General features: G+C 42.2%; 7 protein-coding genes across 9 annotated transcripts in view; 5 read left to right on the top strand and 2 right to left on the bottom strand.

The window, feature by feature from the left end:
• Positions 1 to 7053, bottom strand: part of LOC308146765 (tetraspanin-8-like) — a 7204-nt gene extending 151 nt beyond the window's left edge. The window contains exons 1-9 of the mRNA XM_080518681.1: positions 6911 to 7053; positions 4015 to 4080; positions 3629 to 3745; positions 3469 to 3543; positions 3289 to 3384; positions 2919 to 3011; positions 2342 to 2413; positions 1835 to 1918; positions 1 to 1445 (exon numbers count right to left, since the gene is read on the bottom strand). The exon at positions 1 to 1445 is cut by the window's left edge and continues 151 nt beyond it. Of these exons, the coding sequence (XP_080374807.1) occupies positions 1311 to 1445; positions 1835 to 1918; positions 2342 to 2413; positions 2919 to 3011; positions 3289 to 3384; positions 3469 to 3543; positions 3629 to 3745; positions 4015 to 4080; positions 6911 to 6970 (798 nt within the window). The 5' untranslated portion in view covers positions 6971 to 7053 and the 3' untranslated portion in view covers positions 1 to 1310. The remainder of the gene's footprint in view (positions 1446 to 1834; positions 1919 to 2341; positions 2414 to 2918; positions 3012 to 3288; positions 3385 to 3468; positions 3544 to 3628; positions 3746 to 4014; positions 4081 to 6910) is intronic.
• Positions 7054 to 10967: 3914 nt separating this feature from the next.
• Positions 10968 to 16460, top strand: pus7l (pseudouridine synthase 7 like). Of its 2 annotated transcripts, XM_080518415.1 has the most exons (10): positions 10968 to 11094; positions 11448 to 12285; positions 12715 to 12874; positions 12987 to 13209; positions 14015 to 14113; positions 14190 to 14271; positions 14798 to 14963; positions 15301 to 15424; positions 15611 to 15664; positions 15871 to 16460. In XM_080518415.1, exons 2-10 carry the CDS (start codon positions 11487 to 11489, stop codon positions 16195 to 16197), a joined length of 2034 nt encoding a protein of 677 aa, XP_080374541.1. In that variant the 5' UTR covers positions 10968 to 11094; positions 11448 to 11486; the 3' UTR covers positions 16198 to 16460. The 2 variants fall into 2 exon arrangements, with proteins under 2 accessions (XP_080374541.1, XP_080374542.1); XM_080518416.1 differs by lacking the exon at positions 15611 to 15664.
• Positions 16461 to 73184: 56724 nt separating this feature from the next.
• Positions 73185 to 98702, top strand: prickle1b (prickle homolog 1b). Of its 2 annotated transcripts, XM_080518695.1 has the most exons (9): positions 73185 to 73337; positions 89299 to 89481; positions 90149 to 90262; positions 92431 to 92568; positions 94353 to 94556; positions 94658 to 94844; positions 94986 to 95972; positions 96060 to 96899; positions 98339 to 98702. In XM_080518695.1, exons 2-9 carry the CDS (start codon positions 89311 to 89313, stop codon positions 98350 to 98352), a joined length of 2655 nt encoding a protein of 884 aa, XP_080374821.1. In that variant the 5' UTR covers positions 73185 to 73337; positions 89299 to 89310; the 3' UTR covers positions 98353 to 98702. The 2 variants fall into 2 exon arrangements, with proteins under 2 accessions (XP_080374821.1, XP_080374820.1); XM_080518694.1 differs by having other exon boundaries at positions 96060 to 98702.
• A 200-nt stretch (positions 98703 to 98902) lies between these two features.
• On the bottom strand, positions 98903 to 113924 carry pphln1 (periphilin 1). The gene is made up of 11 exons (XM_080518128.1): positions 113867 to 113924; positions 113337 to 113382; positions 113035 to 113099; positions 112004 to 112219; positions 111637 to 111698; positions 109843 to 109959; positions 109390 to 109541; positions 108385 to 108471; positions 106696 to 106751; positions 103326 to 103463; positions 98903 to 99685 (listed from the first exon to the last, which is right to left on the bottom strand). Coding segments are annotated over exons 2-11 (1155 nt in total). The 5' UTR covers positions 113338 to 113382; positions 113867 to 113924; the 3' UTR covers positions 98903 to 99424.
• An 18-nt stretch (positions 113925 to 113942) lies between these two features.
• On the top strand, positions 113943 to 116668 carry zcrb1 (zinc finger CCHC-type and RNA binding motif 1). Its single transcript, XM_080518126.1, has 8 exons — positions 113943 to 114072; positions 114321 to 114435; positions 115014 to 115042; positions 115496 to 115607; positions 115728 to 115835; positions 115933 to 116042; positions 116126 to 116204; positions 116381 to 116668. Exons 2-8 carry the CDS (start codon positions 114352 to 114354, stop codon positions 116528 to 116530), a joined length of 672 nt encoding a protein of 223 aa, XP_080374252.1. The 5' UTR covers positions 113943 to 114072; positions 114321 to 114351; the 3' UTR covers positions 116531 to 116668.
• Positions 116669 to 119047: 2379 nt separating this feature from the next.
• yaf2 (YY1 associated factor 2) lies at positions 119048 to 134198 on the top strand. Its single transcript, XM_080518127.1, has 4 exons — positions 119048 to 119180; positions 119603 to 119728; positions 131113 to 131268; positions 131460 to 134198. Exons 1-4 carry the CDS (start codon positions 119155 to 119157, stop codon positions 131710 to 131712), a joined length of 561 nt encoding a protein of 186 aa, XP_080374253.1. The 5' UTR covers positions 119048 to 119154; the 3' UTR covers positions 131713 to 134198.
• Positions 134199 to 135178: 980 nt separating this feature from the next.
• gxylt1b (glucoside xylosyltransferase 1b) lies at positions 135179 to 141092 on the top strand (the record flags this gene model as incomplete). The annotated part of the gene is made up of 7 exons (XM_080518590.1): positions 135179 to 135381; positions 136444 to 136654; positions 137070 to 137201; positions 137286 to 137537; positions 137738 to 137861; positions 137983 to 138155; positions 140931 to 141092. The coding sequence occupies 7 exons, from the start codon at positions 135179 to 135181 to the stop codon at positions 141090 to 141092; spliced, it is 1257 nt and encodes a 418-aa protein (XP_080374716.1).
• Positions 141093 to 144179: the final 3087 nt, after the last annotated feature.

Genomic DNA, 144179 nt, shown 5'->3' with positions numbered 1-144179 from the left:
TTGATCCCGAACATTAACACAAACGATGAAAAAAAAAAAATCAAAGCAATAAGAATTAAAACATGTAATTGTTTAGATGAAAATGTATTAAAAACCTACATAAAATTTGACAGAATATAAAAAAAATGAGTGCTACAAAATACAGAGATTAAAACTATCAGATGTCTACAATCATCAGTGCTTTTTTTTTTTTTTTAAAACCTCATAACTGCACTGCACTTCAGGTACCACTTGACAATGCTGGGTTTATTTATCTATTTATTTTTCTCAGGGAAGACAGAAATAACTAAATACTAAATGCTAAGACAGGTTTAGCAATACAAACGGTACATTTTAAACTTATCAATTACTTGTGGAAGGTGTACTGAAAACATTTACTTCAGTAAAATGACTAAAATCACAGTGTAATTACTCAGACCAGCAGAAGCCTGGTACTCAAACTCTTACTTGAGTATTTTGGAAATTCACTTGAATCATTAGGTAGTTTCTCTTGTAATTTCATTAAGCTGTGCACAAATGTAAAAGACAGTTTTGGTTGCATAGATTATTATTAGAGATGATGAGCACTGCAAGTGAAATTTTAAATTGCAGAATTGGACGGCTTCACTTCGTGTTTGGCGTTGTTTGATTAATTGGAGGAGACTGAGGCTCCTGTACCAAATAAGAGTCGACGGTAAAGAAAAGCTGTGGTAAATTCCCTTATGGGAGCGACCAACCCACTCAGCTCAGCAGCTCATCCCACTAATGGAAGCCCTGCGACAGTTTACCATTTCATGGCGAGAAGCATTGTTACACAGAAATAATCTAGCATGCACACGTTCTGTTACGTTTATTTAAGATGATGTGGATTAGTATGATTTAGAGCGATCGTATCCCGTGTGATAATCTCACGTTTGGTGTCTCGCTGTCCTGTAAACATGTGTCTTTAGAAGACGTTTTCCAATTCATCACAAAGTGTCTTCTAGGTTATTAAAACAAACAAAAAAAAGAAACATTCATTTTTCTGTATTTATTTTAGCTTGGACATCTTCTCAAATGATGAAGCGACATTTTATTCATCAACTCATCGCAACAAAAAAATTTAATTTATACTTGCCGACTTTCAGGATTTGCTTTCAGGAGACAGAAATCGTATTGAAAACAGGCAGTTATCAGAGTCGATGTAGAGCAAAATTCTAAAAGCTCAAGAAACTGTTAGTACTCGAGGCTACATTCCACGACTTGATATCTCAAGCGTCATAAATATACTTTGTATCTTTGTGTCGACCTCATTCTTTCCACAATTTTTGAAGCTTCACCGGCAATGAAAATCATGTGTCCTCGGTGGTCTCTGTTAGAGTGGCGTAGTTGCCTGCTTTTGCCTCCGAGCTGTAGACCACAGGAGGCGTGTCCACCTTCCGATCCAGTCGACACAGGATGATAATCCCCAACACGACCGATAGCACCTACAGAAGGAGAGGAGAGAGACGGGCAGACATTGTTCTTATTTGCTTCATATTGATGCAAGTGTTTTCATGAGGCTGCAGTTTTAGATCTCAACAGAAGAGGGCAGCAAAGACAGAAATGAAAATAAACTAACATCGTTTTGTATGCAGCTTATGTTGTGTGCATTGTAATGCACAAATTAAATACTGACCTTCTGCAATAAAATGACACAATTGATTAAAATTCCAAACTGCTCCTCGAGAAATTTGTAAATGCAGTTTGGTGAGGGCTTCAAAGTTAAATCCATTGTATTTAAAACAGTTTTAAAAAAAGGACATTTTCCACAAAGACTGAAGATCTTTAGTGTTTTTAAATATTGTCCAGTTAAGTTAAAGCGTTTTATACATACCAGTAATAGTGTGACTGCCATCATTATGCCCACTGCTATCTTTATGACACCCATAACAGTCTTGATGATGTACTGAAGGCATGACTGAAAGAAACAGGTGTTAGCATCTTCAAAATATCTTTATGCTCAAAGAATACTATGAAGAAATGACACCATTAAACAGAATTTTTGATGATAGTGAACTTCTTCAACTGAAAAATGTACAGCTGACATAGAAGGGAAGTTGTATGAAAGTAAATATTCACTGTTTCATCGCAGAAGGCAACTCATTATTTTGAACTGCAAACACACTTTCAACTTCCTCAGAAGAAAAACAGACAAGATAGATACATAGAAATGCAATTAAAAAAGGGGATTTTTCCAAATAAATCTGTTTCAGCATAAAAATTCTTTATTTCAGGAACTGAATTTAAAAGAAATGTAAGGCTTGGGGAACTATAGTTTTCGGAATTCTTAACACATAAATCTGAAAAAAACAAACAAACAAAAAAACAATGTCTGCATTACCTCACGATAAATCATGATGGGCTCATCATCCACTATTCCCTCAAACAAGCGGCTCTTTCTGGGAGCTGCCACCTTAAAAACACACACACGTACAAATCACACACTGCCAAATCTCATAATGTTTAATACTTTTCATACCGTTAACCTCATGGTAAGTTAATTCCTTATCAATGCTATATGAAGGTGAAATTTTGTGGCAGTTATATCATGACAAAAATATTTTTGTTGTTGTTGAAAAAAGGAGGTCTCAAGCTAAAACAAATTTACACCATGGAACCATGAAAATACTGCAACTACAGACAAAAAAAAAAGGAACAGACTGGTACTAAAGTGACTCAACACTGCCACCCGAAGTACAACAGTAGCATCACCAAAGTTTTACATACTGACCCTTTAAAACTTCTGATGAGAACCATAAACATCTGGGCAAAATGTGGTAAACCTGTGGTAAAGTTGCTAAAGTTGTACAAGAAGCTTGAATTAGTGCTATTTGCATTATGTTCACAAAGGTACACGGTTTATCTTTTGAATTCCATGTAACAGAACACCGAAGAAACGTGGAAACGTTCACACTCACACATGGATTAATGGAGTTTTCGGCACACAGGCAGGAGTCTGGGATGTTGTAGTCCCAGTCCAGGTATCCTTCATTCAACCCGCAACACTGCAACTGAGAGGGAAGTCAGAGGAGAAATTTAAGAAAGATAAAGACAATTTGTGACGACGAGACACACTGACCTCACCCTCCACTCTCTCCCACTTCTACCTCTTTGTTACTCTGTATCTACTTTGTCATTCGTGCTGGGAAGATTCCCTTTATCCCAAAATCCCGCTCAAGGTAACACTTACTTTTGCTATCAGCTGATTAGATTACTGCAGAACAATAGAATTTCAGCAGTTTCAAACAATAACATCAGGCCAACCATTACAATGAACACATTACTTACTTCACTCTGTATCTCCCCGAGGCTGTCGACCATGATTTCACTCGCATTAGACAGCGGCAACATGTGCATGTATTGCAATTGCAGTTCACTTGCCATCTAGAAAATGAGGTAATGGACAATTTTAGGGATTTAGGATTTTGCAAAATGCTCACAAATAATATAATGTGCTTGTTGATATACCTGTGGTTGCAATGCCAGCGTTAGAATTTCAATCCCAAACAGTAACAGGGAACTCAGGATCATCCCAACCACAAACTGAAACACAGACAAGAATTTACTATAATTTTCTATAGCTTGTTACTCTTTTAAATTGAAATTTTTCTAATTTTCTTCTACACACCACTATCAGAGCCCACTTCTTCTCTTTGCAGACACCAAATCCACCGATGACGGCCAACACCACAGATACAACAGCGATGGCATACATGAAATGTAAGCCAAAGATCATGTCTTCAATCTGGAGAGAAAATTCGACCAGAGTCAAGTCTGCAAGATCAGCCGGCCACTATTTTGTGTGCCTGACTTCCCTCTAATAATGCGAATAATGCAGTAAAGGCCAAAACTGGGTCTGCAGCTACTGTTATGTGCACGATAAGCTGTGCTTGGAATGCAAACAGTTACTGCTGGCTGACTGAGATTAAAACGCACTCGGGAGGATGTGTAACAAACAGAAGTCCGCCCACGGCGAAGAGTACTTCAGATTACAGTAAATGCATGGTGTGTTACCTCTTCATCCTTGTGGAGGTGTCCGTGGCTAAACAGGGTGAGTCCCAGCAGCAGGAGACCAATGATCTGCAACACAAAGATGGAAAAAACAGAGGGGGGGGGGTTGCTCTCAAAGAGTAAAATGAACTGTAGAAAAAAAAAGACGGGGGGAGCAAGTGATGTGTTATTATCCTTTACCTAGAGAAAACCCAGATAGGGACACGAGGGGGAAAAAATGCAATCAAAAAAGGCCCAGAAGTCAACAATTGCATTCTTGTTGTGAGGCCAGTGTGCGAACCACTACACCAGTCTCGCACAACAATGCCTCTTGTTTTTGTAACTCTATCTCGTGCCAGTCTCCATCAGACGTTCCTCTCTCTCTCTCCCAGTCACCTGTCCCTCCACACCCACCTGCTCACCTGTACCTCTCTCTGTTTACCACTTGTTTTCTCAGAGATCTTTTTTTCCCACAGCATGCGGTCTGACGTGTCACAACAGCCGTGTAACTAATGAAGTCTCGCTTAACAGAGTTTCTGCTCTTGTGTGCATGGTGTCCCCATTGAGGTACTGAGCCATATTTACTTGTTCCTCTGCTTTCTGTGTCAGTCAAGATTCAAAACCTTTTGGGAAATAGTCCAGTTCCCACACTTCTGCGTGTGCTCCAACTATCTCATAACCGTTTTTTTTTTTGTTTTTGTTCTGCTGCCTGGACCTGTTTGCCTGTAAGTTCCTTTAAATTAAACCACAGAACTGGAATTGCCTGTTTGCTGCTTTTGGGTCGTCCTCCTTGCTGTTTCACACATACTGTGGCACAAAGAGAAACAGGAGCGTTCCCAAGGTGGGTACAATGAGCGTTGCAGAAACTGCCCATGTCCCACGGAATACCTGGCACCTTTGATTTATGACACATAATTAGATTGACAATAATGTTCTTTTCAACAAAACGATAACATATGCATAAACATTAGAATGAAAACCATGGGTTGGATAGGAAACGTTAATCGACTTGGGCAAAAACTGCATGGGAGACGTCTGTGAGAAACTGCTTGAAAGTGCAGGTCTTATCGCATAAATGACTGGCTTCACTGTTTGTGACTTTCTCAGCAAAAAAAAAAAAAGCCATTCAATCAGTCAAATTCCTTGTAATCTATTTGTTCTGGCTACATACTCGACCTGACCTTTCACATCAGCTGACACAGACCTGCTACAGTAACAGTGGTATCGCAAAACGGTCTGTTTCTTTCTATTGTAAGCTCTCCAAGCCAAATCATGAGGACGAGCAGACTGTTCACACCGAGTAACCAGGAGGCATCCATCCGACTTGTAGGCCAGTGGCAGTAAAGAAATATCTGGCGTGACAACTGCCTGAGCACGCACAGCCAGACGTTATGTAATCTAGTTCCCATCTCTGACAAAATGATGAGAAAGAGGTCAAAGGAGAAATGGAACTGCTGATGTTTTGTTCAGGCCACAATAAAACCACATACGTGAAGTGCCCCCTTCATTGTAGATCAGGTCCACTTGAGGAAATGAGCCAAAGGTGGTATTGCGAATTTGCACAACTGCTGTTAACCAACTTAGATTGTCCAACCATCTTCTGAACTGTTTTACCCAACTTGATGTTGGATAATGTGGCAGGTTACATCCTGGACACGTTCACATGCAGCACAATTTCATCTCAAGTGTGCAGGACCGGTAAAATAATGCCATAATAACCTTTAAATATAAGTTTTTCTTTGCTGTGGCACAGAGTATATAAAATGAAACTCTTGATATTTTTGCAAAAACCAATAAATTATTACAGAAAATGTCAACGATATCAACATAAAGTCAGTTTTAATCATCCGTTCTGGTGCAAAATATAATAAAATGTAAAAAAAAAAAAAAAGAATTACAGTTACAAAGTTACATTTACATGCTGCCACAGACAGCATGAATTTGACACTCACAAATAGATCAGGGTCTCAGTGTTGTGTTGTGTCCACTACTGTAAAGAAATGTGTTTAAAAAAAAAATAAAAAATCAATGTTCAATATTAAATCGCACCTCAGGCACACACAATACACCCACACCACCATACACTGAAACACACCCCACCGGGTGTGGTTGGAGTGGGTGGATTAAATAAAATGGATACAAATAAAATAAAATAAAATAGAATAAAATAAATATAAGATGATTATCTCTAAAAAAAAAAAAAACATTAAAAAAAATTGTTTTTACAATTTGCTTGGTAGTTTGAGGGCCAGACTGGAGCAACTTGAGGCCATTTTTTTTCTTTACTCCCTGGGCCTTTTATTAAAAACCCCAAAAGTGTATCACCTCAAATATTCATTAAAATTAATGGAGTACTCTTTCACTACATATGCTTGTTTTAATGTAGTGGATCACGTTGTGTATTTTAATCATGAGCATCAAAATCCACCACTTCCAAACAGTATAACGAGTGTTTGTTACTTTCCTGCAATTATATATCTCAAATTACACAAGAATGTCGCCGTTACATCCTGTAACTGTTTCATTACGAATTCCTGAGAACAACTCGGTTTATTCTTTATACCTTATTTCCCACATGTCGTCAGTTTCCGATAAGCCTCCTCCTATAACCAACACTAACAAAACACAGAGAGGGTTTGTTTTTGTTTTTTTTAATCGTACTTGAACTGTAATGAACAACAGGTGGCAACCGTGTCTGTTTTTGAGGAAAACAAACACGGCCGATCGCAACATCTGCAGTTTGCACAATGTCTGAGAGAGCGGGTGGAAAACAAAAACACACACACACACACACACACACACACACACACACACACACACACACACACACACACACACACACACACACACACACACACACACACACACACACACACACACACACACACACACACACACACACACACACACACACACTTACCGCGATCAAACTTATCACGACGATGAAAGTGCGCTTCATCCACACGTTCACCTTCCCCATGCTGCTGCTCGACGGGAAACAAACACACCAAACTCCTGCAGACGGAACGTGATAATCCCACTTTTCATGAACAGCAAATTTTACTTGCGGTTGCGCTCGATGGGTGGAGAGACAGAGGAGGAAGACCCCGGTAGTGAAAGGCCCTCCCCATCTGGAGAGAGAGAGAGAGAGAGAGAGAGAGAGAGAGAGGAAGAGAGATATGGGTGGGGATGTCTTTGGGCAGACTTGGCTTGGGGAAGCAATAACTATTCGACACAATATCGACACAAGCTATTCTGAACTTGTTCCTAAACACCAGGGAATCTGTTTGTCTGGGGGATTAAATCAGATGCTTGGGAGATTACACCTCGGGCCTTTTAAGTCTGATACAGGCTGGCATTGTTCTACAAGATGCATATGCCATAACTCGGCCTCATTAACAGTGGTGGAAAGAAATGCACTGGGGAGTAATAAGAATAAAAATAAGGATCAAGATGTATCTGGGCTCTTCTGTGTGGAGATTTCATGGTCTTTCTTTGTGTTGTCTCTTTCCTCAAATAGCTCATGAGTATGAGGAGGATTGGTGAAACCTAAAATTGCTCAAAGTGGTCTTGTCGCTCTCTTTATTTATCCACATTTACCTTGTACATTCATGGGCTGTCCTGAGATGATCATGTTGATAACTTGGTATAGAAACGATGGATGGATGGATGGATGGACAACACAGTGGCAAAAACCTTCATACAATTTATGGATATAAGCTTTATGCATGTCACCACAATGTCCATTTCGAAGATTATAAAACTTAAAACATTAAGCTTGACATCATCAAGTCAAATCTAAAATCAATGCATGTAAATAAATAATCAGTACAAGAAATGATTGTTACAGAAACTCTCCTGGCTCCATTTTTCCCACATGACCAATCGATCTGTGTCTCCATTCATGCAGCTCTTACTCATATAACACAGACTATCATTCCCAGGAGCACCTCCCCCCCCAAAAAAAAATAAGAAGGCCCGGTTGTCCAATTGGACCCAGAGTGGGACGGATCCTGCTGCAGACCAGAAACATCTGGAGAGTTAATGCAGACGTCCAGATACTATAGACGCAAACACGTCACTTCTCCAAAGCTTTCAAATGCTTGAGTCCATTTCAGATGGAGTCTGTTGCTCATGTGTGCACACATCTGCTCGACATGAAGACACAGAGGCTCTCTGTGGCTCTACAGATGATGTTGGGTGGGCGGAATGACACGAAAGGTCAAAAATCCCAAAGACTTTTCTGTTGGGCTTTTTGTTGTTCTCCCTGAATGACTATTAAAAACAATCATGGGCACATCTGCTTGCCTGGACTGACAAAATATTAAATATATATTGTCTTATTTTGACTTGCCTGTTGGCGCCTGGAGTCCTATCTTTAGTTAAAGGGTTAACTATAATGGTTTTTATGTTTTGTGCTTTACATATCTGAGGACTACACAGGGCAGGCTTTTATTTTTTTTCCCCTCTCTCGAAGTCAGCTCCCATTGTTTTGGAATTCTTTGTTTCCTGTGGAGGTCTGATACTCCAGCTCACTCTCACGTCGTACAAGTCTTCAGCACTCGCATGTATTCCTAAACAAAACCCTCTTACGTCGACATCACTTCTTATTTATCAGGATTTCAGGTTAAAGATGCCAGCAAAGGACATCAAAAGCTTGTGGAGATGGCATATCCTCTCCTTCGAACATTAAAATTCCCACCAGATGTAAGTCCTTCTCGACTGCCAGGAATCTGCTTTCAGGGCATTTTGCCAGCGCAGCTGAAAGCAGCAGCAGCAGCAGGACATGTATTGGAAACACATCACTCTAAATATGATCATTGAGAAATGTAAAGTGCTTCCAAGATTTACAGGATGTTACGCAACTAATCTGGATGTACAACCTTGAAAGTAAAGCCTGGATTTCTACCGTTAGCAAAAGGAATTTCACTCTGGAGAATGTGCAATCATTGTTTTTCATTCCAACAAAAACTTCACCTCCAAGGAGGGTGGGGGTTCTTTTGTTTGTTTTTTTTGGTAAATGCTTTGGTTTGCAGTTCTCAGAGCTGTCCAAAACTACTTTTCTTGATGTTTTAAAACACTCTCGAGGAAGAGAAACCTCACAAACAAACTCCAGAGCAAATGAGGGTTTAGTTATTGTGCATGACCTAGATTTACCAAAAAAATTTGAAAACATGACTCAAAATGGAATGCGTATTGTGGGAATCAATTAATAGACGTTGCTCCAGGCGATTTGTGTTGCAAGGTTTGAAGTTGAAAACAGCATATATTCTTTACAGGTCACCGGTCCGTCACAGGGCAAACACAGAAAAAACAAACAACCACACACATCAACAGTTAGATCATTTCTCCAGCTGGAGCAACTGAGCATTGCGGTGAAATGTGTTCAATCATAACTGACAGCTGCTTCTGACAAATATTGTATCTTATCCGCTGAGACTTATTTTTCGCCCAAACATTGCTGGAGCCAGACGACTTGGTGCCAATTCAGGCCATGTTCTCGTGATGCCACACCAAAACAATCGTGTGTGGATAAGTGTGAAGGACAGCACAATGATAGACGGGACTCAAGTCGCCACACATCTGTATTATTCACCCAATTCTTTTATTTTGTTCTATGAGGTGCGAGGGTAGCACTAAGTGGACACGTTGTATAGATTTAATATTTAGTGGGATAACATGTAATATTTTCAAGTACCTGAGCTGATACCCAAGGTGATAGTCCGAAATACAGCAATCAAACGCACAATTTTTTAACACCTGATGGCTAATTTTAGATTCACCATTTAACCTCAAAGCGATGTTATGACTGTGGATAAAGCTGGAGTACTCATATAGGGAGTTCATGTCAATGTCACATCTCAACAGGAGTGTGCTCTTTTTTTTTTGTCTTTTCACTTTATATCTATCTTACTTGTATTTATTACAGAGCATTTCCCTGAACTGCAGTATACCAAGGTTCTCATTGGGAATTACATGGTAAAAATAACTAATGATAAAAAGCTAAAGTGATGGACAATGGACCATGCTTGTTCTGTTGCACCTCTTTCAATAGTTGGGGGATATTTCAGTCTATACTTAAATTGTTGGCTAGGAAAAAGACACATTTCAGATTCTTCATTGCTGTGCTCATGCAGTTTAATGCTCATTTTCACAAACATGATTACAATTGCTTAAATTTTTTTTTTATAAAATGTGTGTTGCATCAAATGAAAGCACCATTTACAGCGGTGAGAGTGTGATTTCTTACAGTATGGATTTAGATCACTCAAGCCTGGCTTTGAGCCAGGAGTATTCTCATTATGTGGTGAGTGTGCAAATAACGGTCTCATCCTCTTTCATACCAGATAATAGCAGGACTGACAACATCAGTTTCCATTGCACGTGCATCATTAGAAGTGACAATGAGATGATAGATGATAATTTAGTTTCCGATTACGTACTGTATCATAATCTAATTTTACAAATGGGATTGAGAACGTTGTGGGTTCATATCCTGGCTGGGACTTTCTGTCTGGAGTTAGCGTGTGTACCTACAGTCCTCCCACAGCCCAAAAACAAGCATTTTTGATCAATCAGTGACCCCAAATTGGATTGACAACCACTTTAAGCTACTTAGATTTTTCTTCTAAAATTCTTGAAACTCTTTGTAACAACCAACAATGTAATAAGGGCCAATGATGTAATACCAATAATGTAACAATTGTAGCTTTTTTCAATTCAATAAAGTCCATCACATAATTTCTTGTCAGTAGAGTAATACAATATTTGATCCCCTATTGTAATAAAATGTTACTAATAAAGTAATATAAACTATATATATAGGGTTAGAGTTAGGGTTAGGGCTGCAACTCCGCTGTTGTTGGACTGCCCCTTTAAGAAAAGTCACGTGACGGTCACATGACACGGAAGTTGACAGAATCGCTGCAGCGTGGTTGTGTTTACAAGCGTGTCGTTTACATGCTGCAGGAAGACTTGTTGTGTACCAAAACAACAAAGTTTTCATCTTGAATCCATCCACCATTTGTTCCCCCGTTTCCAGGACAGCAGTGTACTTTGGTTTCTTCGCTACAGCGGGCGGAGGTCCCTGCCTCCAATGTGAAGGTAGGTCTTTGTGCGGGCTTTAGATGTTGTTTTGATTAAATTGACTGTTTTGCACGCACAACCCACGTTTTGGCACATATTAAGATGCCATTAGCTTTTTCAAATAACTGACAATGTTTTGGAGGCGTGTGGCATGTCGTATGCTATGTTAGCGTGTAAGCCTTTTATATAGTGAAACCTGTGATGTTTGGGAAAAGCCACAATGTCTGTATTATTAGCAATGGGTCCTCATTTTATTTTCCATTTGACACCTCAAGTTTGCCCTCAGCACTATGTGTCTATATGCCTTGATTAACATTACATTCAGTGCATAATTTTTTTACATTCATAACTTGTTTTCTATTCTCTCTTAGGAACAAGTAAAGACTCAGCCATTATTTAGAAAAGTGACCATGAAGCAGGACATCGAGGCAGTGAACGTCCCTGCATGCTTCATATCTGACCATGAGGGTTTCCTTGGAAGCATCAAAAACTTTATCGAAGACTTTGTGGTGACAGAGATAGACATATCTGGGCAGCAGGTCCAAGTAGCAGCAGCAGCTGCAGCCACACAGGCATCGGGCTGCACCTCCTCCTGTGGAAACAGCAAAGCCTCTGCAGACTGTAAGGACTACAGCGACTCTTCAGCATCACAGGATGCTGATGTCTCCTGGGAGTCGGGGGCAGACGTCCCTCTGCCAAGTCTGGAGAGCTTTGATTTGGGTGTGATCTTGGGTCAGTCGGTGAGCGAGGAGCTCGAGCAGTTTGTGCTGACTCTCAGAGATAAAAAGCCGACTGGTCTCGAGCTCTCGCTGGGATCTTTTACCGACAAATACCAACGAGCCAATGTCCACCGGGCTGTGAGACACCGCTTCCCCTTCCTCATGACGGTCACCATCCAACCAGAGATCAGAGTGAGGGAAGACCCCGACTACAGGGAGCTCTCCCAGCTGGTTAAAGACGACGAGGCTGAGGACTTCTTTAGGTTTATAGACGCTAAAGTCCGAGGCTCGTCGTATACGTTTGGACCCGATGACAATAAGGAGCACAGGACAGCTGTCCACCACTTCCTGAACCGAAAGTTTGGGAAATTGGTTGAGACGAAAAGCTTCAGCGATCAGGGGAGTACATCGATCTCTGTTAGGTTGAGAGAGCGAGGGAGGCCGAAGAAGCGGACCGCGGAGGAACGCAAGGAAGAAGACATCTACACGGGTACGATGAGGGAATGCAGCATTTTGGAATTTTGCTCTTAAATAAGATATAAACGCCCACAAATAACAGAAAATACACTTCTGTGTGTAAGCTGTGCACATTCACGAAATAAAAACTCACATTTGCTATTTTGATGGGTTAGGGTTAGTCTTCCAATAAATTAAAATATGTACAAATTGTTGGACACTTCAATTAAATCACCTATTCTACCAAATTTAAAAGAAACAAGAAACAAACAAACAAAAATCCTTTTAAACCAACTGAAATCTATTCACAGATGGAAGAATAACATTTTTTGATTCATAATGCATACAGTGAAAATGCAACGTCGTCAGTCAGGGTTTATTCACTCTATCGTACAGAGAGTACGATTCACATTTTAAATTTCACAGTCAGACCAAATATACAGGTGTGTTTTGTGTTTTTCAGCTTTCACTCTGTGTAAGGAGAACCTGGAGACTCTGGAAGCCATCAGCTACATGGCGGCAGCTCTCGGGGTCCTGCCGTCAGATTTCACCTACGCCGGGATCAAAGACAAGAGGGCCATCACGTACCAGTCCATGGTGGTGAAGAAGGTCTCACCTCAGCGGTAGTGTCTCGACATCTTCCTGGATTTGATTTGTTGGGGTTATATTTAATCTATGACTGTTACAATGAATGTTTGCGCCAAATGACAATTTTTTTTTAAATGTGATTTTTAGGTTGAGAGAGAAGACGTTGGAGTTCGAGAGGAGGGGCATGCGTCTGTCTCAGGTGCGCTCGGTCAACGAGCCTCTCAGGCTCGGGCGGCTGACGGGGAATCACTTTGACCTGGTGGTCCGCAACCTGAGGCCACACAGAGCCAGCGACACACACGCCCCCCCCGGGGCAGATGGACACACTCGCCTGGCAGCCCTGGTGAAGGAAGCGGTGGAGAACGTCAAGGTTGGATTAATTTGTGTTTTTTTTTAATCATTTATAATTGTTCGAAGCGGTGGAAGCCTTGCGACTGTAGGCAGAATGACAGAATGACTCATCGTCTACACTTCAAAAATGTTGAATATAGAACAGACGCTGTCAGTGAGCGATGGCTGATATAATGGAGAGAAGGAAGGTGCCGAAGGGAAAAGGTGTAGGAAAGTAGGTAACATCAGCTCCAGGTACAAGCTGTTCAACCATAAACCAGACAGAAATGGGGCAGAGACTGTTGTCGGCACATTTTCAGTTCAGTATGTGCTCGTACGTGCATGTTATTAAAATAAAATCCAGACTTCTTAAAGTCACATCGTTGTTGCAACCGTGAAGGATTTCACACTATTCTCTACATTGTCTACTCTTTCACAAAAATACAATGTTTATAATTTTTTTATACTGCAGAACAATTATGCCTCCTAATATTCCAAACTGTGCAAATAGTATGTTTAACCCCAAAAAAACATAATCAACTGTCTTGATGTACTTTAAATCGTAACATGTATTGTGTATAAACGTGTACTGTCAAGCTGTGTCGTGGTATCTAAGTGGTATTAGTCCCAAATGAGGGAATTTCTAGTGCCCCGATTTCTAAGTGGAAATAAAAGATTTGTTATTGAGACTCAGATTGTGGGTTTTAGTCGTCGGTGTGACTGTTGACAGTCGGATGCAGGTGTAGTGTCGCCTGCTTCGTGTGAAAAAAAAAAAAGAAGAAAGAAAAGCAGCATGTCGTGTTTCTTCAGCTGCACAGCCACAATCTCATCGTTTCCCCTTGTAGACCAGAGGTTTTGTAAACTACTACGGGCCGCAGAGGTTTGGGAGCGGACAGGGCGTCCAGGCAGACCGGGTGGGACTCGCTCTACTGAAAGAGGACATGGTAAGTGTCGGAGGAAGCTTTCTTGTCCAGGAGGCTTCAGCCAACAGTGGTGATGTCTGTCAATCGTGTGTGTCAGGTGAACGCAGTGCGACTCTTCTTCACTCCTGAGGACGGCGACGATCCTCAGAGCCTCGCAAAGAGACACTTCCTCCAAACTGGTGAGACCCGAGATTTCATCATTTGAAGACTGGTGTCTGTATGAGTCTCTCTGTGCATGTCCGGACTTTGCCCTTGTTGTTGACATAATATAAACACTCCAGTTTGTCTGCTCACATTAGAGATCTGGAGAAGTTCATCATGCTTTTTGTTAAAACGTCATGTTTTGCTTTGATAAAACAGCTCAAATCTCAGCTCTTAATAGCTGTTACATAAAAAACTTGTAAGAAAAATCTAATTGTAATTGCTTTAATGCTGCTTATTGAAACAGAAATTAAGTTATTATAACTTGTTCTTTTGACAGATTTTCTAAGCAATTATAAGCATGAAACAACAAAGTTTTTTTTTATCATAAATACAGAAAGATTTATTATTATTTTTATTAAAACTGCTTCACAAGGACAAAAAAAATCATATTAAAACATACAGACCAGTAGGATGGAAGAACATGTGTTTTAAATGGCATTTTTCTTTTCGGTTGTGCCTCGCTGTCTTCGTCTCTCGATCTTGGGCGTCTCTCCATGTCAGACAACGCCAAGGAGTCCCTGGTGCTGATGCCTCTGTCCAAAGCCAGGGAGCGGCTGATGCTCCGGGCCCTGAACCGCTACGGTACCGGTGTGGACGGCTGCACTCAGGCCTGGCTCAGCCTGCCGCACAGCATGAGAGTTTTCTACCCTCACGCCTACTGCAGCAGGTCAGCCGAACGGAAACGACAAACAAACGCACATTGTTTTAATGCCATTCTCGTATTTGCCAAAGACGTTTTTGAGTGTAATTCTCTTGAGTCATTTAAACACATTGATTTGGAAGAGGAAATACTCACTCATGCTTATTTACATTAATTATTTATAGAGTATGTGTTTCCATTGGTGGTACATCTGGTTAACCCTGAGGGAACCGGTTTCAAATCTGAGGCGCTGTAGTAATCCAGTGTAAAATAATCTAGTCCCCCAAGTGCCAAAGAGACGCACCCCAACATCCTGCTGATCTGATGGTGTTTTTTTTTTTTTTTTTTTTTTTTCCTTCTTCAGGATTTGGAACGAGGCTGTGGCTCACCGGCTCTCCACGATGGGACACAGTGTGAGACAAGGAGACTTGGTGTGGATGCACGGAGGATCCAACAAAACAGAGTCTGGTGAAACCGGTGCTGCTGAGGTAAGAGGAATCAAGAAATAAGTGTATCTCCTGCAGATAATAAGTGCTGAACTGTATTTGTTTTTGTTTGTTTTTTTATTCAATTATATATCGTTTGTGATCTCTTTATCACAGGACAAACTTTAAATATCAGAACTGTCAGACACAACACTCTGGTTTGTTTTTTCTTTGTTGTTTTTTTTTTAGATCCACGTCGTGACGGATCAAGAGGAGCAAAAGGGAGTTTACGCTCTCGAACATGTACGAAGGCTTGAAGACTATATCTAGATTTACAAAATGAAATTCTCATATTTTTTTTCATTGTGAACATTACAACAGTGACCAGGAAAAAAAGTTGGAACGAGCAATAAAATGCAGCTCCTCGTCTGTTAATATTTTATAATCGTACATTGTGACGTTCTAATTGGCATTAATAAAGTCTAAAGTGTTCGTTCCTGTATCCTCAGGTGTTATTACCGATGCCAGGAAACACAGTGAAGTATCCAGAAAACTCCATGGGGTCTTGGTACCGGGACAGACTGACCAGAGATGGGCTGGGGGACTGCCGCTTCAGAGTGGGTGGTCTCAAACTGAACGTGCCCGGATGTTACCGCCCCCTGCTGGCACTGCCACACAACCTCAGCTACCGGCTGCAGCGAGCGGCAAGAGGGACGACCGGAGAAAGACAGCAGGACAATGAATCTGACCAGCTCGCTCTTATTTTAAACTTGGACTTGGACTCGTCCTGTTACGCTACCATCTGCCTCAGAGAAATCATGAAATGTGACCCTTAAAGCTCGTGGAGACGTTACTGTTTTATTTGTCTGACCTTTTAAGGTGATGTAAGTTTTGTGTTTTATTTTTTAGCTAAAAAGTGTCATCTTTTTTTTTTCTTTTTTTTGTTTGTAATATGATTGAAAGTGATTGTGACAAAAATAGTTCTTTTTTTGTTTGTTGTTGAAGTTTTGAGCATAAAAGTGTTAGTTTAAAAAAAAAAAAGAATTAAGAAGTGCAGTCAAAAATGAACGACCACTGCCACCGGTGAGTGTCAAAGCATGTAAACAGTGATTCATTTCTAATGTTTTTTAGATTTTTTTTTTAAATTCTGTGCGTCTTCATTTTGAAATATATCTAAATGTACTGATTAAAACATTTATGCCACACCTTTATTTTCTGTCGTTAATTCTTACAGTGTTATGCATTTTTAAAATGTCAAAAAAAAAAAAAGCAATGTTGCAGATGCATTTTTATAATATATGGCTAAGTTGATGTTTTGAATGGGTTCATTTATTCTCTGTATTTTATTAGATACAGAAATAAAACAACTAGATATGCAAACAATCACGATACAATCCAAAAGTAGAAGTAAATGATTACATTTCAATAAAAATGTGTTAAAATTATAATTGTTTTAAATAAAAATCCATGAAATCAACATTAATCCACTCAATTCCTTTTAAGTTAATGGGCCTCGGGGTTACAGAATTGGGCTGGGGATTGCAGGTTCAAATCCCACTGCGATCGTGACTCAGAGAGCGTCATGACCCTTGACCCACACTGCTCCACTTTTTTTTATTATTATTATTGTTGTTGTACTGCTCATTAATCACCACAAGGTGGCGACATCAGACAGCCTCCGTGTGGGAAATATCGTCAGCGCCCATTCTGCTTCAGCACGACCTAAAAGATAATATAAAGAGCTGACAAGTTCAGTATGAACAAGTGGTTGTGTGTTAATTCACCCTCGCTTCAATTGTATTAACCTTTTTCTATCTGAGAAGAAGCAGCGCCTTAAATGATCCTGTTCTGTATTTTCTGTACATGAATCCACCGCTGCAGCTCATAAATTCCACTCTCATGTACATACAGAGTGAGGAAGCCCTTTAAAGACCCAATAAAAAATATAATGAAGCATAAACCTGTGGTATAATCACGCTGCTGGCGGGCAGCTTTCCATCTGCATTAAAACTGAGCCAACTTTGAGTCCTGAGACGAATTTATGGAAATTTGATGAGAATGTTTCAAGACAGCAGGATATCCAACCTCTCATGAATAACTCATGTCAGATATGCCCACCAGCTATTTTTTTTTTAATACTCTGTATACTGTAAGAGGTGTGAAATGTTACTGACTCGATGGGTGGAGGTGGGCTCTGACACGCAGCCTGTCATCAATCCACAGCACTGCCTGATAAATGTACCTGCCTTTGAGCCAAACTGTCTGCCAACGAGACGCATTAGCAGTAATGAGTTTCCCCACTTGAAGCGTACGGTTACCTAATGACACACCATCCACTGATAAAACTGAAATCCATGTAGTCACCCAAAACTTTGATATTAAAGTTGTTGTTTTTTTATGGGAGGAGGCAAACTTTATCTGGAGAGGAAGGGTATTAAAAAAAGATAGCATATTGACCCTAAGGGCAGGGAGCATTGTTCATTGTTGGGAGCATGGGGATGACGATAAAGATACTGGATACATATCGTTTTATTTTTTTTACAAATGTATGGTTTTTGATGTATTATTGGATATTGTTGCACATATGCAACCAGTATTATCAATATTGTTTTGTTTTGGCAGGTTATGCCTATTTATCGAATCAACATCTGCACTGATCTTTCTTTCTTTCTTGAGCGGCGGGAATGGTTTGGACGAGCTGGAACCAGCAGATGGCGGTAGTGCAACTGCCAAGTGAAGAAGAAGAATAAGAAGAAGAAGAAGAAGAAGAAGAAGAAGAAGAAGAAGAAGAAGAAAAAGAAGAAGAAGAAGAAGAAGAAGAAGAAGAAGAAGAAGAAGATCTGTACTGCATTGTCCAACTCAAGGTTGCAGGGGAATGAAGCCATCCATCCATCCATCCATCCATCAGACTTTAATGAGTAATGTGTTCGATAGATTACCCATATTTCTCAACATATAAATGCATGCAGTAATACTAATGTACCCTCTGATGTAGAGTTTGGCCATTAAAGAAATAGTTTGTCATCTTGTGATTGTGTACAGAGGGTAGGATGCTTCATGGTCCTCCTCGGCGATGGCTTTTCCCCTCAGAGAGACGGCAGAGTGACTTCTTCTCGCACCCGCGGGCCGTTTCCTGTTCAAGCCGGCTGTGGATAAATGTCGACCCACTTCGGCAGCGTAGACGACAAATTTATTACTCGTCCGGTTAGTTGAAGGGCCGAGCGAGGGGCTTGGGAATGGGCGAGGAAGTCAGGGGTTATGAAAGACACTTAAGCATGCGACATACTGAGGGAGGGGTGATGAAAGGCACCATTCTTTATAGTGTCCTCGATGTTTGCCTTCTACTTGAAACATGTTTAAGAATTCTCTCATGGCGGAGCTTATTGGTTTGTTCAGTTTAAGTGTTGGGACCCTTATCCGCTGACGGTTTGGGGAAACTCCTGGAGTCACTGATGAGGAGGAAGAAAAAGACTGACGATGGATTAGAAGGATTTTCATGAAAGAAGAAAAAGAGGCAAGGAAAAAAAGACTTAAACCAACTGAAGCTCAGTAGAAACAGAATGACGTACACACACACACACACACACACACACACACACACACACACACACACACACACACACACACACACGATTAGTCATATAAACATCTCAGTGACCTTTGACCTGTCTGTCTTCGAGTCGGCTGATTGGCAGGTGGCGCACGTTGTTTTCACTGGTGCAGACACTGACATGTGTACCTGTGCGCCTCTCGAGCTTGTCTGTGCCTGCGAAACACAAAGTGTGTGTCCTTTTTACTGTCGTTTGCAGAGGATCGTCCAGACGGGACGGCGTGCGTGTACAAGGCGGCTGAGCGCCGTCACCAGAGGCTGAAACGAGCGCGTGACACGACATTTTGACTCACATCCGCAAAAGAAAACAATTCCTGAACCTGAACTTCTTCCTTGTCGTACTTCGTGTTTTTCTTTATAATGACTCCTGCTTTAAGTTCCAGTTTGGGGAATTAAAACAGTTTATTTTCTCAGCGAAGCGGCTAGAATGTAGAATATATTTATTCTCCTCTCTTCACTCTTGATACATTCACATGTTAATAACGTAGTTTTTTTCCTCTCTTTTTATCGCTTTATTGTAATTGTGGCTGTATAAGTCATCAAGTTAATCTGTTTTCAGAGCTCAGCTCTATCGATTTCTTCACGTACTGCACTACTCTGGACAGGGGATTGAATCATTCTAATTTGCTTGAAGGATTTTCAAGGACTTGAAGCGGTCATTGCGCAGCTATTGCAAGTGCTATAAACAGGACATGTCCACGAGACGCATATACGTTGTCCGGTCAGAAAAGAGGAGGTGGTTTATTTTCAGGCCCTTTGTGTCTATTTGGGGTTTACAAATAAACTTCCTGGACAGGGTCAGGGGCTGATGGGGTGTGTGTGTCTCACCGCGAACCTTGAAAACCCACACATGGCGCGACACATGAGCTGCGTGCAAAACTTGACTTGTGACCTTTTCATTATGGGACTGTGTCATGCACGGGTAACGAAAAAAAAAGAAAATAAAACGCCGGACCTCGGTGCTGCCCAGCGGCTGCTCTGTCACCCACTTAGTGTAACGCCACCAGTGTCCCACATGTGAGACGCCCGCGTGTGGAAAAATACACTGACCTGATAACTGAGGCCGCGATATCGACGAGGTTTGAAGAAAACCATGTCGACGCGAAATGAGATTGATTAACGGATGCGTTAATGCAGCAGCGCTCTGGGAGCATCGCTGCTTTCTGTATATGTAGAACACAGAGAGATCTATAGCGAAATGTTATGTCAACCACGATCGCTCTCGGTGTGGAAACAGGAATTATTGAGCAAATTTCTGGCAAACAGGAATTAATACCTGTAAGAATAAAAGCAAGTGGCTGCTTAAGTCTGAATGTGACCACTCACCACATCCAGTCAGACAGAAAAAGTTAATTTCCTGTCCCGTTTGTGACCCAAAGAACAGTCCGTCTTTAAAAAAACAATTGTATATATACACTTCAACACAACACAACACCAGCAGGACGGCATTAAAATGCCTGCACATTAGCCATTAATGGGTTACTCGCTACAACTGGGAATTTCTCTCACACTGTAAAAGTCGAGGGGGAAAAAAACCTGTTAAATCTCTGAGTGGGTACACTGAGCTCTCTGTGCCAGAGCGGGAGAGTCTGCTGACGGGCTGCTAGGCACAGAGAAGTAAAGGAAAGCTCATTATTTTTAATGGCATCCCTCCACTGGTGGAGAGAGAGGGAGAGAGAGAGAGAGAGAGAGAGAGAGATAGCAACACTTTGGCTGTATCCAAACGATAACACTGAGACCTTGCCGACCTGAGTTTAAGCCGACCTATGAAAAAACAAGCAAACACCAAAATCAAACAAAAGATACTTGTCTGAATTCAATATATTACACACTATCTATATTGTATTTGGTAAATAATATAAACAATTTAATGCCTGAATGCTAAATGTATTTAGCTGATTTTGCTAATTATAGTTGATCTTGATATGTCAAATTAACTTTTTACTCCCACAAAAGTGACCTTTAAACAAACTTTTTCAACAAAATTTCTTTAACTTCTAATTTCCTAACCAGGATGTCAAGAATTGTGACGTAAATATCCGCCTCCCCCCCTTTAGATGCAAACAGAGACAAGGATTTTATCCAGATCTCCACTGTGGCCGGAGTTTTCAGGACTCATCATATGTGGTGAGTCGTAGTTGCATTTATGTGTAAATGCCCAAACGCAAAGAAATATCAAGTTTTTTTCAGATGCCCAGATACATTTAAACATGGCCTGAGATAGAAGGGAATCAAAAGTGTAGATTTTTCCCAAAGAAAGTCAGGTTGTAGGTTATTTTTAGCCAAAATCGCTTGTTCGTTTCCACAGTTCGGCTAATTTGGCTGAGCTTAATGGAAATGCTGAGGAGTCTGGTTAGGTGAGCGGAAAGAAAACAGTCGACCTGCAATTCGAGAGGTTTTTAAATAAATAGTCGCTGTGGTGTTACTCATTTACTTGCTCAAATTATGTGTGACAAAAAAGACTAAAAAATAAAAAAAAAAGTACAAATTTGTCTTGTTTGCGAGAATGAAAATCCAATTCCTCCCAAGCGCCTGAGCAAAAGTGAAAAAGCAGTAAATGCTTGAATGAGCCTGCTTTTCAACTCACACAATGCATCTGCAGCAGTTTTCCCCAGCAGAATATATAATTAATCCTCCCACATGGGTCATTAACCTTGCATGCGATCACTCCATTTACTTACATTACGTCAGGTCACACCTTCAGTTTGTAATAATGTACAACTTTAACCAGGGCCATGCCAGATGGATCTGTTTTTAGCCTTCATGCCGAGATCGTGTTTCTTAAAATATCTGACAGAACTCGGCGTCTGAATTTAGATAATAATAACAATTGGTTTGTAGTTGCAGCTCTTCAAAACCAGAGTGTGGTACAAAACATAGAGACGGACAACCACACACACTTAATTTAGAGTGACACGCTAATATGGCTAAAAATTTGTATAAAAGTATAAAAATGGATTCGAAATAGTTTTAGGGTTCAACTCAGACAGTCAAAATATTGAGAAATAGTGTTATAGTTTTGTGTTTTAACCCTTCATCCGGAAAGTGACCACATATGGCCATTGGAAGCTAATTGTTATAACTTAATGGCGATTACAAATGGCAGTTGTAAAACATAGTGTTATTTTTGTTCAATTTTGCACTTTCCGCAATAATTTTTTTACTTCTACTGACTTAATGTGTTGCAAAATTCTATGTTTTTACAAACTGTCTTCAACAACATCCAAGAGAGAAAACAATTAATTCTTCATAGGGCACTCGTTCAAATGCTTTTATATTAATAGTGTGTTTTCATTAAGCAGTTTCTTTGTATTGGAAAAATTCCAACCAGATAATGAACCTCAAAGGACTTTTTGTATCTCTCTCTTTCTCTCGTCTCGTGTCCTCTCATTGCCATCAACCTCTCTTTTACATCAATCAGTGTCTCTTTGCTGAAGCTGGTTTGGAGCCTGACTGTAGTCCTGTAATTACCTTGTTGACTAAAGTCCCAGCTGTGTGTGTGTGTGTGTGTGTGTGTGTGTGTGTGTGTGTGTGTGTGTGTGTGTGTGTGTGTGTGTGTGTGTGTGTGTGTGTGTGTGTGTGTGTGTGTGTGTGTGTGTGTGTGTGTGTGTGTGTGTGTGTGTGTGTGCGTGCGTGTGCATGCACCATAGAGATAGGAATGAAAATAGGAGGCAGGACGCGCTGCAGCAGCTGCGCCGGTCCGTCCACTGGGTTTAATGCCCGAGGAGGAAAGTTGGAAAGTTGCAGGGAGAGAAAGCCGCCCCGGCTGTGATTGATGGCTCGGCTTCCTGTCCTGATAAAGGTTATTGAGGAGCTCTGAGGGGGCCATCGCATTTTCCTCATGCTCTTAAATATTCTGCTCCTATCCACCCCCCTCCACCTCATTCCCACTTCAGGTTTTCACTTTCTCACCACGTCACCCTCCTCTCACTCTCATTTTGTTTTACAAAGGAATGACATATATTGTTTATACAATGACCTGCTGATATCTCCGTACTGCAAATTATCTGCACAGTATCTCACCACCATGCCATGCATAGACCATTAGCTAATATGTTGAGAAAAGTAAAAGCACTATTTGTCATCTATCCAGGCTAACAGACGCATTACAGTGTGCTAAAATTGGATATGGCACACACTTTAACGCTGTTATTCTCTCTCTATCTACACAACCAGTCAGTGTGTGACACATATATCTCGCCAGTGTTTGTCTACTCCCAACACTACAGCTTTTTGCTAAAGTTTCTCGATCCACTTCGTTGTTTTTTACCTTTATGTCTCTGCAGTGGAAAAATGGAAAAGGGAAACTTTAGATTACACACAGCATAGTTCTGTAGTATTCTTTGCAACACCCCAGTCACATGCCTAATAGTCCTGGATGCTTCAAACAAACAAGAGAAGAAGTGCTGATGGACAGGAATCTTTACAGCTGTGAACATGACCTGATAACCTGTTTGTCATACTTTTGACTGAGCCGGCAGTTCCCAAAGTGAGGGACACGCCACCTTTGGTGGGGTTTTTTTGGTTGTTTTTTTTTATAGTTGAGAGTCACTTGTAACAGCAATCCAACTTTGTTGTCTGTCCATACAAATCCATTATTCTTAGTATTCATAGTGTATTGTCCTGTGTGGGAGTTCATCACAAAAACACAAACAACAGCATCAACTAGGGGCCCAACATGAAAACTACATCATTTTTCAGCATTACTGCTGTTTCCACCTAAGCAGATGTAGTTTTCAAGCCCAGTAAATGTGATACTTTTCCAAAATGAAAATGCAAAAATTATGTGTTTTCATTTGAAATGTTGTCGTGTGAACATGGCCTAAAATAAAAACTTGACCAGCTAAAAGTCATTATTATTTCAGAGTGAGACATGTTTGAATTTGCAAAGCTCATGTTCAGGATTAAAATGATTTTTATATCCTTTTCAAAGCAATGCTTGTGTTTTCTATATGTTTTTAAAGTTAATGTTACAATGCAAAGACATGATGCTAATATGATTTTAGGTTCTTTCTCTGGTTTTCATAACAGAGATTGATTTTATTTCCCTCAGGGTTTTTTATTTTATTTTTTATAGTGTTTTAGTTTTCTTTATATTGATGTCACTCGATCATTAAACTTGATGCCTGTCAGGTTCATTGTGTTTCTGTCAGGGAACGCATTGGGCGAAACAAATCTACCCAGGGGTACTAATAAATTATTCTTGGCAGTCTGTAGCAATCATTTGATTAAAAATGTGAAGTCTAAATGTGTGAAGTCTAAATGTGAAACTTAATGGGTGTTTGTCCAGATGGGAGCCCCTGGAAATGGTAGGATTTGTCAAAAGTCAAAAACCACTGGACCACTGTGCGTTGATTTGATGTTGTAAACATGAACTGTGTCACAATACATTTATGTTGTCTTGTGTTCTTTCGTAATTCTGACTCTGTCTGTCATTTCAGGCTCCTTGACTTCCCCTCCTCAGGCCTGATTGCTGCTCTGATGTGATTCACCTGTGCCTGGGTGTGTGATTGTCTTCAGCTGCTGGCTCAGGTATATATTGGGTGTCTTCGGTTTGTCTGTGTTGGCAGCTCTCTATTTTATGTCGCATCTTTGTTTTTTGGTTTTTTTTTTTTCCATTATCATGTTATCTCCTGTGATTTTGCGAACTTTGTGATTTTTGGTAGTTTCTGTTCTCTGGTTTGCTCCACTTCTGTTCCACAAATGGCAGAGTGTGGCGTACCAAGTCCTCCCTAACAAAATTACATTATCTGACATGCATACGGCTAAAAACGGCTCATAGACCACCAAGAAAATGATGCTGGTCGACTCATTTTTTGTCTGTACTGGAACATCATTGTCTTCTTGTCTCATTTAATCTTTGAGACTGAAAAGGAGCATTTTTAACATGACGGTCCTCTCTGAGGCAATTAACCGCAAAGTATCGCGTCTCCACAAAAGCAAGGGCTTAACATTGGTGTTTAGACAGATTTCAACTTCCAGCCAAATGTTGGTTTGACTAGAATTCAAGAGTATGAAAGTAATATCCAATGCTGGCATAGCATCAACGTGATTCAAAATCCCATCAAAATAAATTACTAAAGCATCTTTAATTTAATAGAATTGTGACCTTGGGCTACTTTGTTGAAACCTCAGCATGTTTTGTGATTTCTCAGCGTTTTTCATTCGGTTCATTGAGAAAATTGAGTCTATTGAACGTTTGTCTTGAATATCAAACTATCCACTTGGATGGATTGTCAACATGTTTGTTGCTACCTTTTTGAAGAACGTTAAATGTGAAATGAATATCAAACAATTCTTTTTCCTCAAAGTTACGTAAATGTCCCTTTTCTATCTGTCATAGTATTTGCATTTATGGTTTTTGGTGATATGACGCCACATGGAAATCAATAAAATGAAGTACTAATTATGTATAACCTGATATAATTACTGCCACTACATCAGGGTGAGTCCATTAAATGGTCCTTCCAATGAGTCAACGAGAACACAAAGATCGTGTCTGAACGGCTGAACTCTATTCAGAAAAGCAGAGCGTCACGCAGCTATCCAGTAAAGCCAGATGACACCGACCGCTGATGAAGAGGACTGCGACGACGAAACACAAAAGGGCTGCAAAGCATGAACAGTTCGACGTCTAATTACATTTACGATGAGGGGAATTTTCCAAGACTGGGGCCTTTTTGTTCTGAAGCATCTGGAAAAACCTGACATGCATTTGTGTGTCGCTCTTTGGCGAAAAGAAATCCCCAGAAGAAATAGATTTGAACCAGTTAGGAGGTAAAATGAATATGAAAAATCCTTCATCGCCACAGACGTACATGAAAACACTCCACTGGTGGCTTTGCGTTCAGCAGAAACTGCTGGGCACAAGGACCATACGCAGTTCGTTTGGGGAAAACCTGTCCGGGCCACACAGGGAGAAACAACGTTTTGTAGTTGTTTGGAAAGATAAAACATTACCACTCGGCAGATACATCATTCAAAACCAGCCCATGACTGATCCTAAACACATCGGCTATTTTCTCCCTATTGTTCAACTCTTTTAAACCTTTGCTTTGATTTGAGTGAATAGACACGACACAGACTGCCATGGCCAGGTTTATACATGCCTCTTTGGAATCGGACAAAGACTTAATGTCTCCCTGATCTTCTACAGCAAGTTTAACACGTTCAGATGAAGACGTGAGGAACATCCATCACAGCCAATTTATGCTGAAAGGATTATTCTCTCACGTCAACTTAGTCATCCTGTCAAAACATCTTTTTCACTCGGTGCTGAGATGTTACGGAACTATTGTGCACCAAGTTTAGCGATGGCAAACGTTTCGCTGCTCCAGCTTGAGAAATGTTCACGATAACTGCTTTAAAATAATAAACCTAAAATTGAAAGACGACTCATTGCCTGGACGAGCTTCTTCTGAGCTTCTCATTGTTGGTCCGAGAGCAGTAAAAGTCTCACCGTTTCCAGTGTTGATATAAAGACACTTGAGACACATGAAAGAAAAAAAAGAAAAAAAAAACACAAGGTGATTAAATAACAGTTGTGGGAGAATTTATAGGAATGTGTCAAACTGGCATTTAAATCGGAATTGAGGGCCATTTGAAGCCGAAAAGATGTTCGTTTGCACTCCAGTGACTGAGGAACAATTAAACTCTCCAGGTATTTTTCTTTGGTTCACATCGTGATGATTACGTCTTCCTTGATTACTGAAGTCTACATGTTTTTGTCGCTGCATTACTCTTGTCTTATTACTTTTCGAACCCGTTTCCTTCAACACTTGCCAACACAAACATTTAAAAACGCCCCAAAAGACTGACGCAACTTCAGCTCAACCGGTGGGAATCGGTTATTGGACTGACTCGCTCAGCAACATTCCCAAAAAATATTACAGATATGTTCACTTTAATTTCAGGGGCCTTATTAAAACTAGACGGTTATAAGTACATTGCAACCACTATAAGACATCTGCACTAAGTAATGAGTGGGTCTTCACCTGGTCTACACTTCCTACAGGAGTCATGTCCTACATCTTTTAATTTATTTCCACATGTGCACACTGTCGGAAAGGATCAAGAAAACCTTCTTGTGTGGGATCAGCTGGCTTTTTCGAAAAACCCCTTAAGGGCTGTTCACATGTGTGGAAACATGTGAGAATGTGCCAGGTTATTTACAATGAAAATGCAAGGTTTATGTACTACTTGCGGGTTATTGCGACAGCCATTTCATAGATTTTCTTGGGGAATCCACAGTCGTAAAAAGCAGTTAAAGAGGAACTCACCCAGTTTTAAATATGCTCAGACTGAACTGGTTAAGACGCATTGTATAATATGATGAAAGAAAACAGATTGATCTTAATGAATAATGACACTGATCGGGCTTTGGAGAACTTCCACATTGGTCACACGGACAGAGGACACCGGTCACTGACCTGGATTTGACTTAAAGACAGGAAGTCGTGACATTTGGCCCACCAATGAGCGCCTCATCGGCAAGTCACGCGTCACTCGTTTGGCTGTCCAGTGACGAGCCTTTGATCACTTAGTCGGTCATTCCGTTTCAGCCAGTCAGGCATTAATGGCGCTGACCCCCACTGTTGTAATCCAGCCAAAATCAGATCAATAACCCAATGTTGATCTCTGCAGAGGGAAAAGGGGTGACACTACCATGCAATGGTCATCTGTAAGGTGAAGCATTCTCATAATATTGTTGGAATTTATCAAACTTTCCATATTATATCCCAGCAGTGGAAAATGTTTGTCTTTCCCACTTAAAGTTCCCCGGTTAGGGTGACTCTGACAACACAAGTTAATGAGCATAAAACACACTTACATACTCGTCCGGTGGGGGGGGGCTACAATGATAACATGCCGACTTCAACTACAGAACGTTTCTTTATTAAAAGGAAACGCCAACATCCATGTCTTAATGGTGTGCTGGGCTTTACAAGCTGCCAAAACGGCGTCGGGTCAGCGTAAACTTGGCCTGACTTCAGAATAAAGTGTGCGGGACCGATTTTAATTTACTCGGTGGTGTTTATTTGGAATGAGGTCTGTGACTGCAATGGGGTTGTTTCCACTGCACCTAAGCAGCTGTTGGCCCTTCTCAAAGTATTCAAATTAAAGTGTTGTCCAAGTTCCTACGTCTGCCGAGCATCCTTTGTCTCATCTTGCGAAAACAAGACCCAACTTCATCTCTTGAGGTTGTGAACTTATTTTGCTGTGTAACTAAGAGGTACCCTTAAAAAAAAAAGAGAGAGAGAGAGAGGGAAAAAAAAAAGCTTTAGTCTTTAATGCATAGCTGTGTTGATCAGATCAGGGCACGCCCCCACACATGCTGGATTAGCGCCCCTGTCCTCACAGGTCCTGGTGGAGGAATGATATCGAATGACACATTCCCACACTCCCAGTCAGGCATGGGAGAGTGTGGCTGGTGGGTCGGTGACGGTCCAGCCTCACACGTGGCTTGCTGCTTTTGCCAGAATTGTCCCAGATGGGCACCGACACAGATACTTCAATCCATATTCTGCATGTTTAAAAAAAAGAAAAGGGGGGGGGGGGGTAGCTATACAAAATGCAGGCTTGTAGGTGTTGTGTGTGGTATTCATCCTCTCGCCAACAACATGTCTGATCACCGTGCTGCAAACTTCATGAGTTTTGTGAGGTGCTTGTGATGTTAATTCCCCATTTGTGGCCCTTTGTTGTAAGAAAAAACCCTCCCTGTGCTTTTTACAACATCCCCATGGGACGCGTATCCCACAGTCCAACACAGTAAAAGGGTGAGAATCGAATGTTCAGCACTGTCATGTGAATAGACTGACACTGGCTATTTTACAGTTGGAAAGAACGGCGGCTTCACACATGCCTTTGATGGCAGATTTGAGCAGCCATTGGTCACTGTGAATGTGCCAAGGAAAAAAAAAAAAAAAGAGAGAACGAGAGAGAGAGAGGGGGATGGGGGGGAAAAGAGGAAATGTGTAACAAATCCACTTCCCACAAGCATCAGGTTTTCTTCACGTCAGTATCACCGAAATTTACAACACCACATCCACATGTTCAAGTGCTGGCTGGTACACAAACATGTGTTTGTGATGTTTATTGTTTCTGGCTTGAGGTTTCGCCATTGAGCATACAATTTCATCATGCAAAGTACTGCCGAACCATCCCTTGGAGCACGGTGCTGATTGAGGACAGATTTCCGTGTAACAATAGACAAGATCCAAGGGAGGAGACGGACGGAGTGTCGGTGAAGAGCACCAAGGCCTCGGGTTTTGTTGGGAACCGTAAAGGAGCCATTGATGCTGCATGTTACCGATATGTCGCTGAATGTTTTGTGCAGTCCTGAGGCGCGGAATCTGTTCCCAATCCTAAAAACAATGAAACATTCTCTGTAGGACTTTCGGGGGATATACTTCATGGGAGCTTTAATATCCAGCTTTCTCGCCATCGTACCTTTAGTCCCCCCACTTCCTCCCCAAAGGGATTGCTACCCTGATTGCATACCTCCACCCATTAGCTTTATCTCATCGCACGTGGCGCTCTTCTTGTTTGCAAATGTGCACTGTGGAGAATCAATTTAAAGCGGAAAGCAAAAGAGATGACCTCACTCATTGGTTAATGTATTGCTGGTTGAGGAGTAAAATGTGCAGCTTGAATGTCACAGTAAAGTTTCAGGACTTTAGATTCATGAGTGGTGGTCCGTGTCACTGGGTGGCTGGTTATTAGTGTCGCAGGCCATCACCTTCAGCCTGGATTAAATCTCCTTAAAGGAGTCTGAGCAATGTCCCAGACTCAACTCTATACGGCAGGATTTAGTGAAATGTGTTCAAATTAGCGTGTGATAGTGCCTTAATTCCCTTGACTTATTCTCTTCTTTTGTCGTTTCTTTTAATTCCGTCCCTTATTTGGCCATGTGAAATGTACAGGCAGCCAATACAAATGGCTCCAGGTTAATGGTTTCGACACTGATGCATGTTTTCGTTGAGTAATGTGAGAATCCACTGCCAGGCATCGTCATGTGTTTGAAAAATGGAGTGGCGAACGGGTTTCTTTTCCACCCAGAATTGTAGTAAAATAGCATGGCACCGCTTTCTTTATGGTTTCACTGGCTCTAATAAATCAAAGGCATGCATACAGATTCAAGTGGTTAAAGTAGGAGTTGTCCATATTTTACAATCGAACAATCAACCACAGAACTCCAGGCAGTCTGAAAGATGGGTCTTGGAATGAGCAGCCCAGACATTCATCACCGCAGGTCTGTGATGTTCTGTTCCACCTTTAGTTTTTCTTGACTACTCCCTCAGACATCGACCAAAACAAGGTTTCCTTTTCAAAGTCGATGTTTGACTCAAAGCCTCTCAGACGAAAATGCTGACTCACGCCATCATGACTTGTCTTCTTTTGACAAGTCACATGTGTACTCCCAAATAATGACCGGACTATGGTAATTATAGCTAATATGCTATAATTAGTACAAAGTCTACTAAAAGACATGTAAAATAATTATCTTTTAAAAAAATATCTCCAAAGCATTTTCATATCCAACTACACCATTGTGTTTCCCCAACAGCATTTCTTCAAAATTAATCTCCGACATATTCACAGACTGAAAAAGGTAGGGTTATTCCAATTCCCATTCTGTCAAACTGTTAACAAAAAGCTTTAACAGTTTGCATGTTCTAGTTTAATCATTTTAGAAGAACAAATGGCATTTCTCAATGTTTGACCTACTGTAAGGCGTTAAATCAACTGTCATTGCATTCGAATATAGTTCATCCTGTGCACCTAGAGGAGTTTCAGAGTCCAGAATGAAAAGAGTGCAGGCTACCTTATGCACACTTTTTTAATAACCTATATTTTGACAGAGCTTGTTATGAGCAACTGTGTGCTCTTCTCAGTAACACACAAAAACATGCAGATAATCTTTCAGGGTGAGAAACTGCTGATAAGGTTAGTGAAGAAAAGAAATCTAAGCCATACGTATAAACTGGATATCCTCAAGTTTGTAGGAGTAAAAAGACACCTAATAAATATCAACTTGGCTCCACAAGACCTGAAGCATCACACGCAATTTTCCCACTGAAACTAGATGCCACTCATCCGTGTTTGTGCTACTTTAAACCAAGTTAATAAACATTCATCTGCAGAGTTATACAGGGGGAAAAGGTGAAATCCAAAGGTGAAAGTACCAAAGGGAAATTCATAAAGGGATGAATGTTACCTCCAATCTTGATGGGTTTAATATCTCCTTGGCAAATCTTATTGACGACCGTTTGCTGAGCCGAGTCTATCTTTGCATCGACCCTGTCACAGATCCACCAGGGAAAGGAGGAGCATGTCCTAACAGATCAGACATCTGTTTAATGCAGAGTAACACGCTAATGGCAACAATGTGTTTTGTAGTGTTTTTTTTTTCTTTCCTCTCCCAGCAGATGTCTACACGGCTAATAGCTACATAGAGCGACTGTCGGCTCACAGCACTCACACCCTGCAATTTCCCAAGGATAACTGTGTCAGGTATTTCCATACTGGGGTCAAACTCGTACACAAGGACATCATATGAAGGCTGTGAGCCGGTTCAAGGGGAGTTTCACAAAAGCAGGACCTCATTTTGGCAATTAGTCCACCGACGCCTTTCACCATGAGGGCAACTTCAGAGTTGAGAGCTCAGTGCTCATTAGCTCCATTACGACTCAAACAGATCTGGTTTGTCCCGTTCTTCTTCGTCTAATTTCTCCTCTAATGATACTGCATCACACTATGCTTCAGGTGGTAGGTGTGTTTGCACATAAATATTTATGTCACATTTAACTTGCCTGTTGGCAGACGGCCTTTCATGCATTTATAATATCTTTAATCATTTCAACTTCCACAGTCATCTCGAGTGCAACCATTTCCCCCCTTGATCCACAGATTTCTATGCTATTAAAGTTAACTTGAATCCAATGGGAGTGTCATGGAGAAACTTAATTTCCATTGGCCTTGATAGTTTTTCTTTGGATCAGTCTTTTATGTTTTGGTGGAATGAAGATGCCCATTCCTCTCCGCACCTTATTAATGTTGATATTTGCAGGTTGTTTAAAGCGGGGTTTGCAAGTTTTTGCACCATATATCGCTTGTACAAAAAAAATAATTAAAAAAATCAGGTTTATTCTTGGTGAATAAACAACATAATTAATTGTTGCTGCAATGTTTTGATTGTTGGGGGTTATTTTACTCTTCATGCACACTGCATCCTGTCTGTAATGACCAATCCAATCAAACTGTATTCATAAACACCACAGTAGACCAAAGTGCTGTACAAAAACATTAATAACGCAAAAGTGCTCAGTTCACAGATTTACATAAAATAGATAGACGATACAGTGAAATAAAGTCAGTTAAGACAAATTAAATGGGATGAAGACATGGGTAATATAAAAGATGAGTAAAAACTGTATAGAATAAAAATTCGACAGCTCACATGGTGTCGAGTGTCAAAGAGGAAAGGTGTGTTTAATTGTAACAGGGAAGAAACTGTACAAGAAGTCATGACACAGAATAAGATATTCCTACTGCAGGCCAGCAATCAGATTCGAGGTTTTCATGTGAAATATTTTACAATTGTTAAATTGGCGCAAAAGTTACTTTCTAAATTCCTATCCATGACTACAATGGATATGTTAACTTTGGGCTTGTGGAGGTAAAGCCAAAGCCATTATTGTAAGCATCGTGTTCGATCAATTAAAGCTCGAAGTTGTTTACCCCTGACTTTACCTCGAGTCTCTGTTGACTTCTCGGTGGCTGACGGGGTGAAAAAGAGAGAAATGGATGAGAAAAGGAGGCGGAAAGGTGCCTCTCTGTCTGTCAGATGTTTTATTCATTTTCTATTTCGGAGCCAGATGGAAGACGTTTGTTACACAGCCTGTCATAAATTCTTGAGACACAGGTTCAGGTTGGGCACGGAGAGCACCGGATCGAGGGTTATTAAAGGCGCTGGCTGCAGAAGAGACCGAGGGAAAGCCGAAGACCTACGAAAGGTCTTCACATTTACTTTGGATAAGTCAGCTGTCCCGTATGTTGCTTCATCTGAAGTCAAATGTCAGATCTGGATAATGCTTTTCACACTTCCTCTTCTTCTGTAGGTGTGCGTACGTTGGAATGATGGACACAAATCATAAGGAAAGCCGGGGGAAGAAAAAGTGGTTTCAAGGTGCTCAGACAGGATGGGGAGGTGACGGCAAAGGGCAGAGAAGGTAGATGGGGAAGAGAGAGGTATGATGAAGACTGGGTGGGGGGGGGGGGGGGGGGGTACTCCAAAGTGTCTGGGACAGATTATCCTTGGAAGGCAATCAATCTTCCCTGAGATTTTAGACGGTTGGGGGGAGGGGGCAACACACACTCACACAGATATATACATTCACACGCAAACAAACAGAGAGCTCACCCCTCTTAACCTCGTCTGTCTCTCTTTTTTTAATCTTCTCCATCTCGCCGCACACCCTCCGCCGCCGCCTCTCCCCTGAACGATTGCCCCGTCTTCGTATATACACTCCAGTCAATTGTAGATAATAATGTTGTTTCTCGAAGGTGTGCGTTTGAACCTGGGGGTCCCCTCGGACATATGGCTGCAATTTCTGAACCGTGGTGGAATGGGCGACGTGGAGACGGAGAAAGGGAGAGAGCGCAGTGGGTTCGGTTTCGGGGGAACATGAACATTTTTGTCCAGATCCATGTGCGTACTGGAACATTAAAATGATCTAAAATGCAGATGGTTGGACTGTATCTTATCTGCCGCTGAAATTCTCCATTAATCTTTAGCTGAAGACAAATTGATTTGTGTATTTTTCTTTATAAAAGAAAGAAAAATGTCAGCTTACTTTTTAATGCAGATCTCACGATCCAAGTGTAATATTTAAGGCCCCTTTCAGTTATTTGTCTTTCCAAAACACCCATCAGGTGCAATTTATGAATCATTTTTGTCAATATAGGTTTAACAATGACAGATTGAGCAGGAAAATATCAGTCGAGCAACAGCAAGGGCATGTGAGACACGGTCAGACTTGAAATATGTTTAAATAATAATAGTTTTTAAAAAAAGACGTCAATTGCTTTAGTATGTCAAACACGGGGACAAATCACATTACCGAAAGCTCCTGCCACTCTTAATCAAAGTGTAATCTGACACTACTATGTAAACAAAAATGCATTAACTACTGACATGAGTACAGTGGAAAAGCATCACTTAAAATGAGAACTAAATACTGTTTTAAATCCTAAGATTTCACCTCGTGACAAAAAAAAAAGTGTTGATGAATAATCTGTATCACAAATTTCCTTGAAGCATGTTATGCATGAAGCCAATAAAACCCTCAACTCAAAGTATTTCACAGGAATCCCAGCAGAAGCAGTGCTGTCATACTGATTATCAGCCAGGATTTAGTCAAAGGCACAAAGACCACGACTGTGATATTGCTTTTGTACAACAGTGATTGATGGTAAGATAATGTCCCCAGAAACAACAGAAATGTTCTACTGCATGGTTTACCCAAGGTTTTGTGTCTTTGAATCATGTATCTGTATTTGTGAATTTCAATTCTGTGTGCAACCAGAGAAAACATAACTTTAGCAAACGTTGCACAAAAAGCACGGACATCCGTGTTTGGAATAATATTTCTTTGTTGTGAGAAAACAAATCTTACCATTGGAAAATCTGATGAAATGATGGAATGACCACCAAAATTAAGTATGTGGGTTGCACTCTGCTTGTAACTTCGGGTGCTGACAATTCTATCCTTGACTTTCATTGAAATTGATTTTCTTGCAACAGTCCCATCCTCCAGGATGACAATGCTCGCTCCCACAGAGCAGAGTTTATTAAAGGCCACCTCCAGAATTCGGGAATGGAGACGTTGGAACAGCCTGCCAACAGTCCCGACCTGGCACTCGACTGCACGCCAAAGTGCAGCGACTCCGTTAAACACTTGTGGCATCCGCTTGGGCGAGCAGTTCTTCCCAGAGAGACCAGCGAAACCATGTTGGCAGACATGTGACAAGCGCTGGGTTGAAGAATTGGACGCCGTCCCGCAGCAGCGTGTGAGCAGGCTGCTGACCGCTGTGACGAGGATGTGCCAGGCTGCTGTGGCCGTGTGGTGATTGGCATTTTTAATTTGCCCCATTTTGCCTTGTTTTCTTTTGAATTTCAATCATCCAGCCCACCTAAACGAGCGTCTGTAGGAACGAAAAGTTTGTTTGACTTTGGCAGAGAAGGTATTGTGAAGTTTGCAAGGCACAAAAACTTCATGCAAAAGTAAACTAATGAAACTTCCTACCGGTGTTCAGTTTATGGTCGGAATGCATTGTTACAACAAAGGAATAATATCATGAAAACAAATTTCCTCACCAAGATCAGCTAACTCTGACTCCCTGGCATAATAAACATGTTAAGTGTCATTAACAGCTTTTGAAGCCCTTGGTGCTGTTAAGGTAAATATATCAGTATTAAAAGTAGCTAAAGCATCCGTATAGTCACAACACACAATGTGGTTGTTAAACAACACTTGTCTTTGGTTTGGACTTGCATTTGATCACATTCAGGTGAGTTTCATTCGCTCTTGAAACATTTCCCCTCGGTGAAGAATGGACTCCTTGTCTCGTTGAAGGGCCGTCCAAGGTCGACTCCACACGGCAATAAATTGAAGCCATGGATTTTGAGTTAGAAAATAAAATCCCGGGATTAAATATCTCTCTTTTTGCTGTGTCAGAGTGATTGATTCCCAAAGTAGGAAGAAAAGCATTTGGAGAGATCTTGCAGGATGACAAATTCTTTCTGTGTGCTCAGAAGTGACGTGTGGTGGGTTTTTCAGGAAGGCCAAACGATTCATTTACTGCAAGAAGTTGCAGAAACTCCTTCACGGCCAGAAAGGAGGCAGGGGGGAAAAAAAGAGCAAGAGAGGGGGCCTGTTTTTGGCTTCTTGCATGTTTCCAGTTGTGAGATCACTCTGAGCATCTATCTTCTTTTCTCATTATGTCTTCCTGTTCTCAGAAAATGTCTTCGACGAGAAGGTGCGTCCGCAGATGCAATCATCTGTCTGTTCAGCTGCCAAGGCTAAGTGCCCTCAATCTGCGTGATCTCGATCAAAATTTGCCTTCGGAGGGCGGCCCCTCGGTGTGATTGCACGTGCGTTGCGTCTCTTTTTGCACGTGTGTCCGTCTGCCGTCGAGCCCCGGTCCGCGTGCACTCGGGATTGGCGCCGTGCCAGAGCATTTGTTAGCATGTCTTTGTACTCAGCCCCTAAGACAAACATCTCTTGGCAGATCACATCACATGCTCTCTCCTTCTGACACACACACACACACATGCTGCGGTCTCCAGTCCCTGATTGATAAGATGTCTGCTTGAGAGGTCTATCTGATCATTTCAGCATGGCTGTGTTGACTGTGGCTTTGCCTGACTTAACTCTGTCGTCTCCTTTTTCCTTGTGTGTTTCCTATTCTTTTGTTCTCAGTCACTCTCACTCACTCGGTTTAGCTTTGCTTTCATTGTCGGGAGGGGTATATCAGTACTTCAAAACACAAATCAGGGTTGTTTCTTGTTCTTGACCTGCAGTATTTACTCTTGCCTCTGTAATCTATTGCCACTTTAAATATCTATCCATCTGCTGCATCGTCTATACCCACTTTATCCAAGTTGGCAAACAAAGGGTTAAAGAGGTTGTTTTTTGTTTTTTTGTTTTGGCCAAAAAAAAAAAAAAAGAAAGACCTCAATGTAACATTGTTTCCCATTGAGACATGTGATCCTTTTCAGAAATCATTCTGAAGTGTCCTGTTTGCTAACGAGTTATTTTAAAGTCAATAACAAATGCGAAGCAAAGTCGCATCTTTGCGGTTGAAAATGTTTCAACCGAAGCAGAAACCTTGTTCTTAAAAGGAGGCTGTATGAGTTCAACTTCTAAAAATGCTGAAATGCCCCCAAAAAAAGGAAAGGGCTGATTAGTCATGAGTCTGGGTTATCGCGCAAATCCACAGACACATTCCACATGCCACTTGTGCATATATTGTGAGGTTGCAAGTAAGCAATGGACCCTTGACAGAGTAGTCCCACCTTGTGCAAACAGATGAATCCCTGAATATTAATTATTGAAGTGTTTGCACTCTTAAAAAAAAAAACAGCATTGACAGCAAGTCGTTGCAATTTGCATTGTGAACTAGTTCTTGTGTTGGATGCTCTTCCTGTAGCTCCCATGGATGGACCTGAGTCACACTCAAGGTCAAGACTAAACGTGATGCACCAGCAGGAAGGATTTGAATTTCCTTGTGAGAGCTTCAATCCACAGAAAAGCGCCTAAATGTATGTTTGCATCCCTTTTTAATACCTGGTGATCCTGTGAAATGATGTTGATGAAAATGCTGGAGCAACCAGCATGTGTGATTCCACTTGAGAACGACTGGTGGTGCAAACAGAAAGCCAAACAAACACAGACAATAAATATATCTGGTAATGATCAATAGGTCTGCATGTAATTGTTTAATACTTTGGAATCCATCCAAAGGATTGGAGTCTATTGCAGTCAACACATGTTTAATGGCAGGTTGCTATTGTCCATCGTAGAGCCAACATATAGAGAGATATGTTACTAAAAGCTTTGATATACAAATATGAAAGACAGGAAACCACAATTGAATCACAACAAAAATAAAATGCGCTGTTAATTATTCTACAGCTTTTTTCCATCTTGATCTGTAATATTTTTCACGTCCGACCTCTCCTTTCATTTATCTCACAGGCCGTCACTTGAAATGTAAACTGCTGCATGACACTCTCTATCTGTTTGACCTCCCTCTGTCAGTCGTTAAACCGCTGCCACTTTAAACCATTTCTGTCTATGAGCCTGTGTAATGGGCTCTCCCACACATCGCACACACACACACACACACCCTGGCTGGTTCTGCTTCATATGCCTGTCAGTCAGTCACTGGCAGCTGCTTGGAGGGCGGTGGGGGGGGGCTTTGTTTTAAGTGTGAGAGATTGTTGGCGATGCTATGAATCATATGTTGCCGTCTTGACAGATGTTTTGAGCAACGCCTTAAAGGTTATTTCAGTCTCCCTCTCTTTGCCTTCCACCATTTCGTCTCTTCGTTTGGACTTATGTGACTCCTCATCGTGACTCTCCTCTCCTCCTTCATCAATCTAAACTCATTCCCTTGTGACAGAAATACTGGACGGATCCCACCCCGTGATGTGGATATTCATGTGAATGCACAATGCAATTTATGTTAAGTCTCAATTGGGTTTGGTTGAACCACACGACACATTTTTTCTTTCTGCCATCTCCAAGCTGCCAAATGCTGAATATTATTTAAGATGTCAACAGAAAAAACAAAAACAAACTGTTAGATGTATTAATGAAGATTGTGAATGTTTAATGATATTTTAATAGTTGAGTAAAGTGAAAATATGCATTTTCCTTTGAGCTTTCCATCATCAAAACTGCCTTGGTAATAAATCAGGACAGAAATAATTCTCTACTTCTTGAAGTTGATGTTTAGTTTTTTTCCCTCCGGTTGTAATTCATGTGTATGGAAATCAGGGGTCCGCCAATATACCACAGCAATTTATTCAAAGCACGTGAACATTTCAACAACTGAAACCAGTGTTTGCATGTTTTCAGTGTATTTTCTCTGCAACACAAACTCTATATAGACTCAATTCGAGGCTACAGATATAACCATCACACTGCTGTGCTGCTTAATACTGTAATAAATGGTTAAAATATCTCCGTCTGGATTAGCCATTATCAGCATTGGCATTGTTTGAGCCTTGTGTCAATGAAAGTTGTATTAAATGTTTAAAAAAATTTAAAAAAGATTTTTTTTTTGCAGCCAAAATTAGCATGTTTGAGTGTGCAAACTGTGGATTTGTTCTCTTTTGCAATGGGCTTTAATGGAAAACCTACATTGCACATGATTCTCAGGAATTAAATAAAGTATGAAGTGTGGAAAAACTCCACACTTTGGCTCTTTTGGAAAGAAAGGGCGACATGGAAATGTGCTATATGTCATTGATGAAGCCTTAAAAGCAGCAGTGAATGAGAAAAACATTTTCATGTCTCATCTAACTGTCATTTTGTGGTCGCAGCTCCAGTTTGTCATTTGACTGTCTCGGTGTCCCTCTAAAGTCATTTCATGTGACTTAATGAGTTTTCCATGCCATTTGTCTTTTTCTTTTTTTTTCTTTTTTATCTATTTTTCTGTAATTTCTTTAATTCGTCATGTAATTCAGCTCTGGACACTCTTATTATTATGTTAAATCCTCATCTGTTTAGCTTCCTTTTTCTTTTATTCTATAAGCTCTTAAGTCAACTTCTATATAATTAAACTCTTAAAATCACATTAACTCATTTCATGAATATGTGTACCTCAACCGATGGAGATGAACTGTTAAGTAAGCATTATGACATGTCCACCAACTGTTTCCAAGATCCATTCATCAACTTGACCAGAGTGTGATCAATTCCATGACGTCCACTACACTGATAGTTCGATCTGTATCACCGTTTCGCTCTTTCATTTCCAGTTCTGAATCCTGAATTGGATGAAGTGGAATTGTTGCCGTCAAATTCTAAAACCCTGGTTGTCCCAGTGATGCCGCAAGAAACGGCAATGCAACAAGTCAATAAAGGAAAAACCAGCAACCGGCCACCTTCTTCATTGTACCATAACCATCTTTTTGTCTTCTTGATCAAGGAGTCCAGAAATTGACCTGGATTACTCAGAATATTTACACACTTGCATCATGCTGATGCAATCAAAAATAATCTGACCAATTAGTGATCTGCAGCTATTTAGTGTGACAACAAATAAGTTCCAGATTCTCTGAAAAGTTTTCGACAACTTTTGTGTCATGAAACACGAAGTAGACTCGGGCCAAGCTGGTAGCATGTCATGGAAAAGGGTACAAAAAAAAAAAAGAACCATAAACACTAAGAGTTTCCATATTGTGCTTATATTTGATGGCCGAGTTCTTGACTCTCAGCCTATCATGCCAAAAAATAAATGTGGTTGGTATTAAAGGGGACGGGTTTGGAAAGGAAATACACTCTGATGGAAAGCCTTTGATGCCGTACCCGTGCGGATCATCTGACGCTGGTGTTGTAACTCCATCGCTCTTTATCTCACGTTGGGTACTCGGACCGACCTTTGACCCCTGTCTGCTGACCTGCTCCGAGGGTTGTCTGTCAGTCTCGCCTCAAAAGAGCCAACAAGCGAACTGAAAGTGAGATGCTTATCTCAAGTGTGGAGAGGAACTATTGCCAAACTTGTTAATGAAACTACCGTTTCGAACGACAAATCCAGTCGTGAATTTAGTCGCCGTTGTCCTGGACGGACGGCTTTCGAGTGGCTGTGTTTCGCCTGATGTCCCTGTGTCTCAAGGTCCGATAATCCACTTGTCAACTGACCATAAACTCTTGAGTGTGTGGTCGCCGTGACGGCTGCTGCGTCTGCGTGTGTGATGTGTGACATTCCTGCCATACCAGACGATCACGCAGACTGGGAGACGCACAGACACCGAGAGGTAATTGGGGAGGGGGGGGTGGAAAAAAGAGTGAGGAAGGATTGGCCCTCGACTTGATAGACACAAATCTGATTGCTGAAGCAGTCAGGAACCTGCCCGAAAGTATCCCGACGGGGTTAAAACATGTCAAAACTCACTGATTGATTCGTTCCAATATTCATCCTGTTTGAGAGTATGATTTAAACGCTTTGCTCTTAAGTCCGCGGGAGAAAAGAAGCGTGAGGAGGACACAAAATAGTTAAAGATGAGGTAAGGCGGTTAATGATGGAAGCATACAAGTAGAGCAGCATTTAGCCTTGTTCAGAAAAACAAGGATTTAGGAAGCTATTTTTAACAGAAGGGCAACATATCTACGTTTCATGCCATCATTCAATCTGTTTCGTATCACTTCATTCAAGTTGCTCCCAGGTTTCCTCTATTCTCTTTTTTTCCCCCCAAATCCTGCCCTGCTTCCTTAAAGCTCCTCGGATGTTCCTCTCTAAGCCTCTCAAGATGGCCACAAAGCCAAAGAGAGCATCTTAAAACAATTATGGGCCTCGGCGTCATTACAACGGAGCTGCGTTTGAACCAACAAATACTCCTAATCCTGTTTTCTCTAGGTGCTGCTGCACAACCAATAGGCAGAGCTAATGGAACTTCAGAAAATATGGTGGAAAGCACATTTTTCTCATATCATGTCTGTTTTGTAACTTAAACCAGGGATGCATACGCGCACACACACATACACACACATGCACACACACACACAAGCCTCTGGTCAGATTTATAACATCCTCCAACATAACACAGTCAAATGGAAGTGCATAGTTGTGTGAATGGAAAAGATGAATGGCGAAGCTATAAAACAAGACACAGAAGGCACAGCTGACATTGTACGTCTTACCCAGCCCTGCTACGTGCCTTCTGCCATGCCGCATCAATCAAGAAGGGTAAAAAAAAATTTTTTTTGTTGCGCCACTATCACTCTGTGTTGTGTGCAGTGTTTATGGCTCTGTGTTTGATTTTTCCGGCTCATTAGCAGCAGAGGAAATGGCTTATTTTGCATCATGGCTTTTGTTTGCTGAGTCCTACAACGTGAAAGAATATCATACCAAGTGCTAATTTGAAAAAAAAACCAAAACAAAACCTCAGTTTGCTTCATTTTTTTGTAAAACACTGAATTTTATAGCCACATGCAGGAACAGGTCTGATTAGTCAAACCTGTCTTCGTCATCCAGCACTCATCTTCAGTGCCCTCTACTGCCTTTCCATTGATTTACGAGGGCTTTCCAGTATCCTGCTCACTTTTACTGCTCTGCCTTATAAAAACTACATCCTCCTCCCATTGGATGGATGACCACAGTTTAAATGTAAGCAATAAAAAGCTCACTGATGCGTTTTGTGTGTTCTATCCATTTTTTTCTCATCTTTCTTATTCAAATGTTGGTCCACCATGCTCTGTCTTCCTGGAGGTTTTTTTTTTGTGGAGGGAATACACTTTTGAAGTCTCTGGGCCAAAATGTGGTTTTCACAGCTGGGTGAAAGGAAGAATTACTGCCTTCACAAGTGCTCTGCGACAAGCCTTTCTCCACCTTACTTTTTTTTTTTTCCATCTTCTGATGCAAAACATAGTGAAATGTCCCAAACTCTTTTATAGCTGTTGCATTGTGCATGTTGTTACAAACTCATTTCAAAGTTTAAATTTCAAGCCTATCATGGCACAATTTCCCTGCTCTGGTCCACTTACACTGAAAATGGACATTATGTGGCCTCCGTACTAAAATATACATTTGTAAATCTCTCAAATGAATAAAAAACTTATTGGATGAAAATTACAAACTCATCTTCTGATGAATATAACTTGTTTTTGTGAATGCACGTATTGTAAAATTAGCTTTTAAAGGGCATTTTACTTTTAAACTTTTCAAAACCCTTCACATTCTGTTCCACTGGATTGAAGATTGTGTTTTCCCAGTCAGACTCCTTGGGCATCTCCAAGCCTGCCTTGATTTAGAGACGACTATGGTGAGCAACGTGCCTGCCAGAGAGATCGTATCAGTCCTACCTGCAGACTTATTAGAGCCAATCCCAGGCCATTAGTGCATTATCTCTCTCTGCTTCTCATTCCCTCCTTCACATTAATCAGCAGTGCTATAATCTGTTGCTCTCTCTCCCCCTGTGGGACTCTCTATTTTTCTCCCTCTTTCTGCGTTTCCAGTAACAACCCAAACATTTCTCACTCTGGCAGTTACTCACACAAGTGCAGGGTCAAACTGGTCCTTCTGCCCACGGCTACATTTCACCTCCCGAGGATGAATGACGAGCTCCTCAATGCCTCTCAGTCTCACACAGAGACAATGTTTCGCACTTGCCTTTTTTATTTGGTTGCTTAAAAGATTGAATTAGATATATATTTCACTTTTAAGTAGTTGTTGGCTGATTATTCTAAAGAGGATGATTCCTGTGTTGGTTTCATAATGAGTGTGCCATTGAGCAAACATTACTTCATTATATCCGGAGTCCACTGAGCATAGGATGCAGCCAATATTCATAGTTCACTCACTTTATTCAGATACATCATCATGAGAAGACGGCTGAGTCACATTGACCTGGCTGAGTAACCGAGCCTGTACTTAGCTGGAAACAGAGATGCTGGACCCCCCCCCCAAATCACTGAATCACAGAGATAATAGCAGCATTAGCAGCATCTCAGACGCACGGATAGCCGACATAATACTGTATTTGTCTGGAATGTGGCACTGGCCCAGATAGGGAGATGATTTGGGCAAGTTACAAAGGGAGAACCAAGGCTGAACACTAAACATATCTGTCTTTCTCCCCCCTTTTTCATTTCCACACTGCCCTCTTTATTTCTTCCTCCCATTTTTCACTTCCTACGCTGGACCACCAGTGCCCTTTCTTGCGGTGGCCGAGACGTGCAAAACGAAATTGCAACATGTGAAGCACTTTTACAAAATGTGACACAAATGTAATAAAAATTTACAAATACAATTTTACCCGGAAAGGGAGGAGCACAAGCCCGAAGGTGACTCGGAAGTGATAACGGGAACCTGACTTAACTTTAAGCCTGGCCTGCTGGCCCTGACTGAAACACCACCGCACGCTACTGTGTGTGTATGTATATATATATATATATATAATATATATATATATGAGAGAGATACTGTGTTGGGAAAGTTCAGCTCACAAATTTTAAAATTAACTAGTTCAGTTCATAATTCACTAAATTCACCATTTTTGTTTCATGGTGAGACGTCTGTCCATCCCTCATCATTTGCCCGTGCATGTGAAATTACATTAAATCACTTAATTCTGACTATATAGGGTTGCTTACTGCTTATGGACATACGATTTTATGCAGGATGTCCTTGATTAATATTAACACCTTTTATAAGCACCTGGGATCTGTGCCTCTGTCCTTAGTGCAGCCTGCAGCAAAGTTCATCGAGTACGGTCTCTGCAATGTCCTCATACTGATGACTGCACTGTGTTTATGAGCTAAATTCTGTTCTGAAGCATCTTTTAACTTAACCACTTCATTAAACCGCCTGTGATGCATTTTGAAGCAATCACATGTGCTGGCATGTGGATTGATGGACTTTGTAAAAAAAAAAATTCTCTCCGAATAGAAAATCTCGACTTTGATTTTTGACTTTTTCTGCAGTGCATGGGTTTTTTTTTTTTCCCTTCAGTGGCCCTGATACGAATAGTTTGGGGAAATTTGTCTCACATTTTGTAAAAGTGTTTCACATGTAATTTGGTTTTGCTTTGGCTTTCTTTCACTTTTATGTATTTTTCTTCCCTTGGTGTGTTTTGTGTCATTCTCCCACTCTCTATCGCACTAAGACTTCACCCAAAACATACCCTGTGATACCTGGTTCACTGTGAATTCAGCTATTCGCTGTTGAACGCCCACTCGATTTATATTTCAGTGTCGGCCCACACAGTGCTGGCTGACCCCGCGTTGACCATTCTGTAACATACAGCAACCAAAAGCAACATCCACACACGTCTGCTCACTCAGATAAATGCACAAAACGTCCCGTGACGCGGCCGTTTAACTCTCTCTCCACCCTTTGTTTCATTGGTTTTAATGACATTTTTCCTTACTGTGAAATCTAATCCACAGGTCACTCTAAGGTCAATGTTTACAATGCGGAGCCTGATCTCTGACTAATCGTGTGTGTGTGTACTGTTAATGTAGAAGTACATGAACTTGTGTGTCTGTGCCCACAGCTGGAGTCCGCACACCGTGTTGAGGGGAAAACACGAGTAAATCCAAGCTAAGCAGACCACATCCTCTTTGCCCTAAAGCCCCACAGGTAATGAGATGGGGAGGTTACGGGGTAAGGGCTTCTTCTTAAAGAGGCAGCAGGGGATGTATCCACAACATTTCTTGGCGAAGGATGATTAGTTAATCTGACTTGGATATGTTTTACATTACAGCAGGGGTAACACCAGTTTAGGCACGTGACACTAGACCAACATAATGTGTAAATAATGAGCCTGACTTACTAAAATCCTATAAAACAAATTTAAATTGCATGTGTTTTCAAGTAAGAACAACAGTGAGATCAAGTACAGGCAGGATGGATTCCAATGAAGGTTTTGCGTGCACTATGGGTCGCCAAAGCCAAGTTAGATGTGTTGGTGGAGGAAATGATCAAATGTATACTTTTTGGAGGGTGGGGTCGAATAAAAAAAAAAAAGAATAGTTGGGAAAAACAAGACCGACAGAAATAATTTGGAGGACTTGTATGTCCTCCAATATTTTGGTCTGAGAACATTTTCAGCACAGTGATGCTCATTCCGACACAACGTGGACACGAGTGCTGACAAGTGAGACAAAATGTGCATTGTCTTGAACAAAAGCATCGTTCTCCACGGAGCAGTGCTGCGGGGCGTCATTCCGTTCGTCATTCATTTATCGTATGGAAAAATATTGTTTCATTTCTGACAGGGGATGTTGTGACCACATCCCCCCCCTTTTGTCAGAGGAATCTCGAGACGAATCTTCTCGGTTTGATTTCATCCCTCGTCGCTGTTTGTCTTCAGCTTAGTGGTTTGACGCAAGGTCCACATCCTGGCTTTTGAAGCTGGGAGGGAGAGCGGAGAAAGAAACGAGACGAAGGAGGGCAAAGAATTGAGTGTTTGAGCGGGTACGCTGGAGTACTCGCACACCGTCCATCTTAACGTCTCTTGTCTCTTGAGCCAGCGAGCCGTCAGGCCTTTAAACTGTGAACACATCATCAAGGTGCACAGCGGGTTTGTTGTATGGAAAAATGCACATGAAAAAGCAACAGCGGTTCTGATTAAACGCCGTTTATGGCACGGCGCGATGCAAGTATCCGGTCGTGACTGACATTGGACACAAGCACACCACATGTACGACCAACTGCTGAATCCAGGTGAACAGAAATGTAACTTTTCTCTCATTGCAGTGTGAAAAGCGACACTGTAAGTATCTGACTGCCGGAGTGAAAGACGTGTTTGGATGAGCATTTTTCTCTGGGGAGAGAGATGCCAACTGAGGACAAGGCGGCAGGAAGGAGAGCACTGCAGAGGAGAGCTGGCTGTTAGAGGACATAATGGGAACCAGACCTGCCGGTCGAGAGGTAATTAAACTGCACAGTATGATGGCGTCACCATTCAAAACTCTTTGTGAAAACGGTTTTACCTCCTAACTCTTTTCCTATTCGTATGTAATATCTGTAAAAATACATTTGGACGGTCGTTTCCAATAATAATTGATGACTGAAGTTCGGTGGCTTTCAGTGCGGCTCGCTGTGGTGAGGAAAAATAATAAACTCCACCTGCAGCAGCATGTTATCTTCTACCATCCCTTCCCTAAGGCATGGTTTAGATTACGACGATTTCAAATGAAAATTGAAATCGTGAAGTTCTGTTGTTTCCGCTAAAAGTGTGATATTTAAAAAAAAAAGCCACCAGACGAGATGAAGTCAATAGTTCTGCTCCTCACACTTTAACCATATCAGGACTTACTTTATTGAACAAAGTATACATTTCTACGACATCAACACATTGCTGTCTATACATATTAATTATTTGTCTTTGAAACTTCTCATTCTCTAGAACAGCCTTTGTAGTGACCATTTTTCTTGAGTGATCAAAACTTCATGACTGAGAAAATTCTGGTTCACTCCTTCCACTGTGATACACAACGAAACATGTTCTTTCTTCCATGTTGTTTCCACAAAGACGTGAATGCACTCACGTCCTTGTGGAACAAAAAGCCCATGAATGAGGTATTGTGTGACACACAATAAAGTTCAGACTTTATTGAGTCTTTAGCCGTCTGCCACAGTGAAGCTGAACGGAATCGTCGCTTAACCGGAGCACAAAAGTCTGACCCAAAATATCGACATTTTAGAGACCCTGAGAGAGCTGTGAATGTTGTTCTGTGTAAACAACAACTTGCAGTAAAAAAAAACACCTTTTTACAACCCATGTTTGTATTTAACTGTTTGTGATGTCAAGCAAGCTTTTTTAATGTCCTTAAATGTATAATCTGTAGCTGTTAGAAATGTTATGGTTTGGCAGTACTGCGTAGGTTATCATTTACTTTATATTATGGACAAAAAATGTTTAAAATTTATTTTTTTTTTTTTTAATTCTACTGTGGGAAAAGGCAAACCTCTGACCCCCGAGATTTTCTCTACTTGGAAAAAGTAACACGCGACCATTTAGTGCTGAGATTCTTGTCAGTATTTGAATTAATTTGCTCTTTTAATGGAAAGACACTCCTGGTTCTAACTCTCTAATCACTCACACTTTTGTGCTCCTTGTTACAGCGGTACAGTCAAAGTGAAAGCTGCACCCTGAGGAGGGCGCCAGGGTTCAAGGGGTGCAGGTCGTGACCCGCCATGTCACGGTCTAATTGTGATTGTCATGTTGATGGAGGGGGAAGAAGACTGGAAAATTAGCAAGCCAACATACATTTTAATAATAGTTGCAGGGGAGTGAGTGTGATTGTACAACTGTTTGTGTGGGAGTTTGAGTGTTTTTCCATCAGTGTGTGTGTGTGTGTGTGTTGGAGAGAAGAGAGACAGGGTTTGTATGTCGAGGGATTGGGGGGGGGTGAGTTATTTTGTCCCGGGGCAAACGGAAACCATTGTTTAAGCCATAGCTCTTGTCTCATAAGTGTTTGCTGTTCTGGGAATGCCGTGGGTTTAGGGAGTCACAGAACCAAAACGCAGTTAAGAGAAAGAGAAACGAAGTGAGGAGGGGGGAGAGCATCAGATAGGAAAGGGGAGATCAGCGAGATAGGAAATGAGGTATAAGGCGAAGAAAGATGAAGAAAACCAGATTTGTGGAGGAAAAAAAAGTCTGAGAGAATTGGGCAACAAAAGGTAAAATGGAGCAAAGAAATGAGGGAGAACGGGGAAAAGAATCCAAAAGAAAATGAAGAGTGGACAACGGAGAGTTGATTCATCCCATGTCTCTCGTCTCTTTCTTTTCTTTTTTTTCCTCCTGTGATCTCTCTCAAACCTCGGGCTGTGTGTATCCTCAGGCCAGCCCGTCGTTGGAATTTACAGTCCGACCGGCCTGCCTGCTAATAAAACACATGTGGGCTTGTAGAGGAATGGGGAGGGACGGGGGGGGGGCTGAGAACAGCCTCCCTCTGTGTCTGCGGACTCGCAGCACATGGACACACATACATGCACAGGAACCAACACATTCATATGCATGCGGCCATGTTTACTGTACATTCGGTGCTCTTTAAGATTCGACCTCTCACATAACGTTTACATATGTGCAGATTTTTAATATCGCGCTGCCACCACTTCTGACTTCACTCGTTCACTCAGAACTCTCAGGCATGCCACACTTACAGTAGTTTACTACTTAACACCATGTATTTAAATGTCTGTTAACCAATCGGTTAACATACCATATGTCCTTAATCTTAATTTAAAACATTTTTAACATTTAATTTTTTTTAATTAGAACTAAAAATAATTCAATCTCAAAGTTCAAAGTGACAAATGCAACATTTATTCACAGAAAAGTTTGTCAGCTAGAATGTGTCACTTGACCAAAAGGGCTAATGATTTAAAAAGGTAAATCAGCAAAGAGTTCATAAATGCAGAATCGGATTTATGTATCTTTTTTATTTGTAGCAGTTTTAACCACTTTTGAACAGGAAGTGCAAACTGGCTTCAGCAAAGATACTGTTATTGTTGGGAGAATAATTTCTTCTACAGGTTTGCCAGGACTTTTGTTTGTGTTTATTCTAAGATATTTTCTATCTATTACCTTCTCTTCAGTAAAACACCATTTCCTGGCCCTCAGCATCAGAGGAGGCCATTTCTCAATGAGTGACCTGCACTCAAGGTGTAAAATCCTGTAAAATATTATTACCCAAGCAGATTATAAAGCATGGCTATGCAATTATTGAAACAAGCATGTTTCACTTTGATATATTTACAGCTATTGTCTCAGGTCTGCGATAACTTAAGTTCTTGATGTATATGTAAATTCAATTGTCTCAAAATGCATTATGGGTAAAGCAGTGGCGAGTAGGAACCGGGTGCGGGAGTCTGGCTCGCTCTCTGCTCCGGACCGGACTTGTTCTGCTTGTTCTCTGCCTACGATTGCTTATGAAGATTTCAAAATAACTGCTCTGGAATCAATTAGAATTTCATCTTCCAAATTTGTAAAGTGGATCGTTGGGGGATTGCTCGACAAATGCCCCACACATGTCCTTGATTTCTAAAGCAGGCAGAGCACACGAAAACTGACCAATGCAAAGTGGCCTCAAGTCCAACTGAAATCATTCTGTTGTGCGCCAGTAACAAATGCCAATTGACATAAAGAACACATGCAGCCCAAAACACTGTTTATCCTCAGAAATCTTAAGGACAACCACCCCCCCCCATGTCCTGTTCCATTATGCCTCACTCTCTGATTCATCCTCCAGCTGTCCACAAAATATGTCCTTGCTGTACTGAAACACTCAAGTGTTATCCCCCACGCAGAGTAGCTCGCAATTACAGGTTTTATATACTTGCCTCAAGAGGAGTGTCTGTCTCTGACAGGAGAACAGAGTGTGTGCATGCCTGTGTCATGTGTACTGTAAGAAAATCTTATGCGAGACTCCAGGGGGTTGAGGACAGAGAAAGACGGACAGATAGTGAAAGTGTCTCCAAATCAGCCTTGACCCACATGTGCAATATGGATAACAAATAATAAATACGCAGACTTCCTCTTTAAGACTTTCCTTGCCTGTCACTGGGATTTCATAGTGATTTTCAACCGTGAACCTGATGGTAGAACAATACAAGATGTCCAGGTAATGAAAAAGTGCAATTGTGAACATTGTTTGTTACATGTTCTGTAAAACTTGTAACATGTAACTTGAAAAACCGTTCGTTCCACTTTACTGTGTGGCATGAACAATTTAGACTATTTATTTAGTTTATGACAACTTACAGTTAAATATCAAGCTCAAATTTAATTCTGGAACTCAATAACATAAAGAAGGCTTGAATAACTGACCGAGCTCACACTGAGGTAGAATCCTAGCGTCTAATTTTAGTGGTTTATTACATTTCGGGACATAGATTTCATGGATATGACATATTTGACTGTACAGTGTTTGATATTTGATCAAATATTTTGTAATGCTCCCACATCCATAATACGAGTCCTGACTCTATTAATCACCTCTGATTACAGAAACCTATTACTACATTGCATAAAAATATTGGTTCACTGTTAACATGAGGCCTGAAGACCTTAAAAAAAGAGGCTTAAAGTCAGTGTTTTATCTTTGCAACTATTCATACGCCAGCTATCAATATTTTGTGCATGTATGGGATTTGGAGCAAACAAAAAAATGCATAGCCATATTAAGTTTGTAATACGGTGTCAGGGTTTCCAGGTTTAACAACTCAGTAGGTCTCATAATACCTAATACAAATGCAACCAAAGATTCTTGAAAAATACAGAAAACCTGAATATTACCTTTGTTGTCTAATGCTCTTAATTCCTTCATCTGTCTTATGATAATCATACTCTGCCGATTTAAATGACAAACTGTACAGTATACACAATAAAAGGGATTTACTCAAATGTACTTTAAGATTTAATGAAATGTCAGTTGTAATGCCAAAACAGGTGCTGGCATTACAACTAAGATGTTGATATGTAGTCAATAAAGACGTTCCCAGAAAATTTGGACTGTGTGATCATTACTGATGAGTTTATGTATCATGAGTTTGTGAGGCGTGTGTGTGTGTGTGTGTGTGGGGGGGGGTTATCCTGAAAGGATGTAAACAAAGAGACGGCACAGACGGAATCAGAAAACTTCTCTATTGTTCATCAAGCTGTCTCCCATCATCTGGAAATAGAGGCGGGCGGGGGGTGGTGGTGGTGGTGGAGGGGGGGTGCAGCTAGGTCATGGGGGCTCGGTCTGTATGTTAGTGGGACGAAGGCAGATAATGAAGGCAAGATGCGGATGGGATGTCTTGTGATTACTTCGATTTTTCTGTAACGTATCAGAAGTGAGAGCAACATTTGGACATTTATTCAGTGGAGTTTTGATGCGACTGTCTGGAAAATGTCCAAATATAATAAGTCAAGATAAAGGGAGAAAACTTAGCAGACGTAGCATCATATACGAGAGAAGCCACGTAGGGGGATGGGATATGTATAATCCAGGGCGTTGGATGTCACACATAATTGTACAGTCTACCGGAGTTGTATCAGTGTGGGGGGGAGGGGGGGCTTGGGTTCTGCGCTTTGTGCATAATCCGCCATAATGAGGTGGGAAAAGTAGACAAGGCTGCAGTTTATATAGGACGTGGAGTCGGGTGATTATATTCATGCGTCGTTATAGCAGCACTGAACTGAATGGAATGTAGGCCGCACTCTGCCATATCACAACATATAGATAGAAGTTTATTTGGCAGACCTGACATATTTTTCCAATTAAAAATGACAATTTGTCAGTATTTGTTAGATTTGTTCTAGCCGTTTCACTCCTTGGTGGACATCCAATCATGAGGTGAGGCAAGACACTGAAGATATTGATCCACTATAGTTTTGTTTAACGTCACATGGCGGTGTAGTGGTTAATACTCTCGCCTCACAATGCAAAAATCCCCACTTTTCAAAGTGTAGCATCAAATCCTTTAGATTATTAAATTCTCAATCACAATATGGATTTATCTTACTACTATTGGTTGTTCAAATCTTAATGTTGTGTCTGCTAATTTCACGAAAGTAGTGCAACCCCAGAGTAAAGTGATTGCTTTTTATTGAAAGTTGCAGTTATTGTATATTCAGTCATTTTCATACTTTTCAATGTCCTCTTGTCTGCTGGATCTGACCCTGAGATTGAATAGTTTACATCACTGGGGAGTTACATTGATGTGATGATCTCTTTTAGAATTTCTTTTTTTAATCAGAGAAATTATTAAAAAGTGCAAGACGTTTCACAAGTCAGTGATATTGTGTTTGTGAGTGAATGTGAACACTGGGGTTTCGCACCGTGTGCACGGGCCTTGTGTAAATGTGGTTTACATAAACCTATAATTGCCTCCCCGCCTCTGATCGCTGCCGCAGGCCTGTTCCTCATAGGGCGCGTTGCCACAGTGTCAATAGCATGCCAACTCACGCTATTACATGCATAACTGATCAATCTTCGTGGTGACGTGGACGGTAGGGAGCCATTGCCTTGGTGATCGCTGCTGGATGCTTGGCTTTCCACGTGATTATGTCACCACCTTTTTCCTGACCTTGAAATGCTTCGGATAAATAAACAGAAGGTGTAATTTCACCTCAGTTAACGCCTCTGCCCACTGCAGAACAGATTAGATTGAATTTGACGTAATGCAGGATAGGTTTTTGCTTTCCAGTAAAAAGGATTTGGCTATTTTTACCAAACAGTTCACATCGATGATATGGGTAATGCATGTGGACGTGCCTGGTGAATGTGTGTGGTCATAATATTGAGTGCATTTACTTTTCTTGCTTTTAAAAAAGTAAGACCTGTCAGGGCATATACGAATATGCCTGTGACAGTAACAACTGTTTGAAGTGAAAGTGTGAAAACGAAACATAAATCTGAAACTTATGACAACACTTCTTGAGCAATCTTTGCAAAAAAAAGCCTCAAGCGATTGTAAAAGGAAAAAAAAAAACTTTGTCACGGTTTGAAGAATAAACCATCATTGCAACAGGTGCACCTGACAAGCTGCAGGTTGACACGATGTAAGAGTGATGGGTTTTTGCTCGAGGACAAATGAAAAGTCATGCAAAGTTCAGGCACAGATGTCAGCCTGTCAGTCTTTCTGGCAGAATATCATACGAGGTGTCTTTCCTGCATAATTTAGCGGAGGCAATCCAGAAAGGGCAGCAGGCGGCAAGCGAGCGGCAACATTTCAACTACATGCTCAGTGTGACCCGGTGCGTTGAAAGTGGTACTAAAGAAGTCGGGTAAAGGTCAGCCAAATCTAAAAAGGTTAGAGGAATACTGCAGAATGTAAAGTGGGTGCTGGTATTTGTTAGTTTTGTCCGTGGATGTCTGGAGAATTGTAAATCCATTAATATGACCCTGAAAATAAGTATTTCTCGCATAGTTGAAAATTCAAAAGTTGTGGAGGGGGACCATGATATCTGGGATTTTCCTTCATCCATAAATCATCACTACAAGCCAATAATAATTAAGCAGGAAAAAAAGATGAAGAGGCATCTACTCACTATTGTATTATTCTATGCGACTTAATGATAATCCGTACGACAAGCCACTTCCTATCCAGATGAACAGGCGAGTCCGAAAATTAATAGAATGTGAACACACCCTGCAGTTGTTGATCCTGAATCATTAAAGCAGTGGGATGGGAATGTAAATACCATGCGGTGATATTGACGTCCTGTCTGACCATGAAGTGACTGACTAATACGATAACACCAACCGGGCCCAGTCAGAATATGCTTCCTGTTCGCCGAAAGAGATTAATCATTACAACTAATAAGTCGTTTCATCTGGTCAAAACACAGAAAGACAAGGTTAATGTATGAAAAAGAATGTGTTTCAGTCGTCGCCAGTGAACATGACTGAGTTGATTGATTGTTCTTATTAGCGGTCGTTGTGATACGATGGACTTATTTGGTTCGGGCGCACATGTGACTGCATGGATTTATCTCTTTATGACGTACGCAAAGAAAACATTCAAGAGTACGTTCCGCATGCCAGATATCTGGATCCAGCATGAGAAGCCGTTTGAGGCATGTTGAAGTCTGTTGGGGGGGGGGGGCATAAAATAACAAGCATTTATGATGAAAGTGTCCGTGCTGCGTGTCTCTGCAGGCTGAATCCCAGCCTTTGTCATGTCTTTTAATATCCATATGACCCACGCAAAAACGACAAAAAAAAGAGTTATGTTTCAGCAAAGAATTGCTGGAAAATGTGAAACTTTATCACATTGTGCCACTTTCTGGTTTGAATTCCAACAGACAACTTGAACACGCGCAGGAATTCAACTGTATTAACGATTGTAAGTATCTGAAAATTCTCTCTATTCAAACATCAAACTAGGCGCAAATCCAAATCATTTAAAGGGGCTTGTGAAGAGATTATCTCGTAAAACTTTTAGTTTGGAAAATTAGTTCAATTTGCTATGTGGTGGCATTATGCGTGCGTGCGTGTTCGCCCTGCGATGGACCGGTGACCTGTCCAGGCTGTTGCTGGACGACACCTCGGACAATGTCCAGCTCCCTGCGATGCCTGCTTGGATAAAGAGCCCATCCATCTTGTATCCCACTATTAAAACCGACACAACAGGGAGATGAGAGAACTCGCTACTATACTGCTCTTTGAACTCGAGACATCTCCACGTACTGTAAAGTTCACATGTGCATTAGCCTACAATCAAACCATCCTTATGTTATTCTTCATTCCTCGAGTTTCTTATCTACAAAACGCGGTCACTGTAGAAATAACATTTTATTAGAGCCTATTAAGCCATAAATCTCTTGGACGTGAATCTTACAGAGATGATTTATGTTGCAGCCAGGGAACCTGAATGTTTGTGTTTGTAATGGGAACACCACACCAAAACAACTTAAGTCCCTGTGTCCTCTGCCTCTTAATAATCACTTGATGTACAGTAAATCCACATAATGAGCATGTGTCACTATTAATCCCGAGTGCATGGATTATAAAACAATGGGCAGGCTTAATCCTGGCGCCCTGCAGAATTTAGAGCATCAGTTTTTAATGTACAGCAGCTCTTTGTATTAATGATCCTACTGTATGCCCCGTTCCTATTTTCTCACCAAATGTGGGCCTCGGCGCACACAAAGGCTCCCCTTAATGTGGTTAATGTTGGCTTACAGCGTCCACAGGGCAACGGAGTGCCGCCGCCGCCGCTCCTTGTAATTAACCTGTTTGTTTAAAAGAATGCTTCATAAATAAATCTGACATTTCCTGATGTGATGGATGTGCGGTCAGCGTCGTGCATCACAGGCAGCTGACTTCTGAGGAGCGTTAGGAGTGTATGTGTGTGTGTGTGCGCGTGCATTAAAGTCTCAGCTGCAGGGGTGCACGCCACTAGTACACAAGTAATGAATGCTCCTGCAAGAGAAGGCAGTTACACATACGCATGCGCACAAAAGGTCGCATTTATAGGCCACGCACAAAGAGAAAACGCATGCACACGCTCGGGGTTACTCAAGCAAACAAGGTTAATCAAGCCGGCATGATTCCTTTCAGTTGCTGTAATTATATACTCCTCTCCTCCTTGCATTCATTTGTTTGAGAAAAAACAAAAAACAAACCTGCAATACATCCCTTTTTTCTTGTTTATCTCATCAGAAATGTTAAATTCAATGTCAAAATCACTCTGATTAATCTTGTATCGTCATCAAACTTGGCTTAGACACAAATTCTTTTTATATATTTCTTTTACATGCAAATAAACAGTCTCATTAATGACCCCTATAGTGACCCTTGGCGCTGCTTTTTCTTGTGCTTATAGAACTTCGACTCTATACGGCCTTTCAGAGCCGGGCTCAGAGCAAGGCAAAAGGGGATACAGGCCATACGTTATGTCGCCCACAATAGTGATTGGTTCCCTAACTAACCCCCCTCTGGGCCCAAGGAGAGTGTGTTGCTGCTGCTTTATGGACCGTGTGCCCGGCCAAGTACTGGGCTTCATTGTGACTCAATGGGGTGTGAATAACAAGCATGAGCTTTCTGCAGGATACATTTGGGCATTAAGAGATGATCTTCAGCAAACAAAGGATCACAGGGTGTGAGGGACAAACTGTGCCAGACTGGAAGGGTTTACACACACTTAAAGATCACTTTATACAGTGGAGAGGTTAAAAAAGAGAGACTGAAACTATTCATCTTTACGTCTTTGAAGTTTGGCGCTTTAATCGGATTCCTACGAGATGGATGGCATTTGCAAATTGGGTTATTTTGAGTTAGCGTACGCAGAAATCGCATTTAAATTCACTCAGGCAGGAGTGGAGGTTGTGAGGTTGTGACTAAATCAGCATATGTTTTCATGTTTTCATCCCCCTCTCCCTGAGTCAACAGCGATCGGGCCAGCGAGTCGATGAATACTGTCTTTATTCTGCGCTGGACGGCTGCGGCAAGATTCTCCTCAAAAAACATCTCCAAGGTGGTCTCGGTTCAAGTGCAGATCGGAACAGAAGTGACTTACCAACCAAATATCTTATATCTTTTATTCAAAATGACAGGATTAACCCATGCGTGAAAACGTATTTCAATTCCCCCGAAAACAGGATTTGGAGGTAAAAACCAGTAACAATATTAAACGGCTGTGATGTGATTACCAGACTGTTGCTCCACCCGGAGAAGCGACTCTTAAGAGCTGCAGACCGACGATTGTTTAAGTAGGGGAGGTGACAGAGCTGCGGGGGCACACAAAGCAAGACATAATTAGGGATGATGTATGGTTTCGTGTTGGACCGTGTGGTGGTTGGCAGGAAATGCACATCCATCAAACCAACCACCAACCTCTTTAGTCTCTGTCCGAACACTTTGAATTGTGCCTAATTTGATTGACTTTCACTAAAGGACGTTCCCAAACCAAATTTGCCTTTTAAGCGGCATCGTTTTTATCGTTTTTGTATCGTGACGGTTGACGAGTGCTCAAAATCCAGTTTCGAAAAACTGAAAAAAAAAACAACTTTCATATCACTTGATCATGATGGGGAAAGGCAAATAATTATTTTTAAGTAGTTGGTCAGAAATTACAATGAGGAACAAATTGAAATGGCACTGCAAAAGAAAAAAACATTTTTTTTTTGCAGCCATTCATGCTTTATTGGCAAATAAAAGGAAAAACTTAATTGGGTGCAAAACCTTTACTGAATTCGCAAAAAATCGAAACTAAATGTTTGACATTGCAGTGTTACTTCTATAATCCAACTCAAAACATTACATTCTTTTAAGCTGAAGAGTAACGATGATGCCAAAAGAAATTCCACAGTGGATTTAAAAGTTTTGGAGCAGAAATCTCTTCCCATAAGAGAAGTGTTGGCAGAAAAAACAGGAAACCGTGGCCATTTTTTCTGCACGTTTGTGTCTGTTCCAAAACATTTCATAACCGTTTAGCGTAACACACGCGACCTTGTGAATGTCTTTGTTTTGGTTGTGGCAAGCTGAGGTCACTCCGTGTTGTGTCCCCCGGGCTAATAGCGGACTAAATGAGCCTGGCGAGTGTCAAAGGGAGCAAAAGTCCGTCTGAGGGTGGGGGGGGTGCAATCCTGCGTGATGCAATTATCGAATCTGCTGGGACGAATGAGATTTTCACCCCAAAACACGTTTGCGTAAACTTTAAACTGTCAAGTTCGATGCAGCGCTCGGTCTGTTGACTCAATCCTGTAGGTCTGGGGTGTTGCCACCGGTTCCCTCAATGGTGGATGACCTTTCACCCGCTGGTAGTCTGGGGGTCATCGCTCTTTGACCTCAGGAGTTACAAGGGTGCATTCCCACTGAGAGGGCTGAAGGCCCGGAGCGTTAAGGCCACAAATGGAGACATTCAAAATGTGAACGCGGACCTTCCCCTTCGCACAACACAACAGTCGCGAGCATAAACACGTTCAGAGCGCCTACTGAGCTCGGCCGCCGAGTCAGCAAAATAAACTCCTGGGTTTCTTTGTTATAATAATCAAGTTGGTCTTTGAAGGTTTGTTTTTTTTTTTCTCGTCTTTTGAACATCATTAAATTTCCCCAGAGTCACAAAGTCTGGCGCGGCTTTATTAATTAGTGCAATGTGTAGTGAGTGATTTACAGCCAGAGTCTTTGGTGTCAGAGTTTAGAGTGGTGGAAATGGGTATCATTAGTCTGCAAGACGCTCTAAGTAGCGGCCATATACACATAATGAAAGCTTTCATTAGGAATCCAGGAGGATTGGTGCGCAAGGTGAAGTCTGCGGCAAGTGAAAACACTTAATGTTCGCCACAGGTAGAGGGTCCCTGCCACCATCTGTCTCCCTTTAATTCCCATTAAAAACACTTTTGTTTACCATGTCGTGCACTGCCCCATAGTCACCAGAGTTTAAGCACATATCCGCCAATGAAGGGCTGATATGTTATGAAATTGCAGCAAATTGATCATTTTAAATGGTGTCCAGAGAAGCCTGCTTCCCCTCAGAGTGTAATTTAGTCTGAATGCTGGATCTGCTTGTCTGGTAAAATTGATGTTATCACTTTTTTTTTAATTTCACTGTAAAGCACTTAGAGATTCATGTTTTGTGCGAGTTGTTGTAAGTTGAACTTAAAGTTCGGCAAGTTTATGTGGATTTTCATTTTGTATTCAGCATCCTCTCCTGCAGCTGTCGTTTGTCAATAAAAATAAAAAAAAAGTTCAGTATATTTTTCCTAAATGTTTGTTTTACTGGATTACATTTTTAAACAAAATGCTATTTGTAAAGAAAAAGAATGGCCACTAATGTCTCGTGGAATATTCCGTTAATTTCCAAAAGCAACTTTACTTGTTAGCACTAGCTTTTAAATATCACTCAATTTAAAAAAAATAAAGTATATCATGAAAACTATTTTGGCATACCACACAATTTGAGTTGTATCGTCAAATACAGATAATAATAGTGAGAGAGGAACGACTGCAGCCGGCTATACATTGTGTGATATTGGTCATGCGAGATGACAGATGGGCAGTTGTCTTATGTCATTCATTGTCACGGTCATGCAACCAAAGAGAGATTGGATTCATTCTGACGGTGTCACTGCACCACTCAGGGTGACCGATTGACCAAAACAAAAGTTTTCAGATTCATGCAAATGGTAAAATGCTGGAGGATATGTCTTGTTGTGGTTCACGTCTAATGCTCTTGTGTTATTTTGAAAGCTCATCAACTCTGAAGACGGTCAGTCGGAATTTTACAACACTCAAATCTGTGCTTCACTTTTCTGTATTCAGCTAAAATTGATCTTATAAAACTATTTAAACTCTTGCTCAGTTAGAACTTGCAACACCTTACACATACATAGCTTCAAGCCGCAAAATAAAAACATTTCAAGCTGAATTATTACACAGCTTTTTAGTTGGCTTGTTTAAATGTTCACATGAACCTTCAAACTTACAAAGACCATTTTTCTTTGCGTGCTCCAATTAGATTTCAGCATGGTTATTGGACTATTTACGATGAAGAAGCACACATAAATCATATGACTTTGTTTTTAAAACATCCTAGTTCCATGCTGGAATTATTGCTGACATGTTCTGCTGAGCTCATGTGATTTATGTACAGTTCGTTTCTTAAAATGGAGGAATGGTATGGAGAATGGAACAGATACGCAGCTCTGTCCTTTTTACGACGTTATAAACATCACATTGTTTGGTTCATTTCCTTGAGCAAAGTGCCACCAATCCCCAGTTAGGGATCCTGATTCATGTATTCATTTTTTGAAATGTGATGAACTGTGCTTGAACTTCCCACAGAAAACGATGATCATTTTTAGGCCCAATAAGTATCGTAAATCCTGCTTAGTCTTAGCTTAGTCCATTTTATTTAACATTGTTTAAGCTGCACCCGGCCTATAATTAATTCTCTAAAAATAAATAATAAGAAATTCAGTAAATCCAGGAGATGACAATTGAATGAATGATTCCAGCCTGTTAAAATTCAAACTACACATATGCAACATTATTTAGATTTTTTTTATGTTATGCTCTATATCCTGCTTCAGTCTGCAATCGCATGACAAAACGTACAAAATATTCAGTCACACGCACACACTGCGTTGTACAAAGCAGGCAATTAACTGCAGACAACACCAGTTCATCATTAACACTGCGAGGAGACAGAGGGATCTCTCGCCTTATGTAATCTGTGCATATCCTGTAGGCTTGTCATCTGTTGGTAAATTAATCATTAAGTCCTGCTGCTGCACTGGACCATCTCTGGCCTCTGTTTCTTTCAAGCTGTGCCTCAAGCTGTTCTTTTATATAATAATAAATCCGGGGCTTGAGGATAATTTAGGATATGGGGAAAAAAATGATTCTGAGAAAAGAAAAACTGGGTGTCGTAGTGGGTATTTAGCACGAAGCAATGTGTTGCATGAATCTGTCCTAAAAAGGATGTCAAAGAAATGGACTGAAATTCAACATAAGCCAAAGGGTGCAGGTGCGAACAGAGAAAATTAGGAGCCTGTATCCACAGGAGCATCTTCTGATGGCTTCAGTCCTCGGGGACTCATTGATCTCGCCAGCAGATTTAATCTCCCCGTCGCTGCACACAGATGGTTGTGCTCCTTCAAACAGCTTAAAAGGTTGCTTAAAAAGCGCCTTTATGAAAGCATGATGAGCTTCAGCAAAAAATAAAGAAATAAATTCCCCATCAGTTTGTGTGCTTTCTTGCAGTGTCAGTTCTTTCAGTTCACTCGTTCTCCCTCACAACACACACACACACACACACACACACACACACACACACACACACACACACACACACACACACACACACACACACACACACACACACACACACACACACACACACACACACACACACACATGAAGAGACTGTGGGAGTTGGCTGCCATGGTGGCTGAGCTTGTGTGGTGCCAAAGGCAGCAGCCTGGTGCGGCAGTGAAGGTGAGTCAGAGCTCGCAAGAACACAGCAAGGAGCGACGGCATGTCATCACAACACACGCACGTACACGGCAGGAGCTCCGAGGCGTCCGTGTCTGGAAGAAACCAGGTGCACCACAGCTGCAGGAGCTTCAGTCATTCAAATCCGAATGCCTACATTATGAGTTATGAATTTCTAGCCTTGTCTATTTATGCCATTTTCCCTCTCTCTCTCTCGCTCTCGCTCGCTCATATTTATTTGTTTCAACTGTGCTCATAAATCCAGTCCCACTCAAACAGCCGGTCCTGCCTCTATCAAACAACACGGTCTTTCAAAATAAAAAGAAGCAGAATGAACTAAACAAATAAACCTCAGCGCTGAGCCTCCTGGTCATTACTTTGTTTACATATTTTGGGAGACGCTGTTGGCGTACTCGGTTGAAGAAATCTATGGCGGTGTGCCACATTCTTGAATGTGTTGTTTTTCTTACATGTGTATATGTATATATATATATATATATATATATATATATATATATATGTGTGTGTGTGTTTTCAATGTATCTCACAGCCCCCATCATATCTGATTAGATGGAGGAGCCGATGCCCGCTCCCTTCCTGTCCAGCGCTCGGGGAGCCTGTTAATATCAGCTGGTGAAAACACAGCTGGGCAGCACAGCATGGCACCGCTCTGGTGACTTTATGCCTCATTGGACTCTAATGTAGCATGGTGAGCAGCAACACAGATCAGGTAGGAGTGGGACGCCTGCAAATGAAGAACTTCTGTACAAAATCAGATACAGTAACGATTTGAAAATTGGGAGGCCGGCCATGATTAATGGGCGGAAGTAAGAGTGACCCATGCAGAGTGCTATATTTAACAATTTCCCATGTCTAATTTGCAGTCTTGATATAGAAAAAAGCAAATATTATTGTATTTTGGGTTTTGCAAACATGATTTAAATGCATTGTTTTATATTTTCGTCCTGATAACTTCTCAACAAACCTGATGACTGACACCCAGCACATGCAAAGCCATTTCCTTTACATTTATATAGTTTGGAAGCTCAGCAAACAGATTTATGGCTGGCTTTTATGCGGCGGAAAACACCAAGCAATTAACATGAGGGAGAAGATGCAGTGAGTGTGTAGCTGTTGCATCGTAGAGTGACTAACACCCATACGGCTTCCTGACTAGCACAGTTCCTGAATAGAGGCAGTGTGCGTTCCTTTCTCGGTATTTACAGAGCTGCAGCATAGGCCTGCTGCTGTGTAATCAAATATTAAAAATAAATCCTTTAAGAGCAAAAAAGGTCTTTAGGAGATAGTTATTTGGATTGTATAATCACGGATGTGTGATGCAGCAGGTTTCACAATGTAATATAATGGACACTTCATTCATTTTTATTCAGTTTCATTTGCAACTATTCTTCATAAACAAGCATAGATGTCGGTGAAGAGGAGAAACTCACAAAATCACATTTCTACAAGAGATCCTGTTAGGAATATGTTAAGAGTGAGAAAAGAAGAGTGCAATAAATAAGGTCAAAACATAAAGCGGCATAAATAGAAAATGGTCCAGGAGTTCTAAAATAGGCTTGATCCAATAGGGAGGTTTAATGCCATGAATCTTACTGCGACAGGAGATGTCGGTAAGTAGACAGTGCACAGAGGCCAAACGGATATTTTACAAGCGAAGGGTGTTGAAGAGATAATTTGCTCTTCCTCCTTTCTCTTAAAGACTAGGAAGGACTTCTCCCACCTTCCCAAACAAAGAATAGATCTTAACGTTGTCAAACAGAGAGCTTCCCACAAGGAGAGTGGGAGGTTATGGGGAGCTGCCAGATACTGGTCTGACATCACTCAAAGTTTCACACAGTTAAATGAAAATCGACTCACTCCTTCACTCAGTCATTTTCATAACATTTGTGCTCGTACACAGAGGAGCACAAATTGCAGCTCTCTCTCTGGATACCTCCGTGAATTAGACTCGTGTTGGCTACTCTAAGCTTTATGGGAGTCAGTCTTTACGATAAAAACAGGAACCCTATCTGCCTCAGACTGAGCAAGATAAAATAATCTGACAACACACGGGGGTCATTATGTCACGTACTCCGTGTTCCTTGGGTGGTAAACAACATCTCGGTTCCCTGGGGCGGTGTCTTTACTTACAAATAATTTGCTGGGAGGCGCACCGTGGGACTTTGGCTGAATGAAAAGCACCGTTCCTCAGAGTGTTCCGTCGCTCCTTGTCTGGCTCGCTGTTTCGCTTCCCTGCGCACACACCTGAGCCCACCTGTGAGTGTGTTACTTGACACCCAGCAGCCGCCTCGGGAGACCCTGGGAAGGTGCAGGGTTGCACCGCTGACACACTTCACCATTAGCCACAGCTCATTAGGATGAATTGGCACTTCTTCACACACTAATCACAGTTTGGGAAGTCTCCGGCGAAACTCTGCTGGGTTGTTGTGAACCTCACTGAAAAGCCGAGCTGTGAATGTTATTGTCTTGTTGAGCTACGGAGCTCAGTTTGTAATGTGTTTCGCAGAGGAATAAATCAAATGAATGTCACAGGCCTAACTGTTTCAAGCAATGTCGCTGACAAAATAAAACAAGAGAAAAATGTCTATGAATACTGTGTGCTGAGTCATTGCCGATCACTCACCGCCTTCTACACAGTTACAGAATGACTAATTAAATGAATATGATGTGTACAAAAATACATCCAAACAAATTCCTGTGTGTTTATTTCACTTGGCTAATAGAACGACTGGTGTCCGGACGTGGCGGCGCGTTGCTTTCAATGCTTCTGAGGGATTGATGAGAGACGAGGCAACAGTTGTGGGGAGAAAGTGTTACAGACAGCATGATAGATGGGCCCGGCACATGGGAGGCATGTTCAGTGGCAACAAGTCAAAAATTTCTGTCAGAGGGGCTAAACTCAACAGGGAGAGCTTTCTCTGATCATCCCCTGGAGAGTTTCAGCCCCCCTCCCCCCCCCCCCCCCCCCCCGATCTGCATCCCACCCGTACTTTCCCCTCTTCCTCCTGTTCTCCCTTCTTTCCTTCTCCTTTTTTATAGCTCCCTCCCTCCCGCTTTCCCCTGATTTTCCTCCATCTGTCTCCGCTCTTCTCTCGCTTCTCGCCGCTCTTCTGCCTCTCTCCTCCGCTCTTCGCCGAGGCGATGACAGAACTTCCCTGGCACGTGTTGCGCAGATGAACCTCCAGAGATTCCAGCACACATCCATGCACTGCAACACATGCTGAATGGATTAATTCACCATACCCACCTGAGTGATGGAGCGTACAGTAAAGTCCCCGTGTCTCACATTGCCCAGATCCTTCACTGCCCATCTGTGAGATCCACGTTTCTCTGGAAGCATGTTTTTTCAGAACGTAACACTTTCGCTGTTATATGAGCAGAGCTTTGGCCTAGTTTATCACTACCTCCGCCTAAAAGTCTATATTTAATACATTTCAGTTTCATATCTCAGTGCATCACGCGATCTCCATTGGTGTCATCTTTTGATTCATCAAGGTAAAAATTACAAACATTAGTGGAAAATATTGTACAGACATGGACAGAATGACAGTAGAAAATTGTTTAGGGTGCAATTCCTGCATTACTAGATGCAAACGAATGGCAAAATATTACAGTAGTGGAGACCTGGATTTGTTTATGTATTCAGTCCCAATTCTAAAAAAAAAAAAAAAAAAAAAAAAAAGGGGGGGGGGGGGGGGGGTGCGTGGGGGGTTAAGAACAGAAGTTAACAGTAGCAGATGACCCTGGGGGCCAAGAAGACCCGAGGGAGGGGCCAAAAGTTGTCCTTTAACATTCTTGTTTGGTTAATTGTGGATGTTTGTCTTGAAACAAGTCAATAAGGGAGATGAATGATTGGATGGTTAAAAAAAAGCAGTTTTTTAAAGCATGTTAAAATACCAACAAAGGGTGCGTTCATGCATGACCCAACCAAATTCTATAGAAAAAAAACAATTTGGATAATGTTTAAGTAAAGTACATTCTGAATTAATGTGAGGAGCTTTTCACCTTTATGCTTTAAGCAGGGCTAAATGCAATTAAATGTGTGACGGATTACTGAAGTGGTATTTTTACCTGCAGAGAACTCACAGAGAGTTTCAGTTTATAATCAAGGGGAAATTCCTTCACACAAGTACATTAAGTACAGTACATCAAAAAAACTACTACAGCTTGCACTTGTGCTTATAAAGCATGCATCATTCTATGTTTGGCCCATTGAATGGTTCACTTTGTGTCCTTATCACTCATTTGAGCTTCAGCATAAATATACCGGAGCGTGCTGGGATATACATGTATTGTGCTTTGGATGGCAGTAACAGATCATAAGCACTGGGTTTCACTTTCGCAGGACCAAAACTGACAAACATGACACAGTTAGACTTTTTTTTTTCACATCCACCCACACGCTAAGATTATGACTCTTCTTTGTATTCAAGCCTTCTTCCAAGATGGAGTTTTTTTTTGCACGTATAGACAAAGTCAGATAGTAGCAGTACAGCCAAAATCAGCTTTGAGTGAGGAAACAAGCACGTCTTGATGAAAACGTTTTTCAAGTGGTAAATTAATAAATTTTGAGTCATTCTTTGAGCAATAGCTGGATTATATCTCCAATCTCATTTTTTCTGAGCCTCTGATGGATGGAAAATATGACACTTAGACTTGTACAAATTGCATATGGTGTAAAAAGAAATTAAATCAACATGATTTGGTGCAGCGCTCCATAAAATTGCCAGACACATTTACTAAGCCAAGATGTGTTTTGTTTCTTCTGAAAGAAAATAATGACGGTATTATCTGGCCAAGATCTGCACTTGTTCCCGCTTCCTCTGGGAAACTGGATTTTTCTGCTGGAGCAGGCTATTCGCATTAGTTCAGACCACGCACATTTCCGTGGGTGTAGTGTGACGAGAAAAGCACGTAACACAGCGTTGCATCATCACTGTATACTGCATATCACAGCCTATGTGTTATGAGGGCTGGATGGCTGATTGTGTCCTGTATATACAGATTCTGTGCATAGATCATATGAAACATAACTTTGCTGCGAAGCTTCCCTGGATAAGCAAACTCATTCGTGCATAAGACAGATGGTCCATGTATGTACCAATAACACGTGTTTCTCATTGCGATTCATTGACTTCCACTTGCCTATTGGAGCCGGGCTCTCACCTCTGAAAGCCTCTGGGTTTATGTGCAAAGGCTGATATGAGATGAATAGATGTTCTTTGTAGCATAGATACAAACACCGGGGACTGTGAATGAGTTTAATGCAATAAAGAGTCAAAACTACTAAAAGTTTTTTAAGGCAGCTTCTGAATGAATGCTTAGTGTGAAAACGGACGAGGCTGTTTCCAAGAGCGTATCAACTTGTTTTATGTGGCAATTTAGAAATGAAAGCTTTAAGACAGCAACACAGAAAGACTTGAGTCCCCGGGGACACCTCAGTTTAAGAAACCTTGAAAAGGCTTTAAAGTTAAACATTTTCCAAATATTTTTTTTTCCCCTCCTTCTTGGACGCGCTGCGGTTTGGGGACTGTAGGGAGGATTTGACATATTTGGCTGCAGTTATAACAACGGCAGGAAAATTCATTTCTGGACTGTCAAAGACATTTGTCCTCCCTGGCCTCCCAAGACGAGAGTGCAAACCGAAGAATCCCTTTCTCATCTCCTCTCCGTGCTTGAAGCCTTGTCCTGCTCTCCTCCCCTCACTTCTCCATTTCTTGTCTCTTCTCCATTTCTTGTCTCGCCCTTGGCTGACTGTGTGTGTGTGTGTGAGTGTGTGTGTGTGTGTGTGTGTGTGTGTGTGTGTGTGTGTGTGTGTGTGTGTGTGTGTGTGTGTGTGTGTGTGTGTGTGTGTGTGTGTGTGTGTGTGTGTGTGTGTGTGTGTGTTTGAGAAATTCCTCGGTACGGCCCAGGAGCTATGCGCTGTCACACACTTCCTCCCTGAGGCCAGAGCCTTGGGGGGGGGGGGAGGCCAGGTCACTCCTTGAAATACTTTCACAAGTGGTGCCCAAGTTGGTCAAACCTGTACTGGTGTGTCCGTGCACACACTGACATCCGAGCATTTATCCTGGCTTCTCTGCTAAACCTTCATCTTCCTGTGGTCCCTCGGAATTCGGCTACAAAACAACTCATGAAAACAGAGAATATTTTCCTGAACTGTAAGTGACGAATGTCAAACCCTGGTGATGCTTTATCCTGCACACGTGACTGCTTCCAGAAGTCAGTTCACTAAATATATTATTACATACAAAACCTCAATTTAGTAAAGCAGTGTAAATATAAGATACACTCAATGTTTCTTTCCTTTTGATAATGGAGTTACTGTCGCTACGTTTTGCAGACGGAGGTTGTGTTTTGGTCTTTGGGTCAAGCTTAAAGATTAAACAATGTCATATAGGAGAAGTTTATGATTAACTTTGAGATCTATAGACTAGCAGATTGAGCAGTCCAATCATCTTATTTAGGCTTAAATGACACACGTGTAATAATAGAATGGTGAGAGCGAAGACAAGACTTTCTATGCTGTCACTGTTTCTGTGGAGACACTCATAGTATGTTTGTTAGCATATTTAGCCGTAAGTACCTTGTGAAACTCAAGTTTAAAGTAATGATCACGTTCTCAGACCTGAAGGCTCCGGGCAAACTGCATGATTCTGTCTTTCATCCATTAAGTTTACTGCCGTTGCAAATTAAACTAAACCTCATTAACGACAACTGTAAATTAGCTCTCCAGAAAGTCATCATTACCAAGTTCTGACTCATGCTTTGAGCTGTTTTGAACCCAGAGATCCAGTCAGATGATAGAGTGTAGTTGTAGTGCAGAGTGGGACACAGACCTACGTACTTCTTACATCAAAAATTACTTTTTGAATGTTTTTTTATTGTGCTATTATATTTCTAAGATACATTAGGTAAGTTGGATTGGATGTAATAACACATTATGAAACGTGGGCAGAAAGATGAACCACAACATTCAAGTCAAATGGCTTTAAAAAACAGTATTGTTATTTAAAGGAATGAAGGATATTGGAGAACAATTAACTTTTTCCCATTGAAATATGATTAAGATGTTTTCTCGCATCTTATTTTTTGAAAAGGATGCAACACAAAATAGCCGTTTCTTGTTCTGGTACACAAGGAGAACAACCTCACTCGTCTTAAATATGTCATTAAACACGGGTAAAACAAGATACTTAAAGTCATCAATGGTAAATGCTGTTTTAAGAGCTGTTTTTTTTTTTTTTTTTTAATGAAAGACTTCAACCTGAAATGAGATGTTTACCAGCACACCGCGAGCTATTTATACTGCAGCCAGTAATAGCATTGTGTCTTTGTGTTAAAAATATTGCAGGCCGAGTGATGCACTCGGCATCATCTGCAGCCTTTTTTAGTAGCTGCCGTCGGGTCCTTTATGGAAACCAATTGTGGCTCTCAAAGTGAGAGGATGACTACCGTATCCAGAGATTATGTTCAGGAGTGGGCGCACCGCGGGAAGCTGCAGGCCGAGATGGGGTGACCTTCATCCAGCCCAGTTGATCTTAACAATCGCCCAACCTAATATGGTCAAAAACTCCCAAGTTTAAACGGTCCGGCTCTCTGGGATTCAAGTGTCTGACAAAGAGCTAAGGTATGCCAACAATGGCAGCTTAACTGCTGGAGGTCCCTGCACAGGTTGGAGGTAGCATGCCGGATGTGATGTGTGTTCTTTGCCTAATTACGAGGTGTGTGTGTGTGTGTGCGTGTGTGTGTGTGCGTGTGTGTGTGTGTGTGTGTGTGTGTGTGTGTGTGTGTGTGTGTGTGTGTGTGTGTGTGTGTGTGTGTGTGTGTGTGTGTGTGTGTGTGTGTGTGTGTGCGCAGAGGGGCACTCGCACTAGATTTGCCTTGAGCAATGAACAACACATCCACTTAATGAGATTAACTTTTAACTAGTGCACTCACTTGCTGTCACACACACACACCTGTATTTAAAAAAAAAGAAAAAAAAGCTCTTCAGGAAACGGTGTGTATCTGTATGTGTGTGACCCAGCAGGGGGCCACTGACTGTTGATTTACTTCATTCAGCAATTACCCCTCAGAGGTGGCAGGAATTCCAGAAATGAGGAAAGGTTACGTTCCACCCCATTCACTCAGAGCCCTTCCTCTCATAAAAATACTTGAATTAGTTGAATTAGTTGGCTAAGCTTCTCTTGTGTCAGACCACATCTCGCCCTCCATGGTCCGCTTGTCATTCTGAGTTATGTACTCCTCTTAGAAATCACTTGCGTCGAACACATTGGAAGGGTTGAGAAAGTACATTTGATTTGTTCTTTTTGCATCAATATTCATCAAATATGTCACATATTTTTAACCAAATGAAGCTTTCACAATAAATTTGCATCATGTTACATGTTTTTTTTTTTATTTTCTGCTCTACATTTATTCTAACAGGAAGCCGACTTCAACTTAACCAGAAACAAAGTTTGTCTTTTTCCTCAAGAGAAACAAACACATTTCTTCACGTTCGAGCACAAAATATTTTTACAAATGGAAGGAAACTCGTGCAGCAACTGCATATCTTTACAGGAACCAAATCCCCCTCTGGCTTGAGTGAACTCAGGCATCTGATGACAGCAGTTCCAAGACAATACACCCCTTCTGCCCCAACTTTGCCTGAAGTAATACCAGAGATGACATGTGCTGATAGACAAATAACAAGGGAGAGAGAAAACCGAGATTTTAAAGGAGATAAGTACAGTGACAGTGACTGACCACACATGCATGGAGTGAAAACCTAGTGAAAAGTAAGAAAACCTGGTGTGGCTGCACAGCTTCTCGAAAACAATCTATTGTTTCATGTTGTGCCGACAAATTGTCATGTGACGAGATTATTTTCAGGTAAACGGAATGGTAGATTAACAGGAGGTTCAAATGGCACACCTCCTGTTGTCACTCTTTAGATGGTGCATCACAAAATGTGTCCCAGATTCCCACAGCTTGACTGACAGTTTCCCTTCAGGCCAAATCTGGAACCACTTACTTCGTTCTCACAAAGCCGGCTACAGCTTTTGGGGCCTCGGTTATACAGGGTCATCTCAAGACGGCCTCGTGGGTCATCACCAGGAAGGGAAATATTTTTTTGTGTGTGTGTGTATATTCCTCAGTATTCTGTACTGGCTTTGCAAACGAGCACATGTTTAGGTCTTATTTCAAGCATTTTCGGTGGATTTATAGCACATGACTACCGGTAGTTGTTTGCCAGCTCGTAACGAGCCTGGCCGGAGTGAGCTCGTCTTTCTGACGTAGTTTCACAGGGTTAAATGTCACTTAGAAGCAGAAATTCATTAGTCACGTTGAGGACACGGTTGTATGGTTTTCCGTTGTTTTTAATGACCAGATATCAGTTTTCAGGCTCGTCCTCAAATGATATCCCTTGGTTTCACTTTTTCTGCTATTGGAAAAAAAAAAAAAAAAAAAATCATCATCAAGAAGAAGCTCTGGAGCGAAATTCTAACATTTTTCCATTCCCACTAAGATGATAAACATTCAAAACTAGCCCGGCCGTCGCAAGACAAATGATCCTGGTGTAGTTCAGATAAGATGCCTTTTACTATCTCTGGAAAGCAAATTTGTTGATAGAAAGATAACCTCCTCATGCCGCTGCTTTTCCGTTCATTGCTCATGACATCGCAAAGTACGCAGTCCCACATCAATCTGGATTGTTTTCGAAAGCGGCGTTCCATAACATAAAGCGAGGAATGGAAGGGTGGGGGGGAAAGGCTGGAGATGTACAACGTGCTGTGTCTGACTTTGACACTGTCATCGGCCACGCTGGGCTTTCCATGTGGCAGAAACTGACGGGGTCAGGATTTACTGACCCGGAGGCCCCTTTTGTGCTCTCCACACTGCACTGATCCTCGCTTCCTCTCCGGCTGCATGCGTAGGCCTATAGGCTTACCTTTTATACCCAGGCCGCTCTGTGTCTGCTGTAAATAGGCTTAATGTTACAGATGTCTGTGTGCGAGCACAAAGGGCCAAAGGGAAGTACAGAGAGCGGCTCTATTCTGCGCCGAGGAGAGGAGAACAGGTGGAAAGAGAGCAATCGGGACATGGACGATGATCAGATTTCCTCCATTTAAAAAAAAGTGTAAGGGCTATGTGTGTGCTTAGCTGCATATGTATGAGCGCATGATACTCTGCAGGTGTATTGAGTGCATATGCAAAAGATGCTCGCGTGTTTTGGTATCAATCAATTATCAACCCGTTCAACTTTTTCCACCCATGTTCACGCTCATTCATTGAATCTGCTGCGAAGGTCGATTCCCAATTGTGCATATCTTTGCAAATTTGAACGTTTTCTCAAAAGCGGATCCCACAAGCAAGTGCCAAACTTTTAAACTATGAAATGTAAGTTATAAATCAAACTGTCAGGACGGCCAGCAGGGTGAACGAGGGCGTGCACTGGTCCCTCTCTGTGTGGGCCGACTGGCTGGCAGGCATGGACAATAAGCCATACTGTTTGACCTGCTCCGCCTGTCCCACTGCCAGGTTTACAGACATCCAAACGGCTGGTCCTCACTCCCCTGACTCCACAGTCAATCCACTCTGCTCCGCCATTTATGACTTGCTGACTTTGAAGCTCTTTAATTCTAGAAATACATTTAGCTAAATTAATCAAGGTACAAGTTAATGTTACTTTTCGTTGCCAGTGATTGATTTCCCCCATCATACCATAGCCCTTGTACTTGACTCACACATGACCCCAGTAATTTAATGTTAAACTTTAGAGGAATTCAATGCAATTTTCAAGTACTTAATAGTAATTGGTTGGAGAGGTTACAGCAATTTATAGGACTGTCATAAATAAGGCTGGTCCAGGTAGAGGGGACAGATAATTACTAAAGCTGACTTTTGATATCCTTTTTCTAACAACTATTACAGACAAGCAAGGTAATCCAGTACAATGACACTTATCTCCTTATACCAATCTCATTAGAGACCAACATAATACATCCGTCCCCCTGATTCCTTGGGATTTTCATTGACTGCTACTGTAATTCTGACTGCAAATTTGAATCTGTTTTTTTTTTTTTAACTTCGTCTTAATACATCTGAGTTTTTCCCTCATTTTAATTACCCATTGCTAAACTTGCATATGATCCTTAACTGAACAACCGCTGTGATTAATAAAGATAGAACTGTAAGATGGTGTGTGTGTTTGATTTTCTGTCTCTTTGCATTTGCTCTGAGATGGACTGGCGAACCCCCGCTTCGCCCACTGTACCCTAAACTGGATGAACTGGTATGGAAGGAAAAGTAAGTCGTAAAATTGTTGCTTGCCTCAGTGTGCAGGTCAAGTGCTCGGTGGTCGCTGAGCGTGTTGGGATGGCATGCAGCATATTATCTTTCATCCTAAATACTCAACGAGTGACATCACACGATTCTTCAAGGGGCAAATGTGGTGAAGAGTCATTAGGACACACTCTGACCCTACTGCGTCCAGAAGACCCATTGCAAAAAAAAACATCAACATATAAGGCTGAGTCACAAGAGGAAATGATTGAAAATTGCTTTGCTTTTCTTCATGATCACACACACACACACACACCTCAAACACGCCACTCAGACGCAACAGGCTGGTAACATGGCCAATTGAGGCTACGTGCCCTCACTTGCACAAGTGCATCGTATAAATATGCTACGTGCATTTGAGGCAAATCTTTACGTGAGGCAGGGCTGAGAATCACACAGTGTGGAGGACACACATCAACCACACCTCGTGATGAAGTGCCAGTTTTGAGTTTCAGGAGGCTACATGCATGCAGCATGTGTTGTACAGTATGTCATGCATACCTCGAACGGGGCAGGAAACTGCTTGTCGTCATAAGAACAAAAAACACACAACATAATGGTCATCCGTGAAGAGGAATGAACATTTGTGTCTTAGTTGGTTACATTTGCTAAAAACTGACATAATTACAAGTGAAAGTACTGTTGTTAAAACACACATGTAGAAATTCTGTTCACTTAAACAACTCAGAGTATGTGTCACATTTAATTGTATTGTCAGAAGAAGACATTCCAGTCAATACAGTTGTTTGAAATGACACTTCTTGGCAAATAACAATATTGAAAGCATAAAACTGCTTCTGCTTGAATATTCCGTGCAAATCTGTGGGATAGTCTGATTCTGTTTCTTTTATATTTACTGTGATGGTGTTCACTCGGGGTGTTTATAGCAGACACTAATGTGTTTATGGTAACTTTATATTTTGCATTGCCTCACTTTGAAATACACATTATGCTGTCTGCCTGAGGAGGGAAAAAAAAGAAGAGAAAAAGAGCGTGAGGCGTGTGTTTGTATGTGCAGGAGGGGGAGAGGGGGGGGACCTCGGAGTTTGAGCCAATCGGTGCAGCGCAGCGCTAATGTAGTTTCTGTGCACTTTAACTTGGTGCCAGAGCTGCGCAGCGCTCAGCCCTGGTGAGCGTCTTTCACTCTCCCTCCATCTCCAACTCGCTCCTTTTATTTCTTTGGATCATGCACTAAGAAAGTGCATCTTGAAGTTGTTCCAGGACTCAAAACGGCTCTGAGTTGTGTTTGTCGGGCTGCAGCCATCCCGGATGCCTTCACAAGAGTAATTTTATATATCTTGCTGAACGGAATATCCAACTTCGCTCCCGCACCGACCGTTTCTCCTCAGAGGTGAGTGTTTATCTCAAAAGTATTACATGTATTCTTTTTTATTATTATTATTTAAACAGCATGCCATCATTAAGAGTTATTATCTTTCTATATTAGTTGAAGGCTTCATTCAGTCATGAAAAAAGCTTATCTGCTTTCATCTCCTGGAAACAATCAAGCACCAAAAAGATCAAGCGATGCTTAAAACTTTGTCTCCCCATTACTTCATGTACTAAATCAAAGAATAAACGAGGTTACTAGAAGAGGCCCCGTGACATATTTACCCTGAAGGCGAAGAGAGAGCGAGAGGGAGAGAAAAAAAAAGTGAATCTGTGGGTGAGTCGAAGGGGATTTTAACTTGGAACGCGTGTGCGTAAAAAGACGCACTTAATGGAGGGTTGCATTTTGGTTTCCAGATGTGTGAACTCAGCTGTTGCTTGTCACTCAGGTGGGTTCTCTCGCTTTCTCACTCGGCCCCTTGACATATTTCTCTCTCTCTCTCTCTCTCTCTCTCTCTCTCTCTCTCTCTCTCTCTCTCTCTCTCTCTCTCTCTCTCTCTCTCTCTCTCTCTCTCTCTCTCTCTCTCTCTCTCTCTCTCTCTCTCTCTCTCTCTCTCGCTCTCGCTCTCTGTTCGTGTCTCCTGGAACTTCTTAGAGTTGCATCAGTGTTGACAGACCACAACCCAATTCCACAGAACCATTACAAAGTGAAGCCACATCAGCTCGCTTAGAACAAATGCAGAACCTAAGCACCTCTCACATATAATCACTCATAATAATTAAATGTGGTTTTCATCACAGATGTGAGCTCTTTGAAGTGCAGTTTCAATCTTTAATCACAAACACACCAGTTAAATACAAGTTTTTATTAAATGTAAAAGAAGGTACAGAATGTGAACTTAAAGTGAATAAAATGTACAGGCAGACTGTAAAGAACAGACACTCTGATGATCAGACCAATAGTGACGTGTTCGAGGTAGCTTTTTCAGGGCTGTGTGATCTATAGTGAGGCCAGTGGTGGCACCTAGTGGTGGGAGAGAAATGTAAAGATGCTGCGGCAACATTGACAAACTTTTAGACTGCCTCATGTTTTGTACATTCAAGTCATTTGAATCAAACAAAAACTAAAGGCCTTTTTGATGAAAAATCACCGTGTCCTGGATGCAGCCTGACATGAGAGATACTCCCTCCCTGTGCTGAAAGTCTGCCTATGAACTGTTTGTAGTCGGCCAATCCTGGATTGGGGAAGCCTGGGATCAGGTGACTGATGTGTGTATTCCCCCTCTGTGGGAGGCCAGTCAGGCAGACTATTTTACACTTTGCTGGGGGTGTACACTCTGCAATTCTAAGCCTTTGTTAATGAGTATGTATTCGTGATGCGTGTGTGTGTCCTTGTCTGTGTGTGGTACTCGGCCCTAAGTGCCTATTACTTTTCGTATGATTGTGTGTGCATGCATGCATATGCGTGTGTTTTCCTGCAAGTTGAGAGAGAGGGAGAGAGAGAGAGATGTTTGGACTCCAGAGTTAAGCTGCTGTTAATTGGTCAGCCATTTGGACCACATGGGAGAGTGAAGTCAGGCAGTTTCTGAAGTGATCAGTATGCTTGGTTTGACTACTGCCCGCTCGGAGATATAGCACCGATCGATTATCGACAGCCTCTTTTGTCCATGACTCGGAAGAAAGCTGTGATTCAAATTCAGTGAACTCGTAGACACAAGATTACGGTCGGCCTTAACAACGAATAAATCATATTTCCTTGAAATCAACAAATTTTGAGTCATTTGGATGAAAAGGTTGGATTTGTTTAAACATGAGGAGGGAGGAAATGGTTCTGGTTAAAGAGGATGTTGAGCAAATCTTGAAAAGATGACCTTTTAGTTCCCAGCAGAAGACATGGGTGTCCAGTTTTGGCAGAAGAACTGGTTATATGTTGTTTTTTATTCACATTGTTTAAAAAGAGAGTTTTTTGGGATAGTTTCAAAATAGCCACAATCATTTTTCCAAAGCAATGTCTTTCAATTAGAAGTCTGACGCGTCGTCCTGCAGTCCTTGTTTTTTTTTTATTTCTCATATGTAACCCAGAAACTTGTTCTCCAGTGGGGCTTGAGTGCCAGAGAGGAAATCCAGCCTGGAGATTGTTTTGATATTGTTGGACCCTCTCCTGGAAAACCTTTTTGCTCGGTATCCGAGGGTGTTCTGGATTTCGAGCCATTGGCTCCTCGACTAAAACACCTCATCTGATCACAGCAAGTGAAGCTTGTTTCCAAAGCTCATGGCGTGATGTCTTTCAACCCTTTTTTCTATTATTTCCTATATCAACACAAATAACAAAAAAAAAAAAAAAAAGTTCATAGAACTTTCTGGAGTGTTTCACACTCATCGTGTATAATATTATGAACACAGATGAACGACGTACATCTCTTGGATGGTTTGTTCCGGGCTGACTGCTTCAGCATTCACATACAGCAGGCAGCATTCACACACTTCTTGCATCCCAATGTTTGACTTGGAGCACGGGCTGGCATTACATGAAATACATGGCGCTAATAAGAAACATAATGTGAAACGTGTGTGTGTGTGCCTGTCTCTGAGAGTGAGTGTGTGTGTGTGTGTGTGTGTGTGTGTGTGTGTGTGTGTGTGTGTGTGTGTGTGTGTGTGTGTGTGTGTGTGTGTGTGTGTGTGTGTGTGTGTGTGTGTGTGTGTGTGTGTTACAAAAAAAAAATGCGGTACCTCCATCTATTAGTAAGTCAACACTGTTCTGTCTGTACAGCTCAGTCGGTCTAATACCCAAGACCAACATGTGTACACACAGGCAAGTTTGTTCTGTCATACTGGAATTAATCGAGTGTGGGGTTGTGTAAATCATTCCAAACCTCAGAGAGCACACACTCTCTCTCTCTCTCTCTCGCTCTCTCTCACTCTCTCTCTCTCTCTCTCTCTCTTTCTCTCACACACACTTATTTGTATATACACGCAAGTCTGCCAAGCAGCTATCCCCTGTAGTTGTGTGTGAAGGGCCAAACAGTGAAGGGCCAATTACCGAACTTGGAGAAACAGAACAGAGAAATAATGAGGAACAGAGCAAATAGAAGGTAAACGTCTGAAGTTCACGTGGGAAATGCAGTGTTAACATCAGTTTGTTATATGAGGATATTTTAACTGGATTTTTTTTACATTTCTAAACATGTCAAGTGAAAATAAACCTGAAGAAGCGTCAAAGAGTTGTTCGCAGTGCTAATAGGTTTTTTTTCGGACATTTTGTTCTGCAAATTAAAGAATTAGTCACTACACCCATTAGATAATAATGGTTAATAGATGTACTAAAAAGGTAATTTTCTTTACTAAGTACTTGGAATACCCATCAGCCATTAGTTTTGGACAGATCATTCATGAGTGTGTCTGTGCTGGGGCAGCAGTCCTTGATGTATGAACATTAATGGTGATCCCTGTGCTCACTGAGTGGTTGCAGACCAAACCCTGCAGGCCGCATTGGCTGCACAAGCCTGGTATTATGGTCAGCTTGTGGGGAGGAAAAGTAATCCGGAGCTTAGACGAACATCAGACACTGAGTAATGGACTCCGAGGCAGAGTTGCTCTCAATACTGTGTCAAAACTTGCAGCTGAAATAAAAGTCGCCCGCAGCACTTGCTAAGCCGTGCAAACGCCGAGGTGCTGCTCCGAGTTCCTGACTCGTGCCTGCCAGTGAGAGTCGATTCGGCTCCAACGTAATTACCTATACACACAGCTCTATTTGATGATGATTAAAGCCACTAACACACACACACACACACACACACACACATGCATACATACATACAGGTACACTCAGTGGCCCAGACGCCGTCAGTCGCCAGCCACAGCAGTTATGGAGACATTAAAGGTGATGATTATTAGATGATAATAATTAAAAAGCTTTAAAGCTCAGGTAAAGGTAAACAGTACAGACAGAAGCCGAGTCGCACATAGGAAGATAAGATTGCTGCGAAACAACCTCGTAATTATTCCCCAGTCAAATGACCACCCCGGGGCAGAGCACAAATGATAGCTTTCCAGTTTTGTTTTTGATTGGAAAGACATAAAAGGTCTCCAACAACAGATTGCGGGTTGTCAGGTGCTACATCAGTCATTCTGTGTTGCTGTTGTAATGTGCAATCCTGCTAATGCCATTTTTTGGGGGGGAGGTTGTTTGGAAATATTGTTTTTTTTCGCCTCCTTTCTGAGAAGGAAGATCTGAAGAATTCAGTACCACTTCAGCAATTGCAAATTAAAAGCTGCCACTTTGTAGGTGACATGGTTTACAATAAACAATATAACCCGACTGTTTGTACTCAGAATAGACGCCAACTGTCTTTCCTTAAATATTGCTGTTTTTTTTATGGACTCATAGACGTCAAAAGTGTCATGATTGTGTATTTCATTCATTCTGTCAACATTATATTGGAAAACTTTCACGTTCTGGGAAAGGCATGAGTTTTGATCGAACAATGAGTCAACGTTACATTGGGTGGTCCCCGGCGTCTGCAGAGGTCTTTGGGCTCTGCTATCTGGCGACGTATCTCCATGTGGCCTCACACGATCCCAGAGGAATACTCGCCTCTTAATTGATTCTAAAGGGAAATGGCTTTATCCAATCTGATGCCACCCGGAGTCAGGAAATGGGCAGTTGCGATAACTACAGTGTAAGTGAGGGTGGGAATAGCTACTGAATTATAGCTACAGAATTATCTCACCAAAACTGTGTTATGCCCAACAATACTATCAAGCTCATAGGTTTGTAGTAAGTAATATATTATGGTTTAAAGAATATTAAAAACCCACTGACAAACACTAAATCTGCTTTAAGCGAGTAGTCTGTGTCAAATATTTCAGTCAAAAAAAGGATTAAAGTGGTGATGCCGATTTCTGACAAACGCAACTCGTCATTTCAGATGTGAAGGGTTTTATTCATTATACAGTCTGAAACATTTGTGTCTTTCCTATTCAAACCCTTTGCTGTCTTTGTGCTGTCTGTCAAGTATTCCAACCGTGGGGGCCCTCCTTCAGATTGGACAAATTCATCTCCAGGAGATGAGTGCTGTAACAGATATCCACTGATAGAGGTTAGCTGATGAAAGCTTGGGGGCTTTCCGCTGAGTGCTTGTCCCAAAACAAACACTGATTTGACTGTTATGTGTGTTTTGATGCTTTTGAGAGCAAGTGGGTTTCCTTTTGTTTTTTTGTTGGTTTTTTTTTAAGGGGAGGGGGGGGGCTGAGAAAAGAAGCTTAAATTGCCACGAGCATTAATGAGGTGGTAAATAAATATCTTTTGTGTTTACACCAATGACCCCCCCCCTCAAAAAACAAAACAAAAAAAATACTCAGACAGTTAACTGGGGGCTTAGGCATTCATTATCTCCCACCAGCCACCCGTAAAATCCAACATGTGGGGTCTTGTTTGTTTGTGTGTGTGTGTGCGTGTGAGTGTGCGTGTGCATATGTTTCTATTTATTCAACGCTTTGCATGTGTCTGTTAGAGAGCGTTTGCCCACTGCCTTCAGTGTAGGCCCTCAGACTCTCCCCTCTGGGTCTTTTAAGACATCTGGTTGCGGATGGGCAGCTTATATCTCCTAGTAATATGTGCTGTTAAGCTCCCGGGAGCCTCCGCTGTGCACATCATTACACCCCTCCTCAGGCTTTGCTCGGAACGTCGCTGAAACCCTATCGTTTGGTTCAGAGGGGTACAAATATGCTGTATATCCCTTTTTATACTACTTCCTCTCCAGTTCGTCTCCCATCTGTTGCAGATTAGTCCTCGGTGTGTGTTTAGAGAGCAAAGCCTGTCGCCGAGCCGGGACTGATAGTAAACCCAGAAGGTTTTAGTCAGAACTGTCAGGTAGGTCTGAATTAAGAGAGAGGCCAACTGAGGATATGGCTGACTGGAAGGGGAGCCGAGGGGGAGAGGCAGACCCACCAAACCGGTCGTCTTGTTTACCCATGAACCTCAGGCCCGCTACTCGAGGGTCAGTGTGGAATGCCGGCGGCGGCTCCTTGGCCAAATTCAACCGCAGACCCTGGGAGAGGAGAGAGGATGAGCACCCTGCAAAAATGGCCACTTTAGTGACTTTATTTAGACACAAGAGCTCAAGACGGCTTTTTTTATACAACACGCGGCCACGATGTCTGAGATCCAAACGCGTCACCAAAATGTTGGCGAGCTGCATTAAGCTGATGTCGGCCGGCTGCTTTTGTTATCTCTCAGAATCTCTGCCTTTCTCAATCACTGCCTCGGTAACCTGTTTATGGTGAAACAAAAGAAGGCTTTTGGGAATGCGCTGTGACACTAAAGGCTATATGGTTTCACACACGCCCTGAGAATTGTGACGAGCCCATGTAGGCCAAAATGCAACCTGAAAAGCGCCCGGGGCCATGAACTTGGTCGGACCCGTCTTTTCCCAGCTCTTGTCGCTGTTTTCAATGCTAATTCATGGGAAAGTGAGGCTGGTGGTTGTGTAATGCCAGTTTGTGTGTGTGTGCGTGCGCGCATCAAAAAGTGTGTTTGTCTGTTCCGCTTGACTGATGTCCCATCCCTCCAGGGTCCTGTCATTAAGCTTCTGTGTACACAACCCCAATCCCTGGCCTACATCTATCTCTTATGCCAAATTCACAGGAGATCTGTACACGCACACGCACACGCGCACACACACACCCGCCGCAACGACTTTCACATGCTCAACCTGATGCAATGCCGCTGCTTGCCTTGCATGATATGTCATCATACATATGTTTTTGTATTTGCTCTGCTCTCGCTCTCATTTTTTTGTTTTTTTTTGTTTCGCTTTTGAAATGTGACAGAGGCACTGTAATCAATCAAATGGACGCATTAAGTGGTAGTCAGACTTCTCGGAATGGCAACAACGACAAATGATAGTTAAAACCGATAAGGAGGATCAGTGTTTTCTTTTTCTATAATAATAATAATAATAATAATACCCTGATTGTTACAGCATGTTATTGGCTTTATTTACATTACTGATCCAACACTTAAGCCTGTACCTTTCTTACCATCGGAGTGGAGCAAATCAACAGCACATTCTCCCGTCAATAAGAACAAGGCATTGTGTTTCTTGGCATTTTTTTATTTTTAAACTCCATCACCCGCTCTTCTTGGCTTTTCTTTCTGTTCTGGTGAAGGTAATTTGGAGAGTCAGGTTTGTCTGCGGCAATGTGATCGCAGCAGCCTGGGATCTTATTAAAGCACATGTGCACACACACACACACACACACACACACACACACACACACACACACACATTTCAAATGTCCTCTGGCTTTTATTAAAGGAGGAATGCATCACTTAACAATATCAAATTAGACTTGGATGGGACGCACAAGACTCTCTTTTCTCCGCTCTCTCTGTTACACACACACACACACACACACACACACACACACACATGCACTGAAATACAAGGACAGCACCTCTATAGGTTACTTAAATGGTGTCGGCGTTTGTAATATCGTGCTTTATAAACTCCATTTGTGCAAGTTGTCCACACAATGAGAATTTAAAGGTGAGCATACGTATGCTTCTCTTATCAAATTAGTGCGGGCTCACACCTATGTTGCCATAGCAATGTGATAATCTTCAGTGAAGGGTATAAATGGTGCCCGGGCTGTACTCTCACTTTGCCAGTAGTCGGCGGGGGTCGGCTCCAGCACCCTGCAAGGTGGTAAAGAATATATATTTATGGATAAACAGGAATAAAGCGTTTGCATTGTATACTAATCATAATGTATACATTCTTATGAGTCACATCATGTATCAGATGAAGAGTGTGTGACTTGAAGTATAATGCGATGCTTTGAAGCAAAATACCACACCACAACTTAGAGGATTTTATATGGCGACGATGAGACACTCGATGCATTTAATATCCATTTACAGCACAAAATGTAACCAAGTTGTGGAGGATAGTGCAGAATACCTGAGGAACACAGTGTGTACTTTCATGAACACCACCAGCTACCTCAAAACTCATCCTTCCAATAATTTGAAATGTAATGTAATTCATTCCATTATTGATTAATCGTCGTATTTTCCTCGGAGTGCTGAAGTTTGAAGAAACACTTGAAGGATACATTTGCTTGGCAGTATTTTTTTTTTTTTAGTCTACGGGGATATAGGGCTTGTTAGATTCGGGTAATGGTATGCAGTGAGCAATTTAAATTAGGTTGTTTATTTCAAAACTGAATGAAATGAGAAGCAGTGGCAATAATATCAAGAAAAGGCCTTTGTGCTGCTTCTTACAAGCTCGTTTAGCCCTGAAAAAGTGTAACTCCTGAGCATACTCCAATCAGCCCGTGAATAGTGAAGGGATTTACAGGAAATCTGCACGAATGTTGGAATAATTGGCAACACATGCAGGGATATAGGTAGACCCCTAAAAAGCACTATGAACACTGTCAGATACAAATGTAAGGTGAAACAGTAGCTGCATTGATGCAAGGATTATTTTTCATTCTGCCACAATTGATTGAAAATGAATAGAAGAGAATAAAAAATTTTAAAAGTGCTTTGTGCATGAAGACTCTTCAGGTTTCCAAAGTGAACAGCTTTATTGATTTGGCTTTGAAGCACAAACACTAAGTGGTTATAGAAGCTTCATGCATGAAGTGTCTCTATCTTGCCAATGAGGACAATCATACGACAAATGTATACATGAGTCACACAGCCGACGATGCAATATGTAAGAAATGAGAATAGCTCGAGTACTTGGCTACTAAAGCTACTTAAGTATTACCAAACTCGGGAAGAAACATACTTTGCAATAAAAAGGTATCTCAAACAATTCTATTGAAAGGTGGCTGAGTTATCTCACAAAGGATAAAAGAAGCAAAGAAACCCACAAGAAACGTCATTGCAACCAAAAAAGAGATTCTCATTTTCGAGTATAAATATCTATGAAACAAGGTTAGACCCAGTCCCCCAAAATGTTCCTCATCACAGCTGACAACTTCCTGCACTTCATAGTTCCTTTATTGACAATTCTGTTGTGCCAAAGGTGTCTAGGTAACACCCTGCAGTGTTAACAAATCTCCGCAGAGGATTTTTTATGGTTAGAAACTTAAATTACACTCGGCTGGGGAGTGTCAAGGAATATTAACACTGATCTGACAACGCCGCTGTTGAGCAGTACTTCCACAGACTTGATATGCGGTGGCAAACTGAGCTGGTGGGCCTCGTTAGTGGGGCCTGAAGGATTCATTTCCTGGTGTGAAAAGCTGCTGAGAGGCGTCTGTCACTGTGAATAGGCCTGAATGGGGCTTAAATGGGCCTGAATGGTTGAATCATAATGGATGCGATTTGAGATGTTGAGCTCAGGTACTTGTGAATGTGGATTGAATGTATGTGTTGGCTGGTTTGTCACAGCCAGCGTATTTATAGATGTGTAAAGATAATTGGATTTACATATGTAGCTTAAGACTTTTTTTGTTTGTTGTTCCTGACAATTAATAAAAAAGTAACTGCAAAACTCAAGGTTTCAAGTTTGCTTTAAAAAAAAAAAGGTCAAGTTTGGTGCCCACGTGTCTCTTCTGTTGTAAAGACCATTCACGAGATTAAATTCATTTCACATACACCAACATCCTGTCTTCTTCCTCCGCAGAAGGACCAACACTTATTTGTTTGGCTTTAAAGAAAATCCACATTGTTGAACTCTCAAACTTTGTCCCCAATGAAGAACTTGTTTTAAGACAAATGTAGCCTTGCGAGCCGACCATTCATTTAATTTATCCTTAAAGATTTGGTTGCATGCGTTTGCATGTTGCACGTGGTCTCAGTACCCATTTGAATTTTATAACAAACTGTCCTGCGACATGTTGTAACAAGTTGTTGTTCTTGCTAATTTCCATTGTGAACAGCCAAAGAAGTGGCTCCTCTGATATTTGCATTCTCAACCCCTTCTTGCCTCCTGGGGATGAAAAGACTCCTCGCAAACCCCAGGTGTGAACGGCTGTTATAAATGAAAATAGAGAACGGCACTGCTGGAAAAGAGCATGTTTGTTTAGCAAGCCGGCCCTTCGCATTAAAGGTTAGAAAAAGGTCAAATTACCATGCGGGTTGAATTCCGGTATAAAGATAAGCTGTGAAGCCAGGAGCAAGTGTGCCAGTTGTTATCTGGCTCGAGTGTTTGTGCTCGGTCAGTGTGTAGTCTAGACTTTCTTGGGCTTGGATTTCAAAAAGCAAAGCTTTTGCCAAGGACAGGAATGATCACTCTGAACGATGGAGAGTGTGACAAAGAATTCAGAAACTGGAAGTTCCTTTAAGGTTCTGTTCGCTCGAAAACGATCTACTGGATGTAATATAAAGATCCGTATCTGGTGTCGGTAGGAAATGCAGACGATGGTGTTGTAAACAGGAGTAAATGCACACTTTGCTACTGAAGCAGATTTAAATTCAAAAGCGTGAGCGTGTGTACTTCATACAGAAAAGTTACATTTTCCTCTTGCGCTGCGAGGTGAAATATTGTTGAGTCACACTGATTAAAAATGTCTCCAAAATAAATTTGTCATTTCTGCGCATTACTGTCCACTAAGCAAGAGGGGTCAAAGGTCATTGCATAAACCCTCCATTAGTAGGTTCCTGTTGATCAGCCTCAGGCATGTGAATGAGACCGAGGAATCATCCGTTAAGCACGTGTGTCCAGCAGCTTTGCTGAGTGTTAATACTTGACTCTTTGCCTCCTGATGGCTCACAACCGTCATGTGTAGTCAGGACGCTGCATTCAAATCCCACTAGAATACGTGTGGATCACGCTCTCTTTCAATAGATAAACAGCCTAACACCCACATCTTCACCAATTAAACCCTCTTTGCTTCCTCCGAGGAGACTGCAAGGTCAACTGTCCTCGTGTGCTTTCTAAAGAACCATAGGCCTCTGGCCACAAGCCCAGGCCCAGCCTGAAAAGCAGATATCTGCCTATTGTCTTGAATAAAGCCACTCATCCTCGGACCTGTCCTCTATTCATGCAGGAGCATTCCTCACCCACCCGTTGGCTGTTTATATTGTCTGAATTAAGTACTTGTTTTTGTCAGAGAAATAGTGTCTTTCCCCTCGACGGGGATATTTGAACTGAAACATGTCAAGGACTTGAACAGCATCTCATGAAATTTAATCACATCTTCATAAGGTTGAACACATTTGGGTTTGTTTTTTTTCCTCCTGGAGGAGCAGTGCCAAGACCCCTGGAAAGGTTGAACACGTTTTCTGAAAGGTTCACCCTCCGACTGGATTGCCAAGCTCCTCTTGTCTCTTCTTTCAACTTCAAATATGCACTGCTGTGCCAAGAAAGACGGCCGTGTTGGCAAAGCACATAGCGCAGCCTCATCTCCAAGCACACAACAGAATCGCTTTTCTCCATGTCACTCTCCGAAGCTCATTACCTAACTGAGTCATTTCTCATTTGTAACAGGTAATCTGGCATGTGACAAACAGCGCTGTTGCTCCCACCCCCCCGCGAGTGACTTTGTGGGGTTGTCAGAGGAGAGGCCTTTGTCCGTCGGACAAATGCGTAAACTCATTTGTCATTTTTGACTGTTTAAATGACACCCTTGTTGCTTTTCAGCCTTTCACAATGACTGATGGTGCCGCTTGTCCAAATAAGCACACCAAGCTTCCACAGGCAGGGCGATTTTTTTTGTTGTTGTTGCAGCGGCGTTGCTCTCCTTTCAAAATGTTTTACTCATGACTTCATGTTTTAACTTCTTGAAATACAAAGTGTCCACACACTTCCACGTCTTTTGGAGCAAACTGCTCTGGTCGTTCTGCTCGGTTGTCAGGAGTTTCCTCAAGTGGAGGGTTCCCTGACAATAATGTCATTGTGATTGGCTGAAGTGAGAGATGAGGACAGAGGACCTCTCTCCTCTCACTCATTGAGATCCTCAAAATAGGAAGGGGAGGGGCAGCGATGTCAATGACAGGGTGAGGAGACGGATTCCCCCTGCGTGAGAACTTCCTGAGGCGGATGAGGCTGACCTGAGAGGAAGCACGGTCGAGATTTAACCAGTGTTTCTGCTCATTCTTGAACAATGCTAAATATTATAAAGCCTGTGCAAGCTTCTCCGGGCAGTCAAACAATTTATTAGAGCTTTAGGTTTTTTTGTCTTTATAAACTATTTGTCACTCTTTTTTTCTGAAATGGGGCACAATTTTTTTTCTCAAATATGCATTTTGAGTAAGTTCCCCTTGATTTTGAGAAAGAAATGATGAGGATGGAGCAGCTGGGACAAGAACACATTAATCAGAAACCAAGTACAAATTGATGGGCCGTTATTGGAGCGACTGAGATGAGCTGTTTTCGACCAGATGACCCCCAGGGGCCCTTTAAAAAGCTTTTTGAAAGCTTTTGGCCGGTTACAATATAAATAAATTTCACATCGACTGATCTAACTCATCAATGAATGTGTACAGAAATAAATATCCTCTGGCATTTGCACAGTGAACAGATTTATAGTTAATGGCTAAATGCCTTGTAGAAGAAGCATTTCAGGAAGAAAAGAACACATTTTAAGAAACAAGTCTTGCTCCGCTCTAGCTGGAGGAAGGGATGTAGAGATAGGGCAGGGGAGGGAGGGATGGGGGGTAAAGGCGGAGGGAGGTGTTGACTCGGTCGTGTGTTTGTGTGTGTGATTGAAGTGCGGTGGCAGGCGATTTGCTCTGGAGGGGGGAGGAATGAGGGAGGGGCTGACAAGGCCTGGCGCCCCCAAGAGCACTCACTTAACTCAGAACAGGATCAGAGGCACTCCAGATAGAGATGTCACTTCTTGGCCCTCCCATCCCTCTCTGGGCCTTTAAACTTTTGAATTGTCATGCGAGATGCTAACCATTTGCAGAGAGAGAGAGAGAGAGTTGCTCTGTTTGAAAGTCTCCTCAGTGCTGACGCTGGACTTTCAGAGATTGGAGGGAGGAGGAGGAGGATTACTTCTCCACTGAGTAGAATCTGGTTCTGATTAGTTTGTGGATCTTCTGAGCACAATGCTGCAGACATGAAGCCAGAGCTGGAGTGCTGGATTGTGGCAGTGAAGGAGGGCTTTATGTGAATGTGGAGAGAGATGCTTTCCCAAGAGGTAAGACATGTCGTGAAACTAGAGGGATTGAGCACAGAGCTGTTTTAAAGCTCTGCCAGGAAGAAAAAAGAAAACAGTTTGCACAACTTTCACATCACTGTCGGTGCAGATGATACTGTGTGTATTTGTGTGCATGCCGTTGTGTTATGTCTATACAGTCCTCATGTCTGTACAGGTGGTCTAACTCCAGCTGTGTCGGGTCTCCTGTGCGCCCCCCCTGTCACCCATTTGGCCCTAGAATAACACTCTTCAGCAGTCTTAAGAGCAATGACCTCAGTCTTTGAACTCGACTATTTAATAGTTTTTCTTTGCAAATCCCATGGCGTTTCGGAAAAATAAACTTGGGAGCTCAATAGTTTAGTGGCAGATATGCAGTGCCGTTACTGTTGTACCAGTTTTATTCTAATAAACGCGAAACACTTTGGCATAACGTGTAGGAGCCATTCCAGTGAATCAGGAAGTATTCCTTCAGTTGGGGTGGGGTTATGTTCATTTGAAAATGCTATGTTTGACATTTCTTGATGAAGTTGAACCTTTTTAAAGTGTGGGGGGAAGCATGCATGCCTACATCTGGCTGGTATTTATACAGACCTGATGTTGGGACTCTTTAAATGCCCTTTTAAAAAAAATCTACTTTCCTTTTTAACCCCCTCAACCTGTCACGTCTCCGCCACGGCCCACTTTCAGAGGAGGAATAGGTGGACGTTCAGTTTTTGTTTTCGACAAAGACGGCCATTGTGTTATTGCCAGGAGGTGACATGGTGAAATGTGAGTTGCTGTGTATGTTGGCTCGGGAACCTGCAGTCACCTTTTCCCTGTAACCCGGAGCGCTTAAAGACAGTTGTTTTTCATCCGTTGCTCTTCAAATTGGAGGATTGGCTGCTTCATTTTGGTATATATAAAGCTAAACTAATTAGAATGACTCAAGACAGCCTTTTTTTTTTTTTTTAACCATCAGACCACAGAGCTCACCACTCGTTGAATCAATAATGAAACCAAACGTTGCACACAAAGAATATTTTTCTCTGGAGCTATTTTTCATTATTTTTAATTTGGGAAAAGAATCCCAAATCTCATGTAAACAATCGTGCTTTAATTTCAAGTGACCTTATCTAAATATATCACTGTGCTTAACCAGGTTAGATGAGATAAAGTGAAACAGTTAAAGAAAAGCTTCTGAGTGATAACATTATCTCCCCCTCCATAAAACCCAATAGATTAGTCACTAAAGAACAAAGCAACACCCAAATACCCCTTTTGTCCTGTGATAAGAGCTGTGGTTTGACTTTTAACAGCTGCGATTTTAGTGTTTTGACGTCCCGGGTCGCATTCAACTGTATGCTAATTAAGATAGTGCAGATATTTTCCTTGACTTATGACTTGGGGGTCAGCTCAATGGCTCAGGATTCCTGTTCAGTGGGAGTTTAAGGTTTACTATCCGATCTATATTACTTTGAAATTGTTAAAGAAATATCTAAAAAAAACACAAAAAACCCCTCAAGCGACAAAAAAGAACTAAGAATGTTTTTTTGTTTCTTTTTGAAAAGGTCACAAAGTTCAACATGCTTGGGTGCACTCTCTTCCCCTGTAGTTTTGTACAGTCTCTCATGAAGCGGTTATCACTTGGCACAAGCTTTTGTCTGACCGAATTTAACCGACTGCTTCAGCGGCACAGCTAACGGACATAATTACTGGTCGGCAGAGGCTTTCAGCTGCTCTAATGAGAGCTGCTGTTGTGTGAAAGACCAAACCTGTATACAGTTTGGGGGGCCAGCGTGAAGTCTCTGTTCCCACCCAAACGAAGCCCATTCTGCTCCAGATTTGCATGTCAAAGAGTTCTGAGCGGAGCAGAGCGGATGAAGAGCCGCTCTGTCAACACCTTGAGACCAAAGCTCTGTTATCATGCCGGGAGTGCTCTGAAGAACATGGCCGCTGAGATAAGAAGGCTACTGCTCATGGCGGGAGACACACGACAAGATTTGTAGGAGTCCCAACTATTATCACGGCAGTACACAGTCTCTTCGTCGAGGATGTTGACTCAGTTTTATTACTAATGACATGAGGACAAGATATACTGTATTTTTATTTGGTTCATCATTTAGTCACTGATAATATCAGACTTTCCTGAACAAAAACCCACCATTTCCTTCTAGGATCGGTAACAGATGTTTCAGGAGAAACAGCTGGGATTGTCTGTTGCGTCTTGTTATGTCCGAGTATTTCAGTTCCGGTTCAAAGAAACTTCCTGGAAAACACAGTTTTTCCTACACATAGCTTCACGTTTATGCTCAAGAACTCAATTCATAAACGTATATGATTATGGTTCATGCTATGGCCAACAAGAAAAACAACAGATGAGATCAGAACCTGCTTTGAATGTCATGATAGATCATGTATAGTTTGTCACAAGAATTTTCTCGAGTGCTATTTCTAACACGTCATCATTATGTAATGGGTAAACAAAGGATTAGTTGGCAATAATCTAATGGATTAAAGATAGTGTGTTTTTTAATTTCTCTCAACATTCTTTTTTTTTGTAGAGGATTTTACAAGATACTGGGAATAAACTTTTTTTGTGTTATTTTAAGCTCTTGTTATATTTCTTTAGCCATTATGCTAAATTCTCAAAACACCCCCAGGATTAGAGCAATTATTCTGTTAACAAGCACAAAGAGGCGGAGATTAAAGATAATTGACTGATTGCAGGGAGGTATTTACAGTAAGTGCAACCCCCCCCCCCCAAAAGCTCCTCAATCATCAGTATCTGAGGAGAGTTTTGTGTGAAATAAAACAAAATGCAGCATGCAAAGGAGGAATATAGAAAACAGGACGTGAAATAAAGAGCTGCTTCTGTAACTGTGACTCTTTGTTGTCCACAGCGTTGGTGTGCGATGAACAGCGAGAGAGGCCTGCTGCCCCGAGGCCCCGACATGGAGGCTCACACCGGGGGAAAGATGGGGAAGGTGTCTGTGGGCTTCCAGAGGAGCTCCACCTCCGATGATGACTCCGGATGTGCGCTGGAGGAGTACGCCTGGGTGCCACCAGGACTCAGACCTGAACAGGTTTGGGACGCCACTTCTACAATATCATAATTCAGACCGTGCACTCGTTATCCCTCTGCTTTGGTTTTACAATCTTTCCAAACGCACGAGAGCTTGTGGACGAAATCACATTTGTTGCACATTAATGGTTTATATTAGGACCTGGACTTTTTTTAAACTATTAATTTGTGCCAAAGGCAGATTTTCTTTTTTTTTTTTTTTGGAGGAGGTGGGGGGGCGTGGAAATGTGCACATGGTGTTTCCTTAACCATACAAGGAGATTAGCAGAGCTGCATGCTAAAGCACATCATCTGGCCACGGTTTAATTTGCTATTGTGTATTTCAGATGCACATGTTCATTTGATCTCAGTCAGATAATAATGCGGTCTTGCACATTTTCCTGTGTTTTTGTAAAAGAACTGCACACCAACAAACAGAATTTTGTTCAAGTTTTGGTTTTGCCCATCATGGGAAATGAACAAAGGCAAAACATTAACATTTACAGTCGCTTTGCTTTCCGTTTGTTTGTGGAGACATTTCATAGTCAGGCACACGTGAGTAGACAGAGATTGACATGTTTAGTCCACACAGTGTCACAATAGGACAGAAATCAATCCAGCCATTCACCCCTGCACTTCATTGGCTGCTGACCGTGTGCTAAAGCTCATGGATTCGTCTCCACCTCCAGGTGCAGGTGTATTTCTCCTGCCTGCCAGAAGACAAAGTGCCGTACGTCAACAGCCCAGGAGAGAAGCACCGGATCCGACAGCTCCTCTACCAGCTGCCACCACATGACAACGAGGTAGAGATCATGAGAGACTGACAGAGTGTGTGAGGACAAGAGAGAGAGAGAGAGAAGACATATAGAGATCTTAATGGGTAATACAGATTTGATAATCCCAGCTGACTATGGGTAAAGACAGAGTCCGTCCTGAATAGGTCTCACACTGTGTGTTTGCCTTGATGGCTTTGACCTTGTTCTGACACTTCCTGGCTGCTCCACAGATAAAGTGAATTGACACACATTAAAACCAAACACTTAACTTTTTTTTTTTTCAACTTCCATTTCTAAATATCAAAAGTTTGTCAAGTGGAAGTTCAACTGAAAATGTCAGTGTCAAAGACACATAAAGAGACAAGAAGAAGTCAAGGAATTTCAATGCAAATTCATAATAAACGCTGTTTGCCCCATGGCATTTATTTTGCCTTTCACGAGGGGAAATACCCCTCAACGCACCCTTGATGGTTTTAACAGTCTTTCTTTGTCTGTACTCACACTTCCAATGGGCAATCGTAACATGACAACCACATGTAGATATTTATAAAGCGTTTTATGATCGAGTTTGGTCAACAAGAATCATATTAATATATATAAATGAAGATTTCATAAAACCAAAGTCTTATTGTTGGCCCCAGCACAGTTCTTGTCCGTCTACTATTGCTAACCGGGCTATATGGTATTCTGTTTTTTTGTTTTTTTTGTATGGCTCTACGTTCAAACTTGTGGTTAATTCTTGTGTTTTTCCATAAGAACTTGAAAACAGCATGGTCGGTCCAAAAAGAGGTGTTGTGTTTGTATTAGTAAAGACTATAAACCACACACTGACAGGAAATATTTATGTGCACATTTCCAGTTCGGAAATTGTCTTTCCAGCTGTTTACATAGGGATTTTCAATGATGTGGTTGCCAATACTCCACTGGGCTCTCCTCCAACTTCCGCCAATGGCTCTACTTTGCATCGCAGTTACCGGTAGATGCATTTTGGGGGAGCGAGGGCAAATGTACCTTGTCAAGAGTTGGAGCTGAAAGGTTTAAAATGTGGACCCATACTATTACGATGAACTAAGTTTGTTATCTGGAAAAGGGTTGTGTGGTTTATGTTCACCATGAGAGAATTCATTAGAAAAATAAAATGCTAGATAATAATGAAGAGAATGTCTTCTTCTATATTACATTTAATCCCAACTGAAAACATTGTAATGAAGGGTAGAACCCAAAGTTGGTCAATTTTTGATAGCTTTTTATTGTGAAGATCAACGGATATCTATGGTTTTCTTTTTATAGTATCTAGCAAGAGTAACCTAAAGCCAACATCTGGGTAAATTATCCACAGGCTTTTCCAATAGAGCTGCAACAATAGCCACATTCCCCCAGACCCAACAAAAAGACCCTCCAGCGACAGTAAATACCTGCCTCCTCTCTATAGTAGCCTTATGGTGCGTAAACCAGCACTCCTTTCACATCTGTGTTAATAGAGTTTACATTAGGAGATATGCTGGAGGGTTATCACTACCAGAGAGGGAATGGTGGGGGGGGGTTCCACTGACAGAGGTGGTCTCAGTATACACACATGGCAGACACACAATAGGTACACTCAACGCACACAAACACAGTGTTTGACTGAGCGGTTTTATGACGTTTGTTGGCAGAGCTGCTGGCTGATGGAGCAAACTGCCGGAGGATTCCTTGCGTAATTGTGGTTAGGAGGGATAAGCACTGTGTGTGCATGAAAGAAAAATACAGTGTGTGTGTGTGTGTGTGTGTGTGTGTGTGTGTGTGTGTGTGTGTGTGTGTGTGTGTCGGCTTGCACACCAGCATCGTTTACTGTTGTTTAGAGAACAACCGAGCTGGTTGTTAGGACAGTTTTTGCCTTTTCTTTTTATCTGAGCCTTCATCACCATCTCTAAACAAAGGGGATGGGTTTGTGTGTTGCTCACGCCATCCTTTCAACGCAGCCTTGAGGGGAATTAGCTTTGATTAAACCCTTTTCCAGCCATATATGGACTTTGTGTGATGTTCCTCCCTGAACGTGCTTGCAAAGATGAAAGCTTGACTATCAGCAGTAATGAATGGGTGTTTAGAAGATGCTATTTCTGCATTGTCCTCCTCACTGGCTTCCCCTTTAAGCTTGAGCAGACCTGTATATTCTTTCCTTTTATCAACTCATCATCCTTCTTTTCTTCTTGAAGGTGCGATATTGCCACTCTCTAACAGAAGAGGAAAAGAGGGAGCTTCACATGTTCAGCACCCAGAGGAAGAGAGAGGCCCTGGGGAGAGGGACACCGAAGATCCTGCCCCGGGCACTGCAGCACACCCGTTGTGAAAACGTAGGTGGATATCCATCAAAGATAATGACACGAGGACACACATGTATATGTACCCATAAAAAACTGCTTTTTTCTTTCCATCAGTGCTCATATAACCAGTCATATGGTAATCTAAGAGTTACAAAGAAGCCAACTGGAGGGTCTTGTGTTATTTATATCGTGTGAAACCAACACCCACTATGCTTTCCCAACACATGGCAGCCTGAGGCACAGCCCTGATTGGCTAATGCTGAGGGTTTAATTGCGGGCTCAAACTTCCTCATTAGGGCGACAGAGGAAGCTGGGAAATTGGGAGGCTCATGTTTAAGTCAAGCGGAGAAGCCGGCTCCTCACGAGGAATTCAACCAATTTCCTGCCGACCATCTATATCACAGCATGGCACACGAGAAAAAACAAATGTACTCGGTAATAATTATTTTGTAGTTATTGTCAGGAAACAACAAAGAGGAAACCCTGTCTTAAATGGGTGACTGTGATAATAGTATTTCAAGCTTGATGTCCAAGACAATTAAAGCAACCATTGATAATATTTCTGACAAGCCTAATTTCATCGCATGAAGTATAAATATTACTGTCATGTGACTTGTGCCAAATTCAGCCATGTCAAAATGAGCAATGCACATCCTCTGCCAGGCATCCCTAAACAGCAGATGAAGTATAGCCATGTTAATTCTCCTCGGACAGGCAGATGAAATCCTTCACCACGCGAACACAGATGCTAACACAGCAATGCAAGGTCACACTGAGCTGACTCAGGACACACACACGTACACATTGTTAGAGATGCTTGACATGCAAGGATATTCACGTAAAGCTCCACAACCACGCGCTGTTGTCACCCTCATGCGTGCACATCCGTAATTTATATCATGAAGGCATTTGGAGGCACATACACATGCATTCCATCACACAGGTCCGTACATACACATTGTCAGGGTCCTGTTTCCTGCTGCCTTAACTTCCAGGGACACACAACACCCCTGTATCCAAGGCCCCTGTATGTCCACTGGTAATAATGGTTAACAGCTGGGTATGCTATCCCGTCCCTGCCTTTTGGGAGTCTCAAGAATCTTTTCAGTTATATAAAGACTGCAGGTTCAGACATGCACTGATGATCTCTACAAAGTCATTTGATCTTTAGGCTCCAGACCAGGGCTGGCGCTTTCTATTTAATGTTTAATATTACATCACAACAAATGTACCATTCAATAAATGATGATATTATTTAAAAAAAAAAAAAAACACACACACACTCACTGAAACACAGAGCAACTTTTGATTTGTTCTTTCCTCTTTTTTGGTAATGTATGTAAGATTGGAAGGCAGATTCATTGAAATAATAATTTGATGAATCTAAAATAAAATATTGGCCTTTGTTTCCTTCGAAAGAACACATTTCAGCAATCGTTATCATGATTGTAGAATTGACTGGCATCTTTGAAAGGATCATATTCCTTTGGCATTTACAGAAGGAACACCTGCTGTTTTGGCTTTCTGCTTATTTCAGTAGCAATGGAAATGGCACATCAGCAGATACCTTTTCTGATGAGTTATCTTGGTAAATCTCTTTTATTTATGCTGCATTCCTCATGGGTCACAGGCAACAGCTGCATCCTATACAAATGCAGAAATGTCTCGTTCTGTTTTTATCTCCCGAGTTTCATCCTCAAGGTAAAACATGATAGCATAAGCAAGGTTGAAGCCTTGTTTCCTACGACCCCTTAATCTTTATTATAATCCACTTTGAAATGCCAATGGATGTATCTGTGATTTGTGTTTGTCAGTGTTGTGGCAGCATCAACGGAGGGGAGATGGCCATTTTTGCCTCGAGAGCCGGCCCGAGCCCCTGCTGGCACCCAGCATGCTTCGTATGCGCCACTTGTCAAGAACTCTTGGTGGACCTGATCTATTTTTACCAAAATGGCAAAATCCTCTGTGGGAGACACCACGCGGAGCTTCTCAAACCAAGATGCTCTTCTTGTGATGAGGTAAATGGCAGTAAAAGCGTATCTCGCTACTGCTTGAAGCATTTTAAAATGACTATAAACTGGTGTCAACATGAGAATGTGTTTTTTTTTTTTTTATTTAGATCATCTTTGCAGATGAGTGCACTGAAGCGGAGGGTCGTCACTGGCACATGAAGCACTTTGCCTGTTTCGAGTGTGAGACGATGCTGGGGGGACAGCGGTACATCATGAAAGATGGACGACCTTATTGCTGTGGGTGCTTTGAGTCACTGTACGCAGAGTACTGTGAGGCCTGTGGTGAAAACATAGGTGAGTTGTGTTTGTAAGGAATGGCAAAAATCTTTATTTGCATGTGCTAATTAGATTCCAAACAAGTTTCTACTGATGTAAAAGGACCGTACCAAGATTTATAATGTGACTTTTCCCCTTTTCTTTCACACAATCCTTCAGGTGTTGACCATGCCCAGATGACCTATGAAGGCGTGCACTGGCATGCAACAGACCAGTGCTTCTGCTGTGCCCAGTGCAAAACATCCTTGTTGGGCTGTCCCTTTCTGCCAAAACAAGGCCGCATCTATTGCTCAAAAGCATGCAGCCAGGGCGAAGATATTCACGCCTCGGACTCGTCTGATTCAGCATTCCAGTCCGCTCGCTCGCGTGAATCGCGGCGCAGTGTCCGTATGGGGAAGAGCAGCAGGCCTGCTGAGCAGTGGCGACAGTCACAGTTGTTTAATCCTCCTGCCACTGTCCCTTCATTTGACCATAAGTATGGGGATGGAGATGCCGATGGTGACATTGACATTGTTGGACACAAACTTGGACATCTTGGCTTGGAAGAAGAGAGGTTCTGGAGGGAGCGAGAGGAGCAGGATGTCGGGGGTGAAGAGGATCCTGAGGAGTGGGCACAGCACGAGGACTATATGACTCAGCTCCTCCTTAAGTTTGGTGATCGAGGGATGCTACACCAACTTCAACAGCCCTCCCTCAAGTCTCCCAGCCCTACCAGTGACAGAAACAATTTGGTAACAATGGCTGATCCCTGGCTGAAGCCCGACACTACATCTATGGGGATTACAGCCTCCTCTCCATCCCCTGCCAGTCCTACCCAAAGTCAGACTTCTAATCAATCTCGAGCCAACAGTCTTAGCCCTGGATTGATAAGCAAAAAGAACCTGCCTGAAATGTACTGGGCCCAGTCACAAGATGGATTGGGTGACTCAGCCTATGGAAGCCATCCAGGACCTGCGAGTGCCAGAAAGATCCAAGAGTTGGAGATGGACCAAGATCAGGACCAGTCTGGTGCAGGAAGACCGACCTACTGGCCTGACAGTAGGCAATGGTATGAGGACTCCCTAGAGTGTATTGCTGATGAGCTGAGGAAGGTTGAAAAGGGTGTTGGAGACTCCATGGACTCCCTGGCACTTTCAAACATCACTGGTAAGTAGATTGCTGGTTGATAAAAATGAACTATGCTTTGTCATAATATGACGTTAAAACAATCTTTTCCTCTTCATTTCCCTTTAGGTGCATCAGTGGATGGAGATGGCAGGGAGAGACCTTTACTTTACACTCTTCATCCCATGCAAGATCCCTCAGTGGCAGATGGCTACGAAAAGATGAGCAACATGGGAACATATAATTCATCTCAGCTTCACCACAGTAACAACTCTCTCAACTTCAACATAGATAAGAGAGATGAGGGCGCAGAAGTGGAGGTAGCCTTGCGAGGAGGCCCACCAGGAGCACTTTGCTCATTGTCTCCGCGTTCAGAAAACCTCCCTCCTTCCTTCATTCATGCCCCAGCTCTAAGGAGGAGCAAGTCTCAATCTCGGCCTCCTCAGATGGTGAAGTTCTCCGAAGACACTGTGGACAATGGATACAACGATGGGTTTGAGGTCAACATCAGAAAGCATCCCATGAGTGAGAGGCCACAAAGGAGAGCATACCGTCCTGAGGAGATGGGCAGAGAAAAAGTACGTCCATCAAGCCACCATGGGCGGAGTAGGCAGCACCACCACAGGCAAGGCCGGCACCACAGGAGCCGCAAAACCCGTTCGGATAATGCCCTTCACATGGTGCCTTTGGAGAAAGCACAGAGGCCATATGAGCCCCAACAGCAGAGCCTGGCAAACCCAGCTTCCATGTTCTTACAGCATCCCTCAAATGGGCTACCTCTTGCCTACTCCCAAACCCGATCAGACTATATGCTTCGGAGCGCAATGCAATGCGACTCACGGGGTGAGCGTTTTACTGGTGTCTACGGAGATGACGAGGATTGGTGCTCTACTTGTTCTTCGTCATCATCAGACTCTGAGGAGGAGGGCTATTTCCTGGGTCAGCCAATTCCTCAGCCTCGACCTGCTGGTAATTACTATGCCGAGGACTACCCAACAAGGGTCACAGCTTTCTCGCCCCAGAGCAATGGCTCACACACTGGCCGTCGGAAGAACCACCGATCCAAGAACTGTATAATTTCTTAACGGGGCAGAATGTTTTCCATGAATCTGCACTGTACTAAGTGATAAAGTCAAGATTTCTTAAGCGTACTGCACAATGGTTTACAAAGATCATCAGTTAATGGTGGATAACTACACTTCAATATGCATATCATATCTGGACTGATTAACAATTTGCTCTGTATAAATTCTAGTTAGAAATAATTTTTTTGCATGTGTATACATTAGATATAAATGCTGGGTCATGCCGAATTTTAGCACCAATAAGATGCATGGACTGATAATTATGGGAGCGGTTTTTTTTAGACAGCACAGACCTAAATTATGTACAAATGGCATTGAGATATTAAACTTGTTCATCCATTTCTGCTTTTCCAATAGAACTTTTAAAATGGCTTGTGCTCAGTTAAAGGTTTTGCTGCAATATCTTTGTGTGCATTAAAAAAAGGTAAATGCTATTGTAAACAGAGGTTGATAATTAAAGTAGGAAATAGAAACTAACCAAATAATTATTTAATGCATAATAATACCGAATGACAATGTATATACTAAGTTAAGATTTTAATACTGGTATTTTTATATCCGCAGTTGAAAGAAGTGTTTTGTTTTGAAGTTGTTATAGTTGACAGACCATGTCGATATTTTAGCAGAAATAAAGAAGGTGCCACTTTATTCAGTGCCATGTTATTCAAAAACAATGTTTGCAGCGACGTACACTCACGCATCACAAGTGTAGGTTGTATTGGTGACACCAGGTTGGATCCTCTCTGCTTCCATTCTTCGGGATGCAGGTTCTACAAAATTCTGAAGACATGTTAGTACATACTGATATGATAGTGTCATGAGGTTGCTACATTTAATCCACATTGCAAAAGTGCTCTATTGAATCCATTCGTTTCGATTGTGGAGACCATTTGAGCAAATATCATGTTGAAATGATACAAGGTCTTTGACACTGCTTATTATTGGCCTGGCTGGCTTATAGAGATGAGTAAGGAGAACTGGTTGGCAACAATTCAATGGGTTTAGATAATGCTCATGTCTCAGGGGCCCGAAATGTCCCAAGTGATATTGTCCCACTGATGTAACACAAAACAGGGTGAGATGGATCAAATTGTTATTGGAAAAGCTCTGACGCTACCTTCTATTGTCAAATTAGTTTGAGCAAACCTGAGCTGCCGTTAACAAGAGTGTGTTGATGATCAAATGTTGGTGTAGCAGCTGGTTGGTTGAGTAACTATTGCCTTACTGTCATCGATAACCAATGTGGCCATTTGTACTCCTGTGGCATCAAGATGTCCTCACTCGGTAAACTACCACTCATTGGCTCTTTCCTTGTTTTTCCAGATCATTTTCTATAAATCCTGGACATGGTTGTGTGTAATAATCTCAGTTGAGCGTGCTTCTGAAACACCAAATCCATCAACAACCACGCCACACTCACCGATCTCTTAAATCTTTCTTCCCCATGATGCATAGTCGGCTGCCTTTGTCCATTTCCACTTGCTCAGATGATTTTGAATGCGACCACGTGATTGGCTAATTCAATATATTTAACCAGGTAAATCGGGTGGACCTAATGTTTTTCTGCCGAGGGTATATTCCCCTCTGAGTTCTTCATATTTCACGTTGGGACCAGCTGTCCAATGACCATTGCTCTGATGCAACCAGCCAAATGCTTTGTGATGTAAAGACGCTTGTAATAAATACGTTTCTCCAGAGCTTCAAGAGTCTTTTGTTTTGAGTTTTAACACTTGAACACGTTCCATGCTTTAATGTGTAACTAATGGCGATATGCACAACATGTTTTTTGTGCTTATTCGACAATTTTTTAACTAAACTTGCACCTTGTGGTAAAAGAGAATGCAAACCTTTATTAGAAATATTTACTGCAACCTTCAGACATATCAGTACAGTTGAGAGGTCTGAACAGGCATGGTTTCATTTTTAAAACAATATAAAGTGTTGTAAAGCAAATTGAACAAAAAAAATAAACTGGCATTTCTAGTCAGTACAAATTTATACAAATTTTAGCAGCACTTCATTGTAATATCTGACTGCTACAAAGGAAAGATTTACATAACTGAAATACTACAAAAAGTGTGATCATGCCAGAGAACTGAGATTGTGTTCAACAACACACTTTCATTAGAAAAGATTAAATACATTTCAGGCAAACATCTTCAGGATGACCCAAGTATATTTTTTAAATAAAAGAAACAACGTTTGAACAGCATTTAACAGAAAACCATTTTTTGAATATTATACAAATGTCCCCAGAGAACTTCAAGATAATAAATGTTCTGTTCAAAAATAACACTGTCCATTCTTATAATGCACGTCCTCTCCATGCTGAGCCGTTTCTCAGCAATCCACAGTCCCGAGCTGTTAATCCAACCGATATGAAGGCTCACATTACTGCAGCAGATTGTGTCAGTAAGACGAGCTGTGATTGACTGCTGTCTTTGAAAGTTTATGGCCCAAAGACGTGGTGGAGCTGCAGGCGGAGGGTTCTGGCTGCCGAACCACCTCGTCCAGCTCGCTGATGAAGTGTTTGAGGCCGTCCAGGCAACGGTCGCGGATATCAGCCAGGTTCTGCCTGAGGGGGACCTGCAGATGTTTCTCCAAGTTTGGATCTTTCGCCACCAGCATGTTCACCACCATCCCAAACGTCTCGCAGTCCTGGTGGTACACCTACAAGAAAGTTTTTTTTTCGGCTTTGTTAAGACATTTCAAAAAGACCAGCAAAAGTTTTCAAAGCAGCCCCGGAAGTGATTTTTTTTTTTCTTCTCTCTTTTCACTTCCCATCTGTATGCACGATTTGGTCGGGAAAATGTTGATGGTTGGGGCTTCAAGAGCTTTGAGAGAAAAGCTCTTAATTGAAGGGGATGATGAGCGGTTTCCTTCCTGCCCTACCTGTCGCCTAGGCGTAAATACCCCAGCGCCGCTGTGCCCTGAGCTGGTCACACTGGTGTTAACACACACGAGGGAGTGTCAAATGATAAACACTGATACTCTCAAGTTTAATTGGGGCACTTTATATAGAATAGAGAGGCCCGAGAGACAGTAAAAATCACACTTTGGTGGATGCTTAGGGGCTTGTAACAGGTGTCAGAGGAACAATGAGGAAGAGACACTGGAGCTTGGTCTGTGAATTTCACACAAAGCCTCAAATGTCTCATAAAGGAATGGCAAGATCATGTCATTTCGACACATTTCAGAACTTAGCTCTGGTCTCCCATCCTGAATATTCCGCATTTTGTCTGTCAAAGAAGAGAGCTGATTAAAATGCAGTGAACGGAGGAAGGAACTGAGTGGAAGTGAATTCACCCATAGATAATGCGACCCAACACGTCGAGCACGGAGCCGATGTGCCGCAGGCTAATACGGGGATACTTCCGGTGACGAGGGCTGTGTGTGGTTAAATGCATTTATAGAAGTGGTTTTGTGTGTTAAATTAGGTCAGGCGAGGGTGCGTTTCAGCCATTCACCGAATACCGACGGTGGCTTCAGTGCTGCAGGGCACCCAAACTCTCCGGCTTATTTATAGATTTTTACAATGTTCCTAGAGCAGAGAGCATGCTTGGAGAAGAGGCGAGAGCACAAGTAAAGAGATGCTGTCAAACAGAGTTAATGCGCTTGCAACAACAGATGGCAACTTCCCAAAATAGGCATTAAAAACATTTCTGTTGCACTTGTGCATTAAAACAAATTATAGACTGCGCTCACTGATGCAAATCTCATCTATAAATTGAGCGACTGAAGTTATTTGAGGTGAGATCTTCATAATATTCTAATCAATAATCAGAACGACTAATGTGCTCAAACGGCGGATCCTGGAAAGTTTCACTTCAGCATGTTGCTGAATTTAGCAGCAAAGCCTTTGATTCTCTTATCAGTGTCCATTACTTTCATTCAATGGCTGATAACTGTGCATTTATGAATCTGATTACAGAGGAAGTATCCAATCAGCGTGTGGACAACAGCTTCTAATAATACATGGAAAGCTGTTATTCAACCCACTTCCTGTATTCAGCAGCACTTCCTGAAATCTCTCTGTTATCCAGTCAGGAAGGAAGGGACCGGTTCTTGTCTTTGGGTGGGGTTGCTGAAGAATCGCAGCATCTGTGTCAGTTCTTGTGGGTTTCACTTATATAAGCGGGTTCTTATGGGGTGTTTTAACCGAGAGTAGATTGAGGACTGGATATTTGTTCGTGGGGGTAGATCGGGAGTGAGAGAGTTGGGCTTCCTGGCTTCAGAAATGAGAGAAACAGAACAGGAATGAAAGAGTTGGGGGGCCTCAGTATAGTCCTGCGATCTCCAAGAATAAAAAAAAACCTCAAGGGGCTGGAGACGTCTGGCTTTCTTTCTTGCGGCCAAATGTATTTAGATTCCTCAACAAATGAAATAAAACTCTCTTTGTATCGCAGGCTGGGCTATGCGGAGTAGAGCATAATAGTCGTTATTGCCTTTCATGCCCTGTCACTCACTATAACCAGTTAGTCTGAACTGCGGCCAAAGTCAACTTGGATGATGAGAACGGGCTCAGGTTGACTTTCGGTGGGCCAACTTCACTTAGCCGCACAAACATGAGAAACGCTCTGGGGTAACGCGGCCCGGCACGACGTCCACCCGATGATGGAAAGCTGGGGGTTGTGATCGCTGTAGCGACAGTTGGTGAGCTTTTAGGGGGGGCGGGGTGCAGAGTGCTACTGAATTCTGCATGTGCGTAGGAGAGATGGCGAGACCAGATCGGCTGCGGAAAACGCCAAACATCTGGCTGACACTTGTCAGGCGGCTGAACACAAAGTGCCTACAACCGCACGTGTGAAAGTGGCTTTGTTTGTTCAGAGTGAAGCGGCAGTTTATTTGATGATGCCGTGGGCATGATGGGGAAATTAACAACAGCCTCTAGAAAAGTGCCTATAAATTTTCTTGCGGTGGGTTGGTTTGTCTGCGTCTTTAAGCCCTTGCAGTTTTCTGAAAGAATTTATATTTAACCCTCTAAAGGGTTAAAATGCTCACAAAAGCAAGAGGCTCACAAGGAAGCTTCTTTGGTTCTCATAGAGAGAGCTGCCAAATCACAAACAACTGTCATACAAATGGTCAAGATGGAAGAGCATCAATAAGGACGATCAACAAACAATCAACAAGACAAATGTCAAGTTCTTGTTATTTTTTTTGTAAAACTTCCTGCAATACCTGACGACATGAAATATCGCTGACACGGCTCGAATGGTTAAAAAAAAAAAAGTCTTAAAATGCAAAGGAGAAGACACAGATGGAGAGAAAGGGGAGAGAGAGACAGGCTATAAAACAGGCCAAAAAGCTGCAGCGTCAGCAGCACCAGTGTTATAACGGCCTATAAGGCTCCGCGGTGCAGCTGAATGTGAGAGCGTGGCGTGCGCTCCGGGGCAGAGCTCGCTCAGGTTTAATGGCCTCAGTAAACCAGCGGTGGTGCTCGCTGGTGCAGGAATGGCCTTCATTAGATAACTGAGCGGAGCGGGAACCTTGGGCCTGGGGGTAGTTTAAGCTCCGTCGAACAGTCCGACCTCTCAATTCATTAAACGCGAAATCCTATACCAAGTCTGAGCTGTAGCGAGCTGATGCCTTTCGTTTGTGCGTTTTTCTGGCATGTACCATTATTTATATGTTCCCAAAATCCGATGGGCATGAGCTTTTCTATAAACAACCAACTGCTGTTGGGTATCATGAGCAAATACTTGCAGGAGAGACGAACAAGACCTCCAGAAGGAAAGTGGTAAATTTTGCTTCACCAATAATTAACCAATTTGGCTGTTCCAAAGCCGTTATGTGGCGAGTACAAATGAACGAGAGGACACAAAAGTTAATTTCCTGCCTTGTTAGGGACATAATGGGAAGCTGCTTCATGTCTATCCAGTAAAAGAACTCATGTGTTAGACAGGAAACTCAAGGCCAGTACATGGATAAGGCCAAACATTTATATAAAAGTGCAACAAATTCCCAATTTATAATGAGATAATTACATATGTGAGGTTTTTCCAAAATGCAACCGAAAGCCAATGAAGTCTTAAAATGATGAGATCTGTGATCTCGTCACAACATAAGAGGCACCATTTTTTTCATGTAGAACTTAAACCAAGACTAAAACAAATACATATTATATGTGTTTTAATGCAAATAGTTTATCACTATTTGCACTCGTACACAAGACTGGGCTTATTGTGCTTTAAAAAAAAAGCAAATCCATTAAAAAAAGCCACAAGAGCTAGTTAATGGTGAAATACGACAATAAGGATATTTGCACAATTGCACATTGATTCAGCACCAATGTTGAGTGATGGAGAAGTACCTTTTCTATTTCCTGGGCTTTGGCTGTGATGGCCAGGGCTCGTCGCTCCTGAAAGTTCTCTGTTGGCTTTTGGCTCTCTTCCACAATGGCGGCCACTAAGGGTTCCTCTTTCTCTGCTTCCATAGGATGATTCTCTTCCTGCAGGTAGAGAGAAGGAAGGGTTTAGAAATGGCTTGGGGTGAAAACCAGAAAGAAATGGGAATATAGCTGACTCGCACTTTAAACCCAATCGTAAAAGCGTCTGGAAAAAAAACCTACAGCTACAATCGCCACAAAGCGCAAAAGAACTACAGAGCAAACTGTGAGCACAGTGCAATGACCTACTGACTAACTTTACAGGAAAGATGTAGTCAATGAGGCGTAGTAAAGGGACATGATTCAGATATATAGAAGCTCCTATAGCTACAAAGTCAGGGCAGGGCATCCTCCGCTAAATGAGCACATGGACTTTCGTCCATCCAGACGAAGACAAAGAAAGTTAACAAAAAGTATGTCACAGTTTACATTAAGATTTAAAATCTATCTTTGAAGTTTGTTTAGTTCTCCTCGTGCTCATAAGTGATCAATACATGCAACATCTTTGAATATTTCAACTAAAATCTCAGTGTCTTCAGAGAATAGGAGTCAGACAAACTATGCTGAGACGTCTAATGAGCAGACTGGAAACGCTAAAACTCATTAGTATTACTGTAAAGGGCAGGAATGAGGTCTACTTGGATCGCCGCTCAATTTTTGCTCGTTTCCCCGATACTACCGGAGTTCGAGGGCCAAGGAGCAGAGCCGTCCGACCGTGACTAAAACCCACTCGTATATTACAGGAAACAGGCCACAGACGCTGTCATGTTTCATCCCTGGGTGACTGAGGAAAAAGAAATTACAGGAGATGGTACGTCGCGGAGCTCAGCGCGGTCTAAAAGAAAAAGCGCAACTCATAACGCATCATCCTTATTTTCCCTCCCCCGAGGCTCTGCCTGGGAAACGTATGAAAGAGATCCAGTCTTCATCGCTTCAGTCAGAAACAAAATTCATCTAATCTCAAGCTTTCACGCCAATGTGATGACTATACCCATTTTCAGCTGGACTCAAACACTCTGTCTTTTCAGTTTTTACTTTTTGTGGATTTTCTTTTCTTTTTCTTCTTCTTTTTAGTGGGGGTCTCACTACAGAACTGTACTGAAAGCGAGAGGAATTTGCTGTGCAGCGACGAAACCTTCTGGTGACCTTTTTCTGTTCCAGGACGTGCTCTCCACCCATGAGGCCACCCTGGCTCGCGGCCAGAGAACCCGGCTGCTCTTTAGGACCCCCTCTCTCTGGTCTCCTCTGTCTGGGATGGCTCCAGAAAGCCTGCGTGTGTGTTTGTTGAATCTCCACAGCAGGCAGTGACCGGGGCCATTAGTGCAAGCTTTACTGGGGGCACAGCACAGGCCCTTTCATCTTGGCCAAGGTTATGGGTTTGTGCCCCGAGAACAGGGAACAACAATGCACCACAGGCTAGATCAAACACAGGAGCAGATGCAGCAGTGTGTGTGTGTGTGTGTGTGTGTGTGTGTGTGTGTAGGGGTGGAGCACTTGGTAAAACTTTCATCACAGCAGTTGATTTGGTGGTGGTAGGTGGTTCTTACAGAGATGCACATTAGGAGGGCAGGAAAAAAAAAAACCCAAAACAAAACTATGTTTAGACGTTGCATCTTGTAATTTCTTGTGTATAAAGCACGGAGGACGACTCTTGTCATTTGTTCCTGTTGCTCTTTGAAGCGCCCGTTTCTGTGCCAGACCCGGCGTTAACAGCGTCCGTATATCTCTTGAAAGTGGCTCCGTCGCAGTTTTCAAACGATAGCACATCACCATCCTTACTTTTATTTCCAATCTATCCCTTGGCTATCCAGTGTGGTACAAACTCAAACACTTCTCATTGCTGGTGTGGTGCAGGGGAACGTTTGAGAAAACTTCTTCAGAGAAACCACAAACTGACCCCAAAACCACCTTGACATTAAAGCAGCATTTAAACATAGTTTTATAGGCCCCTTTGATCAAAGAAGACTAATGCTTGTATAAATGCTAAAAGTCATTAAAGGTGGTCTGTCCTTTGTCAGTGACTCTCAATTTCACTTTAGGCATTAAAGCCATTAAAACAAAAATTACTGTGGATGACTGGAGAAAAAGGCTTTAATTTTTTTTTTTTTTAGACTGGAGCACAATACCGCTAAAACATTTACCACAGACCAGAGAAAACACCAGGCCGAGAGTGAAGTGCCAACATGATGATCTGCATGTGTGTGAGGAACGGCCACATAAAAAAACAAAACACTCTGGAGCTGACTTTGTTGAGTTTGTTTTAGAAGAAACTTTAAATATGCAACACACAGTAAAAGTTTGGGTCTCTCTTTAGCTTTGATATACAGGGATTTCTGGGATGATCAGCATGGTTTTTCTTTTAATCTTTTCATTAACATTGCGTGTAATTCAAAGCATGTGATGTTCAGAAGTTCACAATGTCGGCAGCTCACTTCAGCACGATCGCCCACGAGTCAATATGACGGGAATCTTCCCGGTCGTTCCAGCCGATACCACGTGAATGCAGTCAACAACGTGGCGAGGCATTCTAAAAGGTGTGTCGCGACTGCACCGGTTCCTCACAATCACAAGGCCAGCCGGCTCGCGACTCCTCCCAGACACTCGGGGCGAACGAACACGGTCATGCTCTTCGACGGTAAAAGGAAACGATTGTTCATTGTAAACGCGTCCCAATGAGTTCCACGGGGACTTCTCCTGGCTTTTGCGGTAAAGATCCTGTGATAAAGTTATGACTCGGGCTACTGACTTGGCCCCTGCGCTCCTGGGTGGCCACAGCCAGACGCACTGCGGCGGAATCACATCTGATTCTATTTACACTCCTCTGCATTGCTGGAGATTGACGATTTCAGCAAAAACAAATTATTTGTAAAAACGTCAGGGGGATATCTCCATTTCGATACTTCTTCTTTTTTGTCGATCTTGGTATACATTTCAGCCCTTCTCTCTGAACATTACAGGTTTCAGGTGATTGAATTGTGCTTATATCTCAGGTAAACAAAGCTCAGGTTGGGTGGCTTTTGCGCTGTGCATGAGGGCCACTTTAAAGCCCATTACCATACCTCAATGGGACTAAACACTTATTAGAAGGATGGGCTTTAACAAGTTCCAGATGCAGAAAAAGTTCACTGTACATCCAGCACAGTACTGGTGTTTTACCAATCTTAAACTAGACACATTTATGAAGTTGGACAAAAAAAAAAAAGCACTTTCGTTGTTTGTACTTCATAAAACCTCAGAGCATCAGTTTAATGATTTTTAAAAAGAGATTTCGTGGAGTTTCCATGCTGAAGCTTACCTTGTTTGATGTTGCACTGTGTGGCGAGCCTTCTCTTGATAGCCCGGGGATTTTATCTAAAAAATATAAAAAAGGGACCAAAAAAAACCAACATGAGGATAAGGATTTGGAAGGAGAAAGGGGAAGGAGTAGGAAAGGGGGAATTCTAATTAGAAAAAGGACAATTAGTATGTCTGGAAAGTCGGTGTGGACTGTATGTGCTGATGGTAAACGGGCTCATAGTTTTGATGTTTGGTCCCGGGATCCAGGCGTGTACCTAAGCTACAACATCTGGAAAAATCAGGAGCCGGATTGTTCATAACTCCAGTGGATAATTCCAGAGTGGCACATTCACTTTGCAGACACAGCATCCCTTCCACATGCTTCGCTTTCCATTTGTTCCTCTGCCAATGTTTTTCTTTTTTTTTAACTTTGGAGGCATCAGTCCCACCAGAGGCTAAAAGTATACACACCGTTCCAAGGCCTTGCAAGCAACACGACCAAACCAACGTGAACTCCAAGCACCCAGAAACGAAACAAAAACACTCCAGAGTGGAAGCTTACACCTTCAGGAATATTCATCAGACATCCTACACCTCCTCCCCTGGACTTCTACACACGACCTGGTGGCATCTTTATGAGGCCTGACAAAGTGGCAGACAGAATGGGGAGGAAGGCTCGCTGCAGGACACATTAGAAACGCTCCATGTCACTCTCGGGTTACACAGACTGGGAATCATTTAACTTTTAACGACTGTAACCTTTTCATATTTCTGTAACAAACTCCCCGCATGTCACCTCCTCTTCCTTTATCAATTTGTTTTCGGGTCGGTTAAAGGAATGTGTCCACAGATACCAATTTTAAAAACTAGAAAAACCACCAGTTTTTTTTTAATTTTTTTTTTAGACTGAATCTCTCCTTGACAACAGCTATAGGGAGCTGATCTTGCTGTAGGCCGGGTATTTTGCTTTAACAAAAAGTCTCTTCAATCCTTGTAGGAAAAACAACTCCAAACGTACCGTGGGAGCAACAGTCATTGAAAGACAATTAAAAAAACAAAAAACTTGCAATAGAAACAAGACAAAGAACAGACACAGCGTCTCAAGCTATACTGGGCTGCGTGCGGGACAAAGAACTGAGCCGTTGGGTCTGAAGCATCTTGTGAATGGAGTTAACCATGCTTACTGTACCAGCACTCTTAAGAAATAGTTGCTATTATCTCTCCTATTATCACTCCTTAATTAATATCCAACAAGCACACATAATACAGGAAAAGCAGGAGCGATGGCGAGCACGGTGGATGATGGGAGATCTAATATAAAGATGCAGGACAGAGGAAAAGACCACGAACCAACATGCAGTTTAAAACCTTTGCACTAAATGCTAAATCTTACAATCCATGCAAATGCTTGTTGGCGGTCAACGGTCCACATGAGAAGGTGGGGATGTCATCTCAGTTAATAACTACAATTAATAATGCAACTTGCTTCGGACCTGGGTGAAAACTAAGCGTCAAAACCGACACCAGAGTTCATTTTAAGGTTATTTCGTTACCACATCTGTAGTAAATGTGGTTGAATAGCAGGAAAACTGTATTTTTTTATTTTTTTTATCATTGACGTCCATCTTTGTCAGGTAATTTGCCAAAATAACTTTCAAGCCTCTTTTCACCCAAGTCCAAGCTTGATATCGTGGCTCAAAGTACAGACCCATAGTGTCAGGTCCACTCTGTTGAGGAAAGGGTGCCCCCCAGAGGTGCTCAGAAGGTACTGCGTGACCCTCTGGACCGTCAACACCTAAAAAAGCCAGTCAGCCATATTATCAGTCACAGCCAGACAATGAGCGAACAACTAGAAGAGGAGAAAATAAAGCGTTTCAAAACAATGAGTGCAGATTTTTTTAAAAACAAAGCAAAAAGAAAAAAACATGCAGTCTTGTAGCAACCTTGTCTGTTTTGAGGGAATTGTTTTTGTGCTGGTTTTCTTTCGGGTGACTAACGGTACAGGCAGTCGCTCTTCTTCCTCTATGACTTCAACGTAGCAAAATGAGTCATGCATAAAATCTGCACCTGGATTCAGTGGCAGGAATAATCTGCAACATCATGCTGTTGTTATTTGACTAAATTCAATCAGCACATGCTCAAATACACAACAGACAAGTAGAGACATTATATTAATCCAATGACCTCTACTTATTGTGTGGAGAGAAATGTCTCATGTAAAATGCAAGTTAATCAGTGTAGCACAGTTGGACCAGTCTTGAAAAATCCAGCATTTTAATCATTAAATAAAAAAGCCAAGTCAAAAAATAAACACAAGAGATACTGAAAGTCTTGTTAATTACTGACTAAAAACAAATATGTACTGCAGTAACTCGCTCCTGCCACCTAATGCACAAAAGTGGCGTTACTTCAATTTCACATTTACATTCCTGAAGCCAGAGGCTATATACTGTATTGAATACACCGTATATAGTATAGCTTTATCTAGGATAGCTGCACGAGAGATGATTCATATATTTATGGTGGTCAGATTTGATTTAGCGTTCAGATTTTGGTTACATGCTAAAGCTTTCACAACTTTCCAGCTTCTTGTTTTGTGTGACTGGTATAGTTTATGACGCTTGGGTTTTTCCATGATTTGCACGTTGATATTAATCTTTCTTAAGAGTGGTGTATTGCAGGAGTGGAGGGGGGAGCTTCCATCTCTACATACTCTTGCCTTGCTGTGCAGGAAAGGGCAGGGCCTTGGCTCTGTCCGGCGAGTATCCTCTGCTGCTCACGCTGGAGCCGGAGCGACTGTGAGGCGAGCGGTCTCTGATGGGAGGGAACGGAGCTGCCTTTCGCCTGAAGTGGTCTCTGTCCTCCCTGGGAAAAGAGGGATTATGCAAGCGGTTTATAATAGAAATAGCCAAAAGTGTTGTGTGAATAGCTAATAAGGATCTTGCGTCAACATCATTTGCAATTTCAAAACAGAACCAACAGTCCAACAGAACTGCTCTTATTTTGGAGGCACACTGACAACACCTTTTAATTTATCCATTAACGTGCTTACATGAGTCAATGCTGCCATCTAGCATCTGCAAGTATAAAGCAAACAAGCACATGATATACAGTATAGTTTAGACGAGGACGTAACACTGAAGACAAAGCTGACGTTCACTCATACCCTCTGTCAAGGTTGAGGATGGCCTGCACTAGTGTGTCTTCTCCGCTCTCCGGGAGCGATCTGGGGGCAGGATAGATGCCCTGGTTTCGCACGTTATGGGGTGGCGGTGCGCGGGCACTGGAGGGGACACACCCACACACCCACACACACAAAGGTTTGAGAATCCAGACACATAATGAAGACACTCAAAATACACACACAAAAACATGATGTTAATTATCACAAGCAATACGGCGAAGACAGTGTGTCCTTTTCAAGATGTCCTGTATGCTAATGTGACAACAACATCAAAGGAAATTCAATCTTCCAGAGCTGAAGACATACAAAGAAGCAAGATGTTTTTCAGATATACGCTCCTGAGCTCAAACTCATGTGATCATGGCTCCATTTGTGGCGTACAGCATTGCGTCATAGTCGAAGTTTTTTTTAAATGAATGAATATGCGTAATGTATTTCTTGTGATGACTGAAGTAGAACAAACAGCCTGAGCAGCTCTGAAAACATTTTCTCCCTGGGCCTCTTTCCAGAACTCCACACGACCCCTCCGATGACATCTGACCTCAACCCACATCAAACCCACGAATCAACAGTCCAGACCTGACCTCGCTGCCCGAGAACAACTTGAAATGTTTGGCGTGAGAGTCTTTGTTTTTCCCATCCGCCTTCTAAAGTGGAGAGAATCTAGTCAGTAAAATGTATGCTCGCCTCTATTTTCCGCCCCATAAATTCTAGAACTGTGATAGAAAGAGGCATTTTAAAAATGAGTCCAGGTGTTTGAACACGATATCTCTTGGTTTCACCAATATGAACACTGGATAGTAACAAAGCTCTGCTAATTGTCGGATTTTATTTCAGGGCTTTGTTATTCTTCGCATGCAACCACAAAATGAAAAGTAATTCATCAACCTGTAATATGAACTCATTACAAATGTGATCCACTCAACAAATGGTTGCACCTCGATTACCATGTTAAAACATAGAAATCTTACTTTTAAACATGTAATGTAAAATATATGTTTACATGCACCCTGCGTTCAAGCTCTGCTTGTCAAGATACTTGGTGAATCAGATGGAGCCTTTGTGTCGTAGAATATCATGAAAATCAATTGTATTTCATATGTACCTCATTATTTCTACAACACATTTAACCGGGTGCCAAAGGCCAGAAGCATAAATGTAAATCAAACATGGGAAAAGTATTAAAAACAAATGGTTACACTTCAAATGCTGCTGTTTGAACGGACACAAAAACATCAATATCACAACATAATTTTTGTTTAGTACTGAATAATACAATCCTTACGAACATAATTCAATTTCCTCATCAGATGTTTTTCAGTATTCACCCTCATTTATTGTTTCCAATATGTAAACCAGTGGTTCTTGAAGAGAACCAGGTCACCAGGAACCCAAAACGTTCAGCTCTCCAAAAAAAATAACAAAAGTAGCTGATGTTTTCCTACGCGATCTTTTCTATTGATTTTTGAAAAGCTATCATGATGAGAATAAAAATAAACAGCTTATGTATCCCAACAGCTGTTAACAATAATAACTCATCTTTCATATGCGATGAGAGGTTAGGGGGGGGATTTTTGAGGTGCAGTGTGGTTCTGTGAATACGGGGTTCATCCGCCCACACTTTTAAAGCCTTTGCCGTAAACAAATACAAATTGACTGACCTCATCCTGCGGAGACCTCTCTTGTGAATAAACATAAGCGAGATGTCTTGTTCGCATACGTTTGCTTCGTGCAAGAAGGACATTAGCTCAAGTAAGAAAAATAGAAGCAATTTACCCAAACTCCATAGGTCGTCCTGGGTGTGACTCCTCCCTCGGTCCCCTGTAAGGATAATCTTCCTATGCAATAAAGAAAAGCATAAAATGTAAAAAAAAAACAACCTCACTTTCATTGACTTTCACTGACACCCTTTTCCCAAAAGCTCTAGGTTTCATCTGTAAATGCTTTGTCAGCTTCAAAACACATGCAAATTTTAATCACAAAACTGTTGCAGCAAATCAAACAGAAAATATGTCTACTCAGGACTTCAGAAGCCCTGATTAAATTAACTCAGCTACAACTGCTTTGGGTAAGATTATCCTTGACATGTACTTCAATGATATGGATACAGAAAGTCCAGAACAAATTAGTTTGATGTTCTCACCCTCCTTGAAGGAGGAATGCCTCTACGTTCGGCAGGGAAATGAAGGTTGTCGCCGTGGTAGCCCCTCTGATCTTCATGGTAGTTGCGGGGGCCACCTCCATTTGGGTAAAAGCGCGGACCTCCTTCATATTCATACCCACCGCGGCCATAATCGTCATCTGGCCGACTGAAAGGGCCTCTCCTCTCCACTCCTCCTGCAGCCCGCGGAAACGGACCCTACAAAGAAAAAGACGTACAAGATCAGCATTAGAACGTCAACGACAATTTCAACTTACAAAATAATGAACAGGTGCAATTTCAACCATTTTCCATTTTATGCGATGCCCCCAGAACAATATATAGTGAAATATCTCAGTACAATCCTCTCCTTTATGAACTTGTATATGTTCTTCAACCCTTAAAAGTTAAAATATACAACCTATGACGTGACTTTAAGCTTTATTTGGCAAATCTGCTTTCAGAATTGAAATCCTTTGAGCTTCCGTCAGCAAAACTCTGGTGCTGCAGAACCTGTGCAGCTTTAAGCACATTTTTATCAAGTCCCGCTTACAACATGGCTTTGATGAGATGCAAACACTAATCTGTTAGTAATAAGTAAGCCTGTTTTTACTGCTGCAAGACTGATGTCTTGACTCAGATCCCATTGTTGCGTTGTGTTTGCGACTTGTACTGACATAGTGTAATACATAGTTACAAAATTGAATTATAGAATAGTGCCTCAGAGTTGTGTTGTGTTGCCTGCAGCTCAACATTTGTGTGTGCCTGCTGACCAACAACACCATCTTCGGCCATGAACTCAAGCGTCCTCCCACAATCCACAGACATTAATCCGTCTCTCTGAATAGACTGTAAGTGAAAGTGTCTGCCTCTGTGACTCTCTGTCTTACTATTCCCATGCCCCAGTCACTCAGTGTGGATATAACCAAGAGTACAAAATGCCTGAATAGATATCACAGTGGACTGAGCGTATTATTACTTTAATATGAAAGACACATCCAAAACCACAGTGTAGTTGTGTTCAAATAACTCACCTGTCTTTCTGCTGAAAAGCGCTCATCATATGCCTCTCGTATACTCCTGTCTCTCCTGTATGTCACTGCGAAGAGTTAAAGGTATTGCATGCACTCAGCAGGAGTGGGATTACAAATTATTTTAACACAATTCCTTCAGAATTTTTAATCATGGGGCCATAGCATACAAAATGCTCTCTTAATAGTATTTCTAAACAGTAATTGGTGTTGTTTAAACAATGTCATGATTCCTTATTATCCACTTGATGACACATAAGAACACGATGGAAATAACATAAAGGGTACTTGTTTAAAATACTTACTTTTTGACTGATGGACCTCTCGAGAAAATAAATCCTTCAATACTGTCTGCAAAGAGAATTGTAAGTGTTAGGATCACAAACACTCGTTTTTGAGAAGCTCTGGTCTGTGCGTGAAATAATCAAAATGATCATTCAAGTTTTCTTTGGCACAACTGTTATACAAAAAGGGAAATAAAACAATGTGCACGTTTTGAAATGTGATCCATCAAATGATCCGAATGATGTTACTCTCGGCAGACTAGAATAGTTATTTGGCCAGCAACACCTAACTAAATAAAGCCCTCAGTAATAAGCTTTCACGGTTTTTTTAGGAGAATCTTGATTTTAGTACTACAGCTCCACTGAGATCTGATTGCTAGCATGGCTAATTAGCTAGCTTCCATATATGCACCAAACATATGCGGATACGTCCAAAAAAAAAATCTCGTTTTCGCTGGCCCTAAAAAAATCTCAAATTAATACCCACACCATACACGCCCTCCCCTGTGTAACCCAAGGCTGTATAATAAAAAATAATGTATAAATCCTACCTTCCCTCTGCATAGGATAGCTTAGCTTTCCAAGCGGCTAACACGGAGAACGACTCCGTGTGTTGACGTCATCACACAGCGACGTACTGCAGACATGGCGCTTGTTTCTGTTTGCAAATAAATAAGCGAGGAGTCCCCTCAAAAATGCTCAAAACTTTCATTTAACTGCCCCGGCATAGATTTTTCTTCAGGCAGAAGCTGTGTGGGTAAGTGATTTCGTGAATGCACTCAGTGAAACGCGTACGTGTACGACCATTTAAAGGTTGTAATGCTGTCAAGTTGAAGAGTTTGATATGTGGTGGTGTTTTTGGACTTTATTGGTTTTCGTCCCGGCGTCTGTTTGCTGTTTACACTGTTTTTACATGTTTGTTTGTTTTTATATGGACTAAGATTCTGCAATATATATTGATTAATTGATTGATTGTCCTGGTTGTGTGATCGTTTGGGTCCACAGGTTCCGTCCCAGTGTGTCCTGTTCCTCCAACATGAGCGGTGGTTTGGCACCGAGCAAAAGTACCGTGTATGTGTCCAATCTGCCTTTTTCCCTAACCAACAATGACTTACACAAGGTTGGTACAGTTCCTATACTAATCTACTAGTAGCAATACTGATAATATAAAAGCTACCTGATCTTTTTCTTTTTAAAACTTTATTTTAAAAATAAAATAATAATTTACTCTTAAAGCAAGGCAAATGTATGTATCCAGCACCATTCAGACACAAGCTATTTCACGGTGCTTTACAAGGATCTAAAGTAAACATAATAAAAGAAAGTGATTAAGAATTTTAATCTTAAGCGATTGAAGTTATTTAATACATTGAAACAAAGCAATTCAGAAAAGCATAAACAATGAGAATAAATAAAGTAAAATATTCCTTAAAATAAGGGTATAACTGCTGTATCACAGATTGTTTTGTTTTTTTACGAGACCTGTAAAAACAGTTTTAAATGCATGTTTCTCTGAATCTTGTTCGGTCAGAAATCTTTCAAATAACATAATCCCTTTTGCTTTTAATGTTGTCTCTTTCATTAACGTTCACCATTTGGATGATGATTCAATTGTTTTGAATTTTAAAGCTGTACCAGTGATATTATGTAACAAAAATTTTATAATAATTGGTCATATGTGCTCTTGTGCCATCACAGCTATTCACAAAATATGGAAAAGTTGTGAAGTAAGTAATAAAGTTATTATTAATCAAATAATAATTGTACATGTTGTAGTACAGTGAAATATTCAGTACAAATGTTTATGGCCACTGGCGAAGGTGCCCGGCCATTCTGTGTTGAGTTTGCATTTTTGCATGTTTTACAATGCAAATCTAATTATTCAATCTGATACTAATATTTAAATTGTATGTATATCTACATCTCGAGACCTCCCTACCATTTCTTCATGTATTCAGTGAATGTTTTGTGATTTTCTTACATCGATTTACTTTGTAAAAAAAAAAAAAACACTTTGGTGTTTATTTATACAGTTTAATACAAATCTTCAAAAAGCACACAATAAGAAGTTAAGAAATTAATCATGATAACTGAAGGTAGAGCATAATTGTTTGAGAGTAAGTCAACAGCATATTACAGACAAATACAGTGAGATTACAGAAATGCATGTCTTGTTTCAGAGTTACAATAGTGAAAGATAAAGACACCCGCCAGAGTAAAGGGGTGGCGTTTGTTCTGTTCCTGGACAGAGAATCGGCTCATAACTGCGCGAAAGCAGTGAACAACAAACAGGTGACACTTTCCATCTCACTTTTTTTTTTTTTTAATCACCGAGTGTCATTAGACTTCACAGTGATTTGATGATTTTGAAATGGCTGTTCACTCGTTTGAATGGACGATGTTTCTCTGCAGTTGTTTGGCAGGACGGTGAAAGCCAGCATCGCGATAGACAATGGACGTGCAGCCGAGTTCATAAGGAGACGCAACTACACAGACAAAACGAAATGCTATGAATGTGGGGTCGGTGCTCGTTTTTCTTCCTTGTAAGGTACAATTATGTTTCAGTCCAATATTTACACGTTTGTTTGTTTTTTCTTGTTTTTAAATCAAACTCAAGGATACAGGACATCTTAGCTACGCGTGCCCCAAAAACATGCTCGGGGAGAGAGAACCTCCAAAGAAGAAAGAAAAGAAAAAGAAGAAAAAGGCTCAACAGCCTGAGCACGTGTATGTAGATATAGTTTGGCGAATGTTGGAACATGTGTGACAGATTTTTTACATTATAACCACGTTTGTTGTTTTTTTTTTAGTGAAGAAGAAGAAGAAGAAAGTGAAGAAGACGGAGAAGACCCGGCGTTAGATAGTCTCAGCCAAGCCATAGCTTTCCAGGTAAATATTCAAGGGTGGAAACCAAAGTGTATTTTATCTTTTTTGCTTTTAAATCACAACATAATGAGACACAAAATTGTATCGTGGGAAAGGTTGAATCATTTTTACAGTTCAAGCTGTGGGGATGCTCTTTCATAATCAGTTGGCTTTGATTGATTTTTGTTCTTTGCTTGCAGCAAGCCCATGTTGAAGATGAGGAGAACAAGAAGAAACAAGTAGCTCCGTCTGAAGAAGACGGCGCCGACGCTTCAACGTCTTCAGACTCTAGAAAACCAAGGATCAAAAAGAGTGCATACTTTAGTGATGAGGAGGAGCTCAGCGACTAATCATAGGTTGGAACTTCAGCGTCCAGCCAATCGATGTGTAATATAATTGGTTTTCATTTTTAGATTATATGATAAAGTATTTTTTGTCTTTTCTTGTTGCTGAAATCTTGGGCTGTATTTGTTTTTATGTCGGTTAATTAAAATGAATCCATTAAAAAAAAAAAAAACAAGAAAAAAATGGCGATGTCTTTGTTATTTTGTAATTCCTACTTATACAACCTGGCCCTTCATTTTTCGTAATGACTCCAGTGGTAGGTCATTTTGTCACCTTCACAGGTAAAAAAAACAAAAAACTCCACAGAATAAAGGCAGCAACATTTGGTCATTCACATTTACAGTTCAACATCTTTAATCTAGTGCTTTATTTGATACACCGAGCAGTTTTCCCAAAAGTAATATTGGCTGTTGGGGGGTATATTTGGCAAAACTAGCCCATACATTTCATTTGATTACAGCCATTCATCACTTTTCGGATTATACTTTCATTCGTAAATGGTAAAGGTATAATATTCCTTAAGTGTGCTTTTAATTGATTTTTGTGCATGGCACTGACATGCTCATTTTTAACAATTGAATTCAATATTAAAGCTGCGGGTTTCGCGCTATATCATCTCTTCCTCTGGAGATGACGGATCCGTTCCTGTCCGTCCTTGACACCGAGCAGCTTAACAAGCTGCGTCGTTTATTCTCTCGGTTTTCTCTTCATGTCCGCTTGCGTCAGCAGGCATACAAGAAACAGGGGTTTCCCTTTTGTTCCATGCGATTGTGACATGAACCACTGTGGCATTTTTTTTTTGTCTGCTTTCTGCGAGGGAAAAAAATTGCGAGGATGCAGGGATATGAAAGGATTTGCGGTGCATTGATCTGATTTGAGGGGCATCCCACGCTGCTCAAGACGCAGCATAATAGAGGCTGTGCTTTTTGTTGCGTTCAAGTGCTGTCGGAAATTACCACAACACTGGGGAACAAAGTTTGTATAACTGCTGTATGAAATTAATAACGCTGAAAGACAAGAGGCCAGGTGGAGTTCACTAAACGTGAAGCCATGAAAGTAGCATTTGTACAAAGACCCAATGCCTTTTCCCTAAAATAAAAAAATTAAAAAACTGCTTATCAGTGGGCGTTTGTTCAAATGAACATTTATTAATTAATTTGATTATTTAGGCTACCTATTTCTGCAAAAACAAATTCCAAACTTCCTCTGTGTTTTTAGATGTGTGAAAATATCTTTGAATAGTTGATTGTAGTAACATCAACACTATTTAATACACATCAATGTTCACAAACTCTGATCTTTTATTTTCTTTTTTCACTTTGCTTACATTTTTTTCTTAAATGAGATGTGTTTTTGCACATTATTTCTATTCCCATACATTCCAATTCAAAATGAATATTACTATTAAGTACTGATATATTCCGGATATGACCTTGAGCAAGCCACACCAATGAACTCACAGCTAAAGTATAAGAACCTTTTTTTAATCCAATAATTTCAAATGTTTTTGTTTTTAGTGCAGATAGGTACACAGACATATGGAACATTTCATTTTGATGCAATATTTCTTTATTCAAAGAACAAATTGAAAATGTTTAAAAAAAATAAGAAAAATAATTACCATTGTGCCATCTTTAACAATCTTACACAAGAATCCAGTGAATTGTATATTTGTAGTAAAACAAAATGTAAAAACCATTTGCAACATTTTTCAGGAAGCATCATGGATGTATATACACTCACTGTTATAAATGTGTACCTCCAATTTAACCTTTTTCGCTGTTGTTCTATTTTAACGCAGCATCTGCTATTTAAAACTGAGCAGATTTTATTTTACTGTCGTATTGTCTGCTTCTGCACAATGACAATAAAGGTCGTGGATCTTGCATTTTATGTCTCCTTTTGCATTTCTGTTGAAACTGCAGCTTCAGAGAGGCATTTTACCTGCTCAAAGGGTGACCTTGAAGAAAATAACACAAGCATGTTTATGCATCAGTCGGGTAAGTTTCACAGCATGCATGATCTATGTCTCAAAAGATCTCAAAAGATAAATCATGTGGCGTGGTGACATTAGATGAAAGACATACACACCCAGCTTCCAGCATTGGGAAGCAATTCAACATGCCATTGGCAAGGAACCTGACTGGATCATAAAGAGGGTTACACCTTGTTGGGTGGAGGTAATTTGATCAGAGAGAACTGTTTACAAGACGCAAATGTAATCGGATCACCATTTGTTTTGTGTCTGCAGCTACAACTTGAATCCCCTGTGAATAATTAGAAAAAAGCACAAACCTTAATAATAAAAAGAAAGCACTAACTTTTTGAATTGGACCGTTTGGCCCACATGCAGTATGTTCGACACTCATGGCGTAAACGTGAACTTGCACGGGAGCGGCCGTTTCCGGAGGGTCTGTGAACGCCACATTGATTCATCAAGAGGAATGTCAGCCTCGGGAAGTAACCCCGCCTCTGATTGGCCGCGGCCAGTCACGTGACCTTTTCCCAAGCGGAGTTTCCACGACAGCTGGAAGCCGAGCGACACGGGCGCATCGTTTCTTTGCTGAAATTATCGGAAATAACAAGACTTCTGCTCGTCTCACCACCTCCAGAGAAACCCTGGTCTGGCATGGGCGACAAGAGGAGTCCGACAAGGTAACCAGCGAGTCAGCGCGTCCCGAATAACCGAGCTTAGGGGAGGGGAGCGGACATAGGCGAGCGCGCGGGGGGGAAGAAATTGGTTTTCTCTACAGTCTCTCTCCCCCCCTCGCGCCGCTCTCGCGCTGCATGTGTGCGTATGTGTGTGCGTGTGTTAAAACCTCATCGCCAATTACAGTGGCGGATCACAGCGCGCTTGCAGATGATTTCCTAAATCCTATAGGCTTACCCAGATGTTTGCCATCGATAGCCTCCGCGGCTGAGAGCTCAACTCACTCGTCTCTTTTCTCGCCCCATTCTCTCTCTCTCTCTCTCTCTCTCTCCCTCCCCTTCCGCCTCTTTACGCTTTTTTTCCCTTTAACCCCCCACCCCCCCACCCTTTTTTTTTTTTTTTTACCCTATATTTATTGTCTTTGAAGGCCGAAGCGTCAACCGAAGCCCTCCTCCGACGAGGGGTTTTGGGACTGCAGCGTGTGCACGTACAAGAACACGGCGGAGGCTTTTAAGTGCATGATGTGTGATGTCAGGAAGGGGACATCAACAAGGTAAGAGGACGGAGATCTTCTGCATCTGCATCTGCAGGGGAGGGGGGGTGGTGGTGGTGGTGGTGGTGCTGGTGGGGGATCCAGGGGCATCAGGGGGGTGGTTCTCCATCACTAACCTCCCTGTGAGCCATTTTTGTACATGCACAATGAGGACATCAGGAATATAATTGGAGATATTACCATGTTATGTAGTCCGGTTAGGCTTGTCAAAAGTATCAACACCACATATTTAAAAAAAGAAAACTCATTTAACGCTTTTTTCCTGTAGCCATCAAACTCTGCAACACGTATAAATAGTAATTGTACTGTCAATACCTGCTCGTAGTGTATATATTGTAGTTATTCATTTATATTTCCTTGGATAACTATGCTTTACTCTTGAGCAACACCAACAAGATTTCCGCCGAGGACTAAAAAAAGGTAAAGTCTACTTAATATGCTTAAAAGAAAATGCTACATGTCCTTATATGAGACCAAGAATTCTGTATATACCTGTGCATCATAAAAAGTTGGCAGTCCTGGTGTACAAACATAAACAAACGTTGCTTATTCATATCCCTCGCGTACCTTACAGTAGTTGCATCCACTTGATGTCTTTGTGCATGAAAACAAACATGGAGTCAATTTGCAAATTGTGCCGTTTCGCGTCTCCTCACAGGCGTCGCATTAGTCTCCATCTTCTCACCCCTGAGCTTACGTTGACCTCAGTGAAATGAGGAAGACGGATGGCTGGCTCTTTAAAGCGCACGCATCCATCTTGTTGCCCTGGAGATATGTGTAACAGACGGGGGGGGGGGGGGTGTCGGGTTCTGGATGCGTCTTATAGATGTGCGCATGACCCCGCGCACAGGTACTGAAGCATACAAATGCACGGCGTGAAACCCGCGTATGCGCGCGCTCCCTGCCCCCGTGGCTGATGTGTCCCCTGACATCAGTGATTCCAAGCAGGAAATGACTGTTATTCCTGAGTGGAAGTCATTATCAAGAGGAAAACACAACAAAGGGCGAAGAAGAGGATGTGTAGCTGTTAGCGGGGACTGTATGAACCCATGTGTGTGTGTGTTACATGATCTGCCTTTTTAACGCATCACTAGTTCTCCTCTTCTGCATTAGCACACTTTTTTTTTTTGTTTTTGTTCTTCCCAGCGATGAGAAGCGATGGACCAGAGCTGTTGTCGTCCTTTATGCCTGTCTTCACAATTGAGGTTGTGTTGGTGCTCGCCATAGATCGCTGTGTTTATTCCCCGAGTGTGTGCATGTGTGTGTGGGAGGGCCAGTTGTGAAAGGAGGTTGTCAGAGCAGCTGCCAGACAGACAGCCATAGCTCATTACTATGCAACAGCTTAATCAGCCTGCTGTCATCACACACACGCACGCACGCACACACATACACACACGGTTGCACTCAAACATGCAGATTTTACACATGACCGCATACATACTTGTATTCAAACACACACACACACACTGAAGTGTGCAATCCCTGCTCACACACAGGCTGAGGAGTCGACTTGCTGTTATCGTTGGGTCCCGCTTATTGCACAAGAGGGTTGATTGTTGAGGGCACTCAACTCTGTCCAAGCCGTTTCGCCTGTGTGAAGCCTCGCGTCACCAAAGGCTCAGTGACAATATTTTCTGTCGGGCTACAACACAATAACCGGGAAAAAAAAATAAAAATACCTTGCACGCTGCAACCCTGAAAACCAACCCTCAAGAAAACGGCCGTTAGAAGGTCTTATTTAATGTTAATCACCTCCTGTCATCCCAGCTGCAGTGCTGCGGGAGCGCCTCAGTCATATTGAATGTACGGTTCCCACAAGGCCCGCGCGCCCCAGAACGCGCGCTAGCGCTGCAGCAAAGACGGCCACACAGGTGGTCGGCGGCCGGGGACTGACCAAACACAACAGACAAGTGGATTCCTCGGCGAGCGAGCCAAGGTGCTAAAGGGCAAACAACATGCAGAATATAAATGCGGGACGAGGCAATTTCCCTCCCCGGTTGCTAAACAAGCATGACTGAGCCATTGCTGTGAAGTAATGAATTAATGCTCGACTCAAGCAAAGGGAGGCGGCGTCCAGTGGTTAGAGGAAGTCTCCCACAGCCTTGAAGGTCACTGCTAATGTGGATTCTGTGGAACTGACTTCCAATCAGCTTATTTTAAGAGCACCACCTCCACGCTTTAAAATTTCACTTCCCCTTGCTGAGGCTATAATTTTGCAAGAACAAGAGGTCATTAATACTGTACAAAAGAAGAAGGGGAAAAAAAGATCAAATCAGTCCAGGATGGGGTTGTGAAATTATTTAGAATGAGTGTTTGCATGTAGAACGCCGCCAAAGATGAATATTTAAATGTTTTATGAGGGCGAGGTTGAGCAGAGCCCCGCGATGTGAGGAGATGATCTACTGCAGGGGCACGGAGCCGACAGCCTGATTGAACGCATGCCACGGGGGCTGTGCGAGTCCGACCGCAGGCGGGGATACATCAGCAGAATGGGACTCGCTTATCGAAGGAGGTTGACTAAATGGAAGAGCCAGACAGTTTGACAAAGTGGGAACTGATTGATGCCCAAATAATTCTGTCAGCGGTCTGGAAATTTCTATCGCGGGGGGGGGGGTCGTCAAAAAAGACAAAAGAGATACCTGCACAAACATTTTAAGCAAGACAACAACAATATTTAAACAAGCGGGGAATAACTTTCCTCCAGAGGAAATGCACTTCCGCTGCAAACCTGGCGATTTCTCTGGAAAAAAAAAGGAAAATATGTTGCTCTTCTACTTTAAGCTGTGAGCTTACAGTATTTAATTAAAGCAGTCTTAGAGGAGCTTTGGGATCATAGCATCAGTGCGGTCTCATTACTTTGAGACTTTGCAGAGTAGAAGTGGGGAGAGACATTTTATCTTCCTGCAACTCTTCGGGCTCGGTTCCAGCCTTTGAAAACAAGCGTGATAGATGGGAGTCGCTGTGCGGCGGTGTGCTGCTCACAGAGGCAGTTTGATGAGTGAAGTGCAAGGTCACAGGTCTGATTCTCGCGTCGGCTGAAATACCGAGGCGGCGTGTCCTTGAGCAAACGGGCCGAGGGCCTTCGCCGTGCGCCCATGGTCGTCCGACCCGGATTAATGTGTCGCCCTAATGGTTAGATTACACAACGAAAAGAAAAATAAGCGAGTTAATTCTTCCACCTGGTGTTTGGAATCAAGTCTTCCGTGTGAAGTAATGCTAAGTGACAGCTGTTGATCTTAAACGTCAACCTCAGCCAAGTTCTGCAGGGCGTAAAATAGTAGCGTGTGTGTGTACGTATGTGTGAGTGTGTGACCTTCTCTGGTGTCTTCACCACCTGCATCTGTTCGCCGAGCCGAGCTCTGACAAGTCGGACCCACCAGGGAAACACACACACACACACACACACACACACAGCCGGTTTGGCAGCATTAGATTTCTACTCGCTGTCCTGCAGGTCAGGACAGTGAGCTTGATCATGTTCCTATTAGTTCGCTCTTGTTGGTGCTCACCTCCTCTCCACCTCTCATCTCTTCCATCGCTCTGTGATTGCTGTTTGCTCTATTTCTGTCTCTCCCTCTCTGCATCTCTCTTATCTGGGAGGCTTGAACTTAACCTAATGCGTCTGTCGGTGACAGGATGACTGATGTGCAGGGTGTGTTTTTTTTTTTCTCTCCGTCGGCTTCACCTAAACAAGCACAAGCCATCCCGGCTGGCTGGGAACCTGTCAGCAGTTGGCTGGTTAAATGTTGATTTTATCGTCCTCCGCAGAACCCGCCCTCACAGTTCATGTGCAGTCCATGGACTGAAAACTGGGTTTGTAATTGTGCTTTTGGCTCGATCGCGGTTGTTCCACCTGCTGGAAATATGACTATTTTAGTATCCGCTGCAGGAATCTTGGACTGACACGCTTGAAAACAACAGAAAAAAAAAATCCCCCAAAACTGAAGAAAAGCAGCACAGGCCTTGTGACCGTGTATTAAGGCAGGTACCTTTTCAGTCAATACGTCCTATCGATCAGCCTGTCGGTTATCTTCTCCTCGAGACATCCACTCCAAGAATACGTCCGAAAATAGTGAGAAATGTCAGCACATCAATAATAGTTTCACAAAGTTCAAGGTGACATCTTCTAATGTCTCATCTTGTCCTAATCTGTAGCTCCAAGAGTCTTTCCTTGTAAAATGATTAAAACAATGAATTTGATTGCGACATTTCTCATCTCATCAGCAGTGTTTCAGTTCTCCCTTAAAAAAAAAAAAGAAGACTGCAGATATCCGTAATCTCTTGTCTGCAGAGTTTGTGTGAACTTCATCAATCCAGACAGTGATTGGTTCGTGTCGATATCTGTTATGAATCTCAGATAACGATCAGTCGGCTGTGCTGCAGCCTGTGAATAAGCCAAACAGAGATAATGAGTCATAGGAGAGAGCCGCGTGGACGGGGTGACGATTGAATTTGATCTCCTGCAAAACAAAACAAAAAACCATCCTAAACTAATTAATTGTCATAGTTGTTATTCTTCAAAATAACAGAATTGTTGAAAATGTGTGCAACTGCGAGATTAGTCCGTTTCAATATTTACATTATACATGAAGCGCTTCCTGAGGACAAAATGAATCCATTTTATTTATCTATTCCATTGCTTGAGTTTATATTTGCAGGATTCGAATGCTTGATTAAAGTATCCCATCGAGGGCAGCAGAAATGCCATTTTCAAACTTCATTAGCCATATTAGAGCTCAGGTGAGAGATGAAGTCTGTGTAATTTACAGGTATTTTACCAGCAAGCAGCAACAGATGAACGCAGTATTTGTTCTTCCTCGTGTGCAGTTCCCACTTTGATTATGCAAAAATGTGCAAGCGGCAGAGAGAAACAGCTTGGAGTTATGTCTTTTCTTACGAAATGATTGTAATAAAATTGTTTGCTTTGCCTTCGCCATCCAGTAATGCCGTTGATGCGTAACTTAGTCGCACCTTCTTGAGAAACTGTTACACAATTTGAATAGTCCTCGCTTCGCCAGTGATTATCTGTTATTGCCTTGCTTTAATGTGCTCTCTTGACATAAACACGTTTTATGAGCTGGTGTTTATATGGGGGAAAGAAAAAAAAAAGTGTAACTGTAGCAATAATGTAATAGCGGCTGTAAGTGGCGTCTTTTTACAGTGACTCTATAGATCAGCGATCCGCGTTCTTGTCGTCCCATTTAACTGATCGCGTTCGCTAATAAGTGACACAGTTGGCGTGATTTGCGTGGGCTACCGGCACTGGCGCTCGCGCTGCATCCAAACACTGAGCATACGCGGCGGACAATGGCGCTGGCTGTTATCGCGTCACAGCGGCTCAAGATTATGGCGACGCGATGAGCCCGTAATTACTGCGGTGACACTGATGCACGACATCTTGCTCGCGGCGTGCGTGCCGGTGTTTGTGCGGGAGGAGAAGGTAGGCTAGTATGGCCAGTGTGCTGTGGAAGGTGTCGTAAACCACAGGACGTGGAGAGCCATCTGTCTCTCTCTCTCTCTCTTTCTCTCTCTCGTTCAAACACACACACGCATGCACTCACACAATCACACACACAGTGCCAGCATGTACAGGCAGGGAAAGGCATTAATCATCGGGTTTGGAGGAGCTCCCAGGAGCAGCATACAACCTGCTGATGGAGACACACGTACACACCAAGCGCACCCCTACACCTGGACCGAGGGTGCTCAACAGGGCATAAAATAAGCAATTTCACAATGATCTCGCAATCATCACAGAACAGTGAGATGAGATTTGTTTGTGGCCGCGGCGCCGGCTTCGCAGTCGCGTCAGCTGTCCCGTGGGCTGTTTGCTCATCACACAATGCCCCCCCCCCCCCCCCCCCCCGATAAATGTTAGCAATCAGCACAAACATCTGCAGCAATCCAGATCTGCTCGGTTTCCCCGCACGCTGTCACTGTAAACATTTTCCAGAGCAAATTTCATAAAACACATAGACACATTTCAAATCCAAGATCATTATTATTTCCTCACACCTTTAAAAAGCAACGCCAACATATTAATAATTGCAAACTGTGGGTTTTGGACATCTGGATGTAGTTGATTACAGTAATTAAGGAATATTTTTGGCTGATAATCTGCTTTGCTACCTTTTAGATTAATAAGTCCCGATTGAGTATGCCCACAAAAGCTCAGAGCCACTGGAACTTTTCGAAAGCACTCTCACTCTCTCAAAACACAACTACTACTGCGCGTGCTCCTTTAGTAACTAGTTGGTCTGCACATGCTCAGTAGATGGACAAATAACAGCGTTTGCCTCCAACGGTGTCATGACGCCCAGTCCGTATTCTCCCGGGACTTTTTTATATTTGAAAGTCGCGTCGTAACAATGCAGTGCTGTCTTCTTTCCAGACGAATGCATTTTCATTATTATTAATGTTTTAGCATTTATTCCGTGTAAATGGACATCGTTTTCAAAATGTTGCAGAGAAAACGCAACGCTTTTCTGAAACGAAAATCACCTGTGTTGTTCTGTAAAGGTGTAGATTAGAGTCGAAAACTAACTTCAAATGCATGATTTTGCGCCGTGGGAGGACACCAGACCAACGCCACACAGAATCTGAAACAGGGAGGGGAAAGCACCAAACGTTACGGCCTTCTGTGTCGCATCGGTTCTTCACAGGCCTAATTTTTTGCAAATGTCCTGTTTTCAAACTGAGGCCGACAGTGGAAGAGTGTGAGGTCAGCGGGTTGATGAGGAATGGGGAGAAGAGGGGGGCATAAAACAGAGGGAGAGTGATCGAGTGAGTGTGAGTGTTTTGGAGTTTTGGAGTTTGGGGTCACGCAGAGTTCCCCTGCCAGTGATGAAGTATGTGAGGGACGAGTGGCAGCGTTTTGACGCCCCGGCCCTCATTTGGCAAGACGAAACGAGTTTGCCTCGAGCTCGTGCCTAAACTGTAAAAAGTGTTTTGCTGGGAAAGTGAAGAGTGGGAATAATGCTTGTTTTATTTGTCGTGCAAGTCTTGCACTTTAGTGTTGGAAATGTTACAAAAAGGCCTGATTTCTTTTTTCTTCTTTTTTTTTTTTCTTTTTTAAATTAACCTTGAGCAGAATTAAAGGGAAAGAAGCTGGAATTGACTTCAGCAGGATGAACCAACGTGAGGCTGGTTGGATTGATTGAAGCGAAGGCAAAAGATCACTTTCTTTTATCAAGTGACAAAGAATAACAGTAAAGGCACTGTGATCAATATCCATTGTTTTCTAATACCTCTCCTCTGAAGGAAATAGAATTTGGTTTGTTTAAGCCGTCCTCATAATGTCCTAATTTCCCAGCGTGGGACTCCATTAGATTCGGCGGAGTGGATGGCATGAGCGGGGTAAATATCGACTGGGAACAACTGTTCCAACACAGTATTACTGCCAGAAAGAATAGGCTGTTACATTAGACGCAGAAATCCCTTTGGAAATCAATAGATATGCACACAAACACACACTCTTGTGTTCAAAGGGAGTGCGGGAGTGAAGGCCTAAGTGCGATGATAAACACTGCTTGATTGGGTTATCAGGGGTGGCTCTGTTTGGGCCTGCTGCTCTGCCTCACCATAATATGGGGTTGTCTGTCTCCTCTTTCACCTCCAGCTTATTGAGCGAGCTCTATCAGGGAGAATCAACCTGGCTGTAATACGCCGTGGATTGAATGTCCGCATTGTGTTTATGCTCAGCCAGTCTTTCAGGTTTCAACACGAGGATAGTCATTATTACGTTTTTTTTTTTTTTTTTTTCCTTCTTCTTCTTGATTGCGTTTCCAAGCAAAAATAGCACGCATTAATTAAACATTAAAATAATCACACAGAGTCCACAATGACGCCCTGAACTAAATTCGTCAAACACAGCCAAAGGAGGTTATGAATGAGGCAGCCAATAAGAGGGTTTTTTTTTTCTTTTTTTTTTTTGGAAGCCGGGGACATTTGTCCTGAGGGCAAGACAGTCGATTCTCTCTAGACAGTCATCGTTTTGTATGCGAGCGTCAGTGAATGTGGTCGGCCAGACGCTGTATGAGGAGTATTGAGCTAAAAGATGTCAAGCAGAGAGAGCAAATTACTCCGAGAACAGAAGACGTCGAGAGGCCCCTGCTTTTATTTAAAAAGGTGTCAGCAGTTCTGCGGCATCTTGCTGACAAGACAGACATATTAGAGGATCTGTACATCTCCTCCCCTATCAGACGGTTATGTAGGCCAAGAGACCCATTTGCATTTCACTGTAGCTTCGCTAGAATCACTGCAAGTTCTGTGAAGGCAGTGATAACTGGGGGGGGTGAAAAAAAAAAAAGTCCCTTTGAAGCTGGGCCCCAATTTAGGTCATCTCAGATTTGTTAAACAACAGATTTGCCCTGAGAAGAAGACAGCAGACCAGGAGATTTGGATCATGTGTTTCCTCTTAGAAAAGCAGGGAGAAGCCTACAAAGTTAGACTAAATAGGCCACCAAAGCTTTTTTTGTTCTTTCTTTAAAAAAAAAAAAAAAAAAAAGTCAGTACATTGTAACACCTGTCTAGGTGCTCAGAATAATCCTGTTACGTCTTGTATATTTGTGCACTCCATACCAGGGTTAGGGAATTCATTTTCCAGAGGGACATGAAAAGCTATGGGTTAGGAAGCACTTAAATCTTTCTATCGCACTTTTCTTTTTTTTCTTTTTAACCATGGTTTCTGCTCTGCATCAATCTTCTACTAACACTATAGTAAACATGCCGTATTTAATAGACTATTAGTCACACTTTTTAATGGAGTAGCACCTGATATTAATAAGTGACATGTTCATATCGTATAAGACCAGATGACAACAGAATTCTGCTCCAATCCCACCAATTAAGCCTCATTGCCGCCGTATCCGACTCACAGAGCAGGAACCAAACGGAGAAGGCTGCAACCTTGACTTTCAGCTATAAACGACCAAATATGCAGCAGAGATCAGGCAAGTAATTCAGAGTGTCAGAGAAACTTGTGATGGAAAGAAAAGCCCACAAAGCAGGCTAATGGTGGGCTAACAGCACCGAGGCCTGAGCTGCAAGAACAACGACAAAAAAAAACAACCCTAACTCACAGATGGTTCTTGAGCAGCAGCTCCTGGCAGAGGCTTACCGAGGGGGCAGTTACGTCTGGGCATGGAAAAATAAATGCAATGTATACACCAGTGTGGCATGCATATACATATTTCAAATCCCTCCTACGTTTCAAATTTTTATTTATTTTTTGACAAATGTAACTTCTACGCTTGTGCGACGTAATGACCCAGAAAAATGACACGCGACCTTTCCAGCATGAATATATTTTAGCTTCAGTTACAAATTTGACTGATAAACGGCTCGCAGGAATCTCTGCTTTCTCATCCTGCCCTCGCGTCTCGTCCGCTCAGTGATGTGTGTGTGTGTGTGCATGCATGCATGCACGTGTGCAGTCATGTGCACATTCCCAAATGCGCCTCAGTTTGTCTCATGATTGCATTCATGCATTTTCACTTAGACCCACGTTCGACTCGTTGCACAGCCTCCGTCCTCCCCCGCCGAGGTGTGCGTAAGGTACATACGGAGATGCAAGGTGTGTTTGTGTGTAAATGTGTTGTTGTTGGGTTTTTTTCTTTTAGTTTTTTTTTCGGTGCATGCAAAATGAGGCAGTGGATGTGTCTGCCGTCTCCAACAGATGGCCTTTTCAACACATTCGCCTCTTGGTTCGGCCTCTTGCCAATCTTGGAACAAATGTGTGTACACACACACACACACACACACACACACACACACACACAGACACAGAAATACGATCACAGCCCCCATGCATACACAAACTGTTGCCAAACCAGTTGCATAATGTATCATTTTCAAGGCGGCAGATACTTTCAAAGGACGTCGATGAGGCTGCAAGGAGTAACATTCACTCACCATGTTCCACCGTTATATTGAATTATCCTCACTTCTGATGCAATTATTGGACACTCTTTACTGTCGTCATAAAAAAACCAACTTGTTTTCCAACAAGAAATGGAATGGCTCAGTTGTGTTCTCGACAAGGAGGTACTGCAGTGACATGTATAAAGGCACTGTTAACAGAAGGTACTTCCACAGACTGTCACCTTTGATGAGAAGCCCTGTGACGAATCACAGGCTTGAATACTAACAGAATTTATGGCAGTCCACACCCTCTCCTTGGAGTTTTAAGTGAATGTGAAGCAGTGATAAATCGAATGTGTCACTACAGAACAGTGGAATCATTCGGGTGAATTTGGTTGATTAAAAAAAAAAAAAAGTCAGGCAGTGTGTTTGGTATCAAGATCTTACAAGAGGAAGCAGTACATTCATTCATGGGCTCGTCTGTTATGGCGCCGTATCTACTGTGTGGTGGAGGCTGACATTGACATCACTCATGTAAACCTGCAGGCATAAAAACGTGCATGTATGAAGTCAATTCCACCAAGAAACGCATGAGTTCTCAAATCAAATGTGGAATATTCTTGCCGAGTGGTCCGACTGCAAACTCCTGCTCCACGTGCTTCCAGTGAGCTCTGATCTAACCTGAAGCCTTAAAGCTGAATCGTCTTCACTTTAGAAGGATCTGTCAAATGGACTTAAATCTCTACATCTGGACATTTCATCTGTTTCCACTTTGAATATAAAACGCTGACTTGGGGCCTAATATATTCCGCTGAGCTCAAAGTGACCATAATACAGCGCTAATCAGTTCCCACTGAGCCTAATATTGTGGCTTTATAACTAATTTATTACATTAAGCAATACCAGTGACTGATAAGCCATGACACCAAGTGTTTAGTGTAAAGTCACCTCTCAGGTGTTCCTGTGCTTTCCTTCCATAACTACTCACTTCTTCATCACATCATTTTTCACGAAATCTATCTGAATGCACGAAAAGGAAAACCTTTTAGCAGTAAGAATGTACAGATAGCGACGTTTATCACGTCGCGGAAGAGGATTGTATGAGACGTTTCAGGGTAGATTTGGGGCAAACATCTGTTTTGCACTCTTGCGTCTTCTGCATTAAACCAGAGCAGATCTCGTCTTGTCGGAGCCCCCCCCCCCCCCCCCCCCCCCCCACGAGCTCGAAACAAGCCCGTGCAGGTACATGGCTCACAGATGGCTGAATCCTGGGTTTTCTTCTCCCTGTGTGTCGCCGCTCGCTGCCAGTGTTAAGAACATTTCAGCGGCAGCGTCCTAACCGGCACTGGCAGTGATTATTGGCTCTTGATTACGGTGGTACGCCACCATGAAGCCATGTGTTCACTGTGATTTTCCCTCTCATTAATCTGCCACGCTCTCTCTCTCTCTCTTTCTCCCTTCCTCTCTCTCTCTCCACCCTTCAATCCTCCTCCTGCAATCCCTCCCTCCCCTCCGTGGATCAGGAAGCCTCGTCCCGTCTCCCAGCTCGTCTCTCAGCAGCAGGTAACGCAGCAGTTCGTGTTGCCCTCGCAGCCCAAGAAAGAAAAGAAGGAGCGGGTGGAGCGAGAGAAGAGCGACAGAGAGCCGGCGCTTAAGAAGAACAGTCACAAGAAGATGAGGTAAACAAACTTGACGCTGGGTTGAGGGATCAGCGGGGATCGCGCTACAGCAACTCCAGGTGCTCTTCATGTCGGAGTTTGGCTGTCACCAGGAGTGTGCTCCAATAACATCTTGCAAAAAAAGAAAACAACAAGTTGTTTGAAAGCCTTCACCCTCAGATATTCTGTTGTCTTGTTGCACCCGCCCCCAGGCCGAGGTTAAAAAACATCGACCGGAGCAGCGCCCAGCACCTGGAGGTGACGGTCGGGGACCTGACGGTGGTCATAACGGACTTTAAGGAGAAGGCCAAGCCCTCGTCCGCCCCGGCCACCTCCTCCAGCTCCGTGTCGTCGGTCGACCACCACAGCCAGAACGGCTCCAGCTCGGAAACCACAGAGAAGGGCCTGTCCCGCTCCTCCTCGCCCCGGGGCGAGGGCAGCTCCATCAACGGAGAGTCCCACTGAGTCGGCCACGTCGAAGAGCCCCTCTTCCCCCCCCATCCCCACACACACACACACACACACACACACACCCATCTCAACGCCGCACAATTCTCTTCGGGATTGCTCAATTTTCTATAGTCAAGTTTTTATTTTTTTTCCTGTCGAATGGGTTCCCATTGCAGTGGAATTCTGCATCTCGAAAGCAATATAAAACTCTTCTGGAAGTTCTTTTTTTTTTTTTTTTTTGACCTTTTAAATGGTATATATATATATTCTACTCATCTGGAAGGAAGCCGCACCGACGCCCCAAAGTCCACCGATAGAATATTTACTCCCAGTTTGACTGCGAACTTTTTCAGAACTGACTTGAGGAATATTTCTAAAGAGTGTTTTGGACAAACTTTGGAAAGGCGTGCTGGATCTTCCTGTCGGACCCGCCTACCTTTTATCAATATTTTCGTTAAAAAAAATGTGCAGATATCATCATCATCATCATCATCAGTGGCCCAATAGTGTGAGCTGTGTCCTACCTGCCTGGAAACGAACCTTCACTCCTGATCTTCAAACCCTTGAGCTTTTTTTCTTTGTTTTATTCCTTCAGGCTGTCGAGAAACTTTTTTCGACATAGCAACCGTACCCTCCGTAGCACCATTTGGTGTCTTTGGGTACATTTCAGGGCAGGAGCATTAGTGAGCTGCATAAAGGACTGCATGAAGGCGCCCGCCGAGGAAGATCTGAAAGGACGACGCCAGTGTCGTTTCCTCTCGAGCCACAGTCACCCCCCCCCGGAACATCTCCTACTGCCCTCAAGATCACTCAGTGCAGCTTCAGCAGCTACGTTTGTAGTTTAGCATTATCAGCGTCATTCTGGCAATACTTCAAGTCTGCCACCTTGTTTTTGCATGAAGCCGAAAAGTTAACCGATCACTTAATAACCTCTTAATAATCACATGATTTCCACAGGAAAGAGGCATATTTGCAAGGTGCATCTCAAGAAATGAGGCAATCATTGAAAAGCAGTTGGGTTTTTTTTTTACACTCGTAACCTCTGAATTAAAAACTTTCAGCATCATCTTCTATTTTCCTGGTGATGGTTAGGTTCTCTGGTTTATTAAAAAAAAAAAAAAGATCTTATGTCATACATTTTGTTTTCACAATTGAATCGATCAATTTCTTGTTTTTTGTGATGCACCTGCACCAATAATGTTGGCAGCTTTACAAACGCACATCTTTTCATTTTCCCACTGTCGCACATTCACTGATGGCAGAAGGTGACAAAAGGGGGGGCGTGGCTCTAAAATGACACTGGTATTTTGCCTTTTAAATCTCACGGTTCTGCACAAAGAGGGGCCACACGTGTGCCACACACCCAGCCGCTTCGGCGCCCCCCACCCCACCCAACCGTCCTCTTTGGAGTCGGCGTGTGCGACGGTGACAAGCGAGCTGAAGTTTTTTGTTTGTTTGTTTTTTTTGGGACATGCACTTTCACGAGTTGTGCCGGCGACGTCTCGCAAAGTGCGACGGGACTTTCCGAAAGTGAACGTAGCAACACGGCAAAAGCTTTTCAGCGCTGACTTGAACTCCCAGCAGAACGACTCTCGATCAACTTAACTACACAATAACTTATAAAACCTGTAGAGATACGCATAAGGAAAAAATAGCTATTTCTAAAATATTGTACTACGATGTTTTGATGTGGTTGTATTATCCATCATACCAGTGTTATTGTCCAGATTTTTACTTCACGTTTTAGCACCACGTCCTAAGAACTTATCATGGCATGATACTATTCCAGTCTCGGTATATTGTGGGGCAGGCTGTGTCTCTTAGTTTTAGTATTGTTTAATGTGTCGGGGACGTTAATCCGTCAGGTTCACTGCTCTAGCTGGGACTAGGATGTGAACTGGAGAGCTGTTACAAAAAAACAAAAAAAAAACAAAAAAAAATGAAACGACACTTTAAATGTGTTGGTGTCACTTATCGGTATAGTTTTTTTCTTTTTCTTTTTTTTTTTTTCCTTCTGCCATGCTTGTTTGTTTTGAAATGTGTGACTTGTTTAATACATGTCTGAATAAGAAAATTACAAAATACAACCCCCACCCCCCCCAAAAAAAACCAGAAAAGTCATTTTCTCATGCACAGTTTGACATTTTCTTTGATTCCTTGGAAACATGCTTCTTGTTCTCTGTGTGTTTTAGTCCCATCTGGTGAATACTGCAAGTTTTTGTATCGGGATGCTGCATTTTAAATGTGTACTTTATTGGATAACAGGTTAATGACGTATACCCTCTTACAAGTTGTGGCTTATCAATGACTCGCTGTCGTGTATACACTTTAGTTAATTCAATCCCCTGCCAGTCACAAACACCAGATTCCCACACTTAATGAAACTGCAATTGCCTTTTTTTTTTTTTAAAGCCGCCACCTCTATAAAGACGACTAGTCACTTAAAGCCAGGCTGAATGGAGCTTTTCAGAGGTGCAACCCATTGAAGGCTGCTGCAGACACACAGCCCGAAGCAGGGGGAGGGAGACAGGGGGGAGGAGGAGGAGGAGGAGGAATCAACTTTGCTTCTTGCTCCCACCCTTCCCCCATCCAGGGTCTCGACCTTCTGCTATACAAGGGAATCGCTCACGTTAAGCAAGCGGCAACGCGGAGACGCGGGCAGGAAGAGGAGCCCTGACGCCTTTGAAAGAAAAGCATAAAAATAGTGGAGAAAAGAAGACGCGAGACGGACAAAAAGAAATCACGACGTTGTTGTGAAGGATGGTTAAGACTGACTGAAGTAATTAAAGGATCTGTTAAGACATCAGTCAGTGTAGGAAACACCTCTATGTGTGGTTTCTTTATAATAAAGTCAATTGTACCGCATTAAATAATGTTGACTTGAGAAATACTGTAAATTTGGAACTTTTCTGCTACACTGGCCACACACTGTTACCTCCCTCCTTTTCCACTCCAAACTAATCAGTTGCAAATATGACCTGGTGCACTAAACCATAAAATAAAATCCAACATGAAAATCAATACATAGTTGAATGGTTCATACTTAAGTCATTGCATAAAATAGTTAACATTCTACCGAAGGCAAATGAACAAACAATGTTGTGGGTGTTGAAAACTACTAGATAAGAGTGTCTAGTTATATCTATATTATCTCAGTTGGATGGTGGTTAAATGAATTGTTTGCATGTTCTCTATTTCTTCTGGCATTCCAGTTTCCTTTCATATTCCAAAAACCTCCACACGAGGATAATTGTTCCCCCTAATTTGCAAGAATACGTGCAGAAATCCTGAATCCTGCAAGATATGTATTTGCAGTTTTACCGCAGCTCCTCCAGAGGGCGCCACTCGCGCACGTTGCTCTCGAATCTTATTCTGTAAACTCAAGCCGGAAGTGCGCGGCCGCGGCCTCCAGCTTGACAGTCTCTCAAACAAACGCTCGTCTTCTGTGTCATGACTTTAGCTGCGAGTTCCAAACTCCATAATGCGGCGCTACATGCGCGCACTGATGCTGTGCACGGCGTTCGCCGTCTTCTCGGGCCTGTTTGTCTACAGTAAGCTCTTCTCCTCGGACGTGTCGGCCGCCGGGAGCGGAGCGAAGAGGGGCTTCTTCCCACCGAGAGTCCCCGGAGCCAGACGAGGGGCCGCCGACAAGACCGGGCCCCGAGAGGCGCACTGGTACCACCGGTACGATCAAGAATGAAACATCGCTCCTGATACGAAGCGGAAAATAAAGCAAAAATAAATAAATAAATAAAAGCATTCGATTGCATTTTAGATGGTAGCAGCAGAGGGGGGCAGTGGGTGGAGGATGTTTTCTGGAACAGCTGTGATGTGGAGGAATGTGACGCTGGTTCCCATTCAGGTGGATGACAAAGTGGAGAAATGAGAGAGTAATCGATTACCTGCTCAGGTCTGCTTATTGTTTATCGATGAGAAACATCCCTAACAATCTCACAGCACAGTTCTGTGCTTCATCTGATATAGATTTAAATATTTTCCAAGTAACGCGTTACATTACTGCAATGAAGTGATATCTCCGGATACGTTTTTTTTTGGAGTATGCAATGCAATCTATTACTAATCAAACATTTTGATCTGCTTTCTACAGTCAGTACGTGTGGTGTTCTAATTGAGAAACACCTGCTTTGTTTGTTTGTTAACAAAACCACGTTGCCATGTGACTTTATTGACTGTATTTTTGTTTACATGAAAAATGTAATCTCGAGTGGGCCAGACTTGCATAATAATAGCCTTTTAAATGTAAAACTTTGAAAGGTTTTCTTTGTCATGGCGAAGAGTGCACATGGTGAAAATGTCTGTATTTTTGCAAAAGCAAACAAATTACAATGGAAAGTGACGACAGTCTCAACATAAAGCATCGATTCAACGAGACTTTCTGATGCAAAATAAAGTGATGTGTACAGAAAACGACACCTACAGCTGTTGCGGCATGCGCGTTTTTACAGGCTCACCCTGACAACATGACTTTGACTCTAGTTTGCGCAGATCTAGGTTGCCATTGTTCATGTCAGCGTCACTGATATCACAGCTCAGGTCTCTGATGTAGTGTCCACGACTATTAAGAAACTTCTTTTTTTTTTTTAAATAGACATATTTTTGGGGGGAAATTTTCATAATTGGTTGATTGGTGGGCCGTGATTGGAGCGTCTTGCGGGCCGGTTTTGTCCCAAGGGCCTTATGTTTGACACCCCAATGTTGGAACTCGTCTCCGTCCTTTCCCTCCAGGTACATCATGCGTCAGCAGGGCCAGATGGAGGCCGTTGGCTCCGGCGGCCAGCGCGGCCCCGAGCCCGCCATGCACCTGGCGGTGGTGGCCTGTGGCGAGAGGCTGGAGGAGACGGTCACCATGATCAAGTCTGCGGTGCTTTTCAGCATCAAGAGCCTTCATGTGCACATTTTCGCTGAAGATCAACTCCATGCTAGTTTCATGGAAGCTGTGAGTAAAAAAAAGAAAAGAAAAAGGTTTGTTTTAGGGCTGGGCAAAAAAATAGGCTTAATCGATTATTGAATTTGTAGTTTATATGAATTTTAACTCATGAGGACAATCACAGCAATAAAGCTGCGCTTTTGTCAATATAGTTGATGTCTGCAGTCATTTTTACATGCATGGGGAAGAAAATCGAATCAAAACTCTAATTTATCTTTTTAAAAAATCAGACTTATTTTCTTTTAGGCCGAATCGCCCAGCCCTGGGTTGTTGCTTTGTTAGATGCTGCACTTTTAATCACAGGATCACAACTCATCAAATATTAACATTTCAACATGATTATTCCACCAGTAGAATTTGTTTCATCATTGCTCGACGTGTTCCATTCAAACTCACACGTAGTCTTACTATGTGTGTTTTCCAGCTGGAGTCGTGGCCCGGGTTTATCCGCTCCAGATTCAACTACTCGGTGTCCACGATCAGCTTCCCCAGTGAGAACGCGGCGGAGTGGAAGAAGCTCTTCAAACCCTGCGCTTCTCAGAGGCTCTTCCTTCCAGTGAGTGTGTAAACAGAACGTCACCATAATTATTATCGACAGTAGTACCCCCAGTGACCTTTGTCTGTCTTTGTGTCCCTGCAGCTGATTTTAAAGGACGTGGACTCCGTCGTGTACGTGGACTCGGACATCGTCTTCCTGCAGCCGGTGGATGACTTGTGGGGCTTCCTGTCCCAATTTAATTCCTCCCAGCTGGCCGCCATGGCGCCGGAGCATGAGGAGCCACGCATCGCCTGGTACAACCGCTTCGCCCGACACCCGTTCTACGGCCGGACGGGCGTCAACTCGGGGGTCATGCTCATGAACATGACAAGAATGAGGAGCACGTTCTTCAAGGTGAGGCTGAATACTTGCCAACACTTGTATTTATCCTGAACGGCCACCAGGGGTCGCCCTTTCATTGCAGTTGATCTGCACTCCGGCGAATGAAGGAGACCAACTTCCTCTCAAGTTTTAATGCTTCTGTGACCCCATGCCACGATCTTCAAGAGAAATGTAGGTTTTGTATCGTTATTTGGGCTCGTTTGCATGAACAGAATGACATGACATCAGTGGGGCTGCGTTGGGAGGAGCTCCTGATGCCTTTGCTCCAGAAATACAAGTTGAACATAACTTGGGGAGACCAGGACCTTCTCAACATCATCTTCCACTACAACCCTGGTAAGAATCCACAGAAGCACTAATGCCACTGTTGCAACAGTTGGATTATCACGTTTGCCACAAGTCTTGACTCCCGGATCGTCATGCTGGTTTGCTGACAGAAGTGTGTCTCAATATCCAGAGTCCTTGCTGGAGTTTCCCTGCCAGTGGAACTATCGCCCCGATCACTGCATCTATGGCAGCAACTGCGTCTCGGCCGAGGAGGACGGCATATACATCCTGCATGGAAACAGAGGCGTCTACCACGACTACAAACAACCTGCTTTCCGGGCTGTTTACGAGGCCATTAAGAAGGTTGGTGCTGTTCCACAAGTGTGTGGGTGATTTTTTTATTTATTTTTTTTAATATTAAGGGTCTGTGAATTGAGCTGTAGTGCACACTATGGGCTTGTTAATTTCATGTCTGCATGCTGTGGAGCTGATTAGACCAGAAGGATTAGACGCAGTAAAACACACAACTGAAGATAAAAGTGGGGAAGAAGTAGTTGCAGGTGTATAAATATTAAAATTGAAATCTTTTCTGGTTTAACCTTTGAATGTCGCGAGAGATATTTGGATTTTCCGCATCAAAACCATTCATTTAAATATCTATGTTAAGGGAACAGAGCTGTAATGTCACCCATACTAAATTAAAATCTTGAAAGTCCTGCTGTAATTACAGTAATAGCAGGTTAGTACTGCAGTCTGCTGAGTGTAATTGAGGCGGCTCATTCTTTTCTGATGGAAGCACTTATGCGCCGTGTTTGCGTCACAGGTTTCAGTGTGTTTCACTTTCCACTCCCGTCTCACGAGTCAGACGGGAACAAACGCCTCCAGTTGAAAGTCTCTCGGGTGCTTCAAAAGTTTCAAAAGGCTCACCAAGTGTCGTGGGTGTAATTTGGTGCAGCCGGCCGCTTTTACAGCCGCCAGTGAACCCCATGACACACCTGCTGCCCTCTTTCTTTACCCTGTGAGATTAGGTTTTGGATTGAGGCTGATCCCCCCCCCCCCCCCCCCCCCAAACAGTAAACGTGTCACTGACTTCAGGTTGTCTGCATTACGGGAGCACAAATCTCCAGCAGAAGGCTGGAACGAAGGCTAATTTCCCCCTTGAGGATGTTTATGGGTTGCTTACCAGCAGTGTAATGATATTGACGACACAAGTGGCATTTACTTAATGAAGCCATCAAGGCCGGGACTCTCATTGCTTTCCTATTGACAATAAATCCGCGTGATGGCTTATCCATACCGTATCCATTGCCTGCAGTTAAGACTTTGGCTTTGTCGGGTCGGATCAATTGTGGCAAAAAAGACACGTGTACCTGTACAATATGTGCTGGCAGAAGCAGCTCCATAACACGACACAGCATTTTTTTTTCTTTTTATTTCTTCCCTAATAGCAATGCGTTTATGGATTTGTGATGAAAGTGTGTTTGCCAGGAGGATCCAGGAGTATGGATTTGTCATGTTTATATCTCCAGACACGCGGTTTCATCCATTTGGGCTTGTTCCCTTGCAGCCGCCCCGCAGGCTCTGCAGCATCGGCTGTAGTGAAAGATTAACAGGACACGACTACACTGGCGGCTCCGCGTGAACGACCCAGACAAACGTATATCTGCTATTATAATCCAGAGTGGGGTTTTTTTTGCTGTTGTTTTTTTTACTACCATCACTAGCTCCTCTTAGACAATAACAGCAGCAAGATGTGAAATTCGTTTGCATTCAATATTAGATAGTAAAACTTTCCTTAAGGAGTTGTCAGAATGAAAAGAGCCATTTACATGGAAACATGTCATCAGGTGATTGATGGGACCGGAGATACGTTCACTTACAGTGGAAATATCAGTGTTTACCATCCACCCATCCATTACAGTACTAACCACAAGGCCTGTTGACAATCCATCATCATAAAATGCCTAATGCATTCATGTCAGCCTGCAACAAAGGGTGGTAAAGACGTCAGCGGCGTCGAGATGCAGCCATCCGCCGTTAAAAGTTTTAGGTTCGTCTTCTCACTGGGTTCATTATTGTCGCAGTTAATACTGCTAGTAAACTGGACGACGCATGTAAATCAGGATCCGCGTCCGGCGTCGTCGCGCAAAAGAGGCGAGGAGACGAGACGGGCGAGTCGCCGCTTCCCGTCCTCGACTCCAAACCGGCCGACCGCGCGCAGCCTGTCCCGTCGTAAAGCATCTCCGCCTTCCCGCCGCCGCCCCCGCCACAAAAAAAAAAAAAAGCTGTGCCCGGGAAGCGGCAGTTAAATTTTACAGCCAGTGGTACGTTTGGAGTTGGGAGTCTGTGCAGCAGCAGTGCCCCATCAGCCGCACAAAATCAATACACAAACTGTAAATGCGAGTTTATGACCGGCGGGTGTGTGTATAAGTATGCGCTCGTAAAGACGCCGTTCTCTTTGTGACCCAATATCAGACACCCGAGTGCAAGCAAATGAGCTGGCGTTAAAAAAAAAAAAAAAAGGTAATTCCCATTTGATTTCCTCGGAGCATTGTAAAGGCCCCTTCATTATTGGGAAGACATGAAATTTCCTGCTGTAATCCCAGGTTATCACTGGACGGTAAGCCTATAGCATAAAACGGACTCCCAGCAACGCAGGAGCGCTTTACGCGTTGCCCGGCTGACCAATCGGACTCCCGAGTCCCACATGAGTTCCAACATGCCTCATGGATTTAGTTTTTTAATTTACCCGGGGGGGGGGAGGAGGGGAATATCTTTCAAACTCGAGCGCTGCCCTGAGCACCACTTTGCTTGCTTACCGAGAGAATCTGATCAATTCCGGCGGAGCAGCGGGGAGCCGAGAGACTCGTCCTGGGGGGGTGTTGGTTGGTTCGAACTACAATTTTTGGATTTTTCAGCTCCTCCAAACCTACCGGCTACTGCGAAAAGCGTATTTTTTGATCTTTTTTTTGAAGAAACGGAAACTGGGAAGAATGGAAGTCAGCATGAAATCACTTTAGATTCACAAAAAGCTTCTTTTTTCCCCCCTTGAATTAATATGTGAGATTGAATGTTTAAACTTTTAGGGTTTATTTTTTAGGTTGAACGTCCGACTAACGACCTGTTTTGTCGTTGCAGTACGCTTTCGGCACAGACCCACTGACCTTTTTGTTGGACCCTTTAGAAGAGCGACTCTTGGAGACAACGCACACCTACTGTGGCAAATCGCACACACTCCTCACCAAGCGGCTGGCGCACAGCGTGACGCACATCAGCAGGAAGGTTTCACACCGACGGTGACCAAAATGAAGGACAGCGACGAAACTGAGCCTCTTTTTTTTTTTTTTTTTTTTAACAGGCTTTAGCTAGAAATTGAACTGCTCATCTTCAAAGCCAGCCAAAGGTGTAGCAGACGGGTTTTTTATTTTATTTTATTTTTTGATATCGATGTGGACAAAACACCCCGCGGTCTGCTTTGAACAACAAGTTGTTTTTCGGGCGAACCACTTCCACACCGCAGACAACCGGTGAGTAAAGGCTTCGGGGGCTTATTTTGGAGAGCAGCAGCAGCTTGAAGCTCTCTTAAGACATCTGGGATCGTCTCGGACTGAGACTAATAACCGCTCTCCACTTGTAAATTGCTTTGGGTAAGAGTGTGACGTAAATCCCTGAAATCAAGTAGAGCGGCGGCCATTTGCTTTCCCAAGCACAGGACTAAACTCATCTGCCGAACTCCTCCGGATTTCCCTCATCCTCTTGTTTTATTGCAGGGTTTTGTTTTGTTTTTTTTTAAATGTGTGTGCTTTTCTATTTTTTTTTTACTGGCACGTTCATATTTTTCTTATTGTCTCTGACTGAAACCGTGTAAAAGGTTTGGAAGAGAAGCGCTTGACTTTCCATATTGGAGAATTAGTTGAACCTTGAGAAGCACTCTCATTAAGAGAGACACCACAACTGGACAGAAGCCTTTCTCAGGTCTCAGTTTTGTGTATGCACAGGACCACTTTTCTCATTTTTTTTTTTCAGAAATCATAGGCGGCAGTCGTGGGAAGAAAAAGTGCCAGGTCAGGAACTCTGTCGTTTCTCCACTTTCCATCGCTGAGCGTGTGAATATTATTGCAGTAGTTTAGCAGCGATAAATCTCATCTGTATTAAAACACGCAAACCAGACAGGCGGACACGTTGTTGTTCACGTACGGGTTATTTTTCATTTCACTTAACAGATTTTATGGATTTTTTTATTGAAGACTTGAACCTATGTACTTTTTGTCATGCATCTAATGACAACAGATCTGCTGGAAATACATGTGATGCACTAACTGCAAACAAACATACCAGTTTGCTGTTGACTATGCGAATAAGCTACAAATTTCCTCCTGATGCCAAAGTTTTTTTTTGTTCTATTCCTCTTGTAAATGTTTTTGTACCTCCGAATGTATTTTGGACTTTTAAGGGTTTGAATCCAAATGTTGTGACTCGTTGTGTGTGTGTGTTGTTGTTTTTTTTTTACATTAAAGACTTTCTATTTGTAGAAACTGTTCAACGAATGTCTATTCTAACCACTAGAGGGCAGCATTTTTTCACATGTCTACCAGTGCCTTCAGAAAAACAGGATCCTTAAAGTTTTGGGAATAAATGAAGGGGATTTATTTTTCATGAGCGAAATGTACAATGAAATAGTGATTCTATTGGGGGGGGGGGGGAAGCAATTTTGATAAACTTCAGTAAGTAGGTTATGAGATTAACATTTAAATGTCCTTGAAAGATTTTTTTTTGTTGCTATTTTGTTCCAACAACATAAATTAATCAAAATCTCCCGTTTTTTTGTTGTTGTTTTTTTTAAACCAATAAAGTAGGATCTTCCTGGCTCTAAAGATGTAACTTGAGGTAGATTGATGATGTGTTTCGAATGCTGCCTCAGGCCGATCAATGGACTTGCCAATAATCTATGACTCTACCTGCGGTCCTGCCTCAGCTCTGAGGAGCTCATAAAGTGTAGGTGATGGACCAATAATCAGCGTTATAGGTGACACTGCATGGCGTTGACTGCAACGCATCAGCTTATGCTTATTCCCATTAGATCGGGCGCATAAATATCCATTTATGGCTCCGGAGGTATTTTGATTCATTGCACCAGAAGCGTCCTTAATTCATCACTATATATCTGAATGAGAGCTTATCAATTAGCTTTATTGACCCGTGTGCTTAAACGCAACATGTAACAGTCCAGGTCCCCAGGGAGACGAGAGACAAAGGCTTGAATTGACCAGCATGTTGGAAAATTCAATATTGTCCCTCCTCCAAGGTTTCATTTTCCCATGTTTTATATCGTGATAAATAACAGATTTTATTTCTTTTGTGCCAGAGCGGCGGGGAGAGAAACTATTTAAAATAAATACGTGACCTCCAGCATTTGGAGTGGGCTGAGTGGAAGATGAGAGGAAACGGGGACATTGCGGAATAATTAAATGTACGACTGTGCGCGCCTGTCTCTGTGTTTGTCATGGGCAGAAAGAGAAAGCCTGCTAAGGATGGCCTTTCTTTTTTTTTTCTTCTTCTTCCTGTAGGACAAAAATATTGAAGCCGAGAGATGGGGGGGGGGCTGATGGAGCACGTTCATGATGAAAGAAAAGAACAAGGCTGTCATATCCAGTGCAGCCATTAGAGCACTTTGGGGCTCCAGAGCTTGATCTTTTGGACAGTTCTTACCTGAAAACAAGAGTTGGGACGTCAAAATAGTATCGTCAAACAAGAACCAAGACATTTAGACAAGAAAACAGACAAATTTCCAGCAGAGCCACTATTGAAGTAAGCTCAAAACAACTAGTAGATTAATATCAATGGACATCTTTGGATAAGTCACTTGTAAATCACAGGGCAAATATGCCCATGCATCTATTGTCCATATTTAAATACCATTTTATCAACTCATGATTATGGAGCACCACTATGGGACAGGACAAACGGAGAGAGACAACCAAATACACTAAATTCATGCTTTCAGGCAGTTTTAAGTTAAGATTGTGAAAGAAATGCAACATTTGCAAGAATATGCAGACATAATTCACCTAAACTGGATTCGATTGGAGATCTTCCTGCTTTGAGATCAAAGTGATCACCACCCGCGACTGTATCCCTTATAAAAATGTGATTGATTGTCCTCATACGAATACCAAATACAGAACCCCTGTCCGAATCATTGACTGCTCATCGAGACCCAAACTCACAACCCAGATGTGGTCTGGGTTACATGCTGAACAACTTGCATTCAGCCTGTAAAATACAGTTGCATTATTCATAAAACCTTATTAAAGCAACGGTTGGAATTAAAAGAATCGCTTTTTAAGCTCACTCTATAGAAAGTAAAAGGAATCTAGGCTCAATGTC

Source organism: Blennius ocellaris (assembly GCF_963422515.1).
Source record: "Blennius ocellaris genome assembly, chromosome: 22".
Taxonomy (NCBI): domain Eukaryota; kingdom Metazoa; phylum Chordata; class Actinopteri; order Blenniiformes; family Blenniidae; genus Blennius; species Blennius ocellaris.
This window is presented reverse-complemented; position numbering and strand designations above follow the sequence as displayed.

Coding starts and splice junctions, on each gene's coding strand:
- pus7l (XM_080518415.1), top strand. CDS start 11,487: ATGAAGCAGGACATCGAGGCAGTGAACGTCCCTGCATGCTTCATATCT. Junction 12,286..12,714: donor GGAAGAAGACATCTACACGG/GTACGATGAGGG, acceptor TGTGTTTTTCAG/CTTTCACTCTGTGTAAGGAG. Junction 12,875..12,986: donor AAGAAGGTCTCACCTCAGCG/GTAGTGTCTCGA, acceptor TGTGATTTTTAG/GTTGAGAGAGAAGACGTTGG.
- prickle1b (XM_080518694.1), top strand. CDS start 89,311: ATGAACAGCGAGAGAGGCCTGCTGCCCCGAGGCCCCGACATGGAGGCT. Junction 92,569..94,352: donor AGCACACCCGTTGTGAAAAC/GTAGGTGGATAT, acceptor TGTGTTTGTCAG/TGTTGTGGCAGCATCAACGG. Junction 94,557..94,657: donor GATGCTCTTCTTGTGATGAG/GTAAATGGCAGT, acceptor TTTTTTATTTAG/ATCATCTTTGCAGATGAGTG.
- pphln1 (XM_080518128.1), bottom strand. Junction 109,542..109,842: donor ATCCTCAACCTTGACAGAGG/GTATGAGTGAAC, acceptor CTCTTTTCCCAG/GGAGGACAGAGACCACTTCA. Junction 99,686..103,325: donor AAGCCCAGGAAATAGAAAAG/GTACTTCTCCAT, acceptor ACTTTCTTGTAG/GTGTACCACCAGGACTGCGA.
- zcrb1 (XM_080518126.1), top strand. CDS start 114,352: ATGAGCGGTGGTTTGGCACCGAGCAAAAGTACCGTGTATGTGTCCAAT. Junction 115,608..115,727: donor AAGCAGTGAACAACAAACAG/GTGACACTTTCC, acceptor GTTTCTCTGCAG/TTGTTTGGCAGGACGGTGAA. Junction 116,205..116,380: donor GCCAAGCCATAGCTTTCCAG/GTAAATATTCAA, acceptor CTTTGCTTGCAG/CAAGCCCATGTTGAAGATGA.
- yaf2 (XM_080518127.1), top strand. CDS start 119,155: ATGGGCGACAAGAGGAGTCCGACAAG. Junction 119,181..119,602: donor GACAAGAGGAGTCCGACAAG/GTAACCAGCGAG, acceptor TTGTCTTTGAAG/GCCGAAGCGTCAACCGAAGC. Junction 131,269..131,459: donor AACAGTCACAAGAAGATGAG/GTAAACAAACTT, acceptor ACCCGCCCCCAG/GCCGAGGTTAAAAAACATCG.